General features: G+C 35.4%; 8 protein-coding genes and 1 long non-coding RNA gene across 19 annotated transcripts in view; 5 read left to right on the top strand and 4 right to left on the bottom strand.

Moving 5' to 3' along the window:
• NFAT (nuclear factor of activated T cells 3) overlaps positions 1-16,224 on the top strand; it is a 38,939-nt gene extending 22,715 nt beyond the window's left edge. For 2 of the 3 annotated variants that reach the window (XM_011649572.3, XM_011649571.3), the window contains exons 2-10: positions 4,693-5,009; positions 6,156-6,459; positions 8,638-9,150; positions 9,347-9,796; positions 10,040-10,624; positions 10,765-11,145; positions 11,381-11,742; positions 12,029-12,397; positions 12,949-16,224. In XM_011649572.3, the coding sequence (XP_011647874.2) occupies positions 4,693-5,009; positions 6,156-6,459; positions 8,638-9,150; positions 9,347-9,796; positions 10,040-10,624; positions 10,765-11,145; positions 11,381-11,742; positions 12,029-12,397; positions 12,949-13,542 (3,875 nt within the window). In that variant the 3' untranslated portion in view covers positions 13,543-16,224. The other variant, XM_011649573.3, reaches the window with a different exon arrangement.
• Positions 15,879-20,326, bottom strand: LOC105434017 (endoribonuclease LACTB2). The gene is made up of 3 exons (XM_011649570.3): positions 20,089-20,326; positions 16,750-17,386; positions 15,879-16,580 (listed from the first exon to the last, which is right to left on the bottom strand). The coding sequence occupies exons 1-3, from the start codon at positions 20,214-20,216 to the stop codon at positions 16,455-16,457; spliced, it is 891 nt and encodes a 296-aa protein (XP_011647872.2). The 5' UTR covers positions 20,217-20,326; the 3' UTR covers positions 15,879-16,454.
• A 7,536-nt stretch (positions 20,327-27,862) lies between these two features.
• LOC105434022 (uncharacterized) lies at positions 27,863-32,404 on the top strand. The gene is made up of 3 exons (XM_025220066.2): positions 27,863-28,143; positions 28,928-29,125; positions 29,942-32,404. Exons 1-3 carry the CDS (start codon positions 28,090-28,092, stop codon positions 30,887-30,889), a joined length of 1,200 nt encoding a protein of 399 aa, XP_025075851.2. The 5' UTR covers positions 27,863-28,089; the 3' UTR covers positions 30,890-32,404.
• Positions 32,405-32,689: 285 nt separating this feature from the next.
• On the top strand, positions 32,690-34,506 carry LOC148937344 (uncharacterized). Its single transcript, XR_016138490.1, has 2 exons — positions 32,690-33,208; positions 33,607-34,506. It is a non-coding gene; the product is annotated as an uncharacterized LOC148937344 (long non-coding RNA).
• A 4,095-nt stretch (positions 34,507-38,601) lies between these two features.
• Positions 38,602-49,441, bottom strand: Mtpalpha (monolysocardiolipin acyltransferase Mtpalpha). Of its 2 annotated transcripts, none has more exons than XM_089073747.1 (11): positions 49,302-49,441; positions 43,940-44,046; positions 43,502-43,774; positions 43,150-43,400; positions 42,523-42,906; positions 42,272-42,442; positions 41,981-42,203; positions 41,549-41,758; positions 40,852-41,047; positions 40,453-40,655; positions 38,602-39,916 (listed from the first exon to the last, which is right to left on the bottom strand). In XM_089073747.1, exons 1-11 carry the CDS (start codon positions 49,357-49,359, stop codon positions 39,713-39,715), a joined length of 2,280 nt encoding a protein of 759 aa, XP_088929873.1. In that variant the 5' UTR covers positions 49,360-49,441; the 3' UTR covers positions 38,602-39,712. The 2 variants fall into 2 exon arrangements, with proteins under 2 accessions (XP_088929873.1, XP_088929872.1); XM_089073746.1 differs by lacking the exon at positions 49,302-49,441 and adding an exon at positions 46,622-46,861.
• Positions 49,442-49,565: 124 nt separating this feature from the next.
• Positions 49,566-56,095, top strand: Rubicon (run domain Beclin-1-interacting and cysteine-rich domain-containing protein rubicon). 2 transcript variants are annotated; one of them, XM_089073745.1, is made up of 9 exons: positions 49,566-49,810; positions 49,881-50,062; positions 50,851-51,002; positions 51,162-51,345; positions 51,605-53,178; positions 53,558-53,740; positions 53,812-53,994; positions 54,082-54,235; positions 54,528-56,095. In XM_089073745.1, exons 2-9 carry the CDS (start codon positions 49,883-49,885, stop codon positions 54,726-54,728), a joined length of 2,811 nt encoding a protein of 936 aa, XP_088929871.1. In that variant the 5' UTR covers positions 49,566-49,810; positions 49,881-49,882; the 3' UTR covers positions 54,729-56,095. The 2 variants fall into 2 exon arrangements, with proteins under 2 accessions (XP_088929871.1, XP_088929870.1); XM_089073744.1 differs by having other exon boundaries at positions 49,878-50,062.
• Positions 56,096-58,948: 2,853 nt separating this feature from the next.
• On the bottom strand, positions 58,949-67,647 carry CycB3 (cyclin B3). 5 transcript variants are annotated; one of them, XR_016138572.1, is made up of 8 exons: positions 66,520-66,679; positions 63,792-64,053; positions 63,312-63,626; positions 62,553-63,005; positions 62,251-62,406; positions 60,700-60,980; positions 59,510-59,616; positions 58,949-59,128 (listed from the first exon to the last, which is right to left on the bottom strand). XR_016138572.1 is itself a non-coding variant. In XM_011649564.3 (7 exons), exons 2-7 carry the CDS (start codon positions 64,005-64,007, stop codon positions 59,565-59,567), a joined length of 1,473 nt encoding a protein of 490 aa, XP_011647866.1. In that variant the 5' UTR covers positions 64,008-64,053; positions 67,503-67,647; the 3' UTR covers positions 58,949-59,564. The 5 variants fall into 5 exon arrangements, 4 of the variants coding, with proteins under 4 accessions (XP_011647866.1, XP_011647865.1, XP_011647867.1 ...); XM_011649564.3 differs by lacking the exon at positions 66,520-66,679 and adding an exon at positions 67,503-67,647 and having other exon boundaries at positions 58,949-59,616; XM_011649563.3 differs by having other exon boundaries at positions 58,949-59,616.
• Pex1 (peroxisomal biogenesis factor 1) lies at positions 66,976-78,543 on the top strand. 3 transcript variants are annotated; one of them, XM_089073742.1, is made up of 16 exons: positions 66,976-67,527; positions 68,097-68,312; positions 68,390-68,504; positions 69,356-69,745; positions 71,120-71,717; positions 72,273-72,490; positions 73,028-73,184; positions 73,271-73,433; positions 73,942-74,101; positions 74,514-74,830; positions 75,340-75,404; positions 75,509-75,568; positions 75,786-75,972; positions 76,037-76,210; positions 78,159-78,271; positions 78,384-78,543. In XM_089073742.1, exons 1-16 carry the CDS (start codon positions 67,435-67,437, stop codon positions 78,454-78,456), a joined length of 3,099 nt encoding a protein of 1,032 aa, XP_088929868.1. In that variant the 5' UTR covers positions 66,976-67,434; the 3' UTR covers positions 78,457-78,543. The 3 variants fall into 3 exon arrangements, with proteins under 3 accessions (XP_088929868.1, XP_088929867.1, XP_088929869.1); XM_089073741.1 differs by having other exon boundaries at positions 74,508-74,830; XM_089073743.1 differs by lacking the exons at positions 66,976-67,527; positions 68,390-68,504 and having other exon boundaries at positions 68,170-68,312; positions 74,508-74,830.
• Positions 78,544-93,431: 14,888 nt separating this feature from the next.
• LOC105434011 (uncharacterized) lies at positions 93,432-107,646 on the bottom strand. The gene is made up of 2 exons (XM_011649562.3): positions 106,226-107,646; positions 93,432-98,709 (listed from the first exon to the last, which is right to left on the bottom strand). Exons 1-2 carry the CDS (start codon positions 106,432-106,434, stop codon positions 97,851-97,853), a joined length of 1,068 nt encoding a protein of 355 aa, XP_011647864.2. The 5' UTR covers positions 106,435-107,646; the 3' UTR covers positions 93,432-97,850.
• Between the last annotated feature and the right edge of the window lie 36,533 nt (positions 107,647-144,179).

Genomic DNA, 144,179 nt, shown 5'->3' with positions numbered 1-144,179 from the left:
ATCTCTCTTCGACAAAGAAACATTCGATTCGATGGATATTTGTTTTTCGTTAAATTTTAAGCGGTCGTTTTTTTTTTTTTTTTTTTTTTTTTATGGATTTTTAAATGTCATTTTGATGAACCTTTTATAAAATTTATCAGTTGCGCTTTATTGTCGATTCTATCGTTTCGTATTATGAGAATTAAAAGAGAAGGAGCGTTTAATAGAAACCAAGATAATTGGAGGTATTAATTTTCTACTTTAATTTACTTTGTATATCTTTCATATCGCTGCTACTTTATTATTATCTTGTTGGTGAAATCTTCGTTTCTAAAGAGAAAGTACGTATTTGGAACACACATGTACATGTCTTCTTCTTCTTCTTCTTTTTCCTGGATATGGATTTTTGATCTCCAAGGTCGTACCAGAATTTCTTATATTGTAATATCAGAGTTTTGTTATACATCGTCATTGACATCACGATAAAATCAACAATATCAACAATATCGTCAATACCGAAGTCATGGAAATTCACGCAACGTCGTGAATATTAATCGATAGAGAATACGGACGTTTTCTAAATCCGAATTCATCAATAAGTCGTAATTTCACGTTATCGTTCAAGGATCTTGTCTGTTCCCCCTTTTTCGTCACAAATGTGTTCCGAACCGTACTTGCTGTAATCATTGAAATCAGTATCTCTTTATCGACAAACCTGTTCGAATAGGTACACGATGTTTTTTTTTTTATCAAAAAGCCACTATCGCGCCTCTAATCAGTGATCAATAAAATTTATATCTTGCTTCTTTATTTTCTTCTTCTCCACCAGCAGACATTATTATATTTAAATATTTTTACCAATGCTATATCTTTGTGATATAAATTTTATTTAACTCTTCTCTTTCTCATTCCCTCCCTTTCTCTTTCTATGTTTCTATTTTATTTATACATCGGGCCGTTTTAATTTAATTTAATTTTCAGTTTTTTTTTTTTTTTTTTTTTTTCTTCTTGAAAGTCATTACTTTGATTTAATATCTTCTTAACATCTCTCTATTTCGATCTTGAAGTATTATTAATTGCGTTACCGCAGGACTGCTGACTCGTTTTTAATTTTAAACTTTATCATTTTCGAGAATTGTCGAAATTGCATTAATAAATGTATCGCGCCTCTATCGTTGTTTGTTCCACTTCTTTTCAGTTCTGGTACCAAGCAGTACCGAGTTTATGAAGACTCTTCAGCTTCTTATCGCGACTACTTAAGTAGGCTATCAGAGATGCCATTAAGTGTACACAGACCGCTACGCGGACTTGTCGCAACAAATTGTCGGAACCCAAAGAAATCCCAAGGCATTTATGAAAAAAAAAAAAAAAAAAAGAGAAAAGAAAAAAAAAACAAGTGAAGAGATAAGTACCTCGCTAAAGTGGGGCGTTCAGCAAGAAAAATTATATCAATCGGAGATCAATGTAGCACTTTCTGCTGGAGATTTTAATTAATTAAGCGACATTTTTCCATCTAGTTTCACATCTATAACTCGAAATCTCTATATTAGTTACAAGAAAATTAAACGATTCTTTTAACGATCTTCTAGTTTATAGTCAGGACATCGGTAACATTGCAACACGATTTATTATCCATTTAAAAGCCATTTATCGTCCATTTAATTATTTTTATAAAATTCTATTGTTTACTGTATCTTTATATTTGTTTTAGATGTCTACGAGATATCTAATTTTAAGAAGCATCGTATTTACGAGTTTAATCTATAATAAAGCTTAAGTATTATCATAGAATATCAGAAAATTCTATTCTATATATATATATAGCTGTTAGTCATCTACATTATTTATAAAATTTCTATATCTACTGTGATCCACTATCTGGTGAGCTAAGAACGCTTAGCGTTCTACTATGAGATGAGCTTCCCTTTTCGACTGTTTCTTTTCATTTTTCTCGACCCATTTTCACGACCCTGTACCCTTTACATGGGTTTACATGTTCCTCGCGACCTTCCAAATCGATGATGATCCGATATAAAAGATGATGAGATATTTCGAAGTCGGATCAAATCGGTTTTGGCCGCGGTTCTCGCCGCGCCACGGAACGGGTCGCCGTCTGGCCGCCGCCGAGGATCGACCGAGCATCGATCCGGCAGCCTATCCGTCCATTCCACTCGTCCTTCCGTCCGTTTGCCCTGGTAACGATATATCCTTGAGACTCGAGAGGAGAGGCGCCGTAGTTAGCGCGCTCGCGCGTTCTGTGTTTGCCGTGTAATAGTAACGATGTTTATCGATCCTGTTATCGAGAGGGTACATACACTCTCTTTCTCTCTTTCTCTCTTTCTCTCTATTTCTTTCTGCCTCCGTCGGGGCCTCGAGGACGCGGCTGGAGAGACGCAAATACCCGGCGGGAGCCCTAATTCGTCTCTCGGTAGGTACCCTTCCGTGCGCGCGCGCGCGCATGCGCGCGCGCGCTCGCGCTCGCGCTCGCTTGAGTTGCGTCCCGCGCGACGCGACGCGACGCGAGTAAAGAGATACATTCACCTCGGGGGCCCCCGCAAGTGTTACCGAGGCGTTTCCGTCGCGTTTATTTATCGGGCTGGCGAGATTGCCCGGATAATTAAAAGCACCGGAGCGTCGCCACCCGCGAGACCTTCGCGATTATTATCTTTATGGCATTGCCGCTTGATTATGCAGCCATCATGGCGAGCATATCGCTATCGGTTATTTGCGAGACCGTCCAGACCGGGGGAAGGGGGAGGAGGGGGTGGCCAAGCGTGGTGGTGAAACTTCTCGAAACACAGATGCAGAGAAAAAAAATTCGCAGATTCGCGCTGAATGGTCTTTCGAGTTTTATCATGGCGCCTTCGTGGAATAATAATACCGCCGTCTGCTGGCGGTACAACTTGGATGCCACTTGGCCCGTCAAGTCCAAATTTCTCATCACAACGTAGTTAACTTTAATCTCGATTTAATTTAGCTTCTATTGTCATTATTTTTTTTTTCTTCTAAGAAATAGAAAAAGATAAAGAACAAATTAAAACGACATTCGAATTAATACACGTTAGAGAATAGAATTGTGCATTAGTCTCTTTTGTGATGTCTCTCGTGTCCGTTCTCCATCAACTGAAATCATCACGCGAGGTGAACGCTAATGTCGAACCCAAACAGCCTGATATTTGGGACGGACGTTGCAAATCGTAGACCTGTTGATCGTGGTGAACGGTGTTACGTGTCTAAAATTGGTTTCGTAACAATGCAACTTACATCGAGGACTTGTAAGATTCGCGTTTGCTCATTTTCTAAGTAAGACTTTGACTACGCAGATTCTGTGATTCTGAGCTTCATGCTCTGAATCCTTCATCTGAAATGAGCGAAAAGCGGAAGCAAAGAGACTTACACTTCCTACGGATCCGTAGGAAAATTCTGACACGATGCAGAAACATTTTGATGTAATATAACGTAGCAAGTGAAACGTAGCAGAATAACACATCGCTGAGGTGAAAGGAGACTGATAACGAGATTGGCCTAAGTGGTCTAGCGATCTAAAAGGGGAAAAAAAAAAAGAGGGGGGATAATTGTTGCGATTTGACGTGACATAATGATCGGCAATAAAACTGCAAACTGGTGGCAATATCAGAAAAGGAAAGAGGGGAAAGGGAGAAAGCGAGAGATTGGAAACCGACCGCCAGGTCGTTGACATCGTCCCGTGATTTTCCTCGACGTTCACACAGATGCATCTCTTATGCACGTGTGTGCATGCGTCGATTACGTGCCCACCCCTTACAGCCGGGAGGGGAGGGGGGGGGGAAGGAAGAATCGAACCCCGTCGCGTCCACCAGTTGCGTCCGCGATTGCAACTTCACCCCCCACGCAATTATCCCGTCCCAGTAGTCGAGGTGGTCTATAGATAGACCGCCCGACATTGCTCTGCCTTCGTCTTTCCGCGCGTCTCTCCCGCACTTGTCATCACTTGCTCTTTTTAGTCCTCTTTCGTCCCGGTTCGTACATTTTGTATCTTTTCCTCTTTGGCCTTTCTCCCCTCCCCCCCCCTCCCTCTCTCTCTCTCTCTCTCTCTCTCTCTCTCTCTCTCTTTCTCTCTGCATACAATATCAGCTTTTTTTATAAATTGCAATTTGATTCGTCAATGCTTTTCGTCAGTGCTTTTCGTAAATTTGAGCGAAAATTCCAATCTTATCGGTGGCAAGCGATCCACTAATCTGAGGACCGTAGGATCCAAAAATGACTCCACTGATCGGTAGTTATGCAATTTCAAGTGTTTTGGATCTCAGATGAGAAAGAGAGGAGAAATAGGGAAAAAAATTTGTTGGAATCTTGAAATTCAAGCATTTTTTTTTTTTTTTTTTTTTTTTTTCGAAACGGGGGAGATTTAAAAGTTAATATTCTTTTATAACGAAAATTGGATGATTTATGAAAGATCTATGCGGATTTTTGAGGATTTGCGGCTTTGATAGATGAGAATTTATATGGTTTTTGACAATTTTGAGGATATAAGGAGTTTTGATTTGAACTTTAGGGATTTGTGTGAAGATTTATAACGAAAAAAATTTTTTTTTTATGAAGATTTTAAAAATCTCTCTTTTTACATTCTATTTAGCCTAGCTGGCTTACTTAATATTTGAAATTTATTTGCAGCCTGCCTGAAAATAATTAACGATTAAAAGCGGGACTGACGGCGAGATTGCTAATTTGCAGGTAACAATGCAGGCGGCGCGTCGTCAACGGTGACAGCATCGTCCGTTTCAAGAAACACTACTGGTAATCGTGCCCATTCCGCGACTAGGAGAACGATTACTAATCAGCGACAGCAGCAACAACATCGACAACAGCAACAGCAACAAACTCAACTGCAACAACAACCAAAACAAGGCAGACTTCCATTATCATCTTTCGGCACAGCTGTGAGGAGTTCGGATGATCACGGGCCTAGAACCGGCACAACCCCAGACGACAATTCAAACGACTCCGGCCTTGGTTCTGAGGAACGTCAACAGCACTTCAATAACGTCACTGTTAGTACTTGCTAATGATAGGATATTTCCAAATCCGAATGGATTTGATCCGGATAAAATCCGAACAATTCAATTAATCTTATTGATTTAGAAACATATTAGAATTTATAGACATAGGCATTATAGAAATATTCTAAATATTTAAAACTCCAGTATTTATTGTTGAAAGATCTAGCATCTGCGCTCTAAAATTCTAATAAAGCAGTAATTAGTAATTCTAGCAAGTTCCAAAGAGATTTCAGGGGGCCCGTAAACTTATTTTTGTATTTCCTATTTGTAGCATTGTGAAAGTTCAAAGAAATAATGGCATCTTGAAGCAGTGAATTCGAAAAGATTGACAAAAATTTTCAAAAATTCCGCAAGTTGCCAATCGAATCTAACTGACTCTCGCTTCCGATATATCTCGTTTTCTTTTCTTTTTCTCTTTGCTGAAAGATGGAAATGTGAAGAAGAAGAAGCAGGAAGAGTTGACGGGGCCCCTCTCGTGGGGCCGTGCACTTTCCTTACTCTTACTACGATTACGGCACTGAGTCACCCTGTCGTTAGAAGCCAGATGAAGTTATTTAATGTGTTCACGAGGGTACGCGTGATCGTCATCAATATCATCATCGGAGATCGCCGACCGCTCGAACGGTAGTTGAACCCAGCCGAGTTCTGATTCGTTAAATTAAGCACACAGACGCTCACGCACATACGGGGTGTTCCCGTTATACTGATTGCTCAACTCTCTTTCATATCAATATCAAGTGAAAAATGATGCCGTATTATTTTGAGAAAAATTATCTTTTAAGAAAAATATAACTTTTTAATAATTGAATTTAATATAAAAAGATAGCAATTTTTTTTTTTCTTCAGTTTAATTTTAATTCAATTTAATGATATCATATTTTTACTGAATGAAGATTTACCAAAATAAAATTACGGAGCTATTGCGAAATTACTGCTAAATTTTGTGTGTATACTTTTAAATTTTATATATAAAATATTATTATTTCAGGTTTTAGCACTGTTATTTCATCTGGCAATTGTTTAATATATTCAAGAATCATTAAGAATAATTTTTAATTAATTTTAGTGAATATTTAATATGAGACATTACGTTATACATGAATTAATAAATGATTAATTCTGTGATTATTTTATTAGCTCTGGAATAACGTTGGCGAGGAGGATTCAAAGAGAAGAAAGATGGACATCAAATTAGAGTCTGAGGATGCGAACTTTGCATTTCCGGAAGTGGCTCCCGGAACTAGTCCTGACAATAAGTCATCGACAGTTAGAACCACTGTCAATGGAATTGGTTTGGGAGGAATATCCGGTAACAAATCCGGAAATGCTAACTCTATAGGCAGAGTTGTGGGGGTAACCAGGCCCCGACCTGCCATGGGCGTGTTGGCCAAGAGAACACCAATTACTCATCAAGGACCTGTTACCCTTATCTCGCAACTATGTACGTCCTTAGATAGCTGTCATAAAAAAAGTCAAGAAAATGCTAATGTCATATAGATCCCTAAAACAGAGTGTTTATTCTTTAAAAAAAACTTGGAATTCTCAAAGAATTTCTTCTTTAGAATTTCTTCTTGAAAATCAGAGACTTTTATGGAATTTTATCGAGACTTAGAGAACTTTTATAAATTTGTTTTCTTCAGAGAAAATGGATAAAATTAAAAAAAAAAAATCTTTTCTTTCAATGTAAAAAATAATTTTGCTCTTATAATGTAAGCTGTCAGCAATCCATTAATTATCCAAGTTAGTAATTGCTATGATATACACATTATAAATTTATATGACTTATGAATTTTTATAAAGTAAATTCTACTAGGAAAAAAGAAAATGCCTCTATTAAAGTAATTAAGGCAGAGTGATTATATCAAAATGTTAAGCGATTTTCCTTCGCAATTAGAAAACATTAAAAAGCATGTTCAATAAAGTAAACTTATTTAGGTATTTATAAAAATATCTAGAAAGTCCGGAAATCTCAGAGAATTTTTTATAAGATTTGAGTAGGCGCCCTGTAAAATGCATTATTGTTCATACTCTTTCTCACTTACAATTTTCAATTCTTTAAATCAATTTGTCATAAAACGCATAAACTCAAGATTAACGATAAGTTGCATTTGCACACAGTTACGTGTCATATAAATAATAGAATAAATCTTTTAATCACAAATGGTTTATATATTATTGTAATCGAAATAATTGATTAAACATACATGTAAAACCAATTTCAAGTTTCTAAGATAGATCAGAAAATACGAACTCATTTCTAGCGATTGTTTTAATCTTTTCAAGTCTTGAACTCTTGACTCTATAAACCTTTGGTCTTTAGATTACTTGGGTTTGTATCTTTCTGGGCTTTGAATTCTTCTGAAAACTTTCAGAACTACAGATTCTCAGAGACATTTAGATTTGTTATTTAAAAAATTTTGTGCGTATGTGTGAATTTTACATCGAGATTAACATTATCTAAATTTTCATTTTTCTTTAAAATATATTTACGATTGTTACATATAACTTCATGATTTTTTTCCAAAAGACAAATCTCGTTGCTGCATAGTTGATGCAATTGTACAAAAATATCGCGTCTTGAATTCTCAACCGCAACCTATTTATCAATATTGAATACACATTCGGTATCAGCTGAAGTAATATCAACAACAATCTCGTGCACTTTATTGCATCTCATAAACCCAGTCACTTCTGCAACGTTTGTCTTGCTCCAGGGAGAAGCGAGGGAAGGGATGAAACAATTCATTACTCCGGATCGCAGAAGCCGCGTTGTCGCTTTCAATATTTTGCAACAAAAGTAAACTCATTGGTGGATTTATTTCCGGCGAAATTGCTTATTTTGTCGCTTTTACCACCGATAAGCTATCTCCTCGCTTTGAGAGCCAACGCACCTTTTTTTTTCTCTTTCTTTTTCTTGCAGTGATAAGAAAAAAAGAAGAACAACCTTAATATACATATGAAATTCGATACTTCGCTTTTTGCGATACCAAATATAGGTCAGACGATTTATAATCTGCTGATATTGGAGCAATGTGTTTTATCATAGACATTTGAGTAAAAACGATTAATGATGATAGAAATGTTTTGTTTGCGTCACTTCTTAGTTAAAAGATCAAATTGGTTTACAATAGATTTGTCGACGATAATATACATTGTAAATTGATTTATCTTGAAGTAAGAGCTTTACATATTTTAAACTTAGACTTGAGACTTTCCAAAGTCTCTTTTAAATCTGTCAAATCTTTGAAGTCGAAATATTTTAAATTTAATATATTTTTGGCTTGAATGACGAATGATTTAAGAGTCTTTATCCCTATTTTCTAGATCTCCGAATAGTCTAGGTCTCCAAGAATCTGTATTAATTTATTATACATCTAGTTTACTCTTGGATCACTTTTAACACAATATATCTGCCTTCGTTTGGCATTCCTCCAACAGATCAATGGTAAACATTCTGCTATCCAAAAATCCCAGCAATCTGGTACTCCGTATTTACTCGCACCTGCGTGTATTCCGTAAATTATTCTCTGACCTGCCCCACTCTCCAGATAAACCCACGCGGCAGTCCGATCTAATTTTGTTTGTTGTTGTTTGTTTTTTGGTATTTTCTGATCGTCAGCCAACATTTCCGCCGACGGCAAAATCCAACTGCAAATTGTCTGCCAACCTGAGCAACAGCATCGAGCTCGCTATCAGACGGAGGGCTCGCGGGGTGCGGTGAAGGACCGTAGCGGCAATGGCTTTCCCATCGTTCGACTGGTCGGCTACGATAAGCCGACGACCCTGCAGGTGTTTATTGGTACTGATCTTGGCCGAGTCGCGCCTCACATGTTTTACCAGGCCTGTCGAGTAAGCGGCAAAAACTCCACACCTTGCGTCGAGCGGAAGATCGACGGCACGATCGTAATAGAAATTGACATGGAGCCAGCGAAGGACATCACCTGCGACTGCGTCGGCATTCTTAAGGAACGTAATGTCGATGTCGAACATAGGTTCCCTCAGGAGGCCGGGCTGTTGCAAGGAAGGAGCAAGAAGAAATCCACACGGTGCCGCATGGTGTTTCGCACGATTATCACGCACGCCGATGGAACCACAGAGACGCTACAAGTGTGCTCTCAGCCGATAGTCTGCAGTGAGTTGAGTGATAGAATGGATGTTTTATTCAGACGCTTAGGAAAACCGGATAGATTGATTACGAGAAAGAAAAGGGAAATAATAAATTAACGAAGTAAAGAAGGTTGAAATTATAAACTAGAGAAGATTCGAACAGGAACATTTCACGATTTATTCAATTTTCTTACGAAGTCATCCATCTGGTATGTTCGCAGCTCAACCGCCTGGAATTCCAGAGATCTGCAAAAAGTCTCTGACATCCTGCCCGTGTACTGGCGGGTTGGAACTCTTTATACTGGGTAAGAACTTCCTCAAGGACACCCGAGTAGTCTTTCAGTTGGACAATGATGATCTGTCGAGTAGCCTTGAACCACATTGGGAATGCACCGTACTGCCGGACAAGGAATATTTACATCCGGCACACTTAGTATGCGTAATTCCACCCTACCGCAGACAGGATCTTGCGCCTACGGAAACAATCAGCGTCAAGTTGTATGCGGTGTCCTCCGGAAAAACCAGCGAACCGCATACTTTTCTTTACACGGCCACCTCTACTCCTCCGCAGCCATCCGTAGGGAAAATCGAGTCCCTCTCGCCTCCGCTGACAAATGGCGAAGCCAGTCTGACTTCACCCTCTGTCGTGGCTACGGCTGTTGCGTCCAGCAGTAAGTTTAATGGATTTTCTAAACGTGCATTAAATTCTAATTTTTTTAATCTTGAACTTTGATAGTTGTTAAATGCTAATATTACATTTTCGATTCTCTCTTTGGATTCTTTAAATTTTTTTTTTTTTTTTTTTTTTTTTTTAAAGATTCTTGAAAGATTTTCTATTCGAGAAATTTTAAATTCTCAGATAAATTGAAATTTTTGAATGTAACTTTAAACACTATATATTTAATACTCATCAGCTCTTCTAACGCAAACTGCTGCGGGAGCTGCAAGTTTTTTGACGAACACTGCAACTCAACCGCAACAGAGTACTCCTACGGAAGCTTTGAAGAACGACCCGAGTCCACCACCGACAGGACCATCTCAGGTGACCCCGGTGATGCTATGGACTTCTTCTCAGTCCTCGAATTCGCCTTCCGATGTCATGATGCCACCTCCGGTGCTCGTAGCGAATCCTCTAATGACTCGTCGATCCTCGTCCAATCTTCAGCTAATTCTGCCGGATAACTTAAAAACAGAAGTGCTCGACGAGAACAGTCAGAATAGTATGCTGAGCGAAAACAGTATGCAAAGCATTCCGACGCCGACGACGGCCACAAACGGACCAACGTCGGTCACTTCTCCCCTTCAGCAGTTGGAGAATTCTAGAGAGGCCGCGCCCTCGCAAGCAGATATTATCAGGACCGTTGCCGTCGCGACGGCAGCTAGTAACAGCCCTGTGCACGAGAATGTAAGCGGTCTTCTCGGAGTGGTAGATCTGATACGCACCCAGCATCCTTTGTCAAATTGCGCAATGAATACGCATCATTCGACTTCGTTTGGAGGTGAGTGTAGCAAATGTTTGATTTGTGATTGAAAACTAAATGATATTCGATTAAAATTCAATCGGCCAAATCTGAATCATTTTCTCTTATACATCTTAAAATCTAAATTAAGTTAAATATTTCTTAATTCTCTATTGTAGGCATGCATGAGTCAACTCAGGTCCAAGTTCTTAGTCCTCATCGTCTCAAGGACACGAACGGTGTCCTGTCAACGGACAACAGTTCCAATGGTGCCGTCCTTCAGGGTGCCGGGGTAGTGGATCTTCGTATGAAACATCACCATCATCAGTCCGACTTTGGCACACTGTCAGGTTTCACCGGTGCTTCCGGGTCGCAGCAATTGTCAGCGTCGAATAATCATGTGGTGGGAAAGTACCTGAATCACGTGGAATCCTCGGTTGGTACCAACGAGAAATCTGATAATCCAGAAAATGAGTTCGCTATTCAACAACAGCGGGCTTCCATCATTTCGGGAAGTAGTCAACAGCCGGCAGCTCCTCCGAGAATTCTAGCCAATACAGGTAGGTAAAAATAATATTTTGGGTGATTAAATGTAACTGTTTAGGGACACTTATCTCTTTATTTATATTATATTTTTAAAGATCATAGCAAATTTAAGCAATAAGTTTAAACTTCTTAAACTCTCTCTTCTCGTATTCAAAATTTTTAAAAGTTCATAAGGATATAAGAAATAATTTTTAACATAATATAGAAGAGAATAAAATAGCACGATGCGTGCGACGGTATTTTTTTTAGGACAAACTTCAGTAAAATTGGATGCCTTAGTAAACTCCGCAGCTGAACAGATGGTATCTCCATTGCATTCGGTGAATCCCAATTCTACAACAATATTGAATCACGTAACAGCAGAGCACGAGCCAATGGGCCAGCAGACTAGAACTAGTCCGCCGATTCCGGTGAAGACAATGTTACTGGAGGCATTGATCCCTTCGCAAACGGTACAACCATTGGCAGAGATTGCGGGTACAACATCAGTATCGCCTACGACAACGGTAGAGCAAACGGGAGAAAGTCTATTAAATACTATCAATGCAGCATTATTACCGCAATTGCCAGAAACACAAGTTAATACGGCAACTGCCACGTCGAATTCTACAGTAAGTATTTTTTATTTCAGATTACATTAGAAAGAAAAAAATATAATAGATTGAACGAGAAAATTTTAGTTATAATAAAATTCAGAATTTGCAAGTAAGTGGAAGCTTGGAATCTCGAAATAAAATTTAAAGTCCTAAAACCAAATTTTGAACTTTAAAGTATAATATAAAATTAATAAAATGGAAAAATTTCTTGGATCGAAAGAATTTTTATGATGAAAATAAATGAATTTTAATGTAATTTTAATGTATTCCTTTTCTATTTTTTTTTTTTTTTTTTTTCCAGGTTGCTGGCAATGCAATGCCAGCAGTCACAGCAGAACAAATGCAACAGCAGATTCAAGTGCTTACTCAAGATGTAACTGTAATGCAACAAGTACAACAAGTAGAACAAGTAGTGGCACAGGCACAGCAACAAGTCGAGCAAGTCGTTGCGCAAGCGCAGCAACAGGCGGTCCAAGTGGTGCATCAGGCCCAGCAACAGGTAGTCCAGCAAGTAGTGCAGCATGCTCAAGTAGTGCAGCAAGCAGTGCAGCAAGTACAAGCTGTGCAACAAGTTCAAGCGGCTCAGGTAGTGCAGCAAGCGGTGCAGCAGGCCACTGAAGAAGTGGTGCAACAAGCGGTGCAGCAAGCAACACAAGAGGTGGTACAGCAGGTTAGTGATAAATTTATAAACATTTAATTTATTATTTATATTATATATAATTAAATCAATTATCTTGAAAACAAACATTTTTGATGAAAAATATTTTAAGACAAAGTTATAAGGTTTCAAGAGAGCCATATGATTGTGATATTAATTTATTTGCAGCTTGAGCTGCTTTCAATACATTTTTTATAGTGACCATTTTTTTAATGGAATCATATTTTTCGTTACATAATATGATTTCTCTAGTTATTCTGGGACATAAAAATATTAAGGTACAATTATCAGAAAGATAATAGTTTACGAAATATTTTATATTTTATTCTATTTCTATTTGTTCTACATTATAACATAAAATTTAAAGTATCTTGTAAACTATTTTTTGATGACTTTAATATTTTGGTATCCAAAATAATGAGGCAAATCAATGATGTAAAGAAACTATATATAAATGAATATTATGTAAATGGCAATAATTCTGAAAGAAGTATTACTTTTATCATATTTTATATATTATTTATTCAAAATACCATAATTTCAAACAAAAAAATGTTTTGTAGGTTCAAGCGGTACAGCAAGCTGTCCAACAAGCTCAAGCGGCGCAAGCCATGCAGCAGGCTGTTCAACAAGATATTGGTTCTATGTTAAATCAACCCGCGGGCTTTGTGGCCGAAGCTAGTTCTGCTTTAGCTAGCGGTGCTGCTCAGGAACCTTCTCAACAACGTTTGACTAATGCAGCCGAACAAGCTATCAATAATGTCATCACCAATGCCACAAAGGATATTATCAATAATCGGCCTATCTCGACGACTACCGCTCATGCAATTATTGCTACGAAGAAAATTCTGAATAGTGTGGCGACTCAAAGTGCGCAGTTGATGAATAATGCGATGGAAGGAATCCTACCGAAATCTCCTTCAGCACAAAACAACATTATCGAACAAGTCGCCAGCAAATCACCACCGGTTGCACTTCCGGTTGCTACAAATCGTCAGGCTGTGAATGCTCCAATTCCCAATCCTGCCGCGAGTACCGCATCCAATAGAAAGACGGAGGATGGAATGCTGCCTCAAGAACTCACCTCCATGTCGGAACATGATCTTTTGAGCTACATTAATCCAAATTGTTTCGAGCAAAGCGGATTCCTCTTGTAGTATCATCGCGTTTTTCGAGATGGGGAGGGTGACTTTTCCAACGAATTTATTTCCGAAATGAAAGTTTAAAGAATCTGCCTTACGTGTCCTGCATTTGGTGCTAAATATAGCTACCTGGTTTTAAATTTCACTTGCCTCATATTGAAGTGTATAAGACACTACATGGAGCTTAGACTAAGTTGCAATTAACTAAATGTGGGATACAAAGATCCAAGAATGATTGAACAATTAAAGTGTCCTAGGTGGATGATATGTTTCTTTTTTTTGAATCTTTGTGTTGTCTGGATTTATTACCGTGCAGGATTAATCTCGGTTTATAAGGTCGTTACCTTGATCCGACGCTGACAATTCTGTGCCACATTTATAGTATGCGAAGTCACGTTTATAGAACGGAGAGTACGAGTGCACCTTATGTTAACTTTGGGTCTTAGCACATTTTTCTAGACTCTTCACAGAATTTCTAGAGTTCTCTCTAATTATGGATTCTAGAATTTTTGATCTCTGATTTAATCTTAATAACATCTAATAAACTTTATCCAATTCTGCAATTTATGAGATGTCCATGAGATATTATTCGACATTTTATTCAAGACATTATAATGAATTTCTCAATGACCCAAAGTTTTCAGAGATACTTCCTGTTCATCCTGTGATTCGCGGTAAAGAAACGCCGTAAGTCCACAGCAGCAGATCGTTATGGATCGAAAACTATTAACGTTTAAGTATAAGACGGGCGCATGAGAAAGCGCGACAAATTCCAATGTTCTTCTCTTTCATACGTCTCTTTTTCCTTTACATATTTTATCTATTCTATGAATTGTCAATTTTTCTTGACGGTTCGTTATTTATCTTCAGTGTGTCTCTGTGTATAACTAGATGCTTTGTTGATGTTTGCGCATCTTATTTTGAGTTTTGATCTTGATCTTTTAAATTCATCTTATTTGCAGAATAGAATAATACATACGAATATAGAAAAACTACTGTCCAAATAATTAATTTTCAGGCGTCGCATTTTGAAACTGTTTTTCAATTACAATCCTTTAGCGGTGTAAAACTAATTAATCAATAGTTTAATGTTGATTAAAGAAACTAAGAAATAATATGAAAATTAATGTAAAGAATTTCAAAGTTCCAATTTAATTCCTCGAATCTTATTTTATTTCTTATTTCTTATTTTTGCAAAATATCAGAAAAAAAGAGTATGGGAATGGATGAGAACATATATGCGTAACTGTATGAACTATATCATCGATTATGCTGTTGTGATCATTATTGACGATTTCGTTGCGAAAGAAATGGATCATCTCGTCGCTGTGGTCTCCACATGTCTCAAGTATATATTTCATATATTTAGAATATATATATATATATATGTATATATATATATATATATATATATATATATATTGTTCGATAATTGAAGTTTTGTTTTTTTTTTGTTATATAGTACATCGATAATGATAGAATTGTGAATGCGTTAATGTTATCATTACTTGATAGAATAGCAAAATGATGGGGCGTGAAAGAAAGAATGAGAGATTATTGTATGTTGAAGTAGTATATATATATATATTTTTTACGTTTATCCAAAGAGAGAATAGAGGACGGGCTAAGTAACAAAGTGAGCTTATTAAGGATATATGTCTATATATTATATATTGGATGTAACTAAAGTGCGTCGCAAAACTCCTTAATAGCGAATATATATTTCTTTGTATAAATTTATGATACTCTTGTTCTTAGGGCACAGAAAATTTCAAGTTTTAAAAACTTTTTTTCGTCCATTTTATTGAACTTTTTTTAAAAATAATATTTAATTATAATTATAATATAATTATTATATTATTCTATTATCATTATTCCATTATATATAAAATTCGGACAAAGAATTACAAAGAATTACATAGATTATTGAAATTACATGAAATTTAATTTTTTTGTTTCTAAAAATGGAAATTTACATAATCGTTGTCCAAATGCTTAGCTCTCAGAATTCTCAAGATCATCGAATATCTCTAGAATTCTAAATCTTTCAAAACTTAAAAAATTTTAGAACTTATCTTTAAATTATAATTTTTTAATTTTCTGTAGATACTGAATATAGGATATTGAATATCTTACGTGATGATCTCGTGCATTGCTATATATTGAAAAATCATTTATAAATCATTCGACTTTCCATGGTCTCATATTGTTTAAATGTTTCGCACTTTAGCAATATCCCATGTACGTATATCGCGACATCGAATTTTTCGGGGTAATTCCCCATGTTCAAGAAGAGCGATGCTAACATTCGCCAAGATTATATAATTAATAAAAGAAAAAAAACAGAGAGATTTTATAATGAAAAATATAATGAAACATTTATTGTCGCGACAGCAACATGTCTTTATAGCCAAGTATATATACGCATATACATACATACATACACATATATATATATATATTTTATATTGACCGTTGTAATGTGTCCGTAGCCGCACGTGATGACTAATGGCTCGCCTAAACAGGGAAAATAACTTGTGTACCACTTGCGATATGTACCTCGTGAAATTGTTGTAAACGTGTGCTCTTCTCGTTGTACGCACGTCACATAACAGCTATCAGCCTAACTTTGACAGAAATTCGTAACAATGTATCATTATTTACTCCTGTAAGTTGAATAAATGTTTCACAATGACATTTCTCACTCTCATAGAATTTGTATATCTCGCTATGATTCCTAATTCTGATAAAAATTTAATTTAAATTTTTATATAAAGTCATAATTAAATTTTTGCATTAAAATTTGTATTTATATATTTATACATAAAGTATAATTAAAGTTTCTAAAATTGACGTTTTGTAAATTTTTGACCGAAATTATTTCGAATTTTTAAATATTCTAATTCATTCTTTAGCTAATACAATATTTATATTTTGCCCTTAATTATCCACCAGCCACCTTGTTCTTGCAATACTTTTCCTTCTTTATTTAGTTTGCGAAGATGTTGTTCTACAGTAAATGCTGCAGCTAGCCACAACTTCTCCGGTGTATCCTGCACAAGTTTTTTGTTTTGTTTTAGTTGATTCCATTAAAAAAAAGGCAAATTGATTATTTATGTAAAAAATTAACATATTGCATTTTAAATTATTTCGAATTAAAATAGATGCTTGAAAAGCATATGTTAAAAAAAAAAAAAAAAACGAATAGTAATTAATTTTTACTTTGTATATCAGCTTGACGATGTCCATCTCTGTCATTGGCTTATCTCTCTCCTCTTGCAATATTCGTAGAATATCCTCTTCTCTTTGCTGTCTGTGCCTAATGTAATATTGTATACGTGGCAGAGGATCATCAAGAACCGGCCCATGGCCTGGATAAATTGTTTTAGGCTGTAACTCTAGGATCTTCTTCAATGAAAGTATATAATCATGAAGATCCTCGAAAACCGATGTGCCTTCCCCGAGAATGCAATCGCCGCTGAATAGAACATTCTCGTCGTGCAGCAACAGGCAAGCGTGATCGCTGGTGTGTCCTGGCGTATACTTAATTTGGAGTCTTGCTCCTTCAACCTCGACCATCTGATCGTTTTTCAGAGGTCCCCACTTGATGGATTTCTCATCATCCGATCTATTCGTATCGTTCGGTGATCGTGGCAGTTTCCACACAGTGGGTTGTTTGTCCGTGGGGAACAATTTCTTTATTAATTTCCGCACGGGCTCTACTCCGCCAATGTGGTCGTGATGCCAATGGGTGATTACCAAGTGCTCGATAGTCGCGTTCTCTTCACTCAAGACACTGTCCAGTAGTTTTATATAGGCTTCAGCCGTTTTTGCTTCTCCGGAATCGACCAGCACGCGCCTGCAATAATGAATTTCTTATCAAAGAAAATTTCTCTGCGCCGACTAATCTATTGAAGAATAATGCATTTTGTTTTTTAACCTCGTTTTTAACTTAGATATTTTATTCTTTCTTCTCGAAATTAATTTAAAAAAATTTACTTTCGTTATCTTTTGAATATCCTTTACCTTTATTGAAGCGCTATTTTCTGTTTGTTTGCAGAGAACTGATTTTATATGATGTCTAAAAATACCGAATCATGTATTCCTTCATTTAAAAAGGCTAATCTTTTTATACCAAATTTCAGCTTCTTAAAAAGGGAATGGAGTAGGAAATTAAATTATTTATTCCTGGATAGCATATAGGTGTCCTCAGGAAATAATATCCAATATGCACAAAACAGATTTTTCTATATGGACATCTTTTATTTTAATCCCAGGATCTCCTTTGTATATTCTCAGGAAGATCAAATGCAATACATTTTTAGTTCTTGAGACATCCTTTTTATATTTATATTTGGCAAAAAAGAATTCATATATATAATCATAATGTAATATAAAAATATATATAATTATATATAAAATATCCATATATGTACATAGATATAGGTCGAGTACATGTTAACTAACAAACTACAACGCGAAACATGGCATTTCCTTGGCAAGCAGGATCTTGATTGCTAAAGTCTTTTTTTAATATGAAATATTAATATTATTGATATCGATTAAAATCTCTTTTATTATTTCCCCCAAATCGGAAATATATCAGAAAAATATCACTTCAACCAGAGATCAAACCAGGATCGTCTTTGCTTTCCGGGCAGGCATCTTATCCACTAGACTACTAAGGCTATGGTAATATTTATCGCAATATTCAGATAATGTTTCGCATTGTAGTTTGTTAGTTATCCGTTTTCTTTTTTCTGTATATATATATATATATATATATATATATATATATATATATATATATATATACGGACATAAATTATATACAAAAGAATATATAAATACATACTACATATAATTTTATATTTTTATGTATGATTATTTATATATATATATATATATATATATATATATACTTTTTTTCTAAGTCGATGATTTTTCTAGCCTCAGGAAACATGATTAAAAATAAAAGTAAATTTTTTCCTTTGATAGCGTCTTCAGATGTCAAAGATGAATATCATGTTAAAGATGAATATCAAATTAGTATACGAAAAAGTTTATGACAATTTTTCCTATATTTAAATGCAATTCTGAAAATAAAATATAAATTAAATTATGTATTTTTATTATTTAGTATTTAATTATATAAAATATTAATTATATAAAATTATTAATACATTTAATAAAAAGTATACTAAAGTTTTTATGCTATAAAACATTAAAATATTTATAATAACATCTTAAAACTACAAATGTCTTATAAATATCTTCGATATGTCTAAATAGCATAGAAGCAAATATTCTAAAATGATTTTGAAGATATCTTATATCTCGGTTATTATTTCCTCACTTTTAGAAAAATGTTTTATAGATAATTTAGTATAAACATTGATAAAATTCTTATTAAATAATTAAAATTCTTATAATTCTTCATGACATATATATTTTTAATTTTATTAATATTTTATTAATCATTTTTTAACATTCAAATATTCATTTGATTAGATGTAAGCTTTCTTTTTTTTTTAAAAGAAAGTATATTATGACAGCATAAACCCAAAATTGAAACATGAAATATGTTGAAAATGTCTAAAAAGCTTCTTCGATAAAAAAATTGTTCATGTAAACATATGTATAAATGTATATGTATATGTATAAACATGTATAAACATGTATAAATACATATAAATATATAAAATTATATAGGAAATATATGTTCGATCTACGTTCATATTAATTTCCTTCTTTTGTATAATTTCTGTTTGATATAAGAAAAATAGTAGTAATTTTTTCTCATTTCTTCAAAGTTAACTTTTTAGAAGAAATAATGCAAAAATTATTCTTTTAATTATTTTTTATGTTTTCTCATTACTATTATTATTTTTCTTATAGCAAACAGAAATTTTACAAAACAAAAGAAATTGAACATATATGGATACATTTCGTATATATATTCATATATATATATATATATATATATATTCTATATATTTATATTTATAAATATTTGTGTTCTTGCATAAAAATTTTTACCAGATCTTAAAGATATATTTGCAAACAGCATCTTAAAGATTTATATGTACTGACTTTTGGACTTTGTGTCTGGAATTACTTCAGATTTTATCTTCTAAAATGGCGCGCTACTTTGTGATGACGCATGCGTATAATTATGAAGCCTAAAGTATCATGTAACCTAAAAAACATCAAAGAATGTATTCTGTGATTTTTAATTCCCTCTAGTTCGAATACGACAGTGGTAATTGGTAATTCGTTTTTAACCAACTATTTTTTTTTCTCACATATTATTTAACATACAACATTATACAAATACTTATCTTTCAAAATTTCCATTTTAGTCACTTGATTAGACGAATGACATCATTTTTAACCTACTTTTGATATTGTTAGTCATCTTAATTATTAAAAAACAACAGTTAGTTTAACTCGATATTTATCTCTTTCGTGCCTCGAACTTTTATTATATATGTCAAAATTGTCAGTCGAACATTTCATAGAAACTCGGCTTAGTCAATGAATATAATTGACGTTTGTCACCTATGTCCGGTGCCCACGAGGTATGTGTTCGTTCCCTGCAACGTCATCGGACCAGGATTGCAGCCAAGGATCCTGATTACCCTGCTGGACAGCCTCGCTATCGGCGGCAAATTCGTCAACGACGTCATGATTTGTCCGCTTGACTCGTTCACTCGCGGAACATTCGTTAGAAGAAGCAAGAAGGGCAGTCGCACTTTGGAACTCAGTCCACGTTCTTATATACGCTCGTTATCTATAATTCATACGAATTGAGAAACTACGTCTTGCACTATGTACACTTAAAATAAGACTATTAAATATTCAAATTCTTTTTTAAAATAAGCCTATTAAAATAAGACTATTAAATATTCAAATTGTTTTTTTACTTTGAAATTTTTCGTTTCATTACTACGACATTGAATTCTTGATGTAAGAAGATAAAATTTTTTTCTTCTTTGATATATTGAAATCAATTTCTTTTTCGATTATATCATTATTTACGTAAAGATATATATCCTTATCACTCGATAGAATTCGAAATGTAAATTGCGTTAATTGCGAATGTTAATTGCGAAAACGTTCTTAAGGCGAAATGTAATTAAAGAAGGCAAACGCAGAAAAGTTAAAATTGATTAAAATTTTAAATTATGGAAATTTAATAAAAATTAAAAGAATAAAAAAAAATTAACATAAACTTGTTTCAACAAATCAAATCTAAAGGCAATATGAATTGCAGAAGCAAGTGTTCGTACGATGACACAAGTTTATCTTTGTATACCTAGTAAAAAATCGTTTATATAAGGCACATATATATATATATGTACATATAAAAAAAATTATTAAATTAAAAAAATATATTAAAATATGATATTAATATTAATAAAAATATTAATTTAATATTAATAAAAATATTAATAAAAATATTAAATATAATATTACATTCCCCCCCCTTCACACACACACACACACACACACACACACACACACACACACACACCATGAGTATCTCTCATCACGTGATGTTCCAAGGTAGAATGCTAAACAGATTTCATCTGTAGTTTTCTGCAGTATCTGAACGTGAACAATTACTTGAGGTTCTAAGAGATGGCAGTTCGTGGCTTATCAAATTGGCGAATGATCGCCGTGTGTGAGAAAAATATTCGGGTGGCCGGCAAGTAGTCGCTCGTTGCAAAGAATATATCGCAGAATGTGTTGCAGAACATGTCGTGATTAAATCAGACGCCAGTATATCAGCCAGTATATCTACATTCCATTTCGTTCAAGCTTTATGAACTCGTGAACTGCAGTTGAAAAGATTGTAAATTACCAATGAAATTTGATGAACTATTTTCTTCTTTCCCTCCTCCCCCCCCCTTTTTTTTATATAAATAACAAATGTAAAAAAATTTATAAATTTAATAAACCCGCTTTGTTTCCTTTTTTAATCTAAAAGCAGCGAAACTAATGGCAAATGTCGATATTCAAGCAATTGAACCGTATGCCCACTCCATCCCGTGTCCGTCGTGTTTGTGTACGTGTTTGAAAAGCGGCTGGTTTCGCGGCATTGCCATTTTTCCGAGTCGTTCACGAAAGATTTCGACGAGTCGTTTCGTCATCGGCGCTCGCATAACAGTGAATGGTGTAACGTAAGTTTCCGCAGTTTCTCGCTTCATATCGTAGACCAATGCGGTTCCAATGCGGAATTCTTTTCTCTCGATTGTATGCATCTTGCTTTGGCCGCGAGAAAACAAACGGGGCATACCGGGGTATACCCGGAGCTATTAATATCCTAACAGGGCACAGTGAAATAAGCGCTTATTGAGAGATATATATATACGTAGAAAAATTATACACGCGATACATGCGTAACGTCATATGTTAAAGATTATGGCCCATATTCTGAATTCTTTTTTTTTTATCGTCGAAAGTGTCTATAAAAAGTGGCTCATAGCTCAAATCAGAAGACTTATAAATTTTATCACGAGCATTTTTATCGCTAAAAGAGGATTCAAAATATGGGCTACCTAGTTGTACAACATGGTTTATGCTATGTAATGATACTATGCTATTTGTAATTATCGTTATTTTTTTATTAGCATATTTGAAACGGATAAAAAATATTTGAAACGAAAAATATTATACGATGATGCTAAGCGATCCGCTTTATACATTGTTGGACGGAATGTGTTGCGAGATTAATTCTTAATCATTTGATGATTCATGACGAAGTGTAAATAAAACGCTGAAGATACAAATAGATCAAGTCACGTGATGCTATAATTTTAAATAAAACAGATTTAAAATGTGTGATAAGAAAAATAGAATATGACTAATATAAAGTAAAAACTTACTGTTTTCCAATATATTTCTTGGATTATGGATAAATAAAATATGTACAATTTTTGAAGAATAAATTTCTAGAGATTCGGTTAATCTTTTTCGGAAGGAATTTAATCTAATTCTATTTTTAATGTTTCAAATATAAATTCGAATTCTTTACACAAGTTTGGAAAAATATCAAATATTACGAAAAATTTCCTATAATTAATTTAAATTTTGAAATTATGTAGGTTGATTACTTAATCCTTATTACATAAGTTTTTGAGTTTTGAAAACGATATAATAATAATGTAACATTGTATTAGAATATGCTAATTAAATAACCAATTTAAATAAATATGTAAGACCACGAATATTATTATATCATGACCAAAGTTGAGTAATAACTAATTAGTTAATTATTAATAGTTTAACTATTAATTAATATTAATTAATTAATTAATTAATAATTAATTACTTAAATAGAAGTTCAATAATAAAGATTCAATTTTAATAATTTAATAAAATTATTAAAAAATTATTTTATTAATTTTTAACCAAACTTAGTTAATTTTAAATAAAATTCAGTTTAAGATAATTTTTAGTATTTTATTCAAAAAGTTTTTAAGGTAACTGTGTTAATTTGATGATATTAAATTAATATAGGTGATTAAATTTAATTCAATTTAAATAAAACTAGTTTAGCCAATTCTAACTACGACAAATACATATTCTTTCATTAAAAAAAATGTTTTTAATGTGACTTCTATAATATTTAGTAATTTTGAATAATGTACATCGTATAATTTTTTAAATTCAATCTAATTTCTATGTCATTGTGAAAAATAATCGTGCATATGATTGTTTAAAAAGTCCCTTTAAAGAGACTTTCAAGAGAGAAGATATTAGTTGCAATTTCTCACATCAGAATAAAATTTTAGTTAATGAATCTATTTTTAAAGGATTGTTTCACATTTGTTTTAGAGAATCTGCTTAACGAAGCAGTAAAAAATTTAAATTGTAAAAGATTAAAAGAGCGATGTGAACTTTGCTAAGTTACAGTTCGATTTTATTCCTGCGTCATCGTTATATGCGATTTCGATTTTATGTATATGTACATACATAAATTTCGTTACTGCTGACTTACTAACACTGGTTTATCTATAAAACATCCATTGATCCTCACCCCCTCCTTTATCAAGACGATCCTAAAAATTGTTTTGACGCACACGATCCACCTTCGCCCCGCTCAAACAGCTATCGTCTAGACTTGCAGGTCGCAAACAGGCATCGGATTTGAAGAGCATTAATCTCCTTGTGAATTATTTATTGCGACATGTCAACTAAATCATAAATATCAACAAAAACGTCGCGCGTGGTTGTACGAATGTTTTTTTCTCAATGAAACGCGTGGCATTTTTATCATTCAGAATTCTATTTCCGATTCATCGCGATATATCGTTCGATAAATAAAATTTACGAAGATAAAATGAAACAAAACACATGCGAAAGTGTATAATAAAAGTTTTACATGGAAGAAAAAAAAAAGAGATATACGCAATAAAAATTTAACCGTCAGTAATCAGAAAAACCGAAAGAGATATATTGAGCGCCATTGTTGTCTCTCTCGAATTTCAACTCTTGGTGTCGCACGAAATCCGCGCGAAAAAATGACATTTCTCTGACGGTCTATTTATGACGATGACACAAACATATCACGTTGCTGTGCAACAAATGCGATATGATAATTAACATGAAATTTTTTTTTTTCTTTCATACATCGATCTTTCCGTAGCTCGATCTTCCGGCTAGGGATAGGATTTCGAGGATCCAAGCGAGGATACTAACAAGCGATCGTCCGATTGGGATTTCGTTCAATCGTAAGAAAAAAAAACCGCATCGCGCAGTTTCTGCTCTCTTATCCGACTTCAAAACAAAGATCAACGACACTTTTGCGCGCCGGCGGAGTTGTTTTAACTCGCAGATAGGCGGCCGCCGAAGCCTCTGCCATCGGCGATCACGAGCACGCCGGCTGATTCGCAGTTCGTTGCGCGTCGCAGAGACGCAATGATAAATAGTAGACGAGATATATGGGCTTCTGAGACCAGAAATAAACGAACGGCTTAATTTGGAATGGGGCACGATGGGTCGCCTGCCTTTAAATCGATCGGCTCTTTTTTCTCATATCATGAAAAATGAAGACAGGCGCAACCGACGATCGACCATTCGCTCGGTGCGCGTCCCCAAGTGCACGTGACATACTTCGCTTTGTGAATTGCGATGAGTATGCCTGCTAGTTCGCGAAACACATTTGGCGCAATCACAATCAAATAAATTCTTGCCTCGCGTATTTGCGCAAATTTGTGTATCTGAAAAGCTTCCTAGTAAGATTTAATAAGTGATGAAAAAATTGTCACGTTAAAAACGCTGGTATCACCTAACGGATACCGGGAATTGCGACCCGATATTTGCTCCACACTTAGCAGTGTTGTTTAAACATGTCTTCTGAATTTAATTTAATCTAATTAATCTGTAAATCGCATTCGGATCCGAATCCATTGCGTTTGAATCGAAAACAATTCTCGGCTGCGCGAGAGAATGGAATTAACCATTCTGCAAAGTGGGCGGCCGATATATTTAACACGATCGTCATCGCGAAGTATTCTTTGTTATTTATTCGTAACAAGAAAAACTCTGGTTTTTCCGGATTTTACGAGTACTTCCGAATAATTACCGAATAATTACGTTACATCGCACATTTTTGCTTAAAAGAAGGAAAAAGAAGATTGCAGAAAAAACTTATGAAATGATTTTATTACTACTCACCATTATTACTACATCTAATATATCTAATATATAAATATAGACATAATTATATTAATCAACAAGATGTTTTGTGTAAAAAGATGTTAATTTATTAATTTATACATGCTGATAAATATGAATATGATAATAAACAAGTTCCAACATACATGTCATATTTTTTTAGAAATTAATATTTTTTTTAGTTTATAAAAAGTGACCAATACGGTAATCCGGTAATTTATTCTTTTAATACCTTTTTTCACACAGGAGGCATTTCCGCCTTTTTTAATTACAATGTAATGGCAAACATATTTTTATTTTTGTAGAACAGAAGAATGCTAGCTTCAAAGTTATTCAATACTTTATTAATATGAATTTGTATAAAAAAAAAAAAAAAATAGTAAATCTGACAGTCTGGGAATCTAAGAAACCTGGAAAAAATTCAGGAAAGTAAGATCTATTTAGATAAGTAACATACATAATTCTTAATTCTGATTCTACAGTTCTAAAAACTGCAATGACAATATTCGGTTCACACAATACAAAAAAATGACCTTGTTACTGTAATATTCATGTTCATCATGATTAAATTAATGAAAAACATTCTATTTCATTTATGACATTAAAAAAAGTTAAAATTTGTTTGTCGTTAAAAAACTAAAATATTATGAAACTTACACGTATTACTGTAACTGCTTATGTTTAAATTGTACAAAGAATTAATGAAATTTGAATATAATCAATTTAAAAAAAAATGCATATTAATTTATTTGATAATCAAAATCGTAAACCACCAATTATATTGAATACTCTGTGATCGATGTGTATCCAACCAATCGTTTGTATCGTTTTTTGTATCGCCGAAGAAAGAGCAAAGATAGTTTCATCAGCTAGCAAAATGATTTAGTAGTTATACTTTCATCTATTATTAATACCGTTATCTCTCATGAATTGGTATTTCCATTTTTATTCTACCACAAGTAAATTTATAAACGATTCCCTCGACATCGAGAGAGAGAGAGAGAGACACGTTGAAATAAGAATATTGGAAATATTCTTTTTTTTCATAAAATAGTTAAAGTGTATGATTATGATTGTTATTCGCTTCTGTAATGTATATATTTAGAAGGTCAGAAGGAAGGTTTTTGTTTCGGATGCGATGCACATATTTCATGATTTAATTTTCCGATGCGTCATTGTTTGTCGCGACGCAGAACAAAATGTTCGCTTCAAGGTACCCGGCCACTTTTATCATCAATCTAATGGAAATGGAGGCTCGTGGGCTCGAGGGCTCTTTCCCGCGCTGTTGTTGCAGCCGATTACTCCGGATGCGGGTGTGTCACAACATTCCAGTAAATGCACGCTAATAGTATAACATTACATCAATATTATAATTTCCCACTCAGCGATATACAAATATAATATAACAGATGTTGTACGTAACAGTTATATTGCTGAGTAGGAACATTACAACATTAGTGTAATGTTATTGTTATTTTGTATTTACTGAGATATCAGGTCATTTTAAATAATTTAAGATACTTTCAAATAGAAAATAAGTTTGTCTGCATAAGTAAAGAACAGAAAACCTATTAGAAGATGTAAGAGGATTTAATAAAATGACAGCAAATATATAACCAATATTACAATTTGTTCTTAACAATTTTTTTCCATTATTGAAAAAAGAAGAATCGTATTGCTCTTTTGTTGCATAATTCAAGAATTATCAACAAAAGAGAAAGTCGGAAGTATATAAAGAAAAATTTAATTACTTAATCAGATAAATATTTTATATAATATTCGAAAAAATTAAAAAAAAATCTGTGTATATGTAAAATTTATCTTCTTCAAAGCTATCAGAAAACGTTACGTGTGATTGAGTCCGATTCGTTTAAATTTTCTTATACAATGGAATAAAATTGAAATAAAACAGAAATAAAAGAAAAGAAAAAAAATGTGAGAATGTTTATACCTTGAAATTATATTTTTCAATTGAGAGAAACCATTCTATAAAATAAATCGCTTAAACTTACGCAATTTTATAAAAAAGAACTTCACACACATAACATTATAATGATGGGAGGAAAAATATGCAAATCTTTGTTGTATAAAAGGTGGGTCATTGCGTTCGAAAATAAAAAATCACGAGAAATGAAAAAATAAAGAATAAAGCAAGGGAGAGGAAGGAGAGCGAAAGGGAGGAAGAGAGAGAGAGAGAGAGAGAGAGAGAGAGAGAGAGAGAGAGAGAAATGTGTGTGAAACTGCAGTGAAGGACGAAGAGATTCATAGAAGTGAAGAAGCGAGGCCGTTCACGGTACGCGAACGGAGAGAGAAAGAGACGAGTCTCGCAGATCCGACAGAGCGAAACTAACGTATGTGTACACATTGAAAGGGAAGGGGGTAGAGAGGCATGACGCTTGCGGGGCGCGTCGTGACGCCATGACGTATCGACCGTGTTCGCCACGCGCGCTGACGTCACGATCACGTCCCGAGTCAGACTGGGAGCACGTGAACAGCACGCCCGCGATCACGCGGCCGCGGGCTGACCGGGCGATGCCGATTGGCTGGCCGCCGGCGAGCCCCTCTTCGCGATTGGTCGCGCCCGCGCGCGCCGCGTGATCATGCACGCACACACGCAGCAGGCGCGGGTCGGCGCGTCCCATAGCCAGGCGCGCCGACCTGAGAGTTTCATTGCGTCGCGAGACACCCGTTGGTCTACGCGTACTACTTGTCGCTCCAGTTTTGCCGAGGAGGGCTCGACGCGCGCGCGCGCGCGCACGCGCGTGTATTCCGTTGTTTTTCTTTCTTTCTTTCTCTTTGACTCGAAGAGGAGTGACTTTGTTTCTTTTTTTTTTTTTTAATCTCGAGTGTGCCCAGTATTCATTGTCCTGCGTGATTATGGATACGAACCAGGCGCCTCTTTCGCCACCGGCCTCGCCCCAGCTGAAACATGTAAGTGGCAGTAAATTAAATATACCGCCATAACATCGTTCGCCGTTGCCCGCCAAACTCGAATGTTCTTCGTAGTTGCCTTTATGGAATGTTAGAGAATTTTGCTATGGCTTTTATGACAGTGAAATGTTTTAGTTGTATCGAAATAATAATTTTTGTTTTACGTTATCAGAAGCAATTATCTATAAAATTAATATAATTTTATATATTTTTATTGTAAATTAACTGTGTTGGTGTAAATAAATTCGATTTTAATTATTTATTTTAATTTCTACATCAAAATATCATTAAATTTAATTTTAGTTATTTGAAGAAAAGATTTTATTTCTAATTTTATATTTGTGATAACGCAATTATCAATATTCTTTAAAAATATCAAAATTGAAAATGTAATAAAATAAAATTTAAACTAAAGAACTAATAAAAAATATATAAAGAAATCTAATGAATTCTGTTTATCAATAAACAGAATTTAGGAGGAGACGCATATACATAATTGCCTATACATAATTTTTAACAATTAAAAAATGTTTTAAAATATAGATGATAAGAATGAAAGAATCTTCCATTTATTTTATTCTTGAATTTTATTTGGCTTATAATTGCATATTACTATTGCTTTAAATTAAAAAAAATATATGTATATTTTTTTTATTTCACATATTTTACTTCAATATCTCATTTTGTTTCGAATTTAATTTCGAAATAATTTTATTCAATAGGTATTTATATCATAAACTCTTTGAGTGAAATAATACGTTAACGCCTCTTTTTTATTTTATAGATGGAACCGCAATTATCATTCAGTGTCGCGGTTCTACTGGGGGAGAAGCTTTCAGACCAATCGGTGAAATCCAGGCGGAAAGACGAAGAGAATGCGAGCTCTCGTCCCATTTTACCGCCTACCCCTCAGCCTTCCGATTCAGAAGAAGATGAACCACCCCGAAAACGGCGATGCGTTGAGCAATGCGAACTAGCGAAGGTAAATAAAAAAATAGCTTTATACAGAAAGATAGCTGCATTTTACTTTTTCCTTCTCCTTGCCTTTTTCTTCTCATTTTCTTTTCTCCTTTCCTTTTCTTCCCTCATTTTTTCCAATTTCTTATTTTGATTTAATCGAAACTTGAATAGAAAACAAGTCAGAGTTGTTGCGATATGATTCCGTTTGAGTGCGCAATATTTCTTCCATCTTCTTATCTTTCGAGTAGGCGTACCTCCCGACGATACTTTCGACAAAAATGCTGACTGCTATATCGATTCCTTGTTGGTAAACAGCTTCTGATATTAAAGACAAATTGATAAGACGAATTTAGCATTCTTCGGTTTATAGCTTCAAATGCTTTTTTTCTGAACTGTTCGTTATGTAACAAATGTTTATGGGATACTTCCGATTTGTTCATTTTCTAGGATACCGGTATACAAAGGCTGGTATTTATTAGTTTGTTTCTTCTATTTAAAATCGTATTATTAAATATTTGAAGTTTACATGACCATCTCTTAATTGAAATGTAACCTTAAGACGATCTTAAATATGAAAATTGATTGAAATATACTTAATGGTATATTTAAGTACGCTTAAGTATACGTTTAAGTATATTTAAAATGATCTTAAATATAGGAACTAGCTATAAATCCCAGATCAAAGGCACTGACACTCAATGCTCTTTCGCATAGACTACGATCTTTCATATGGATTGTCGATTAAAAGACATTTTTATATACTTCATAATGAGTTGCAACATATAATGCTTGTATTTTTCGCAAATCGCGAATATAGAATCGCTTATTTTTGTTTCAGCTGCTGCTAGACGGCACGCCGCCGCCAAGCCCAGAGCCAGCTCGGGTTTCGGTAATAATGCGTGCCAATCGAGACGGTACTTGCAGTCCGGCCAATCTCACCGGGTGCCCCGTGACCAGCGGCCAATTGGTACCGCGCGATTCGCCCGCGCGACAGCCGCCCAGTCCACAGGCGAATGTGCGAGCGAACGTAACGGAACCGGTGGAGAACGTGTTGCGCAGTCTGAAGTTCAAAATGAGCCTACGCAAAGAGGAGATCATTGTGAACAGCAAGAATACTGATCGCGAGAATCACTATCAGCAGCAGCAGCAACAGCAACAGCAACAGCAACAGCAACAGTATCAGCAACAACAGCAGTTACCCAGATTGCAACCCCTCGCGCCTAAGCCCGCGCCCATTGTGGTAACGGGCCTGTTGGGTTCACCCCTGGTTTTACCACGAGCGCCCCTTCTGTTAGTCGCCAGTGCGACGCCGACCGCGACCGTAACGACCAGCGCCACAACGACGACGAGCACGGCCGCGACAGAGACGCGGCGCCGCGTTTACGAGTGCGAGCATCCGGGCTGCGGCAAGAACTATTTCAAATCGTCACACCTCAAGGCTCATACGCGCACCCACACCGGCGAGCGGCCGTTCCCGTGCCCGTATGAGGATTGCAGCCGCCGCTTCTCGCGCAGCGACGAGCTGTCGCGTCACAAGCGCACGCACACCGGCGAGAAGAAATTCGCCTGCGTCGTGTGCCAAAGGCGGTTTATGAGGAGCGATCATCTGGCGAAGCACGTGAAGCGTCACGCCAGAGACAAGTCCTCTACACCATCTTCCTCCAATGGTCAGATTACCGCCTCTCAAATGACCCCGACACCCTTAAGGGTGAGTCTGTTGCCGGTGCTGGCGCCGCGATTAACGCGATCCGTTCAACAACTGGTACCTCCTCAATTGGCAGCTTGAAGAACGCTCGTTCGTAATCGCTGAGGAAGCTATATTTTGCGCCCCCCCCCCCCCCCTTCACGTGCATGTCTCGATTAGATTCCTGGATTCCAGTATACAATGCGGCATATGCAAATAAAGAACTCGAGAGCTCAAGATGGAAGATTATTAAGGGCAAGAATTAAGGCATCTAACACATATGTTTTCATCGGGATGGAAATCCCAGATATAAAAGATATAAAAATATCTTTTGATATCTTCCGATGAAGTATCATTAATTGGAAATACGAGTGAAAATTGATCTATCTAGCATAATTTGATCAATTGAAGGAGTATTTTACGTGATAGAAAAGATTCCAATGTTTTAACATGGGGATTACTGGGAAAAAATGGAACAAATCAAGTTTAATTTGGAAGGAGGATAGGATGAACTATATTTAAAGAGATGGAACGAAGACGCGAAGCGGCGATTGAGCCATCGCGCTCAAGGGACTTTATCTCTACCCGTAAACCGAGTACCTAAATGTGTCTGTGATTTGTGACACGTGAAGGCTAATGTGTCGTTCAATCGAGAATTTTTGCTTTTGCTTTTCACGAGTCACTCGCGGAGAGTCGGACTCGCTTTCGCAGCGCGATTATTCAGCACTAAATGCGACTGCGTGTACGCTCTTTCAGTTCGGAACAATATGGAAATGTAATCGTTGCGTTAAACAGATTGTACGAATATGAGCAATCGCATTTAATATTATATAATATTATATATGAGATATAAGAACGAATTGGAAATGTCCAAAGGTACTGTTTAAAATCGTCCGATTTTTCGCTGGTCGGAGATCTTGCATAGGCGATACATAAATCTAAAAGTTACTCCAAAGCTATTCCCATTTTTTTCTCGGACAGTTTCTCCAAACCGTTTTAGATTTTTGCATTGTCTAGCTTGCTAACGATATATGTAGCTGCTCTCGATAAAAAGAGCTTTTCAGCATGTTGACCGAGAGGCAGAGAGAATATTTATTTATGAGGAGACAAGATATTACTAATTCATGTATATAACGGTTATGTACAGACTTCTAAGATTATGATCGAGACTAGTTGTATATATTAAATAATTATATATTAATTAAATGGATAATGTAGGAGTGGATGCAACAACATTGTGGAGATCTACATTTAGTTATTGATTCTGTTGACTGTTTAAAATTATAACTATTATTTTTTTATGTTTTCCAGTTATTTAAAATATTATTTTTTTCCAGAGTTTATTTACATTTTATACTTACGTTGAGAGAGAGAGAGAGAGAGAGAGAGAGAGAGAGAGAGAGAGAGAGAGAGAGAGAGAGAAAGAGAGATTGTGTTTAATATAACTTGTAAAATATTGCATCTGCTCCTAGGATTACAACATGTATATATGTATATGTATTTGTAACACAGTCAGGTGAAAAAATTTCACATGACCGCATAAGACTTTAATGTAATCGTTAAAACTGTATAAAAATTTTTCTACAATCAAATAATAAAATTGTATACTTTCGTAAATCAATATGAGTATATTATCCTTCCTTTCCTTTTACAGCCCCTTTTATGAGTTAAATCGGAATCTAAATTACATCATCTAATTAATTATGTTACAAGTAGGAGTCGGTAATCGATAACTGAGTCACAAGAATTATGTCGCTTAAATGAAAATGACCTCCTTTTCTCTCAGTTGACTTAAATTAACGAAATTGTAAATTTCTTAATCGTGTTTTTAGAGTGAGAAAAGTTTATATCTCCACGATGTGTCTTTAGCGTTAGAAAAACTAAAGCTATGAGAATTGATCGAAGAGGATCTCAAGCGGATCCAAGTGAAAAAAATTTGGAACAAAATTGTTGTTCTCTGTCACGATGCAAGGAACTTGAAAAATTCTGAGAAAGGAGCCGCGTGGCTGCGTCGAAGAACGAATCTTCCTTTTCATGGCAATGGAATGGATCGTTCGGAGGGATTCGCATTTAAATTCTAGTAGGGAAGGTCGTGGCTCAAGAATGAGACCAGACCAGGAGCAGAAGGGGAAGAAATGATGCGATGATTGAAAAACACGCGTGTGATATGAGAGAATCGATGACGTCACGTCGCGTCGTACCGCTCTCGAGAGAGGCACGTCGAACATTTCCGTTCTTGAGTGGGCTTACTTGAGTCGCTCTCCAGAGACGCGTGCAACTCAGGGACACACCAGACTCACGTGAACACGAGAGATGCCCGATATAGGTTCGCTGAGCCGATAACGCCGATAACATTCCGACTTCTATTCCCGCAAAAAGCCAGTGCAATTTCTCCTGCGGAGAATCCTACAGATCTGATTTGTACGTGCGGATCGTTGATCTTTTTAACTTTGTAAATAATTAGATATTATTATTTGCAAGTATCTCTACAGGGATGGATCGAATATTAATATAGTCAACGAGCTTTCGATGTTTCAATTTTTTTTTTTTTTTATTTTACACTTGTTTAATATTTAATACAGAGAATGAATTGAAATGCTAAATGACATTAGCAGGGAATACGTAAATAAAATTAATATTTAATAAATTAATAGGATAGAATGGGTAGAGTAAGTAAGAGTTAGTAAATTGATTATATGCACTGATATTCACAGAAATTCATTTTGTCAATTATATTTTTCCGTGAATTTGATAATATTCATGGAACTCGATATAATTTATTAGAAGAATAGCAATAATGAAAAATAATTTTATTGCAGGTCAATCTGCATCAAGAAGAATTTTTGTGAAATTTACGTCATCAGTACGTAACGAGTCACATGCGGAAAAGAAAATTACAAAGAAAACATTTGTTTCCCGCAATTTATGCGGATTATTTTTTGCTGACAAAAGGCGTGACTTGCATGAATTTGAATTAAGATGCGATGGAAGTTTCCTAATATCAGGATGCATCACGATAATAAGATATAGAAATATCTTCTATATTCTATATTCAATGTGAAAGAGAGTTATATATTAATTAATTAGGCTTATTCCCAGAAAATTTCCATCACGCGCATCACGTGAACGCGCGTGAGTGTTTAGACATTTGCGATATCGTTTCTTTTACCGATAAGAATCAATTAATCGCATAATCATTCAATATGTCGATTCATATTAAAATGCTTAATGTGTATTAAGGTACACCGATAATTTCTTAAATTTATATTAATTTCTACAATTTTTTCTTATCATTTCCGCTTGAATAGCGAAAATATGTAATTTTTATGGCATATAAATTATTAATTTTATTAAATATTTGAAATATTTCAAGTTTTTTTTATTAATTATATTAATAAATATTTTATATTAGAAATATAAATGACATATTACATTTTGATCTTTCTGATTATTTTCATAATTTCTATTATTAGATATTAATATGAGATTTATATGCTTTTTCTTGACTTGATTAATATTTTATTAATAATATTAATATGACCTTAATATTTTTAACTGTATTTAATAATTACATTGTTTCGATTATTGCATGTTGCAATAATCTTAATATTATTTAAATTATTACTTAAATTTCGTAGAAATATTGAGGGCTATAAATGTATTTTGAAAAATATTGTTGACGTCAGAATGCAATAAAGTCATGAGACTGAAGTCACGAGAATATGAATTAGAAGTTGACGCCACAATCGCAAAATCTTATTTGCATTTCCACGCACATTATCGCAATTTGTCATCATATTTCGCGAGATTGCCGATATCGATAAAATTCCTTCCGTCGCAAGTGAAAATATTGACGGATTTATTTTTCGCTGATGCAAGCAAACATTTCTGCAAACAATGATATTCTAAAAATAGCATCTCAAATCAGACAGTAATATTTGAAAAAAAAAGAAGATAAAAATATATCTTACGAAATATTGGAACTTTTTTGTACTCTAAATTTATTAATTTAGATTGTAATCATCAACAAGTATGCATCAATAACCATGTGTCAGAAAATATATATAAAATTAAATTTTTGCATTATGGAAAAATAATATAAAACGTGTTACTTTTAAAAGGACCAAAGGAGAAACATTTTATTTTTATAATAGAAATGTTTATGTAGTTCAAGATGATATATTCTTTCAAACATTCATTCTTAGAGTGAAATAAGTTTGTTTTTTTTTTTAATCTTAAAAAATTGTCTATGTCTTGAAAAATATTTTAAGGTATAGACAAAAAATATAGAAGTTCTGTGCAAAGAATATAATAAAGTAACTTCAAATTTTTCGAATTCGGCGCAACTAACTTCATTCAAAACACAATGCTATAATTTAGGGCTATAATCTAAAATGGCTTCCACAAAATGGCTTCTAGGAATATTTCCGGTAGTTTGATAAAAGCATGTACTTACTTGTGCACGAAGAAATAGTTGAAAAAAATGTAGCTTAACTGATTATAACATTTTGACATTTTTCGAAAATAAGATGATATCATCTCATATCTTTAACATCCAAAATATTTTTCTAGTTTAAAATGCAACATTTTTGTTTCTGCTATTTCATTCTATATTCTAAAATTCGCTGCATTTTGATAAAGTTGCAAGACATTAAAGATTTAAAGCACGTCTTAAAAATGCAGAAGCAAAGTCTTGAATTAAGGTGTTTCTTAATGTTTGCACGATGATTAGTGTATCTCTCACGAGATTCATTGAATTTCGGCTAGACATACGTTATTATAAAATAGTTTTTATCACATGTGTCATCTAAATTATCTATTTCGCATCACGCCCTCGAGACGTTCTTTCTTATCGCGGATGATTATTCGGACATGTTTGATAAGCTGACATAAGAAAAATATAAGTACGATGACGTCTTCGAGAAAATAAAGGACAAATCTCAAAATTTTAGAGCTTTGTTTCTACGTGTTTCACAAATTTATGACAGGAATCTGCACATTACGAAATTTTCTTGCGCTCACTAAATGAGATACAACGCAGTTTTCTGATAGTTTGAAACTGATTCGACTGTGTTGCAAACAAATCCTTGATTTAAATTTGCAATAAGTTCGAAAAAAATAAACACGGGTTTAATAATCTGAATAATTTTAATTAAAAACATTAAAAATATAATTGACACAAAATACAAATTATATTTATATATATATATATATATATATATATATATATTTTTTTTTTATTTTAAAAATTTGTCATTAGTGTAAAATATTAGACAATTGAGATTCTAATTAAGAAATAATTTCCCCGTAAAATAAAGGACAAAATTGAGTTTTGAGAAAATAAATAAATCTTAAAGGACAGCCACCTGAAGTAAAAAATTATTTTTTTAGAACAAAATACGTACGGTCACTAACGACTATGTTAAGTGGGGCCGTTGTAGCGTATTGAAATGCCATGTTTAGCTTTTCATTTAGAAGGTAGGCGGTCTGCTGGCTGCCTATCTCGGACTTTTCCGGACCGGTGTGCCAGAAACAGGACGAGCAAAAACAACGTCGTCGCCGCCGTCTTGTCATCGTCTCGTGGCGGCGCGTAACGAATCTCGCGAAATTTCCGATTTTCTTGCGTCCAAGGACTCCGTTTCATTGAGCGATATCAATGTGATAAACAGGTGTGTTGGGACCGGTAGATGACGCAAAATATCCTCGCGATTACCCTTCGCGTTCGCCTTTAATGAAATTCGTCTGGCAAGAACCTCTGGCGCGTGCACGATTGATTTCAATACCCGCGAGATGGAACGCAAACATTCGCGGGATCGGCAATTTGCATGACAAAGGAGATTCGAGCGAGGTCTCATCAGTCGACAGAAACTTCCCGATGGTTTGGCTCTCATTATGATCTTCATGATTATTGACGCTAATACAAATTTGTTGCTAATTGAAAGAAAAGATGGATTTTATTAGGAAATAATATATATATATATATTTTTTTTTAATTATAAATAAATTATTATTTTTAATTATAAATAATTATATATATTTGTTTATTTATAATTTAATGAGATTAAAGAAGAAATAATAATAGTAGAAATGTCGAATGTTACACTCTTCTTGCAAAATTCTCGACAATGTAAAAAAAAAAAGGATGCGTTCTCATTCTTTTAAAGACAAAAATTTTTTAACACTCCTGCTGGTTTAATGTAATCATTTTGAATTATGACATCAGAAACGAAAAAATACGAAATTCTTGCAAAATAAAAATTAAAATGAAAACGTTTTTCGATAAAATAACGTTTGCACTCGATAGAATAGACTTGTAAAATATATCCAAAAAAAAAACTCTTCTTTTGCTTCGGTTATTAATAAATAATAATTAATAAATAATCACATCGAGAAATGAATTGTATTACTTAATTAAAAACAAAGTCACAATTCAATTCTATAGATATATGATTATTTATTGATTAACAAGACGAAAGAAGAGTTCTCAATATTTTACAAATCAATATTTTGTAAATTTATTTCATCGATTGAAATTATAAATCTTATTTTATTAAAAAACATTATTTTAATGTGTTTTACAAAAATTTTCATGTTTTCCCGTTTTTGACGTTATAATTCAAAATAATTATAGTAAGTTAGCAGGAACCTTAATTTTTTTATATAAATTAATTTTGGAAATATTGCAAAAGATATAAAATAACTGAAAATTGAATGATGTTTGTGAAATATTTTATAATTTATTCATGTATTTGGTAAACGAAATAACTTATAAAAATATTCATTTTTCGATTTTCTTTAATTTTTATTAATTTTTTATTCCTTTAACCTTTTATGAAACGTAATGAATTAATTGATATATTTAAAAAATATATAGTTATTCTTAAAAAAATAATTACATATTTTTAAATAATTACATATTTTGCTAAATATATTATACATACATAAATATGTATACATTTTTTAATAACACCTATATTTTCTTACTTTATAATTACGATATTTTTTTACATATTGCTTTTTTACATATTATATATTGCTAAATATATTATACATACATAAATATGTATATATTTTTTAATAACATCTATATTTTCTTACTTTATAATTATGTGTAAAATTATAAATATAGCAAAGGAAATTTATTTAGTGAATATTTAATTAATTTCATTAAATAAATTATGTGTGGAGGGGAGGGGGATACGTGCATGATTCAAGACATTATTCATGTGGTTTTCCGAAAACACGGGTTACGATGTCTTCTTATTTGCGCAAAGAATTGCAAAAATTATTTAGAAATAATTTGGAAATAATGAGGAACTTAACATGAAGGTAAAATACCTATTCAATATCTATTCATGCAACGTTGCTCCGTATTCGACTAAAAAAATGATATCGATACAAACAAGAGTGCAACCTCTCACGATTGTTGCATCAAGCTAAATATTTCCATTCCTATATTGCGTCTGTATATACAATTCTGATGGGTAATATTAATTAATTACTGGTACATACAGACTGGTTTATTAGTTTTTTTTTTAAATAAAATCAAGACAATTATCGATCGTTACGCACTAAACAATAATTTTTTGCGTATGTATGAAATATATGACATATTTCGAAAACATTTCGAATCAATAAGGATTACAAATCAGTGTACAAAATTTCAAAAAAATAAATTATAAATAATATTGAAGAATATTAAAAAAAAACTTTTTATATTTAATAACTAGCTTAAAATAAAAAAATAATTAGATGAGATTCGGTCAAAAAGTGATAAAAAAAAAAAAATCGCTCGGACGGAATGAAAAATATGCTTAATATAGAAACTCTTTATTTCGCAAAAATACATGTATAATTGTTACATATGGATTCGCCTAATTTACAACGAGTACTATAAAGATGTATGTAAGAGTATCAAATATTGCGGCATATAAAACTCTCGAAATTAATAAATGCAGGAATCTATCTACAATGCGTTCGCGGGAAGTCGTTGGGCGAGTCGTGTAAATTCCGAGTCCAAAAATATATATAATATTCTAGAAGTCGCAAGAGCCACGGCACATTATTCGTGGCACACACGTTAGCACCCCTCTCATTTGACCTGCACACGTGAAATCGCGCCGTATTATTGTATCTCGTATGAATAAAGTTGTACTAAGTACAATCAAAGCTATATATGTTTTCATCTGATCATATACTCTTTCCTCAAAAAAAAATATGAAATAAGAATCATATTATTAAGAAATTAATATTATTAAATTTAATAAAATTATAAACATACAAGTTTATAAAACTCTGTGAATATTTTGAATCATTAATATTCTTGAAAATTTTTTTCTTTTCCGAGAGAATCAGTTTTAATATTAATTAATTTTATGTAATAATATTTAATTAATATTATTTTTATGTAATGTCATATATTATAGTCAGATATGTATCATTCTGATAAAAAAAAGTTCATTTACATTTTTATCAGAATGAAAAATATTCGATTAGATCTGAAAAATCCTACGTATGGGATTGGCACATAAACAAAAATATTATGATTAAGTAACATATATGTAGATTCCTAGACACTACTCATGTATTTTATATTAGCTAAAAACAAATTGAAACAACATTCGTCTAAAAGATGTTTTCATTTTTAAGGCATTATTAAATCTTTAATAAATTTTATGTGATAATGTTCTTTAGAAAGATGTTAATGTCCAAGTGCTTTTTGATGATTAAAAAATATTATCAACTTAAAATAACTTTCTAATTAGTATATACGAGATATAATAAATGCGAACTTCAAATTCAATTGTAGAATGACAAAGAGCTAAGCTATGCACCTATTTCGAGGTGCTTTCTGAGCCTGAACAAATATAATACAATTCTCGGATTAACATGGAGAGATGCTGATAATGTATGTCTATCGAATTTTTAATTCGGATAGAATTTTCGCGTAGAATCTGCTGCCATATCGCGTAACAATTGGCATGGTTTATAAGTTTCGCCGTAGTGACTCTGAAACTCTTCCATCTTCTTAACGAGTCGATGGGTACCGTATACATCCAACCAACGGAATGGACCACCCGTGAATGGTGGAAAACCTAAGCCAAAGACAGCTCCAACATCACCCTCCAACTAAAATATAAATAATGAATAAATAACAAAGAACAATAAAAAAGATATAAATAATTGATTCAACTAGGAATAAGAAAAATATTTCGTCTTTGTCTTCTTAAATAATTATTAAATAATTGTTTTTGAAAATAATAAAAAATGATCTTAATCCATATTTAAAATGCAAATTATAAATTGCTGTAATTTCATAAAATAAAATGTCATAAACAAGAAAAATATAATTAGAACAAAAGACTTTTGTTCTAATTTTTGTTTAAAAATTGTGCTTATATGTGTACAGATATTTAAATTATTTTCTCATAATTCACTAAATGACAACGAGATTTTTCTTAAAATTGATGATTTGCTCATTGTTATTTCTCGAATAATACTCTTTTTTTTTCTTTTTTAATAGAATTCTGATATAGAATATTATCCATACAATTGAATTTTGTTAATAAAAATCTAGAACATTATTATCTAACTCAAGCTTTATCATCGTTATTATTTATCGTATAATTTGTTATAGGGATCAGATAAACATAAAGTGCACTTACGGGATTAGCTAAAATATTTTCCTCTAAGCACAGCACTGCTTCGTTGACGAATCGCGAGACCAACCTCATTTGGCGGTCTTCATCGGATGTACTACCCTTAGGCTCAAGCTTATATTTCTTCAGAATATCCAGTGCGCCAACATTTACGTCTCTATTTTTGGAACCAGTTTCATATATGAATATACCTTTGCCGGATTTACGTCCTGAAATTCATGTACAAAATCTAAAGTTAGCACGTCTTGCCATTTTTATATTTTATCGTTGGTATTTTATTATTTCTATTATTATTAATAAATTAATAAATTTTTGTATCCCCAAGGAGCAAAATAATCAATTGCAAAATAGATAATTTATTGCATTCTTTAAAAGTTTTCTTTATAAAAAAAAAAAAAACTTTACCGAGGAAACCAGCTTTAACCATGTCGGCGAGAATATTCACGTCTCCACCTTTAAAGCGCTCGCCATAAGCTTTTTGAAGATCGACACTGATATGAGCACCTACATCAATACCGACTTCATCAGACAAAGTAGCTGGGCCAACAGGGAAACCAAATGTTTTTGTTAGTTTATCCAGATGCTTCGGCTCTACGCCTTCCTGTTTAACAGATTGCATCGTATATATATATATATATATATATATATATATATTCGTAGTTTGGGATTGAAACAACGCCAACATGACTGTGATAGTACATAAATTCAATCGATTAGTCACTCTAATAATCATAATTTTATCAATTTCAAAATTTAGATGCTTAATAAAAATGTATTATTTACATTGTAACGTCTGTAAATAATCATTAGTATAGTAGTTCACCTGCATGTTAATGCAATCCCAAGAGTGATTACGTATTGTTGATTTTTAATATTTATGTAACGGTGAGAACGACTCAAAACAAAACCGAAATATTTATTATATAAAAATGTAAATTATGTTTCGTTAGATCATATTTTAAATATTATAAATTATATTTTATACTGATAATTTGTGCACTTTTAATTGCGCCACATTCTCCATAGCCTTTTATTTAATTTTTTGTTTTTTAATATTAAAGTTTTTTAATATTAAAAATTTATTAAATATTTATTTAATTACCTGCATTAGCCTAATTGCTTCTGATAACATGGTAGAAAGTATTCTAGAGGTATAGAATCCGGGACAATCACCAACTGTGATAACGATCTTGCCCTGTTTCAGACCGACATCTACAGCGGTCTTGATCGTCTCCTCGGACGTTCCTTTGTGTGTTATAATTTCTAACAGTTCCATTTTGTCGACAGGAGAGAAGTAGTGCATACCGATTACCTATGAAAAGTTATGCCTTCAAAAGTGCTTATCGTTTATTTATGATGTGACTATCATAATTAAAAAAATTATGTTGCACATATTTTTCTTAATTATAAATTAATTTAATCAAACTAATTATATATTTTTATATTTTCAAATGTTGCATTAAAATATTAACATTATTTAATATAATTAAATATTATTATAACTCAAAATCAAAATATTAAGATTAGGCTATACTTTGTCAGGACGGCTGCTACCGGCAGCGATCTTCGTGATAGGAATAGCGGACGTATTGGTCGCAATGACGCAATGATTCGGTACTATGGCTTCGATTTCCTTTAAAACCTTGTGTTTGATGGCGATATCCTCAAAGACAGCCTCGATCACTATGTCTGCGTCCTTGAAGGAATCATAACTTAACGTCGCGTCGAGATGAGACAAGTATTTGTCCTTTTCGATACTATACAAAAAAACTTCTATTAAGATGCCTTTCTATTTGCAGCTTGGTTTTATAGCAGAGATGCTAACCTAGAGATTCGTTTACGTTTCACAGCACCATTCAAGCCCTTTTGAATCTGGTTCACACCGCGATACAGTCCAGCCTCGTTAGTATCCTTCATGATGACATCATAGCCTTTGTCGATACTAACCTGGACGATACCCGCGCCCATCAAACCAGCACCAAGTACAGCAATTTTTCTACGCACATTAAATTGTAATAAAATAATATTGATAATTATTTCGATCGATCCTGCTTGAAGATTTTTTGAAAGACATACTTAACTGCACTCTTGGGTGGACCGAAACGATTTTTCTTACACGTCGTCATGCCGAAGAACAGATTGGTAAGACCTTTACACTCTGGTGTATTCGCCAGATAACCGAATCCTCTGGCCTCGGCGTCGAATCCAGCGGCAGGACCCTTATCTAGACCAACTCTCACTACCTCTAGGATTTTAAGGGGAGCTGGATACAAGCCATTCGTCATTTTCATTACTTGTGCTTTTGCTTTTTTAAACACCTGATCCTTGACGAAGTTAATGGACAGAATCTGTTGCATTATCTTGTCCATTAGAGACTTCGGACCTCGCTCAATCTTCAATCTTCCGTTTGCGAGATCTTGCGCGGTTTTTATCGCGGTTTCCTCTAGGTATCGCAACGTGCTAAAACAACGCAATTTAATTTTAAAGTATGTGATATAGTTTTGATACACAGTATAAAATTTTACTTTATAAAAACATATACAATTAAGTAAATAAGATTATATATGTAATTATCATATATGAAAAAAAAACAAATATTTACTGAAGAATTTATAAATACACATGTGAGAAATACAAATCATTGCAAATAAACAAATTAATTGTTGCTTAAATATTTATATAACGCAAATGCGCTATTTTTACTTTTCTTCGGGCGTTCCAATTCCTGGTCCAAGACGATTCACCACGATATCCACTAGTCCAATTTTCTTCGCTTTGTCAGGCATAACATTTTTACCCGTGAGCATCATATCCAGAGCGGTAGTAAGGGGGACCAATTTAGGCAAGCGTTGAGTACCACCACCACCAGGAAGAAGTCCGAGTTTTACTTCCGGTACTCCTAACTTAGTTTTCTTATTATTAACAGCGAGTCTATATTGGCATGCCAACGCGATCTACATAAAATAATCAATTGAATTATTCCATCCCTTTGATTTCCATTTATTTCTCTATTCCAATTATAGATACTAATTTATTTTTGTTAGAAATATGTTACCTCCAATCCTCCACCCAGACATTGACCATGAATAGCAGCAACAATCGGTTTTTTACTATTTGCTATCGCATCAAGAATTTTATGACCTTCCTTTGTCAATTGATAACCAGTTTCTGCATCAGGAATAGCTTTTAACATATTAATATCTGCACCAGCTATGAAATTGTCTGGCTTTCCACTAATAAGAACTATTGAGTTTACAAGAGGATTTGATTGAATTTCATTGAGCAATCCTTCTATCTCTGTCATCACTTCTTTGTTCAAAGTGTTCATCTATATCAAGAGTAAAATTATTAATTTTGGTTTTCTTTTTTAAAAATAATTTAATATTTAATTATAGGTATATGTGTACACACACACACACACACACACACACACACACACACACACACACACACACACACAAAATTATATACTACTTATACTGTTATATATTACTTTGACATTTGGTGAATCCATGGTGATGACTGCTACATCGCCTACAGTTTTGCATTTAAAATGTTTCCTATTTGCCTCTGTTGCTAGTGTTCTTGTGAATTGCAAACCTAGAAATATAAAAAAAGAATATAAAACATAAATATTAATACATTATAAAAATATAAGTTTCTAACATAAATGTAACAGTCTGCTTATACATGCAGAAATACAGCAGTACACTTTTCATATTAATAAATTGTTTTTCATTATATGAAATATAACGAAAGATAACTTCATATAATAAAAAATATTATAATAAAAAAATAAAATTCATTCCATTAATAAAACATTTTCTATTTTTATTTAAAAATGAACATTTTCCATGATAATCTTACATGATAACTTTACATAGTAATTTACATAGTAATTTTACATAGTAATTTTACTGATATTTAACATAAAATACATTATAATAATTACATGTATTTTTTCATTCTGAGAGATAATTTACATTATTTGCATTATGATAAAGTTTCATATATTCTCAATATCAATATGTTCATTAATATATATATTTATTTATTTATAAGAATGTAGATATATATATATATATATATATATAAAATAATCTACACGTACTTCATTAAATAATAATACACATCTTTAACAGTTCATTTTATGTTAAATTTACAATTTTTAAATTTCTTAAGTTTGATTCATGATCTTTTAATTCCTAATTTTAATAGTTTGATATTTTTTTAAAACAAATCTTATATTTTGTTTTTAATTGCATTTCTTTATATATATTCTATACATTTTCTTCTAATTGTATTTTAAATTCGTATTTCTTTAATCTCAAAGTGCAAAACGGAACATTGAAAAAATAATTCATCTAATCTTTTCATTATCTATACTTATTACAATCATTATTTACACTTTCATCAATTTATTTTTATCTGCTTTTATCTGATTTGAAATGTTATTGGAATTTTCCGACGATCAAACGATCAAAAGTTCAAATTATAAACCTATGTCATTTTTAAATCTGTCACATTAATTCGAATCTGAATCCGTGTAAAATAATAAAATGAAGTTAGACAAACATATCAGGATTAAGCAAGTTATAGCATTTTCGATTATAGTGAAGGCCATTGCACGTGAAAAAATTTTAATGGTAATCATAAGGTCGTAAGCGAATTGACCAACTACAATCGATTTAATTTTTAGACTGTAAGGAGAATAATTGATTCTGATTGGTCAATTTGCTTATCGATCTTACGATTACGATTAAAATTTTTTCACGTGTAATGACCTTAACTCTTGATCAGATTTAATGTCATAATGCACTTTCTGCACTTGTTTCTTTTTACGCGCGTTCTTCCTTTCTTCAACGCTCGCATCCTATATCCGTCTCGCTTTAAGTGCAGAAAGTGCACTATGATGGCATAACCTAGATTAAAATTCACTACAAACGAAAACCCTATTAGTTTATTTCTTTCATTAAGTTACGTTAAATTTAATAGTCTAGAAAAAGAATTCAGTTAAGTTAAGAGTTGCCTGAGCAAAAAAAACTAATAATTTGTAATAAAAAAAATAATTTGGTTAAAAGTTATATTTAAATTAAATAGACATCGATTAAAAATTTACAATTTTAGTTATTTAATTTGTAAACTACCTAATCTTCTGCAATCTTGTGCAAAAGGAGAAAACAAAAACCGATAATTTTTGTTTACAATTGTTTCGATTAGAATCTCAGAACGAGAGTTCGAACAATCGAGCTTTCGAGCATCGAACGACTCACTCGAACTTATTACTCGCGAACATTTTGTACTTTGGACTTTCGAAGTAACGGCATGATCGCGCAACATTCGCTCGTGTCCCTAGTGCAAAAATATAACGAAGTATTCCTCAAAATAACGTAACTTTCAGTCGCCGGTGCCAGTCATCGATCACGACAATCCGAAGTTAGCGCTAATCGACCTTATCGTCATCTCCCTCCGATACCTGTGAGAGCAAAGGTCAACGCAACCGGCACACCTATCGGCACTTTGTCTAATGTCCCCGGTGACATATCAGCTCCACGTTCGGAGGATCGCGCTAGTACTATCGCATACATTCATTCTATCCTTAATTTACATCTAATAAACGATAAAGATAAAATGATGCGATGGTGCTAATAGCGCGCTCTCCGAATGCAGCCATTTACTTATCGATTCAACATCAAAAAGAAGGGCAAAAAGATTGCTAAATTTGTTTTTAAGCTTCACAAATAATCCGCCTGAGCTAATTCCTAAAATTCTACTCGATGGATGGAGTAGCATTTAATTGGGAGCAATCGGGAGCAAAAAGAAACAAGATTTCAGAACAAAGATTTCTTAATTCTGATCGGTCAATTAAATGCTGCTCCAGTTATCAAGCAGAAATTTTGAAGAACCTAGTCCTTGGGGAGTCGACATAAAGTCGTACGCCATTGCCGGTTGCGATCTCGGACATGCATGATTGTTGCCGACTGGAGATTTCGTTCAACGTTCTCTCTTCGGGCTTTTGATGCTTGATCTCACACGTTCTACACTCCTCGGACGGTGCTCGAACGTCAGGATCAAGCCAGAAAAATGTGCAAATCATTTCACAGTAACATATTTTTTTTCACTCCATCGTTTTTATCTGAACACACTTTCTGGGGGGACGATAACACGTAATCACCTGTGCATTTTAAAACGAAATTCGAGTTGGAGCGAGAACAGCGCGCCAGGGCGCCGAACAGCCTGCAGCTTGCCATAATTTCAGTTGACTTGTATCGGACGGACACTCACTCCCATATGAGAGAACAAAAGTCGCAAATCACGCACTCGACACCGCGTACAAACGACACTTTCCGTCGTGTCGCCCTGGCTGCGGGCGAAACGGTATCGTTGCGTGTTCCTTCTGCGGCGAGATAGACTGAGGAGTGGGGGGAGGGAGGGAGCGCGCGGTGAGGGTGGGGGGTGATCGTTCGAGACTATCGAGATAAAGTCGAGCGAGGAATCGTGACGGTCACAATTTTTAAAATTCTGTCTGTCTACATTTTAAAAATAATAATTATATAAGTTTATAATAAATTGTATCTGCACAATAATTTTTCCTTATTTCTTTAAATGGGATTTCTTTAATAAATTCAGATGGATTTTCTTTAAATAAAATGTGTGTGTGTGTGTGTGTGTGTGTGTGTGTGTGTGTGTGTGTGTGTGTGTGTGTGTGTGTGTGTAAACGAATCGTTCTTTTTCTTTTTCTGTCGGTATTTTTAAAATAGCAGACTTTTTGCAATGTGACATTCGGCCTTTTAACATAATTTTGTAATTATTGTAATTATTGTAACGTACCATCATGATAAATACAAATATTTCACAGGTACACGTAGAAATTATTCTTTCGTTCATGATATTAAATCAAAGATTTATTTTTTTTTTTTTATTTGTTACATGTAAATATTATATTAATAGACTTGTTCCGGCACTTGTTGCTTTTTCACTGATAATTACTTACTAATTAAATTAAAGTCTTGAGTATCGATAGTCTCGAATATTGTTGCGCGCGCACACTCATACGTACGTAAAATATTGGCTTGCGGACTTTGATCCTTGACTTATTAACTTCGTCGACATTATTCATGTAGCTTGCGTATCATGGCGAATGCTGAACAAATACGGAATTCGTTTTGTTTGTTGCTTAGCAAATAAGTGCTAATAAATAATAACGTGTTTATATATGAAAAAAAAAAAATCAATGCAAGTTCGTGTATAAAATTGCATAATCGTGTATAAACTTGCATGAATAATTATAAAAATTGCATTTAATTATATTTTTATCGATTTCATTTTATTTAATAAATTCTCGCAAATATAACAAAGCATTTTTTATATATATTATATAAAATATTTAAAATAATATTTTCACTGTGTAATAAGAATAATAATAAAAAAAATGCTTAATTTTTTTTTATTATAAAATAGTCAAAAAGCATTCTTAAAAATTTTTATTTTTCTTTTTCCATTTTTCTTATGTAATATATATATATAAATGTCGAAAAATTTTTTATCTTATGATGTATTCTTTTCTGTCAAAACATGGAATTTAATCAATGAACTTATTATATTATCAAGTGTTGATTAAACCGTTATTCCTGGGTACAACTGATTTGAGTGTTATTATCTCATCATTTCTTATTATGTAAGAGCTATGAATATCATTAAGGTCAGCCTTCTGATGATGTTTAGGTAACTGAACGTGTAGAAGTGTAAGATGAGTTATATGTACTATTTTGTCGTCATTAAATTATGCTAAATGTTGAGAAATAATGCATCGTCACATGAAGGACGATTATAATCATTATAATATCATTTTTTATTCATATCAAATAAAGAAAAATATACAATTTGGAATATAGAGTTGCATATAAGAATTCATTATTCTATAAAAAAATATTAAAATAAAATTATTTACGAATAAACATTTTCAAGGTATTATAATATTAGAGAGATATTATATTCGAGATATTATATTAATATTAATCGGGATTTTATAATATTAATATCAAAATATTTTAAAATAAAATATAAAACATATTTTATGTTGATTTTTTTTTCAATTTCTGTAATCTATATATATATAGAATAAAACAAATTACGTGATAAGATTTAAATTCCTTGAAAAAAATAGATGAAAATTGAACATTTAATATTTTATAGAAAATGAATGTTACAAAAAATAGGTTACATATTACATTATATTCTTTTTATAAAACAATAAAATTTTTTAATCAAAATATTTCTTGTAAAAAATGTTTCTGTTTATATATAGCTTAATCCAGGAGAAAAGGTCAATAATATGAAAGATGATAATATTTTTTTTGGCATCGATAAAGCACTGCTAAAAACGACACTCTTGAAAAAAAATTTAATATAGTTTACATAACTCCGAATTTAGACAGTTAACTATATACACTTATTGCTTAATAACTGATTCATGTTAACTATATATTTGATAATTTTTATTTAAAATTATATTTTTCTTTTTTTTTTTTTTTTTGTTATCATCTATGTCAATGGACTCATGGAGACTACTGAGTTACTGTGTGTCCATAATATAATATTAATTTCTTAATTTATTGTTTCTTAATTTCTTAATTTCTGTAATACATATATCTATTACGTAATATTTAATCTTCATTTAAAATTACGTTTTTATTATTATTATTATTATTATTATTTACATCGATAACACAGTTACCGACCCGACTGAGTTGCAGTTGCGATTCGAGACTCATCATCGAATCTACTGTCTAAAGGCAATGAACTTTCCGTGACTTAACCCAAATATATAGTTACGTATAGTTGCCTATAGTTACCTGTAGTTACGAGCGTAAACGACGATTCTGGACCGCGCGATGGCTCATCCGGGCTCATCGGGATTATTCGTGATCAAATACGGCGGGAGTTGCCCGATCGTTGCTGGCTCGTCGCGCATCGTCGTCGTCGTCGTCGTCGTCGAATTACGTCGACGGAGGCAACTGTCGCACGGAAATGCGTAATTCACTGTAGCATCGAAGTGCATGCGAGTTGGAAACGCACTGCGAAAGTGAACATGACAGAGCGATCACTCTCGTGATAGGAGCTAACGTAACAGCACCTTTCGCTTTTCACTTGAAGCGAAATCGAACGGCCTGACAGTGTCGATCATTCTGTTCTGAGTTTTTTATCGCGCAATCAAGATGTATTTATTCGTTAACAAAAATCACGTTTCTCGCAAAACAGAGGAGTAAGAAGCAGAACTTCATTGACATCCGCCTAGAGGCTGTGTCCTTGAAAGAGAGTTGCTTTTTTTCCTTGCTCTTTGATCATAAATGATCACGATCAGGTGAGAATTTTAAAAAAATTGTATGTAGAAGATAGATGAAAAATATTGATTGGTTTTTTGCAATCAGTAGGGATGTCGGAAAATATTCATAGCAAGGAGCAGTGGCAGCTTCTCTGCAGTCTTCGATCTACTGTGGAGGGTCTGTTAGTTGATGGGATACCCAATGTATGGAACGTTTATGGTGGCCTGAACCGACTACACAATGTGATGGAGAGGATATTCAAGCATGGTTGTCGCATATTTGATCCCAATGTTAGTTGAGTTTGTCACCCTTTTTTGAAGTTTTCATTGAAAATACTGTCTTCGATTTATTATTATTAAATCAACTTTTTATAAATTATATCTGTTGTTAATTGTTGATATTGCTAATTAATTTTAAGCATATTAGTTGTTAATTCTCTATAATGAAAATACTTATATGAGATATTTTATGTTTATTTTTTTATGAGATATTTCATAATAAATGTCAAAATATATCAGAATAAAATATAAAATAACTTTTAAATCAATAATTTTTAAATATGACTTTACAATAATTTTTTTAGAGAATCAAAATATCAATATATCAAAAAATATAAAGTTTAAAAAATGAACGATTAGTTCTTTGAAAATTTGACATTTGGCTAAAAAATCTGTTCTTATATATTATATGAGGTCTCAATGAATCCTAAAAATTTAGAAAAAATTTCTTTGTCGTTCTCTAATAAATTTCAAGAAAATAGCTCTTGTAAGGCTTTGTATGGCCTGTCCCATAGGTCAAGAATTTGGTTTTTATAATAAAATATATTGAGAAAAAATTGAGAATTATAAATTATATTTCAAAAATAATATTTACTAGTTATATATTACTATTATATATTACTAGTTATATATAAATTTTTTCAAGCACAAAAATTGGAATTATAGAGGATTAAAGAATCAGATTTTAATTTACAAGGATGATAAAAGAGGTTACGATAACTGTAGATAAAATTTGTGTTGCATTCTCTGAAAGAAGAATTTTGCCATATAAATCTTATGTTGTAAAAAAATTTTACAAGGGTGAACCAGACTGTTGGATATTCATTCAAGGATTGAATTGGCTTCAACCATCCTTAGCAACATCACCAATATTGTCAGAGAATGAGGATTATTTGTGCAATTTACCAGCTAGAATAACATCCAAGAAGGATATGTTATGGTTATACAAAAGGTAAAATTTTAGTAAATATATTTTAGTAAATATGATGTAATTTATTTTATAATACACAATATATTTATACAATATATTACAATATATTTTTGAATGCGTTTATATCTAAAGAAGTTTTCTTATCATAATAGACAACTAAAGTCACTTGATATTTTATAGTTTAGAGGGCCATTCTCTATCACATAAGCTATCATGGCTTCTCTCAGATAAGGAACATTTGCTTTCTTGTCTGGAATCGTGGGCATTTCTTTGTCAAGAGAACTTGGCGGAAGCGACGCTTTTGTATTTAAGAGCAGTTGAGAGGAATCAGCCCGAGCTGCTTGCAGAAATTGATCCTTGCTTAGTAAGTAGTATTATGACGATAGTTTTTTGTTCTGCATAATAAAAATAATAAATTTTACATGTAAAACTGATATACATAGTTATGAATTTTCTTTGACTCTTGATTAATTTTTCTGTATTAAAATAAAAAATTTTAGAATTTAATCTTCGCAAAATTGATAATCATTAAATTGTGAACTTTGGAAATTTGCTTAATTTAAATACAATATAAGGATATAAGTTTTAATAAATTAATTTATTCTTTTTGTATATTTTTACAGTTTTTGCCATCATGGATATCTCCCAAAGCAAGCCCTAAACGGCATCGTCGCTCATCTTCATATCCAGTAAATTTTTCTGGTGCTAATCGCCTCTTTGGGCTAGAGAAGAGCATAAGCATTCTTACTAAATGTCAATTGGATCAGTTAAAACTGTCAACGCAGTCTGTGCCGCATGATACAGACGGTGCTGAAAGTCAAATGTCAAAATCCACACACGTTATTACTGATAAAGATGCACAAAAGGATTCCAAGATCGACGATATGCCTCTAAAAACGTGGAACAGTCTACCTGTTTTGGTCAAGAATCAAAATTCAGACATCATTTCGCCAACGATACAAGAAAACAGCAACAACATTGTTAGTAATGGTCGTCCTCGTACTATTGAATTAGCGGAAATCATCAATATCAATTATTCGGATTCGAAACAACCCGTTGATTCCAATACGGATAAGCTTGTAGCGAAGCCCAAGACATCAATCAGAAAGATGAGAAATCGAACGAAAACTAGACATAGTCAGAATAAAAAGGTCTCCGAAAATCCGGAGATTTTCTCGAGCGTTCACGAGAATACCAAGAATATTGTTGAGGAAACGCGGCCGATTGCGATCACGGAATCGGTGGAGATGAATTTAAAGATGCTGGACCAATGGACGACGCGTAAGAAAACATCCTTCTTGGTGAGTTCGGCCCCTGAATTCACGGGTTCGTGGAGTACGGAAGTAGAAGGTCAAAAGGACATTCGTACGCCACGAAAGAGTTTCATGGAGGATGGTGGTAGCAGCGTGCAGCCAATGTCGACCGGTTACTTTCCGCGTCCGGTCGAGGGACAGAGTCTGACTAGCTTTTTAGCTTCGGTGCGATTCTCGCGCGCCCACGACGCTGAGTTAGATCGCGAAAATGCGCACTTCAGCGTCTGCGAGGCAATGATCGCTGCTATCGAGCAGGTCAAATGCAATCGATTGCAGCGGCGTCTGCTGGACGACGCGGTCGATGACGAGAGTGACGAGGAAATCAACCGATTGAAACAGCGCATCCGGCTGCGACGCCGTCAACGCCAGGTGGAAAAATGTCGTAGTAGAGGCTGGAGCCGCGGCGATCTGTTGAGCGACGGTAGGACCGACACGACCACGACCACCGATCAAAGCGTCAGCCCGTTGTCCACGTCCTCGAGTAGCCCTTCAGATAGCGAATCCTTCACGGAGGACTCCGAGTTGGACGACGAGCGAAGGTTGAGGAACGGCGGCAGGTCCGCGTCGTTGTTTCCGTCGGATGCAGAATTGCGAGCAACAAGGATTACGGACGCCAAGATAAGCGAGAGCAGCATGTCCGCTGAAGGAGTGGCTCTCTCTCTCATCAGTCGCTTCAGCGAGAAGCAGTTGCCAAGGGCAAGCGAGTTGCAATGGCTGGTCTCGGAGAAGGATGCCCCACAACGGTTACTACCGATGCCAAAGAGCTGGCCGGTCAGTCCCGATGAGATTGAGGTCGAAGACACGCGAACGATTCCGTTGAGAGGAACCGTCGAATGGGCCCCGCCACGTCCGCAAATTATTTTTACACCTCATCCACCACCGGTGTAAGTGCAAGGAAGGACAAATAATTATTTATTTAATAATTTTTTTTAATTTTTGTTATTTTTATTTCTTAAATTTCTTTGTCTTTATTGTCAATCTTCTGGACTCAAACATATGAAGAATATTATTTGTATGTTATATCGATCAATTCTACAAAATACTTTATAGAATTATAAATATATATATATATATATATATATATATATATATATATATATATATATATCATTATGCAATCTGCCTACTGGATTTTGCAGCCTTTTATTACAAATGATTACAAAGATATGTCTCTTCTTTTTTTCTTGTAAACATCTATAATCTTTCTTTCTGTGATAGCTTAAAAATGTTTCTGTATATCCAATATTCCGATTATTTTTTCAGAAGACGGATGCTAATAGCGAAGCAGAATTATAGGTGTGCAGGTTGCGGTATGAAGGTTGCTATAAAATATGCCAACCGATTTCGGTACTGTGAATATTTGGGTCGATACTTCTGCACGGGCTGTCACACGAATCAAGTGGCGTTTATACCAGGAAAAATTCTATCGAAATGGGATTTCAATCGGTAAAAATTTTTAAGAGATCTTAGAAATTTTATCAAAATTAGAGCATCTCGATATTCTTGATTTTCCGCAGATATCCTGTGTCAAACTTCTCATACAGATTGCTAGATCAGATGATGTCGGACCCACTGTTCCAAGTGAATGACTTGAACCCATTATTGTACAGACGAATAAAACAGTTGGACAAAACAAGAATTTTGCGCACAAAGTTATTCTTCCTAAAGGACTTCTTATTCATGTGCCGGTTCGCAGTTAGGTAATTATCTCAGAGTTTTTTCTTGTGATGCCATGTTGTGAAGCAGCTCAATGACATTTATCTGCAATGTTTTCTGCAATGTTTTAGTCTTCAAGACGTACTGAAGAAAGAGCCAAATTATATCATAAATGATCCACATGTATACTCAATTCAAGATTTAATAAACGTCAAGCTTGGCGTGTTGTTTGTTAAATTGCAGGAGCTCGTTCAAATTTGTTGCGCGCACGTTGTAGATTGCGAGGTATTGCATTTAATCAAGTATATGATTCACGAATTATTTGTATTTTAATTTTTAATCGAATTTAAAAGATTTAATCCCACAAACGATATTATATTAATATTGCAAGGGCCTGCCAAATTCTTTCTCTCAAGTATAAGTTTTAGATATATACATAGAGATATGCATAATAATGTTTAATAAGGCCAATGAGCTTAGAAAAGTCATTTTTTATTTCCAAAAATTATTTATTTTTAAATACGATAATTTAATTAATTGTTACGCGGCGTTATACTATTTATGTTTTTTTTTCTAGTTATGTCAGGCCAGAGGATTTGTATGTGAGTTGTGCTATTCCAAGGATGTCATATTCCCATGGGATTTGTCAAAAGTGATCCGATGTGAAAAGTGTGGTGCATGCTTTCACATGGATTGCAAGCACAGCTCTGATAAACTTGAGTGTCCTCGATGTGTGAGGCTACGCGCCAGACGAATTTCAAGAGATGAGAAACCCTGACGAATGACGAGGGCGTTCTTTGCCACGCCATTCAGAGTAGGATACGTATTTTAAGTATGACAAACGATTCAAGTCCAAAAGAAAATCTTATAAAATTTATCTCAAATAATAAATCAAAAAGACATTTAGGATATTTTATGTCTTTTGGATTTTACATTTGAGATGTTACTATTTACATATAAAATGTATACAATACGTATTCCGTATACAAGAAATTAATGCAAATTTCTTTCGTATTTAAATAATTTGTTACAGAATAGATATAAAATATGAAAGTCAATTCATAATAATCACTTAACGTGTGGTATGAGCTTAATTATGATTCTTGACATATTCGACGAAGATAAGCGAGACGAATATTAAACTATATATTGGACAAAAATGTACATTATAAGATAGAGACTCATGATATTTACACTTTTCTCTCTTCTTCACTCTACTAACGTAACTGAGAATACTACTTGTGCCTCAGTCTCAAGAAAAAAAATATTGAACGAACGAGACGTACATTATAGCGAAGACTGAAGCATTGTGATATACTTGTTAGAATTCTGTTTTTGAGGCAATTTCCATAATATGAATGCTCATGAGATGTTCTTTAGATGTTCTCTAAATATTATTGAGAAATACATCAATTTATGAAAAATCTGATGTATAGAAAAACAGTAATTAAGCAAACAAATTAAGAATATAATAATAAATTTCACAAGCTATGGAGAAAGTAAACTTTTTCAAAGAGTAGTATGTAATATATATTCAAGCAACATGCTTGTTTAAAAGATATCTCAAAGATGTCTTTAAGATATCTTAGAACATCCTTAATGTTCTTTGGGTAATTTCTATACTACCACTCAAATATGGATTATCCTGTAATTTTTAGATAAAAAATATGCGCTTCTTATAAATACAAGAATAATTTATTAAAGAAATTTTTGTTTTAACTTTAAGATCTAGTCAAATAATGTAAATAAACCATATTTTGTATAAAATATGATTGTATAAAGAATTGTTTTTATTTAAAAACTACAAGATACTATAATATTTGAGCGATAGTGTACACATACATAAGTTTTGTTCAAATAATCTATTATACATTCGTTGTTTTGATTTAATAGATTAGAATAGAGATAAATCTGAACGATATTTATACATATTTATTTGAGCATAGCGAGCATGAATAAAAAGTATTATTTTTCTGCAATTATTTTGTAAATGAGCAACGATTCTCGATTAGATAATTATTTTAAACTTAATGTTATCATGTTAATATAAAGAACAAAATTATATCTTAGTATATAAAAAATTGTATTTAGCGATAGCAAGTATGTACCTGATTTTTATTAAATTTATGGAGAGTGTTAAAGTAAGCTTGCAGAATTAGAGCAAATGATTTTCAGAAAGAAATTTTGATATTTCTGTTACATCTTTCCTTACGACACTATTACAATTCTCAATACAATTATGAATAAAACATTTTTATAGACAGAGAATCGTGTAAAAGGAGTAAATTAAATTATGAGATTACGATTGATAAAAGAAGATAATTTAAAAGAAGTCATAATTTACTTTTGAAATTGAAAATTGATTTACAAATATCAATTTTTATGATATAATATATAATAGCTTTAATAATCATGTTATCTAATAAAGTGCGTATTAATAAAAGATTTTTTTCTATTTTTTCAAATAAAATAATGCAAGACAAACTATATATTAAGTTATCCTTATATGATTTTATTAATTATATCTCATGTATAGCGCACACATCTTTTGACATCTTAAACCTCAGTACAATAAACATAGTTGATTTATTAATTGATTAATATAGAAAAATATATTATTAATTATATACACATTAGCCAAATTTAGATCAAGTCTTATGATCACCCATGTATCTTCAATATATATATTTATATATTTCTTACATAAGTTTTCTTTGATTTTGTCCTAATTACGGGTGTAACATAGGTACAGATGTCAATCTGTAATTGATTATATATGTACAGTATACATGTAATTTTTATTTATATACTTGCGTGCTTTTTTTAAGCTAACAAATCTACCGAGATGTGCGTTACATTATTTTTATTAAAAAGCAATTATGTATATATATATATATATATATATATATATATATATATATATATAAATACTACACACGAATTATTACTAATATATCGGGTAGCCATAAAAGTCCCTTGCTCTCTTTTTAATTAGCTATTTTGTTAAATAGATTTTACATATTTACTGTATAATGAATATCTGATTTTTTTCCAAACATTAAAAAATAAGGACATCACACATAGAATTTGGTTATAAACGTAAGTATCGAGAACTATTATATCAAACTACTAGATCATTCTAGTATATGTATATATTCTTATTTTTTCTAAATACTTAATTTTTTATATATACCAAATTTATTACTTTTTAATGCTCTTTTCTTTTTTATTTCTTTATATATGAATAAATATAAATATTAATTATACAAGTAAATTATATTGTAAGAATGCCAAATGAATAAGCATCTCTCCGTCAAATGCAAGAATAAGGTGGATCCGCGATTTGCAAGATTCACTTCAGATACAATATTGTATGCAAAATGGAGCGTCCAAATTATGGACTTCTTTCATTCCTTATATCTCCAAGCTCTTCAACTTTACAATAGGGATTTCGTGGCCGCCCTGCATTCAAGAAGAAAAAAAATGTTCTACACCTCATACAAACATGCATATACACATACATACGCACATACATGCACTCATTGTTTCGGCTTTGTGATATTATGAGCGAATGTTGATATCACAGATGATAGACAATGTTTTTTATCTGAAATGTTTTTGTTTGGAGAAAGAAGAGACTACATCATCCGGCACTATTGTACAGGTTTTGAAACATCGAATCGGTGAAATATCTTTTTCCTAATTTATACTTATATTTAGTTTTGGCACGCAGAGATTTATAAACTAATATTTTTTTTTTTATTTTTTTTTTTTCGATCTTTAAACTGCAAGGCAAACTGTAGATGTATATCTTAGCAATTAATAATAACTGGTGTTCACACATTTTAGACACATTATTGTGTAAACTATGTTTATGATTAGGCAGCGTAAATGGCCGAGATCTGTCGCTTACAAATTGAATAATTACGAGTTTTGAGGGAAAAAAAATCTTACTTCGCATTTAAATGTATAAAACAGGCATCCAAATTGTACTCAAATTGTCGTAATTTAAAAATAAATCATTAGATATACCTCATTCTATAAGATCAAATATTAGAATATTTCACTTGCAATTGAATCTTCACATTATGTGATAATCTATGATAAAAATATCGTTTCTTCAATCATGACTGTAATAGTTAAAAATCCGAGTTTCTCATTTAATAACACAAGCTTCATCTTCAGTCTACCTACAGACGGGCTTCCGTGACATTTCTTTATCGGGAACGAATTTAATTTTTCTATGTTCTTCCCATTTTTTTTCTTGCAGTTTCCATTCATATTCTAATAATTAGATCGTTATTAATATTGGAATGTGTGGAGACTGAGAAGGGAAGAATAGAAAAACTAGCATTTTTTGAGGAGGAAGAAAATTCGGAAGCCTGACTGCGCAATAATGATACATAACAATGCGCCACACTCTTCACATGGCAGTACCTTCAGTGATACACGATTAATTGACAATCAGCAGTATTCTTCTAAAATATTTTTCATCGCGTGTAAAACATCAAAAGTTTAAAGTTAATTATGAAGAAATCAATTGAAAAGCAATGCACATGGTCGATTATTCTGAGGAATGAAGTAGAGATATTACAATATAATATTTATTTAGTTATTTTTATACAAAATGTTCAATGATTTTTAAATAGTATGAAATAAAATAAAAGACATCAAGTTAATCAAATTTAATACGTGCAACTTGATGAAGTCTAGTCTAGTCTAGTCATCATTTATTTATGAGTTAGAAGTTTTTGGCTCGAAGCATGGTGGGTTGTAGGGCAATAAAATTTCGTACATGTAAATCCGACCACGAAACAAAATTATGAATTTTATAATTGCTGCAATGAACGCAAAACATACTTCAATTCATGAATTTATGAATTGTGCAATTTATATTTCTTTTTTCAACTTCAAAGTCCCTTTAGTCTTCTGAATGATACTAAAATGTATATCAAAAAAATTTTTTCGTTGGGAACAATTTATTGGATTGCAAGGCGATTATAAAAATAAATTTTATTCCAACTTATCTTTTAGATTTAAAAAATATACATTTTATCGTTCTCGAGAAGTTCGACCATACATGCCTTACTTTTCACTTTATTCTCATAGGTTAAAAAAAAAAACCCGACATCAGATCTCGGATTGACAATTCATTTCGCAAGATGTAAAAGTATGGCGCTAAAATAAATTTTTTAATAAAAAAGAATTAGTAAAATAACTTATACAAATAATAAGGACAATGTAAAATGATATAGAGATTATCGCATCATATACATATATATAAATAAAATCATAATAATAAAAGATAATGAGCCATCAATATACATGCTATCTGTACCCGTAAAAAACTCGGTGAACGACAAAAAACTTTCGCGACAAAACTTTTTAATGTGCATTCGAAATTTTTTACGTTTTTGCCCCTGGTTTATGCATTATACAATTTAAACAACAGTGTCGCTATTTGCACATTAACAATTGTGCCATTATGTTGATTTAATAATTGATTGTTGGTACGACTAGTCCTAACTCTTAATTCCGTATGTTATCAAGATAATTCACCTGTCTATACTGAATTTGACACTTTCTTTAACTTCAATTGCTTTACTCTCATTATTTATATATCTAAAGTCTCTTTCAGAGGCAATTTTGCTACTTCGAAGAAAATCCTAAAATAAAGATAAAATAGAATGATTAACTCATGAAAAAAATATGCTTTATATATCATACATATATTTTTTTAATATATTTAATATATTTAATTTATTTTATTAATCTTATGTACACGCACGCACGCACGCACGCACGCACGCACGCACGCACGCACGCACGCACGCACGCACGCACGCACGCACGCACGCACGCACGCACGCACGCACGCACGCACGCACGCACGCACGCACGCACGCACGCATGCACATACACATATACACATAGTATAATCCAATAATAACTGAATTAATTCTCATGAATCAAATGGAACGAATTATATTGAATGAAATGTTTTGCACCATTTCATGATTTTCACAATAATTAAAGAGTTAATTTATAATTTATAATATAGAATATTTACTTATAATGCACGCCTCCAAACATATTGCCGCGCGTCTAACTATAAACATAATATTCTTTTGTAAGCTTTTGTAAACCTTTTGAAAGCTCATTTATATGCGGATCTGTGTAATAACTCTTTAATTATTACGAAAATCACAAAATGGTATAGAAATTTTTATTCAATATAAATCATTTTATTTGCTCACGAGAAGAATATGATTATTACCGGATATCCTGTATATACAAAGTCGGAATCTTTTAATATTTCCGATATTTTCGAATATAAAAGTATTAAAATAGTTATTAAAAAGTCACTATTTTATGAGATTGACCTTTCGAAAACATTTATTTTCCAAAAAAATATTTTATATAAAAGTTGTAAGTTTTTCTCTTTTCGACACAAGATCAATCTCGTAAAATAGTGATTTTTTAATAACTATTTTAATACTTTTATATTCGAAATAATTAGAATTCATATTGGGTAACAAAAAATATGGTTGCATTTATAAAAAATAGTGACGATAAGAAAATATCGAGAATGAGTCCATTTATGAATGAATCATAATCATGTAGCCTCCTTGAAACTATTACTTTTATATAAAATCTTTTTTTTTTTGGAAATGCTTATTTTCCGAAATATTAAGGGGTTCCGACACTTTTCATTCATCCTTTTGTGTATGTGTATAATTAATACTTACTTGTGGCTGTACTTGCTGTGAACAGTCTTTAATGTTTCTTTATGTTTTTTATGCAATCCCTGATTTAAAAGATTGCAAATATCTCTTATATCGCTAAGTTTATAACCGCTATAATATTCTAACGTTGAATTCCATCCTCCCAGATCCTTCATTAACAATGCAAGTAGCAATGCCGCTGCTGCCATTTTGCTATCACTGAATCTGATCGTCGTATAATCCATCAACGAGTGTTCCAATATGTACCGAGCCAAAGTTAATGTGGGCATAGACACCTTGGCACACTAATTTTAGATAGTGATTAAATTAATGTACATTGTGAAGATTCCAGTCGAATAAAATAAGACATTAAAATTCCCAGCAAAAAAACATAATTTTCTTTAATCTAACTTGAAAAATAATACAGGGTGTCACCCCTCCCCCCCCCTCAAGGAACACCCTGTATATTTTTTCTAACTTCTTGTATGCAGTTGAATATATCTAAGATTTATAAATTAAGAAAAAAATATCGAGTGTTTTGTTATTCGGGTTCCAATTCTACATTCAACATAGATTTAACATAGATCTTTCAATTGTTAGGCATTACTTTCATAACTTATTCAAGCTTTAAGAGATGCTGAACTCGTCTGTATTACAAAATATGATATTTTTCCTGTGTATTTGACACTTTTTATGTATTAATTTTATAGATTTGAAAATTCTTTTCTACAATTAAAGTTTATGCATTCTTTTATCTATCATATGAAATTCATATCAAATAAGAATAAAAAAAAATTTTTTAATTTAGATCTTTTTTTATCATTTGTTACTTTAATATGATATTCAAAGCTGTTAAATCGTGTCAACAATTGTTTTATATAAAAATTTTGCAATCCGCAAAACTAACATCGTTAAATTGGTAGATTATATAAACAATATTGAGTTCTTAAAATTAGACTTATTGTTAGATACGTAATACAAGAAATGCACACAAAAATTTGTTTATATGTACAAATGTATGTATAACATGACTATGTATGTATAACATGATATTTATGCATAAATGTGCATGTGTAAACGCTTTCATCGAAGTTTATTTGTTTCTCCAACATCCTTAAAATTTTAATACTTTTTTTACTTCTGAACACATTATCTTTAAATAATAAAATGAAAGCAGCTACTCAACGAACTTGATCTGATAATTTTTATTGAATTTATATTCATGTAAATTCAGAATCAATTGATTGTATTGCGAACTACATATCGTTATTTTTAATTACAAGCAACAGCTCAAAGTTACCTAAATTTAGTTATCTAACCAAGTTATCTAAAGTAAAGTTAACTAAATTTTTTTCCTTTTAATAAATCGATAATCAAATTTGAAATCGATTACCCTTCCATCTTTTATATATTATCTTTAAATATATAGTACTTTTAAATCTAATATCAAGAAATAAAATCAATGTCTTTTTTTTGGAAAGAAAAAAAAGAGAAAAAAAAAATAATATATGTTGTCTAATTCATTAAAATCTTGATAGAATAATTTCTAAGGTATAAATTAACAGTTTTGCTTACCCTGGCATAACGCCGAAGAAATCTGTAAGAAAGAGGTATTCCCAAATCAAAATTAACTACTTTTAAGACATTCATTTCCATTTTAATCAATTCCCTCTGCGAGTAAGCGCCGTCACATATATACAAAAAGTCTTCCACCATTGGTGGTATTCGTTCCTAAAGAGAATCAATTTCTGTGTTTATGTTGGATTCGAAAATAAATAATAAATATAATTTTATTAGATAAATATTTGGATATAACAAAGTATAATTGTATTGGATAATAATTTGTAATTAGATATAATTATTAAAAAATGACTTACGTCAAATTTGCTTGCTATGAAAAGACTTGCAGCACCGAGCAGTTGTAAGGTTTCTTTTCCGACTGTCACCTTCGTCAGATACAAGTCGACCAGTTTCACAGCTAGATATAGGGTCTCATGATTAAGTTCAAATGATTCCTGAACTTCGACCATCCAGTCGACTAATAGTGCCCTCATCCATTGCGAAAGGCATATCTGTCGCTCCATGTAATCGTCGATAGGAAACAAGCGTTCTCGTTTCTTCAAGTAGTCGAAGATATCCATCGCATAGTGTGACACTTGATATGGATCTAGCCAATTTTCGATATCAAAATCCCATTGGACACCTTCGGGCAATTCTCTCTCAGGTACAGCAGTTAAGAGAGCGGCGGCCGAGACTTTTACTTTATCTTCCTTCGGAGATAGCGTAGTCTCATTTTTCTCAGTTTCTTTTTCGTTCGTTTTTTCATCAATCTATATACGTTTAATTTATTGATACCAAATGTAAACAATGATGTAAAATAAAATATAGTATTGTCTTAGAGTTAAAAAAAAATACACGTTTAATTTCTTGAATCTTTACAAAAATTTCTATAAAAATTGTTAATTTTATTTAAAATATATTATAAAACAAATTTTATAAAATCTAATTTTTATCAAATTTTAATTTCTAAGTATTTGTTAACAAATAAGAAAAATGAAAAAATGAAAAATGAAAAAAAAAAAAAAATACTAATTCTAAAAAATTATATGTGATATATAGCAAAAAATATTTTTTACCTTATTACTTCTGCGAGTTCTTTTCATGCTATCTGAAACATCCTCTAAAGCACTAACATACAATGAGTTATCCTCCGATTTCTCTAAATCTATACTTCGCTTGTTATGTACAATTTTGTTAGCAATTTCTGTTTTATTATCTTCTTTTTTAAGAATAGACTTAACACGAGGCACTGGTTTTAATTTTGCTGGTGCAATTTTTGATACAGTATTATCTGTAGGTTTCTCTAAAACAGTGTTACTTTCTACAACTGATTTGGTTTGCGTCACTTTTTTCGTTGGTTGATTTTGCCCTCCTAACGATGTTGTAATAGCCTGTTGCAATAATAAAAATATTATATATAATAACATATAATTGCATATAATAAAATTATATTACATATAGACAAGACATTAATACAAACATTATAATGTAATATACGTTACGTTGTAATAGAATATATATTTGCATTTTGATAGCAATAATCAGAGAATACTTACATTAGTGATATTTGTAAAGGCACATCTTTTATTCGATTTTTCTTTAGTTGGCGAAATCTCTGCTTTCCGCTTGGCACGAGTATCTCTGCTAATACTGGATTGCTGTTTTAATACATTGTTCAGTAAAGTATTCTGACTTCTAGTTGTTATTCCTTTCCTCAAGGTTGCAGTGCTCTTTTGTCTATTTTGTCCGAGTAATACTTTTGGAGGTGCCATTTTTGGGTACAATAAAACTTTGGTGCTTCCTTTCCTTATCTAATTCCTATTTTTTTAAAACACATGTTATTAATTTATGACGTATAATATGTATAATAATATGTGTAAATATAATATGAATATTTTTTTTTAATGTAAATCACAAAGCTGTTTCAGAGAGATTGAGGAAAATCACAAAAATTTCAATTATATCATATTTGATTTACAATTAGATAGTAATAAAATATATTGATAAGATTTATATTTATTTAATCAATTTTATTAGAAATAAAAAATATAAACTTATTTAAAATACAATAAAATACAATTAGGAAAATAATATTTAAATCAATTTCTTTGATAATTTTCGTTGACATAAATTATTACTATCATAAAATATTCAATAATTCAATTATAGAAATAATTGAATTATAATGTTTAATTTGTTTACGTTTATTTTTTTAATAAATTTATTATAAAAAAAGTTTATTGAATCTGATTTCTATTGTTAAGACATAAATTAATAAATTATTTTCACACAGCCTGTTTCACACACACAAAATTGAAATGAATACTTAGATTTTGTTTTTCATTTTCAAAAAAATCACAATCAAAAAAATATTTGAAAAATACTTATAATGTATAACAGTATGCTTATATCTATATTACAATACAGATCTTTCACATAATAGTTGGTTTAATAAATTTAAAATTAAATTATTTCTTTTTTAATTTTACATTAATATATAATTTAAATTTGAGACTCTAAAGTGAGTTTTATTTGCAAAACATTCTTAAATAAATATAATATTTGTCCAGACTTTAGTACATTTTATTACTTGCTTTATTTCATATGTGATTCTAAAAACTTCACTGAAGATAATTAAGTATATTTTTATGAAATATCTCATGTATTTCAATAAAAATGATGATATTAACATTAAGTACTTTATTAATCCTCAAAGTTTTTTTTTTGTAAATTAAAAAACTATATAGTAACTTTTACATATCAGTTAATGATTAACTCTTGCTAACAAATACAGACATAAGACTTTGTTTTACATTAAATGTGATAATTATCAAAAATATATTAATACTTCTTATTTAATAACTGGAATCCTTAAGTCCTGCGCACAATGGAGAAAATATGAGAAAGAGGAATAAATATTAAATGTTAAGATCTATGTATAATGGATAATAGGAACAGAGAATAACGCAAGCAATAGAATTTAATCTACATCGCTCTATTATATAGAAATAGAAGGACAGAACATTACTTTCTCACTTTATCAACTCGGACATCAATTTTAGTGAGAAGGCATATTCAATACTATAATATCTATGATTAATAGGCTAATGTGTCAATTGATACATGAGATCTGTTCTTTTTGGCTCAATCTTTTGCACCGTTCATCTTTTCTCTTTTTCTTTCTGACATGGAAAGAATTAGAGTCTTACTCTTATATTAATTATATAATATTCTATTTTATATTTGTTATATAAAACAGAATATTATGTAAATAAAATAAGAATATGTTTCTTGCAAAGTTATATTTTTACTTTTTTAATATTTTGCATAAATGCCATTTTAAAGAAGATTTTAGATTTTGTAATATAAAAAAACCAAACAAAAATGTTACTTTGCAATATGATCACTCAAGATAAAAATTAGTTTATTTCAGATATAAATTAAATCCGCTATTCGAGGATTAAGTACACAAGTATTATTCAAATTGTTTGCTTTTAAAAAGTATCAAATACTAAAGAGTACAAAAAAGTTAATCGATTACAAAATGCTCTAAACATAGATTTTTGCAACAAGTATAAAAACAAGTCCGAATTAGCCTGACTTGAGGTTGATTTTTAAATTGATTAATTTGATAATCGTCATTCAAGTAAAATACGGCGATGGAAGCACGGAGATTACAAAAGTATCCTTTCGAAAAAGTACGGTGACTCTCGACGAGATGCTATCGATTGAATACGCTAACGCTAACGATCGGTGATGATTTTGCATACAGAATTCGGACTCCCCGACGAACCGGGTCGAGAACCACGTCGAACCGATCGGCCAAATTAAAAGGGGATTATCCCGCCTTTCGTTCGTGTGAAAATTCACGTCGACTTTCTGTGATGAATCTTTTGCTTTTTGGAGGATTTCTCGTACCTCGCAGCTGCGCGCCAGGAGAAAAACCGCGCGCGGGAACTACCGGAATGGAACTCCGCTCCGTGTGGCCGAGCCGTCCCGACTCGTTTCTAACGTCCAATTGCCTGACACCGTCAACTTCTCCGTCAACTTTCGACCGGACCCGGGGAAACGACTGAGAAAAATCGCGACGTCGGGGGGGGGGGGGGCGCGCTCGCGCGAAGGTCGCGAGCAAAATATTTATTTCGAAATACATCCGGGCAAATGTGGAGCCGCGGACGAGTGGAGGGCGCGGGCGAGCCACCCCTCGAGGCGCGTCGCTCGCTACAGGATGTACGTACGAGCATGTGCGCGCGCGCGCGCGCGCGCGCGAGAGTTTGTACCTACGTGACTTGAGGTCCTCGTGCATCCGCGTGTGAACGGCGAAAGATCGTTCGTTTTTACAAGGTCCTGCCACAAGGCATGCCACGCGTCCGTACGCCTAGTGTGAGACGCTCGCGCGTCCCCGTCCCGACTCGTCTCGCCTCGACTCGACTCGACTCGACTCGACTCTCACGCGTCTCACCGCGCTGGTGATTAACTGAAGTCGGCCGGGGTTCAAAACTCACAGTTACAGATAATCGGCGAGCCTCGATTGGCCGCTACCGCTGTGCCGCCAGGCCAATCCGGGCTCCGCCGCCATCATCGGCAACTACTGCCGAAACTACTACGCGCGCGCACCCTCGCGGTTAGTTAGTTAGACTGCTCTAACCTTCAATGAAACATCAAAGTTTTAAATCGCGTTTATCTCTTTTTATAAATATTTTATTTTAAATCTCGCGTTCAGTTTTTCCATTTCAGCGGAATGATATAGTTTTCTTGACTTTTAAAAATGTTTTTAATTTCAATTCTTTTATCCACTGTTGATATTTTCTTATCCTGATAGATTTAAAATATCAATTCAGATATTTTTTTTTTTTAAAATAAGATTTTTCTTACGCTAATCGCTATTTTACTGTAGGATTCTTACGTAACGTAGCTTATTTAACTTTATTAAACTTAATATTAACCGCAACAAAATTGATTTTTTATTAATTATTACATATATTTTATATATTACTCTTACTATATGAAATAGTATCTGTTTAATAGTATATTCAAGACAAAATGTAAATTATTGGTTCAATTAAGTATCGAGCATATCGAGTTCCCATTCTCAGTCGCTGTAGGGAAGCTATCCAACGCAAAGTTCATCGAGTTTCAGAAAAGTGTATCACTGTATTGTATATTTTATTAGTTCGTGTTTGTGCCGTTTACGTTGAGATGCAACACGAACGTTTCGTCGTGAAATACGTTACGGCAAACAATTGCTTCGCATATTTGTCGATTACCTGGTTGCGCCGTTTGGAAACTAAGGTTAGTTTTCGTTTTACGTAATGCGAACTTCGTGATCAACCTTTGCGTCAAAACAAGTGGCACGTGATCGCCCCGTGCTGCAGTAGCGCTCCCTGCGGGCGTGGCATTTGCAAATCGCTGACCATATGATTGATGTAAACAGAAAAGCCCCTAGCAGAAAAAAAATTTCATTGATAAAGCGCCATCTATTAGAAATATAATAAAGATTATTAACTCCATAATGATAAATCCGATAATCGATAAAAGGGTAATCTTTAAATAAAAAATAATAAAAAAAAAAATAATAATTGTTCTGTTTTGAAAACAAAAGAATTGACCTGACTATCTTCGATTAATTTATCATAATAAATAAGAATATCATAATAAATCTTTTTTAAAAGATTTTTAATCTTGAGTTGAATAAAAATAATACTTGCATCAATACAAATTCAATCAAATGAAGATTACAATTTTTAAAAAGATTATATTTTTGCTTTACTTTTTGCTTTTTGATACGAGAATATTTTTTTTTATTTAAGACTAATTTTTTTCTGTATAATATTATCCAGTAATAATAATTTAAATTACAGGAGAATGCGATCGAAATATCGCACAATGGAAGGAAATACTATCTTTCTTGTGTCGCTCGGATTAATAATGATGAAACATTATGTATCGGAGCGACATTTGCGAGAAGTTTAAACATTCAAGAAGGAGATGAAGTATTTGTATCTTCTATGAAAAATGTTCCTTCATTAAAGAGTATTAATATTGCTCCTCGCACCGCAAGTGATCGCGAGCTTTTGGTATGATAATTTTTATATATGTTTTTTTTTCTATATTTTAGTAACGATATAATCAATCGATCTATATTTGGTGACAGGAATTACAAATAGATAAGGTACAATCAAACCTCTTGAACCAAGTGAGAATTGTCGCGAGAGGACAGCCAATCGTGGCGTGGATCTCAAAATTCTCCTCCGTGACTTTCATCGCGGGCAAGTTGTTTATTCTTTATAATGTTATTTACAGTTATTTGTTCAGGATTTACTCCAATGAAATAATTACTATTACTCTCTTATGTAAATGCTAGATTATTTTTTTGCAACATAATTTTAATATTTTAATATCAGAGAGAAAATTATTGGACGCAAAGGAAGGATCGAAAGATTAATTGATTAAGTCGTTTGGCATTATTAAAATATTAAAACATATTGTGTCTTGATATATTTTAATAAAATATACTGTTAATATATTTATTAGAGCATATATCGGAACACGTATTAGGGCGTCTGAAAAAAATTTTGCTAAAATAGAAGGGGAACTGGTATATTAACCTTTCAGACAATAGAAGACATCATTGAAATTGTTTTGGATGTATTCAAGATGTCCTAAGATATTTCTTAGGACATCCTAGATATATTTCGGGATATCTTGGTTTAGGATTATTATTAATGTTGTCTGATTATATATTTTTATATTTTTTTCTCTATTTCCATAAATGCACAATACATGTGTATTTAAGAATGAATCATGTTAAATTATTACCGTTCTACAAATTGTAATGAAAAATAATTATAATAATTATAACAATTATGGATAATAATTATCCATATTTGTCCAGTTGACAAGTGAATAACTGCTCCCTCTTTCCCTAATCGCTCTCTCTCTCTCTCTCTCTCTCTCTCTCTCTCTCTCTCTCTCTCTCTCTCTCTCTCTCTCTCTTTCTTGCCTATTTCCAGGCGTCTATACAAGATACACGTTATTATTTTATTAATACGTTAACATTTTAATAGTGCCGAAGAATGTTATTAAAAGAACGTTTTGTGTGTGTATGTGATTCTTATAGAGGATTCGGAGCCAAAATTTGCGTATGGGCTCCTCGAGGAGTTCACCGAGGTGCACGTGCTTGATGCAATTACGAATACAACGATAAGAGACGCAATTGTTAAGGAGGAGGTCACGAAGATGGTCAATCCTTTGGCCAAAATCTTGCCTTACTTTGCCAAAGGAAGATCAGATCATCGTGATTCGGAGGACATGGCCGCAAATTATATGTTACTTCAGAGCTTCCGCGATAAATGCGCGCCTCGCGTGTTCCGCGTGTATCCGCTACCGGATCTCCGATCCTTCGATCAATCAAACCCTTACGACATGATCTTGCGGTGTCCCTGTCATGTTCTGATTCCGAAGAGTTGCTTGCCGAAAGCCGCGAAAGGAACGACGAGTGGAATAATGTGTAAATTTTTATAAATTTTTTATAAAAAGAGAATATTTATTTACGTAATTTTTATTTAAAAAGAATAGAAGGAAGTCGCCGATAATAATATATCGCTTTGTTTTTAGACATTTGCATTTCTTAAATAAAAGCCAAAAGTAAAATTTTGGAAACAAATATAAACTTAGGAAGTGTCTTCTGTTAGATGATACGACAATTTTTATGATACGACTGACACTGTTTTATAGTACACTGATATATTTATAATATACTCAAATTTTCATAATAAGAAATGCTTTAAAAGAAATAAAAATGAGCATTTGGAAAATTGAGCTTCAAAAATAACGTAGTAATCAATGATGCTGCAATTTAGACGAAGCCATTTTTGGCACCACTGAATGTAGATTATATAATAATATAATAATAAGTGAAATAAAAATATAAACATATAGCATAAAATATATTAAATTATGTAAATTTATTATATATGAAATAAATTAATAAACTATGAAAAAAGAATAAAAAAGAAATATGTTTCTATAGATTAAACAATACATTTTATAAAATTAAAAGATTAAGATTTTAAAAATAAAAGCAACGTAAAAATTAGAAAAGTAAAAATAAACATTTATTAAAAAACAGATAATATTACTGACATATGTGTGCAGTATAGTGTGCTGCACCGATTTTGTTTGTTAGACATTAGAAGAATGAACTTACTTCTTATATATTTTTTAATTAAATATAAAATTTAGATTAATTCTATCAATTTGATTGTAATTGTATAAACATATTATGAGCTGTATGACGTGAAGAAAATTATTTACATAATCATACATCATCAATATTTAATTGTTATAATCATGTTTTAATTATTTTAATCAATTAAAGTAAATATAATATTCAGAAGAAGAATACAAATATTTCAAAGAAAATAAAAATTGTAAAAGATGATTTTTTTTTACAAGTGGATGGAAAACTGCATTAACATAGACATAATAAGAAAAATAAAAAAGAGAAAATATAAATAAAGCAATTTTAGCAAACTTGAAAGATAATTTAATATTATCCTTACAATTAGTATTGTTTAAAGTATGCAATTTGTAGAAAAAATTCTAAATATATTATTTTTGCATTGGAAAAATTTGTTTTTAGTTAATTTTATATAGAAACAAATTACAAATATGCGAATATGGGTTTTTTTATGGGCCTAAGTAAATCACGTTTTTATTAGTATTAATAAAGTAATATATAGTAAAGTATAATAAATGTTTAGTTGCCAAGAAAAGTATCATTTTAAAAGTCAGTATCGGCGACTTTTCTCTATTTTGCTTAAAATTTGCGTGCTCAATTTTTCCTAATAACCAGGATTAAAGCAACAAAATTCATTCACAGGTAAAGTCAAGAAAGTGTTGAAGGATCGACAACGTGCCAACGCTACCGTTTTTCCGAATAACGATGATTCTTCTTTTAAACCTCCGCAAGAATTCGTCGCCAGAATTTATATTCTCGAGGACGTTTTAGAGAAATGCTCCGCGTCGTCATTAGATAAGGACTATTTCGACTTGAATTCGAGTCATTCCTGCATGTACATGTCAACGAGTTTGAGAATCACTCTAGAACTGGAAACGGGATGCAGAGCGATCGTGCAGACGATCAAGGGGGAGGATGCGCGATCGAGACCATCGTCGATGAACGTCGCAATCTCCGATCGATCGGAGATAACGCCGGAAGTTCTTGAAAATTACTTAAAACTTCATTCGAAGCACGAGCCACTGTTGCTCAATTCGGATGCGACGATTTTACTCGACAACGGCGAACGATGTGTCGTACAAATGTTACCCACAGATTGTCATTACGCGACAATAGATGGGAAGGATGTAGAAGATCTGGTCGTTATTGTTTCGCCCACGAAATGGGCGAGTCCGAGTAACGAGGAAATTTTGAAAAATCGTCTCGAGGACAATTCGAAGGCAGCGAAAATTTCCATGAGGTAATGAAGTGCCCATGGAAAAATTAATTTTTGTTGCGATTTTGCATCTAAAAATTTAATCAAATATAGATAGATCTGAAAATAATTTTGTTTGGTCATAAAAATTATTAAGGTAGAATCCTTAAACATGATGATAATGCAAAAATTTCTGATATTCTAGCAATTTTAATATCTCAATTATTTTGATGGCTCAACAATTATTATTATTTTCAAATTTATATCTGGTCAAAATATTTTAGCTTTTTTAGGGGTACTTTAACAAAAATATCTTTTTCATTACACTTTATGCATGTATCATAGTACTTATGGTTGTTGTATCGATGATGTTACGATAAAAATGCTATTTCTAAATCGCTGTCTACAAATAATCAATCAAATCTTTAAATCGTCCATTTCTACCAATGTAGATAAACTTTAATCTCGGTTTAATTTACACTTTATTATTTTTTTTTTAATTTTTAGAACTAAAAGAGATAGAAAAATAAGTAAAACCAAGACGACACGGTTAATCTACATTGGAAGTAGAAGTAGATGTTAAACAAAAAAATATTACAGATATATAGAGGACATCCTTAAAGATTGTGAGATCGCGCTCGATCTTAGCTTGGGCTTGCGACGACTTGCGGTGGACTTTCGGTATGACCGGGAGAACGTTCTGATCTGCGGCGACGTAGGTTCCGGCAAAACGACCGTCTGCAAAATGCTAATCGAACGTTATCGCGAGCCACCGTGTTTCGTGCACGCGCATGTAATCGATTGCAGGTCACTGAAAGGTAATATCGCGATAATAATTTCCGCACAATTAGTGCAATTAACTGCGATGTATCGTGGCGAATTTTGATTTCTGCCGACTACCAAGCCCATGCAGGACTCTAAATGTTACGAATATTTGTGGCTTTCTCTAGCAGTAATTTACTAATTATATAATAGAAGACTTTGATCAATGCTCCCTTTTAATTTTAATACAAATAATATAAATTAATATAAATTATTATTATTACATTTCATTTTAGTGTGTGTGATCAATTTCAATTTATAGTTTATAATTAAAAGAAAAAAAGTCAATATCGCTCAAATTACGAATTTTGGAATTTATTTTATAACTTTATTATAACTGCGTTTATTTTCATACAAATTAAATATAAATTAAATTTATGTTTATGTTTATCATCAGAATAACATCTGTTTAAAATGAGATTCGCTAAATGAATTAAAGAGTGTGACTTTGAATTCTGTTAAATTTTGCCTGTGTCAGTTGCTTAACACATGTGGGATATCTCTCATATTTACCTGGGATAATTATTTATTAGGCAAAAAGGTAGAGATACTACAGAAGATTTTTAATTCGGCCATGAGTGAGTGTGTGTATTATCAACCGTCCATACTATTTCTGGATAATTTGGAAAGCATTACCAACGCATCATCAAATGATGAGGAAAATACGATAGATGCAACGAATGCTTCCAGGTAAATAGAGTTTTATTTTAAAATCCACTTGACGATTATCCTCATCGACAGGATTTGATAATTGATTGATATTAAATTGATTTTAGAATTACTGATGTACTGATTAATACCATCACGCAATACCAGAAATCTCATTACATCTCGATCGTCGCTACTTGTGCCGGCGTGAGCAAAATTGGTTCGAAATTACGACCGGCTAGGGGAGCGCAATTCTTCAGGACAGTTCTGCAAATTCCCAATCTCGAAAGGGTACAATTAATTCATTTGAAATTATTTTACAAAGTAACGTGCATGATATTTAAGGAAAATAAAGCTTTTATTTGAAAAAAAAAAAAAAAAATAGATTGACAGGAAATTAGAATTTGTTTTCATATATATTTTGTTTACATTGCATATTTGTATTTGTTTAATGTAAAAATTACAAAATTTAATTTTCAGCTCGTGTTATCTTTATGATGATCGATCCAATGAATCGACTTCGTTCGAAAAGAGGAAAAGAAAGAAAAATATAAACTATCCATCAATTATATTTATTTCTTTATATATAAAGTTTTCTTTTTCATTTTTGATTTTTTGATTTCTTTCGTTTGATTGTTTGAATATCTCCAGCGTCTTCATGTTTGTTTGTCGATGCGTTTCTCGATTAACGCGCTTTCATATTTCCGCACCTTCATAATTAAACTCCCCTATCCTGTAAGTTAGAACATTCGCTTGTTGATTTCTGCGTACAACACTAACTCGTGTCGTGGCTAACCAGGTGGATAGAATCGATATTTTGCGATTAACGCTCGAGGACAAGTTGTGCGTGCCCGGAGACATGAATTGGAATTACTATGGAAACAAGACCGAGGGCTGGATGCCTCAGGATCTCGTCGACCTAGCGGAGAAGGCTACGTTTGTCGCGTGGAAGCGTCACGGTAACGTGACAGATGAATGATAAATAAAAATACCGACGAATACTGCAGTAATTTTAAGTAGGGCAATTGATCTAAAAAAAAAAAAAAATAAAAATAAAAAAAAAATAGTAAAAGCAAATAATAATGTACTCAATAACCATGATAATTAACGGCTATTTTTTCTAGAGAAAGAAAAAAAAATTTCTTTCTGGTAAAACGTATATTTTGTAATCAGGTTCGAATTATTATTTTTTAGATTATCCGTGCTATCTGGGCACTTAATACTTAGTATTTATTTAAATATTAAAAGAAAAGTTTAGTATTTAGTTTCAAGTCGGAGGAAATATGTATCTTTTTAACTTAACTGTTTTTAGGAGATCGTTGTAGTTGTAATGTGCCATGTTTATACATTTTTATTTATTTAAAGCGGCAGAAAGATTGGAATCACCGATTACCGTGACGGAGGAGGATGTTAACACTGCGCTGGAGGATTGCACGCCGATGTCACTGCGGGATGTGCAATTGTACAAGAGCGGCAGTCACTCTTGGTCCGACATTGGCGGATTGGCAGACACGAAAAGATCCCTCACGGAAATTTTGCAGTGGCCGCTCAAATATCCGAAAATCTTTAAGAATGCTCCGATAAAGCTTCAGAGCGGCGTCCTGTTATATGGAATGCCTGGTACTGGAAAAACGATGCTAGCCAAGGCGATTGCCGGCGAATGCGGCGTAAATCTAATCAGCATTAAGGTAAAGTCAAGGGATCCATTTTTTAATTATAATTTACGAATTTATATTTCAATTCTATTTGGATTTATTATGGATAGAATCATAAGTATAAAAATGATTTATAATTTTATAGTTGTATTATAAAAAATTAATATATTAATATCATACATAATGAAATTTATAACGAAGCCATTTTAAAAAATTACTTAAAATACACACACACACACACACACACACACACACACACACACACACACACACACACACACACACACACACACACACACATACACACAAACTTTTAATTAGATAAATAAAATTTATCAGTAACTTTAATAATGTTTTGGTCACACAATTCTTATTTTATAAATAATTTTTTTAATTAAAATAATAATTACTCAATGCCTTGAAACGTTACAGACATTTAATATGTATCATATATGTATATTTTTATTTAATTATAGTTTACATATATATATGTAGTTTGATAATTCCACTTTCATTTTGTAAACAACAAAATTTTATTTCAGGGTCCGGAATTGCTGTCGAAATATATAGGTGTTAGTGAGGAATCTGTGAGAGACGTATTTGAAAGGTACAATAAAATTCAAAATTTTTTCCCATTTTTTTTAAATTGATATTTTAGCTTAATATGATCTATAGATATTTAAAAATGTACATTACATTCTCGTATTATAGAGCCCGACGAGCCAAACCGTGCGTTTTATTCTTCGATGAATTTGACAGTCTTGCCCCCAGGTGAGGAACAAAATTAAATAAAATCAAATTAAATGAAATATAATTGATTAAAGGTAATTGAATAGATAAATGTATTCGCAGTTATCACAAATATGTAAACAATTATTCATTTTTAACGTTATGTCTCGTTTCAGTCATCCTTCATATCCAAAACACAACGTATCTTAACTTATCCTTTCTTCTATTTTGATACACATGTATATTTTATTTTAATTAGACGTGGACACGACAGCACCGGGGTCACCGATCGAGTGGTGAATCAATTGCTAACGCAACTTGACGGAGTCGAAGATCGCGAAGGAGTGGCAGTCGTGGCAGCATCCTCGAGGCCTGACCTGCTAGATCCGGCTCTTTTGAGGCCGGGACGCCTCGACAAATGTTTACATTGTCCTTTACCGAGCGAGGTAAATATATTTTTGACAATCATCTAAAATGTTTCCTTAATAATATACCCGCTTGTTCTTGCAGTCGGAAAGAGAAGCAATCTTTGCGGTTCTGTGCGATTCCCAAAACATAGACGAAGCTGAATTGGATCTGAAGAAATTGGCCCAACTTTCCGATGGCTTTACGGGAGCTGATATTAACGCGGCAATTACTTCGGCGAGACTGTCGGCGTTCGAGGACGCCTTGGCGACTGCGATGGTAATTTGTATATATTTAAAGTGCTTTATCTATTTATTTAACTGCACTAATGCCGGAATCTTCTCTTATTACAATCTGTAATCTTGTTATACATTATTAATGTAAGAATTCACTTCGGTCTACTATCTCTGTATTTAACAAAGGTTTCCAAATGTGGAAACAGAAAAGAAGATAAAAAGTAGATAAAAATTATCTACCTAGCATTTTTCGTAGGTAATCATTTCAAAATGAAAAGAAAACTGAAGGAAATATTAAGATAAGTTTAGTCAAAATTTCAGTTGTCAGCTCTGTTGTGATCGATCTTTCAAGCCACCTGGACCGCGGAATAGCAGATCGCATCGCTAATGGCCGAAGCGTTTTGTTGTTACTGTCGTTGTGGTAGTATCTGAGCAGCGTTGTAATGAAAAGCACTTCTCATGCGACTCCCGAGAATCATTTGTAGGGAAGCTTTCGAAGTAAGATAGTGCGTAATGACGATAATATCGTTAGGTGTGCACCCTACGGTGTGCGTGCACATAGGGGCGCGCCCGAGCGCGGGCTGGGGATAGGGGGGGAGGGGGAGATCGAAGGGGGGTTGCGGGAGGCTGTAGGTGCCGCGATATAACCGAGGAAACGTAGACCAGGTTTATTAGCACACGGTGCCGAGAGCGCTAGGCGGCCGGGCTACCCCCTTTGGCGCTCCGCTTCATCCCCCAGCCTCTCCACGCCTCGCTGAACGTCGAGGGGGTTATTATCTTATGCGTTATAATGATACACGGTTTAGGGCCTGCAGCGGTCCTGTAAGATCGAAAGCTAGACAGCCATTCCGTTAGTTATGGCGCTCGTTAGCTCCTTATATGTCTTAAACGTGTCTACCGTTAATTTCCTAGTTGTGTATTTATTTATTCATTCATTCATTCATTCATTCATTCATTCATTCGTTCATTTTTATCATTTTTCTGCTAAATAAATGCAAAATGGCTCGTAACATTTTACTGATGAAGATATTTTTGATTAAACAAAAGTAAACTCATAATAATTATTATTATGTTGTGTCATTCATCAAAATATTTCTGAAAATTATTAATTTATTAACTGATGTCTAGCAGTTTCTAAAGTACATAAAGAGTGTGTTCGAGGACATTTCTCGATGTTCAAAATTAAAATTGTCATCTTCAATTTTTGTCTAAAAAGATAAAGAAATCAGGGTTTATGTAATTAAAAGTATGTGTGATTTCATATAATTTCGGAAATAAGCGTAAATTCAGCGGTCATTCATTGCTGCATGCGTGTGCAGATGTGCTGATCGAATTAATCAGGATTAATCCGGGCTTGTATTAAAAGGTCGGGAGTGTCCTCGAGTTATACGAGGAACGAGTGGCACGGTTCACGGGAGGAAGCTATTAATTAATACGGATCGGAGAAAACGAAGTTATAGCGGCACTTATCTCCCGGAAGAACGCGAGTATCCAAACTGTGCGTCTAATTAGCGAGTGAGTTTCCGGAGAGCGCGATGCATCTTGAGAGAGAGAGAAAGAGAGAGAGAGAGAGAGAGAGAGAGAGAGAGAGAGAGAGAGAGAGAGAGAGAACGAGCGAAAGAAATAAAGAGAAAAGGAGAGAGAGAAAATGAGAGATAGAGATTGCTTTGCTGTGATAAGAGTGATTATGCGGATAGGAACATGGGAGGGTGTTTTCCGAAGCAGTGCAGATTGTGTTTAACTCCAATAATTAATTCAAATCGTTGTTGTTAACACACAACATTAAGCTTTCGCAGTACTTTAAGATGAATACAATTTTTTCGACAAAATTTTTTTTTTACACAATTTGAAGCCGTAAACTATATATTTTAAATAATTAAAACAAATAGAAATCATAAATAGAAACATAAAAGTATTGTACTTTTTTGACATATGTATATATATATATATATTTTTTATATTATATTTTATATAATGCTTACTGATAATAGGATGGCAAAGTCAACACGGCCATGATCAAAGTTACGCAAACGCATCTCGTGGAGTCCGTTCGATCGACGAGACCATCCTTGTCCACCATTGAAAAGTTGAAATACGCTAAAATGTAAGTAAATGCACGAAAAAGATCAAAATTAAAAAATACTTATTTGTTTTAAAAAATTAAAAGCTTATGTTATTATATTTATTATTCTAACCATATTGCTTTATTATTGTAGTTATGCCCGGTTTTCTAAGGGGGACAGCTTCGCGGAGGATGCGCTGAAGAATCAAAAAGCGACACTAGCTTAGGCCGAATATTTTCTCAAATTAAAATAAAGTGTTTCAACAAGGCAAAAAAATATATTTTTATATTACGTAATTAAATACAACAATATATAATACGATGATAAAACTGAAACCAAACAATTTTCTGTTTCCTGACATCTGACATCTTAGCATCACATAAAATAGAGATTTGACGTCGTAAGATGTCGTAAGATAGCTGAAACATGATCCGAATTTTTCGATAATTATTCGATAATTATCGTCTGCTTTTGCGCCACGCATTCTTCGGATTCTTCGGGGGAATTGATTCCGAACGAGAATTCACACCCACACTCCGTACGTAACTCATGGCAGAGATTTTACCGAGTAAACCCGGTGGCAAACCGCACGGCGCGGCGGCGGCAGCTCGCGGGGGCGCGAGCTCGAGAAGACGGATGTCGCGCCGGGGCAAAGTTAAATTAAATCACGGGCGAAGGCAGCTAATATTGTAGTTTATCTGGCGGGACATTAGCGCGGTGAAATATGCGCCTCCTTCGCCCCGGCGAACTTAAAATCAAGATCTTAGACGAACTTCCCGGCCCCTCCCCCTTCGCCCCGTGAGACGCACCGAGGCACCGAGACGTCGACGCCGGCGCGTCCTTCCTGCTAAGTCGCGCGTGAAAATACTAATTATTATACCGATTATTAATACGAAAAGTTGCCAGCGCTAAGTCGACGTGCACGAGGAGACTCGCGGCGGAGTTTCGCGGGCAAGAGGGCGGAGGAAGAGGGGCGAGCGCGAGCATCCGGATTACGCTCCGCGCTTGTACGTCGGGTTGGGAGGAGGAAAAGTGGACCGATGCTAAGAGCGCATCGCGCTCAGCAAACAGATAATGAGTTTGCTAGACTAAATGCGAAAATATAGAATGTAACGTCGCCATATTGTTCTCGCGCAGAAATCGCGTGGGATCACGTTGCGCGCTCGTGTTGCAGATTTCAATTCGCTGGCTACGATCTCGTGAGGATTTGTGCACGATGACCTTTGCGTCCACGGGGCGAAGAATGTATTCTTTCGCGCAATGAATGTGACCAAAAGAAATCTGAGGGGAGCGCTGTTTGTAGGGTTAAGCCGCGAAATGGCGGAAGAAAGAGGCGCGATGCGAAGGGATGCTTGCAGAGACGACGACGACGACGACGACGACGACGACGACGGTGACGACGAGGAAGACGACGACGATGACGAGGCTCTGCTTAGCATAAAAATGGCCAATTACTCGACTAACAAGCGACACGAAGAGAGAGAGAGAGAGAGAGAGAGAGGGGGGGGGAAGAGAAAGAGAGAGAGAGAGACAGCTATTGGACGATGAAGCCGGCTAACTCCGTTAGCGCTCTCCGTCCGCCGAAGGAGATTAGTTAGCGTAAATGCCGCCGGTTGACGCATTTTTATTCCTGATTACCGCTTCTCGCCGCGCTAATCCCATTCGCGTTGGCGACATTCGGGAAAACTCGACTTCGTACCGGCAACAAATTGCCGTCCTCGAAAAAGAGCGAAGGAAGGAAGAAATGAAGAAATCGGGGCTCTGTAGAGGAAAATATGTATATATATATATATATATATATATATATGAATGCACGAATACAGAAGAAATATAGACTATTTTTTAAGATAGCAAGTATACGATTTGAGGTGTAACACATGACACATAGTTAGCTTAGTCTTATTAAACAGTAATCTAGGGAATTAATATCTCTCTTCTACAATAATAGCTTTATAACTTGAAATAAGCATTCAGACAATGTAAAAATATGATTGATCAAAAGATGTAACGTTTCAGATAAAATGACGAAAAATAATAGTAACATTTTTTAAGAATTATATAAAATATTTTAAGTACTTTTAAGATCTCAAAATAAGTAAGAAAATTTGAGATACATCCATAAATACGTTGTTTTAATAAAATAAAATAAATAGTGTATCTATAAAATATTTATATTTTTTTTAAACAATTTCCTTCATATGTTTAAGTATTATTATATAAATATTGTTAGACGATATTCAGTATCATAAAAAATAATTCTAGGACACATATAATAAAAAGTTTCAATATAGGTCAAAAGGTATCGATTCTTCGTTGCTGTTATGGTTCGAAAGTTAAGAGATACGGATATCTAAAGTTATATCTAATGTTAGATAAAATTATTATATAACTAATCAAACTTGTCTTCGTAACTATAAATATTAACATAATAAAAAAACAAAACGTATATCTTATTGACATACTTTGAGAAATGTTGTACAATTTGTTCGATGAATGTTTTATGAATTATGTCTTACATTTACTCTAATAATGAATATGTCGAAATGATGTTTATATATGACTTTTGTAATAGAAATGTTAATATTATTATTGTAGTTTTGAATATTCCATGTGATTTCTGAATACATTTCTACATAAAATTGTCTTGGAGTCTACATTTCAACTTAAGAAAACATCATGGAGAATGAGTGAGAAAAAACTTATAAAAATCCAATGAACAATCTTAATTTTTTGTAAAAAAAAATTATTCAAGCGTGACAGAATAGATTTAATTTTCGTAGCTAAATTTATATATATTTGGTGAAATTTGGTGAAATTTGATGAAATTTGGCGAGAAAAAATTTAATGAAGTGCTAAAATACAGTGATAAAAATAGGTCTAATTACAGCTGTTCAATGCTGTTCTACAACTTGATGTCGCAAATAGATAAAATATTTTTTTGTTTTGTTCTTCCCAGAAGTTTAAATATTTTGCATATGAATAATGAAACAATTTATTTGTAATCATCAATAAATTTATTTCACTAGTTTACTATATAGGATGAAGAAATAATTTTTATTGTCTTGAATATTTTTGAAATCATAAAAGAAAAAATTTATCCAATAAAAATTATAAAGTACAGAAAGTTGGTAGTAAGCACTTTTTTCGAGGTGGAATAACTTTAAAGATCTGAAGATCAGCTTCATTTCTTTAAATTAAATCATATATTTTTTGTTATATAATATAATTCCTCTTGTTATTTTGAATATAAAAATATTAGGACATAGTTATTAAAAAGTCAACAATTTACGAAATATTTTATATTTTATTCTGATATAAAATATAAAATATTTTATAAACCATTCAGTTTTGTCAACCATATCTCAATTACTTTTATGCACAGAATATGAGATAAATCAATTGGTCTCATTATGTGTTTTATTATTAATAAAAATGATATGCTGTTGTTTTAAAAAAATTATATAATTAATAATATAAAAATATAATGATATTTTCAGGTTAATTCTTTCGTGAATAATCGGAGGCAAGAAAAGGGGAGATTTATGTTTCCATTCACTTTAGTTTCTTTCGTGCAAAGAAGTACACTATGCAATGGAGTTTTGCGCGGCGATAAAAGAAAAGCAGCGGTTTTCGAAACTGTCGCGATTACCCTAAGCGCAATTCTACGGCGTTATAACGACAGATAGCGACAATTTGCACGCGAAATTATGAAAACTTGACGAGAAGCGCACTACGATTCTGTTACGATGTAATTTCATAACTCGCACGCGCGTTGATATAAAATCCAAGAGTTGTATCGAAAGTTGCGACGAATTCCGATCGTTGATTTAAAATAGGACAAAACGGATATTGTTTCTGCGGAAAGACACATTTTTATGATTCTATTTGGATCAAGATATAGAATTGACATGGGGTGCTTTCCATTTCCAGTGACGCAAGTCGACACAAGTATGATTTTGTCCTTGTTAATCATTGAAAGCCAAGAAAGATAGAACGATACTTGTGTCGACTTGTGTCACTAAATGGAAAGCACCCATTACGGGGAAAAGGATTATCGTAGAAGTTATCGTAGCCATTGTACAGCTACGACGAGCTATCAAAATCATAATTTCTTGATAAAATCATTAAAGATTAAACATTTTTGTATAATTATGATAATTTTATGGTTTTATGGAACTACGCGCGACGAGAAGAAGTATACACACTTTCCATGATTTCCAGCGTATCATTGAGTAAACAAAATTTCGATATATATATAGATTAGATTTCGAGCATCCCGAAACATACGAATGAAATGTCGAAATAATTTTGCTCCGTAGACCAGATAACTCGAAATCGGAAAAGGGGGGGGCGACTTGCGTGCGAATATTCCTTATGACGGCTTAAACTGATAAAAGAGGAAATCCGCCGCGCGGTTTTTGGGTCGGAAAAGGACGAGGAGGAGAGGAAAGAGAGGGGAGGGGAGGAGGAGGAGGAGGAGAAGGAGTAGGGGGAGGAGGGTGGAAGGAAGAGAGAAAGAGAGAGAGAGAGAGAGAGAGAGAGAGAGAGAGAGAGAGAGAGAGAGAGAGAGAGAGAGAGAAGAAAAAAAAAGAGAAGAATACCGTGAGGTGAGGGGGAAGGAAGTGTGGGGGGGAATCGTTGAATGCAGGGATTTTCGATCTCTTGTGCCATTCTATCATTGACAATTTCGCGCAAATGGGATGGCGGACGGGCGGGCAGGCGAGCGATTGGCGTCGGTGGTCGGCGAGGCGTGCGCCGCGCGCCCACATTGGCGTTAAATAAGAGTAAGCCATCGCGCCCGGCCACGGCGACGCGGCATAATTGCCTGTGAAATCACCAGATGGATTTTGCCTCCTTGTTCTGCCCCGGCCCCCCTCCCCCCTCGCCCCTCCCCCCCTCCCCCCGATTCTCTCGCCGCTCTCTCGCGCGGCGGGTTTTCGCCGGGGCGCGACAAACTTCATAATTGTGAACGAGATTGTCGGCCTAAACGGATTGTTTCGGCGCGACTAAACTGACGGGCTATCTATCATTCGGTGGAACGACCGCCGGGCGATTCGACATCTTTGTAACTTGGTGTCCGGCACTTGGTGAATCGAAAATAGTTTTACATTTTAATTTATAATCTGCGTAATATAATTTGCGTTTGAAATTTTTTTTTTCTTGAATTTTTCTATATAATAAGTTATTTTTAAAGAAAAAAGATTATCGTTAGGCACTCTCTCTAATTGTCGGTTTCCACTCTGTTGTTGAATATATTTTCGGCTTATATATATAAATTAAATTATTTATTTGAAAATTGTTAGCTTATTCAATGATGATGAATAATTTGCTCAGTGGAAAATCTTATTTAAAGTTTAGTTAGATACTTTTCGTTATTTATTTGCGCATTATCTACATTATAATCCGTAAGGAGTTGTAAGATTTTAAATGAGTAAGGGCAAACTGTAAGAATAAACTTGATCGATAGTCGCTCGTCTCTGTTCATTCATTGTATCCAGAGAAAATAATATATCAATTACGCCCCATGAGATTACATTCTCGGATACATCGGCACGTCAACTCGGTGCCGAACTCGTTAGTCAGCGGACGAAACGACGTTCGCAAACACACGGAATTCCCCCGAGTGCCGCCACGATAAATTGCACCAGGAGTGCTCGATCTCTCGAAAGTATCGCTGCGCGTTTCTCCACAATCGTCGAATCGAATGGAAAGAAAGCAGCGCCGAGCGAACGATAACTCGATTATCAGAGATGTTAAATAAACACGCGCGATTGCCTCTTCCTATCCCGAGGCTGACCCGTTTCTACAGGGATATCTTTTAGGTTCATAAAAACGCATTCTGACGCTATCCCTTTCCCTTTTTATTTCTTCATTCAACAGTTGACGCTATTTAGCTTAAGATAATTTTATATGTTTAATGTAAACTCTCCTCCGGAATGAATTTTTGTTCCGGACCTCCTTATCAGTTTTGTCGGATATGTCAACTTGAAACATTTTATTTTTCGTATCTTTTCAGTATCTCTATCTAATAATGATCCCTGAAAGAACATTACAGTTTGAGGGTTGTTTTAAGAACGAAACGACGGGCAAGCAATTGCTGAACAAATAATTTACGTCACTTAGGGAAACCCTTCGTAAACCTCGGTGACCCTCGGTGCGACGCCGAAGTATCTCCACTGAGGCGTCTCTTTGAGAACCCCGAGAAGGGGCGAGGCGAGGTGTGGCGAGGCGCTCCGCGCTATCGGCGGCGAACCTCCCCTAAGCCAGCGTCGTTGGTGCGATATTTCCAGGGCGTCGAGGCGTGGGTAACGCAGTTTGCCGCAATTTCTTGTTTCCATTAGGTTGGCCGGCCTGCGGGGTAAATTCCAGCCTGCCTGCCGGTGGAGGGTTGTGCAACTTCGTCGCTTCCTCTCTCTCTCTCTCTCTCTCTCTCCCCGTCGAGAGCGCGGCGTGGGGCCCCCCCGTCGGGGCGCGCTAGGTGAGGTCAGGGAGAGGGACGGTGACGTTCGCCATCGTCACCACCGCGCCACCGGGAAATGGTGCACACACAACCGCGGCTCTTCCTCCTACTGTGCCAGATCAAATGACGCGCGCCAGCGCCCACAATAACGGCCTCTTCACGCTTCGGTCCTATCCCATTCCCAGCCGAGGCCGGGAATATCTGCGCCTCTGTCTAGCCGATCTCGACGGCTCGGCGGTACCGCGCGATCCGAGGACGCGAGTCCAATCTCGATGCTCGGAATTCGACCGAAAGAAGCAGCATTCCGAGACTCCTTGGCATTCTCGGACTGAAAATTCAGAAAAACCCTAAGCATAATTTGATTGAGCGAGCTAGATAATTTTTATTGTTTATTCTAATTGACCTGCCGTCAATTAATCCGCAATTAAAATTTATAAATTAATATGTCGCAGGAGACAAAAATACGAAAGCAACTTTTAAAATTTAAAATGATACAGCAACGGAATATAGACATTACTCAGCAAAGCAGCATCTTTATCGCTTAATAATATTTTATTTCATAATTTACAATTTAAATTCAAGGACCATTGCTTTCTGCTATCATCAATTACGTACGATTATTTTTTAACGAACTGACATGTAGCGACAAGCCAAAGCCACAACTATCTTTTTTCTTTTCAAATTTGATAATTACACGAATTAATAATCTCTCTTCTATAAGAAATCCATCTTTTAAGATTATCTCGGAAATGATCTGAAAAATGTCTGACAAGAATCGCGCTTTAAGTTTCTGGATTAAAAATCTGACATAGGGACATGGATTCAGTTTTTCAGAACTTCTCTTAGGATTACTTAAATCTTACGTGAACAAAACGATTGGAAAATTTCGCTTCCGATAAGAACAGAGCGCGGTAATATGATAGAATTATTAGTTCGAGGAAACACCGAAAGGATAGTCATAGGGGAGGAGAGAGAGAGAGAGAGAGAGAGAGAGAGAGAGAGAGAGAGAGGGGAAATTTCCATCCGGATTAAGCGCTTCCCTTTTTTTTTCTCCCCGCACGGGAAATGATTTGCCTGCCCGGTCCGCACGTCCGTCCGTCCGACCGACCGGTCTAAGAGGACCACGGGCAAGGGCGATGTGATTCGGATCCGCGAGTGCTATTCGAAGGCAGACGTGCGGATAAGCCCCTCAAAGGTCCCGTGTCCCCTTCTTCAAAGGTATATCAACTTCTCCCTGGTTATACTTCGCGTATCACCACCACCACCACCACCATCACCACCGCCGCCGCCGCCACCACCCCATATCGGCAGAAACACTTCCACCCCGCCGCTCTATTTGTATTCAAACCACTCCGGGGACCTCGTGCATTTTGCACGTCCCTCCACCGCGCCCTGATAAGCGACTTTTACATCCCCGCGTTCTAGAAATGGAAGAAATAATTTGCGTAACGCACGGCCGATTGCCGGACGAATATCCGACGAGATTGGGCATGAGTTGTTTTCTGCCAGAAAACAACCGGCAACTTCCTGTCTCTCGCGAATAAGAATAAGATGACGAGAAAGGGGAGCAGGAAAGTAGGTTAATTAGTTAGAGCAGACGAAGATAAAATTAAATGTAATAGAGTTAAGTTCTAAGGCTTTTGGATCTTAAGTAGATTTGTAGAGTGACGGATTTGTAACAAATATATATCTTTGTTAAAATAATTTTCCACTTAAAAATCAATTATTAAAATATAATTCGTAGCGACGAATTATATTTTAATAATTGATTTTTAAATGGAAAAGTAATAATTGATTTTTAAATGGAAAATAATTGTATCGATGTATATAGTGAAAAAATTCGTTCTTTTTCTGCAAATAATTCTTCATGTCATTGTTGTAGAAAATGAATATATAATTAGCAAATTATTAATAAAATTGAATATGCTCGAGAAAATTTAATAATAAATTTAATAAAAGGCTCCATAAGATCACGTGCATTACTATCTCCTCACACATATACATACATGAATCACTTTACTTTAACTTTGTGAACTATCTGACATAATTTGGGTAGCCGTTAATTGCGTATGATCTAGACTCGGATAAGATGTGATGAATTAACACATCTTAGACAATTAAGAGCCAAGTAAAACTAATTGAGAAAGAGTTACGTACAGATAAAAAACTCGAAATGAAAAATCTTGATAATGGATTGCGGTTACAAAGTATTCAACAGAAATTAGAAAATAAACTCGATAAAAGCTCCCTTGATTCTCGAAAAAAATATGTACTTCGACGTTTTTCAGGAAGGCGATTTCGAGAAGGATTCGCGGCTGAAGAGACGCGGCCTGGAGAACAGCCGCTTTCGCGCGAAGGACGCGAAATCGCGCGCTAATACGAGCCACGGCGAGCATAATTTCTGTTTTTAAATCTCGCCTGCTCTCGCACCCGGTAATTGAATCCTTCGTCGAGATTACTCCAGGCGTCCGCCTGACGTTTAGGACGAGGCGGCGCTGCCTCTCGAGCGTCTCTTCTTCAGCCCGCGGGTTATTTAAGATGGATTATTATTCTGCTGGTCTGCGAGGGCGGGCATCAGCGAAAATGAAAATGCTCTCGTTTGCAGGCAGATTAATTGCCGCGAATCAGCTTAGTTGACGACGCTTCTCGTCGACGACGTCGGCGACAACGATGCCGAAGCGGGTTGACTCTCGACCGGTCATAATAAAGCACTATACTATGCCTTAAGACACAGTACAATAAATCGCCGCATTGTGTTTTATTTATCTGAGACACATAGTAAAATAATTGCGGTTTCGGTAAAAAATAAAAACACTATAACCGTACGTTTACAGTACGAAACGTCCAGGAGTACGAGTATATTAATTGTAGATACGTTCTCTTTGAATTTTCTTTCGAGTCGCGCGCCGAGCGGATCGATGACACAAAATCGACGAAACACGAAATCCGCCGCGACGACAATGGCGCTCGCGGGAACGGCGTTACACCGTTGACGAATCGCGCGTGCACGCACGCGTTTATAACATTCTAAAAGCTCGGCGAGGCGTCGCCGGTGACGGGGGGGAGAGAGACGGGGTGTAAGGTTTTGTCGAGCTTCGCCTCGCGACAAATCCTCCCTTTGTCGCGTTCGAAAATGGCGAGAGCAGGGAAAAAAAGAAAAAAAGAAAGAAAACAGAGAGAGAGAGAGAGAGAGAGAGAGAGAGAGAGAGAGAGAGAGAGAGAGAGAGAGAGAGAGAGAGAGAACGAGAGAGAGAGAGAGAGAACGAGAGAGGAGCGAGAGATTGGGAAGAGAGTGAGAGGAGAAGTGCATTATATTGGATGCATATCCGGTGGCGCATGTGGGTTCCTAAGTAAGCCTGTATCGGGATTCGCTCTTACGTGAAAAATAATTTACACGCGCGCGAATATCAATGCGCCCACACACCATATAATATACAAAAACTCACACGGACGCGCGCACACGCGTCACATGTGAAGCGACGTGAGGGGTGTGGCTTGCGAGACAACGCGCATCTTGACGATACAAAATTCTTTGGATCCTCGAGCTGTCGTTACGTGGGATCGTTATTGATGTTCATATAGAATTTTGAAGAACAGTACTCCAAATATTCTAGAACGGCGAAGAAATTGCCCGGTCCGGTCCCGAGGCGGCGCGATAAGCTCGGATAAGAGGACCGACGAGAGGAAATAAAGTCAATTTTCCGCACCAGGCTCGATCAGGCCATAGACTTGGATAGATACATCAGAGAAAAGGAAGGAGGGCAGAGAAGATGAAGAATGAGAAAATCATGTTCGAATCGAAAATTATGAAAAAGGCAAAAGAAAGTTGTAAGAGAAAAAAAAAGGTAAGCAAGAAGAAACATGCGAGAAGCAAGAAAATGGAAAAAAATGAAGAAAACTCCAGTGAAGAGAAATGAAAAAGGAGAGAATGAAGAAGATACATGAAGATGAGACGATAAAAAATAAAGTTAAAGAAAAAGATAGAGAAAAATAGAATGAAAACAATAGAACAGAAAAAAATAGATATCAGGAGAAGCAATAAAAAAATATAAGAAGTAATAAAAAAAGAAATGTAATAAAGAAAGAACAAAGAAAGCAACAATAAAATAAAACTTGAAGTTAAGGAAGCGAGGATAGAGAAAGAAAATATTAACATAAAAAAAAAAAAAAAGAGAAAGAAGATTACAAGGATGAGAAAAGATGAAGGAAACGGTACAAGAGGTAACGTAGGAAGTTGAAGAAAAAAATAGATAAGAAAAAAGAAAAAGAAAATAAGGGAGAAAATAGTACTCCTACCTTCGAGAAAGACACTATAAGAGAGATGGGTGTTGTAGTACCGTTCGATTCTCTCGCGAAAACGCGAGAAGACGGGCAATCGGGATAAAGAACGTTCGTGTGTGTGTGTGTGTTTCATCGTATGTTACGGCATGGAGGATGGGAGATGTGTACGGGGAGTACTTTCGAAATATCAATTTGAAACAGCCGCAGCTATAGGTATGCGTCATGCTTTCCACCAGCCATTACGACCGGCTTTCCATTTTTATTTGTATTTACCGGGATGTCCCTGGTGCTCTCCTCGCACCAGTCACCCACCCGGTGTCCTCCGGTCACCCGAAACGCGCAATAGCAAGGGGGCGGCGGCGGTGGTGGCGCGACGTTGCGCCTTCTCGATATTTTATGACATTTTGTTTCCTCTCCGCGGGGAAGAGGCGTCGGAGCATCACACACAGCATCTCGGACCTTATTCGACTTTTATGGCGTTAAATCGTGATGAAGTGTCCCGCGAATGGACTTACCTCTTTGCCTTTTTCCACCTTTTTCTTTTCCTTCTTTTCCCTCTTTCTCTTATTCTCTCTCTCTCTCTCTCTCTCTCTCTCTCTCTCTCTCTCTCTCTCTCTCATTCTGGATGCATATTTTTTTTTTTTTACTTGCGATCATAGCCACTTTCATCTGACTTGCAAGACGTTAAAGAATTTGTTTCGAACACTAGAGAATTTCTGACGTTTGGCATTGTAATGTATTTTTACACATTTATGTATATTTATATATATATTTACAGAATGTTCTTACGTAAAACATTTTTTACCGAAAATCTGTTTCCTTTTAAAACTTTTTGACCCAAACTCTTCTTATACAATCCGATTTAATTTATAAAAATTTCTGCTTCAGTTTCTTTCAGAATTACGAAAGGAGAGATGTTTTTATGCAAAAAAGGCGATTCCGCTGATCTCCCCTTACTTTTCCTCCGTGAGATGACTTATCCGCGAATTCGATCTCACAACCCTCGAGAGATCGAGAGACCGCCGTTCCGCCGGTCGTCGTCACCCATTGACCGGAAGACCGACGCGCGGTCGAAAGAAGCCTCTCAGGTTTTTCAATCTCACATAATGTCTGGGCATGGTCTCTATCGGCGCCTTGCAAACCGCGACCGCGATAAGATAGCGCCTCCGTGGCCCCGGGAATTTACGCTCGGCATAAGTTCGCCTTATATATGAGCGTCCACGGGAAATGCGACGATCGTATCGCGGACCGGTCGCGGACACGATCCGTCCGTGAAATGTTGCCCCGGTCAGTATTTTACCGGCCCCACTCTCCTTTCGGGGCAGAAGAGCGCAGAAACGGGGCGAAACGACGTGTGGGAATGCCGGTCGAAGACGAACTGCCGTCCCGATGCATTCGATGTTTATTCACGCGCATTTTACAGCGGTGAAACCGCTACTACTACTAGTTACACGTTGGATGTTCTAAAACTTCGAGATTCGATGGTGTGATGGCGAATAATTATCTTATTATTGAATTTTAAAGTCGTCGAAGCTTTCATGGTAACCAAAGGTTGAAGGATTTTTCGTTATTTAACATTTCATATATTTATATAAAGAAATACTTTGTTTTATAAATTGGAAATAAAATAATTTTTCTGAAATCAATGGTCATTTCGATTAAAATTATTCGATTAAAATTATTGATCAAGCTTGTTATTGTGTTCAGTTGTGTTATTACCTTTTTGTAAGAGTGACAGAAATTAACAAAGCGAAAGTTCCATTGCCACAAGATAGAAGCCACAAGACATTTTCAGGCTTGGTTGTTATTCAATCCCGCCCTAAGAAAACCACGAAAAAATAATAACTATACCTATCGTCCCTAATGAAAATATCACGCGTAGACAACGGAGAGAGAAGAGAAAGAGCAATGGTGAAAGTTGCGCCTCGGATGTCGGCCTTGGCGCGCACCCTGAAAACCCCGAGAATTGTCTGCAGCGCGGCCTGAAACAACAATAACCCCATTCAGGCCGGTGGCATTTGACAGTGGGGTCGGAAACAATGAAACAATCAGCCCTCGGCCCCCTCCGTAACGTGGACGGGGATGGGGGGAGGGAAAGGGGCGCCGGCGGGGGGGGGGTGGAATGGTAGGGGTCGGAGATGTGAGACAGACGGACGTGAAGGCCGGAAGTCAACAGTGCCGGACAATAGCAGGCAGCGTCTGACTACCGTTCCTAATTAACCAAGTTCGCCAACTTCGAGCGGACTTGACGATCCCCTTCCCCTAATGTATAATTACGCGTCGCTCATGGCGTCGACGGGACGATGGCATGAGGCCATATATAAAGTACCTATCCAAACTGAAGAACGCTAATCGCTCGCGAGTTGAGATTCGGGCAAACAACAGGCAACAATATCGTAGCAATCTTTTGCAATTCTCTCTCATCTGACATTCAGATCGCCGAGGTATTCGTATAATAAAATACGTTAAAAATTAAAAAACTACTGACTGAAAATCAGAAAATCTCGATTTTTAATACCTTTCTTAGATCCTGTTGTGACATCCTCGAGAAACTTTAATTTAAGTTAATTGCAGATTTATTGGAGAACGTTTTCGCGCATCTTGCAACGTAAAGAGCATACAAGATATGATGTTTGTTGCAAGACGATAAGGGAGGTGTCAGCCACGCGGCTTCGCTATTATTAACCTTTAGTGCACCCACTCCAATCTCTCGTTCTCCACCCTCTTTCTCTCTCTCTCTCTCTCTCACTCACTCTGTCATCACGCTTTTTATTATTCGCATAATCGGATCTGGAGCGGCGATAGCGCCGGTGATTTCGGGTTTGTCTAGGGTAACGCAGTTGTCGGCCGGCACAATGCCGCGCTTGAATGCCTCATTGTCTGCCAGCACCGACGCCCACTCAAAACTTCCACTCGCGCCCACCGCCGCCCGTCATTTTCCGCAATCAAACGATCGCGCCTCCTCCCTACGTGGCGCATAAAAGCGCGGCTGATATCGCCGAGCACGGACGAGCGACGCAATTAAAACGTCCGACTCACCCGCCCCCCCTCCCCCCCGCGCGGACGTGGGGACGCGGGAATGTCCTGTGTTTCCGGCTAATTTCGGTGTAAAATATAGGTATCAGATCATTTTGTCACCGCCTTATCTAAGTGAAAATTTTAGGTATCAGCACCGGTTAAAGGTCATCTTAAATCTGCGAGTCGAGCGCGATCCCCTGGCGTCGGTGAATATCAGCGGATCGTGTCGTCCCGAGCTGTAATTTCGGCTGGAAAATGGAAACAAATTTCCAGGCGAGTAGATGCTCATGACAACGTTGACAACGTCAAAACTCAATTGCGAGCGAATGCAATGACGATACGAGAAGTCTCTCGGGTATTCTCCGAGATCAGGAAGACAATGTTACATCCAAGACACTCCCCCCTTCCCCTCCCCTCCCCTCCCCTCCCCACCTTCCACCGCATCTTACCGACACGTAGCATTGGCGGTCGCGTATCCCGTCGTCCTTTTCGCCGCGCTGGTCGGGGGATTTTCTCTTGACGCTTACTCACAGAGAGTGATTACATTTCACTCGAATTCCCGCTCTCGTCTCCTTACCGGGAAGAACCGTCCGGAGCTGCGAAGCTCCGCGCAACGAGGACATTCTTCGGTGACAATACCCGCCACAATCGAGCACGGCGCACTTCCGCGCATACTAATGGAGTGGCGCGGAAGACTTCCTTGGTCAGAGGATAGTCGTTGCCGCTACCCTTTCCCCGTTCGTCCTCTTTCCACGTCTCTTTGTGTGCCCCTCCCCTCCCCGCCCCGGGGAAACTTACCGGGCCCTCCCACCCGGATGACTCCCGTCATCGTCATCGTCCTCGCTGTCGTCCTCGAGCAATTCGGTGGGGGGTTAGTTGTGAAAGTATGTGGTACCCTTATCATCCGGCGAATGATTTTCCGTGATACATTCCGATTAGAATGAATGTTTAATTACATAAGATTTTGTGCAGGCATTTCATATTTTTTGGTAACTTAAGTAAAAAGTGAAGGTAAATGCAATCCTAAATTATAAATCTGAAAAAAATTAAATTAAATTATCCGCAAGTGATCTTTATCTTAAACTGCTCTAAGAAGAGTAAAAGATTTGCTTGCACGATCACTCAATAAATTTTGACTTGTTAATACAGGCATAGGGATCAATTAAATACAAAATCCTTTTGTGAGCTATTATATATTATCAACAGAAATTTATTTGCAAATTATTGAGATAAAAGTTAAAACAGTCTAACTCATCACGTGGCATAAATTATGCCACGTTGTTCCGCGGAGATTATTAATAATTCATTTGACATATTTGAGTGAAATGACATTGGACTTTGAAAACGAACTTTTTATAAAATAAACTAGAATTAAAAATTTTGATAAAAAAATATAAAAAATGAAAAATAAAGCTTTTTATTATTATAAAATATAAATAAATAACACAACATAACCACATCTGACTGTCATGACATAAACTTCGAGAAATGCGAATAATCGACTTAACTTTATCTCCTTTTTTTATAAAGGAGGATAAAAAAGAAATTTTCTTTTTTGTTCTCAAGTTGTTTTTGCAAAACTATTAAAAAATATGATTTGAGAAAATCGCGTTTAAAATTATAATTTTTTTTTTACTGTGAAACGTTCGATCTACATTAATTAAAAATATATTACAAATAGAGCGTACAAAAAGATTTTCATGTTCAACTTATTTTTACGTATTTATTTTTATGCCTGTAAAATTTATTTTTGATTTTTCGCGCATTCAAAACAAACTCCTAAGGATCTATGCACGCGTAATATCGATTTCAACACTCGAGCCGCATTTCGTTTTCCGCGAAATCGATCCGCAAATGCGGCGAAGGATTGCGCTGATTGTCGTGGAACAGGGAGGGAACGTGCCGCCGCAGTGTGGAAACGTCTCGCCCGCCTCCGCCATTCTCGCTGTTATCTCACCGCGGAGAAAGCATGATTGCCTTTATGGGGGAAGAAAGGGTCCTTCGCGGTGGCGATAATGTCCCCGTGGCGGCGACGAAAGCGTCGCTATCAGAAATAAAACACGACGAGCGCTCCGAGGCCCCGCGACGGCGGAAGGGCGACGGGGGTACAAAGGAAACTTCACATCGCTCTCGAGATTTTCCTCGTCAACCCCCCCCCCTTTCTCCCCCCCGTCCGATTAATTTCGCGGCTTTTCTCGGAAGAACCACGAGGGTGGTGCGAGGCGCGCGATCGTATTCACTCGCGCGATATTAGCCTCGTGATAAGCTGAAACCTTCAGACCTTAGACTTTTAGGCTGTCCGCTAAATATTTGACATTTGATAAAAAAATGCGAAAATGACTGCGAATATTTATCTTGACTCAGATGTATATCACCTAAAGCATTAGAATCACATAAATAAATAAAAAAGAAAAAAAAAAGAAAAGAAAAAATAAGAACACATTTCTAATCGTATTTTTCTTGAAAAATGCGGAATTTGGTGGAAGGAATTAGGGGACAATATTCCTTAATTCGGATCGAGATTTATTTACAAACGCGTTGCATTATATATTACAGCAGTAATTAACAATGGTCATCATAATCGTCGAGGCGAGGATTAACGTGACGCATCCGCGTTATTCTTGTTCCGAATTAATCGAGTTAAGCGAAGCGTCGCTACGCGTCCGCGAAAAAGCGTCGCTATGCGTCGCGTGATTATTGAGAAAGAGAGAGAAAGAGAGAGAGGGGAGGGGAAAGAGAGAAAGTGAAAGGAAGAGAAGATATGTTTTTCTATGTGTTAGATATGTTTTATGTTTACTTGCATCTTACTTTCGTAGGGTATACGCTAAACTCGCATCAATGTTCGCTACAGTTTCATATTAGAAATAGTTGGCGGGAATTTCTACAAGGAGGAGAAATCGGCGGATTATCTCTCGATGTCTCTCGAACGAGCGAAAATGTTACAACTCGTTACATTTAACAAATCAACAATAATCGTTGCGTATAATATAACAAAAACAAGATCGTGCGTGTCTAATACTATAAATTAAGATTTGCTCCATCTTGATTGTTCTCGGTGAAAAGATTTTTTTGAGAATAAATAGAATGAAAAGCACGAAAGCATTTTGATGTTTGATGATTAGTTTTTTTCATTTATTATTATCATTTTATACAAAAACACTATAAAACAGGAATAAATTTCTAATTCATTTGTATTTTCTATATAGGATGTTTATCGTCTTTCGTTTATGTTTTCAACAATGTGCGATACAAGACTATTAAGACTAATTTTAAAAACTTGCTTTTAAACATAAAATCATATAAAATTTTTAAATTGTATAAATGTATAATAAAGTAAATAGAAGCATTTATACATATAAATTATTTTGATTTTTTTAATAAACCATAATTTTTACAAAAACATTTGTTTTAGAAAAACTAAAAATTATTTAAAAACTTAAATATATATGTCAAAATTTATAGTAAAACAATATTTACAAAAATATTTCAGTTTCATATTTCAAATTAAGACTAATAGAATACAGGAAAGTCATTGATATATCTTTTTATTTCTGCATTTTTAAACAAAAGCTAAAAATAAAATTTTGAAAACATAATAACAAAGAACGTGTCTTCTAAATAATACAATCTTTATAAACATGTTTTTAACTTTGGAATAATTAACATTTACAGCTACACGAATTTAAATGCATGAGTCACTGATTAGATAACAATAATAAGTTGGATAAAAATATCAAAATATGCCATAAAAAGATATTAAATTGTAAATTGTAAATTAATTAAATGTAAAATGAATTAAAAAACTGTGAAGTAAAATATATATTTCTACATATTAAATAACGAATTTTATAAAATTAAGAAATTTGAAAATTTTAAGAATAAAAATAATTTAAAGATTAGAAAAATTAAAATAATAGTTTATTATTAAACAGTATTAGCATTAGATATTATTATATCTAATTAACATTAGATGCATCAGTTTTTGCTGCATTCTGATTTTATGTTTAAAATTGTACTTGTGAGAAAAGTAAAAGAAAGAAAATATGAATAAAACAATTTTTGGAAGATTAATATTAATAATTTAATATTATTAATATACTATTATTATCTTAGTACTGTTTAAAGTACATAGTTTGCATAAGAAAATTATAAAAATATTATTCTCGTATTTAAAAAATGTTTTTAATCAATTTTATATAAAAACACAAATCACAAATAAATGAATTATATGTTTTTAATTTTTTCATTACTTAAATAAATCATGTTCTTATCAATATTCTAATAAAGCATAATGTTTCATTTCAAGATAGAGACTTTTTTTAGGAGACTTGTGTAACTATTGAGAATTTTCCTTTACTGTACAAAATGCAGACATTTGCAATATAACATTTAACAGTAAAAGATATAAAAGAATTAAGGATTTATTCCGATTTTATTTTTTATTTTATAATTCCTTTTAATTTATACTTTTTAAATGTAAAATTATATATATTAAATATATTTTTAATTTTAACTTTTTAGATTGAAATGTATTTTTCATTCAATTCATTCAAATTCAAATTCACATTTCCTCAACAAACGATCAGAGCGGATAAGATTTATTGAGATTGAAGGTACTCTTCAATCTCAACAAGTTAAACTACCAAAGTATTATTAAGCACGTGTAAAGTATTAATAAACACGTAACTGATTAGAACGTTGGAAACGTCGTTCAAAAAAAGTTAGGAATTTTATCCTGTTTATCATGCAAACTGCAGGCAACGCCAGATTTTTGACGAAATAAAGCAATTTTAGCAAGACAGAACGTAATGACATAACGTAATTTCCGATAATTCCTTTAAAAAAATGTCTTTATGGCTTCCCCGTAATATATTAGAAAAGGATTCGCGTCGACTGGTGTTCCAGCAGATCCAGCCACGCGTCTTCCATTTCGCCGTATCGATGCTTTCGCCGCTCTCGTCCGCGGCGCGACGCCGCGAGATGCAACGAAATCGCGTCGTCGGGGGTTCGTACGCGTCTCTACGTTAGCATTCAGAACATTTCGGGCTTATTTCGCACGGCCGCGTCCCAAAGAAGAGATTTGCCTCCGCCAGAAGAGCTTTTTTTTTTCCTCTCTTTCCCCACCGTGTCCACCCCCGAGCACGCCCGCCCGCCCGCCCCATAATATGTGGCATGTGAGAGAGGGTTGGTTATCTCATCAGAATTGGACTCCTCTAGCATCCAGCTTCGCGTGCACGATCCGGTCGAGAGGACCCTTTGCGTCCGCCCTTTGTGGGATTTCGGGGCCGTATAGCCGAGTTATCGATTTCTGTTTCCGTTCGCCGCAGCTCCGACTCCGCGGTCGCGAAGTTATTTTCCCGATACGGGCTATACTCCTCGAGTCCGATATTTTTCGGGCGAGCACTTCAATTATACATATACTGTATGTTTTTTTTTTTTTTTCCCCCCTAGTTGCGGATTACATTATTCCGTCAAAGAGATCACTACAAAACGATTGCCCCCTAGTCCTCGTCCTTCGAGAGAAAAAGCGTCTTGCGTTCAATGACAGTACTAACTCACTTCCGGTTATCGAAATATTTACTCAAAAACAGAACGTGCAACTCTCGGCGATTATTACAATTAGATCACTGCATGATATGTACGCCATTTCTCGGCGATCTGGACACGGCCGTCGAGTTCCTCTGTTGTTCGTCCTGGAAGTGGATGGCATCTTCTTTGACGACACCGGTGCTCAGGTTCACGACCGTCGTTTGGGGGATCGGGGAGAGCATCGGGGCTACCCGCCACCAATCGGCGGTCGGCCACGCGGCCGGCATCAGGCTCCCCCGGAAGTTGAGGTCCGGGAGAACCGGAAGCGGCCTTCATATGACGTGTCCACGTTGTAAGCTTGAATTCGAGCTGCTGGAAGTCGACGTCAGACTCTGAACGGAGAAGGCGCTGTCGACCCTACCGCTCGATGTCGAGGACGACGATGATGACATTGTCGTTGTCGTCGTCATCGTCGTCGTCGTCGTCGTCGTCGTCGTCATTGTCGTCGATGATCTTTCCGGTTGTTCCGTAGACGGCGACGAAGACGAGGACGAGGAGAAGCGATCCTGAGAACGCTCCTCCTGATGATGATGATGATGATGATGATGATGGTGATGATGATGGCTCTCCAGATTGGCGGAGAAGTCCATTTCGAGTTTTCGGTACCGCGATTCTTCCCGTTCCGCGACGACGGCGTCCTCATCGGCTCTTGCTGGGCTCGGGAAGGGCGGATCGTCCATCTTGGACGGCGGGAACGGCCTTTTGGGCTCCTTCGGCGGGCTAGGGCAGCTGCAATTAGGTTGTAGACAGGTGGCTGTCGACAAACTCGTCGGCCAGGACATCGTCTGGTGACTCGGATAAAAGGGATTGCTCGTGTAGAGAGCCTGTAAGGCCAGATCGGCAGCTAGCTTGCCGCCGTTGAAGTCATCGCCCAGCTTGTGCTGCAGCGGGTAAAGCGGATAGGCGAACGGCGGGAAGAAGCGTGGAATCTTCAAGTCTTCGTGCATCAGTGGGTGGTGCGTCGGAGGCGTCAGTGGTGGCAGAAGACCGCGCGACAGATTGCTCAGTCCATCACCGGGCGATATTAGCGGTGATATTGAGAAGCCGAACTTGTTCTCCTTCTTCACCAGGGACTTTGGTTTCCGGCGCGGCCGGTACTTGTAGTCGGGATGCTCTTTCATGTGAAGAGCTCTGAAAAGTGGATGAGTAATTTGTAACATTGTTGCACGGCGAGATCCGAGTGGAATTTCCTTCGTGTGTGCTACATTGATGATTGGGTAATTATGTTTGTGTAGCAGTGGTAATCAATTAATACCTAATGATGTACATACAATGATTAATTAATATCTAATGATGTACGTACTTTATATATATTTTACTATGTATTTACTATGTATTAGATATCGAATTGGAAAGAAAAAAATTTTCATGTAACAGAAATTGTACAAAATTTTAATTTAAAAATGCAATCTATTTAAAAAAAAAAAAAAAAAAACAAAGAGATTCAACTTTTGCATAATTTAATATTTAAAGTCTTCAAAATATTTGTATATTTAAAATTATTATTTAAATAAAAATTAGCGAAATTAATGCATATTGCTTAATATATGCATTAAGCTCGTTGCTTGATCATTGCATCTTCGGAATAAATATGTAATAAAATTTAAATAAACATTTGGTTTGTTCTTTTTATTATAGAGATCTAAATTCAATGTGTCGGAAGGGAGTATAATTGTTTTGCTGTCTGTTTCATTAAACTGTTGCTTTCAACACAATGTTAGTACTACATAGCAAATTATTCCAAAACATTTATTCTCCGAATTAGAAATGATTAAAACTTGTTTCACTATTACTATTTTTAACAAAATGAATAAATTTTGGAAATTATAAAAGCAAGGCACATCACAATTAGATCACAAAAATAAAGTTTTAAAAATCAAAGAGATAATAAATGCTATAGAAAATCAAATCAAGACTAATGTAATATCCTTTTGATCATTGACTAATGAAGATCTTAATAAAATTCAAAATTGCAATTTCAATAGATAAATAATTAAGATGCATAATTAAGAAATTTAAATAAATTTTAATAAAAAGCACAACTATATTGTCATATATAGACATTCATATCTATATATCTTTTTGATCATTGACTAATGAAGATCTTAATAAAATTCAAAATTGCAATTTCAATAGATAAATAATTAAGATGCATAATTAAGAAATTTAAATAAATTTTAATAAAAAGCACAACTATATTGTCATATATTGTCATATATAGACATTCATATCTATGCTACATTTGTCTTGATTTGTTTATAATCTTTCTGTGAAGCTAATTATCATTTATTTAATTAATAATCAAATTCGAGCTTGTACCTCTAGCGATTCAATCATGCCGGCAAAGTTGGTTTTTGTCAAAATAAATCATGTTGTTTGCTATTTTTAATTTTTATTTCGATATAATGTAAATAAAACATTATTTTTATCATTATGTATGTAGAAAATCAGATCAGACTAACAAGTGTTCAAAATGGAACGCTCTGCAGAGAACATTATGTCTGATTTATCGCGTCTAGTTATCGCAAGATCTATTTAAAATATTGTTTTTTTTCGCAAAAAATAGGTTTTTTTCTGCAGGAGACGGAAAAATTAACAAAACTGACAGGATTCAAATTCAGGATCCACAACTTTGATTTGTATGAGCAACTCCTCATCGACAATTATTTATATACGAATCATTTAAAGATCGCTTACAGTCATTTAATTACTTGCACTTTTTTCTGTTATTTTTTTTCTTATTTTCTATAAAAATTATTAATTTTCAGATAATCAAATAATTATAATTTTTTAAAACATTATTATACTATTTTCTCGTAAATACTAATCTTGGAAATACTTGGGAATACTATTTGAATACTTGGGAATACTATTTGAATACTTGGGAATACTATTTGAAGTTGAAAGGATTCTTTTTATGCAAATATAAAAAAGTTGTGAATTTTTTATTGCAGCATTTTGTATTTTATCAACTCTACTTCAAATTCGGATTCATATAAATAAAATAAAAATATGTTTTGGATCAAACAACTGTACAATTGTATCCTTAATTATTGAAAGAGTATAATTTTTTCAGGTTTTTCAGAGCCTAAAAAATCTTTGAAAAACACAATTGTCAGCGACGCAGTTGTACCAAATAAGCAATGAAAAAGTGCCTTGGAGAGTTAAATTTTTTGTTTGTTATGTTTCCCAATAAAAATCTTCTATTAGTATGTATGTATCTTTATGTTATTGTTCGATCAGACTTTTAGTTTTCTTAAAAAATTTTTTGACTTGGGCAAATTTTTAAACTCTCTGACACTGATGGCCAAGGACTACAAAATTATTTCGATCTCAAAAAAAAGGAATCGGAATTGAATATTACTTTATAAATGTCTTTTCGAAACACCGTGTATATTTATGCTTCTTTCTTTTTATCGTGTTTACATTACAGCGCGACTATCGATTATCGCAAACGCTAACACCTCTCCACAATTTTTGTAAACTGTGCTCTCACCTTCCCACGTACAATGGGACGTATTATCACCAGAACACGATACGGGGCACCATAGGTATTTGCAGTAAGTATCTTGTACACACACCCCGCAACGGTGAGGACGGAGGGGGGAGGGGATAAAAGAGGAACAGCGGTATCTCCGACACATAATACTCCATTATGTACCCAAGAGGCGCACAAACGTAGTGCTTATTTATGTCTCACCTCGTGGAGATAAAAAAAAAAAAAAAAAGAAAAGAGAAGGAGAGAAAGAGAAGGATTGGAGATACGTGGGTTTTTTCGTAACGGCGGTCGTCGCAAAGAATTTCGCCGGAAACTACCAGGACAATGCAGTCGGAGGCACGATGACGATAACGTGGTGTATTTTCTTCGCACTTTTATAATAATGCATTTAACGAAAGTAAAGTCATTCTGTCATAGCTACCGTTGCATGTTTTTTTTTTTTTTTTTTGCCTCAAATATAATTTCCAATCGACGTGTAAAGTGATACGACACGAAATACTAATTTGGAAAATAGCTTCTTTTTTCACGTGAACCAATTTAGCCACGATAATATAATAGAATGAAATTCCCTTGATGTCCGCATACCGATCAATTTCCGGGAAAAGTGCGAAGAATTTCCCGCGTGACGAAAATTCGACGTTCCACGGGGTTGTGGGAAACTGAAGAGGGGGCGGGGGGAGGGGGAGACGGGGTGAGGAGTGCGCGGGGCGAGAATGGCGGAATGCCACCGCGATCGCGGAATAATAATTCCGGGGACAATGTGTCCCGGCAGATAGCACAAAGCGTAAATCAGCATAAACATCGGTAAAGCCGCGCCGACAATAACTCAGCATAAATGCATAAACATCGGCCGTAATCTTTACAATTCCAACCTCCGCACATCCCTCCTCCGCCCCCTCCCCTCCCCTCCCTCTGCCGTCCGTTCCGCTGGCGTTACCTCTATCTAGCAGTCGATAAACAACGCGCTATATCATCCCGCGGTGACATAAGCTACGCACTTTCTCGTTGCGTTGCGACAAGAAACAATAACAATTAGTTACGATTGTGGCCGTGCGGGCGATCGCGTCGTCCGCGGATGAAACTTCGACACTTTGTATTGCAACGGGAAAGTTTATTTCAGAGGGAGTTTCAACGACCGACCGATTTCATCTTTCCTTGCCGTTTCCACGCTCGGAAGGTAGGAGTATTTCGCTTGTAATTTTTTTTGGGCCCATTTTGCGTGTTACGATTTATCTTGTACAACGTGACTAATTATTCTTAAGTCTTAAATGTATTTCGCAAAATTTCGTTTATTTAAAAAAAAAAAAAAAATCGATTTTAATTTTAATAACGCTATTAAGAAGCTATTAAGAGATCTCATCTTTGTGAATCGGTAATAAAATTATAATGCAATTAAATCGAGCCAATTCTTCACTTTCATAAATGCAAATAATATAGAATTTACCTGATTACCCGAATCGGAATTGTGTTTACGTCTTACAATTAATCATATTAATGGATTTCTCGTCGTGATATCAAAGGGACGTTCATATGCAACATCAAAGCGTGTAAAAAGATCCGTTTCACCGCGACGAGAGAAGTGAGAAATCGTGAAGAGGCTGCGGAACACGTAGGGGGTTAAAACGGCATGGTAGAAAGTAAGGGGATGAGAGGGAAAGAGGAGGGATATGCGAAAGACGAGAGAAGGAGAGGAAGAGGGGGGGAGGGAGGGAGAGAAAAAGAGAGAGAGAGAGAGAGAGAGAATCGTTGAGCGCGGACGGTGGCGGCGATAGCGGGGGTGCGGAGAAGCCGGGCAAATCCTTTTAAATCCACACAATTGCGACAATGGGGCTTTATTTGTTATCTCGGGGGCCACATTGTGAGTCGCCGTGAACGAACGGACAGATTACGTCGGGCCAGTGACGGCGCGGGTCCAAGGGAACCCGTTCCTACCGACGGCATCGCTCCAAGGGAACGACTTTACCTCCCTCGCGTCCCTTTTCCACTCCTCCCCCCTCTTTCCTTTTATTTTACGGCCGCCACCCTACTCTCGTCGACGTCGCTGCCATCCGCCAGAAAAGCGGATTCGCCGTTACACGTTCGCGTCGAAATTTCCCTCGGATTGCCCATACCTCTCGCCCCTCCGCCCTCCCTCCCGCCGTCCCTCTTCTCGTTTTCTTTCTTTTTTTAGAAATTTTCGATGGGAAAATGTGGCCCTTTGTTTGCGCTTTTGTATCATTAGCAACTCACATGGGCATACCGATAAAGAATTTAATAAAAATTTTTTTATACTGAATGCAAGATGACACAAAACATGTTGTCTATATATAAAACATAATACAAATACTAGTAAAGTATAAGATGTTAAATGTATGTTGATCGAATCGAGTAAGTTTGATAAGTAAGTTTGGTTAATTGAAATATGACAAATTGTACCTGTGCAGAGTGCTATTGCGATTAATTATTATTTATCGATGCAGTTGCAGCAGTCAAGGAAATGACGTTTTCTGCATACGAATATAATGGCGGTCTATTTAACGCATATGTTGATCTGTTTAAGATAACATCGGTTTTTTTTTTTTTTTTCGGTATTCTCGCCGAAAATTTCAGCGTTGTCGCGGGACATCCGTCCGACTTCTTCGCTTTTTCTATTTCCTTCTTTTTTTCCCCGGCGGGGTGGTATGTAAATCGAGGTCGGGATATTTTGCAACGCGGGCACGAGGTTAGAGCGTGGAATCAGTTTAAATCTTGTTCCTCGAGACGAGATCGAAAAGCGAGAGAGCGGGGATCGTTCCCAAATTTAATCTGCACGCAAACCTATTCCTCTCCCCCCATCTTCTTTAACCCCGATTTTTATTTCAAATATTGATCTGTTCTTAAGACTCGTATTATTATTATTATTATTAAGACACGTATTGTAGAAGGGTTTAATTTATTTTGTAAAATCCTAATTAGATCACATATATAAGTAAAATAGTTGCACAACAATGTAATTTATAATGCTAATTAATATAATATTATAAAACAATAAGTTGAAAATTATTCAAAAAATATTAAAATAATATTATTTTTTGCATTTTAGCATACCTTATAGAAAGATTCTATAGAAGAAATAAGGTGCTTTATTGATAGTTTTTCAATGTTTTTATGAGAAAAATAAATATCATAATTTATCAGAATTAGCTACTTTATTTCAGTAACAAATATTATCGTTATCAAATTTCTAATAATATCTTTCTAATAACATTTTAAAAAGTCATCATATTGAAATTACGAACTAATATATTTAATAATATCGACGCGCTTTCAAAGCTGTGCTGAAACAATAATTTCTTTTTACGCGTATTGATTATCAAATTAATACTGCTATCTCTTCCGACGAAATTGCATTTACGAGATTGTAGAACATTATGCGACTTCGCAAAATTACAAGATGTTACGAGGACTCTAGAGAGGAAGATTTTCACGAGATTGCCGGGACCTCCATTTCGAGGGGGGCCCTTTTAAGGACGCGCCGGCCTCGAAAAATCGGCCGCGGCCGCTCTGGCGAGCTAAATAAACTCATAACAGTGATTAAATATTCAGGGCCAGTAATAAAGAGCCTCGTCTCGCCCGCCCTATAAATACCGGCTACGTCTCACCCTATCTCAACCCGGATTTAGCGCAGCTTGTTCCCTAAGCTTCATAATACAACAATGTACTGTATTATGAAGTATGAGACGATCATGTGGCACGTTTTCCCGCCGTTTTCGATCCCTCCGATTCTGCTTCCGACAGACCCTACCTCGATCAATGCAATCATCTGGAATATATTATCGCGACTAAGAAGCAATTAGTACCGCGACAAAAAAAAAAAAAGAAGAGATCGATTTATCTGTTGAAAAAGATATCGCCAGATATTATCATATTTTTCACGTTTTCATATTTGTAAACATATTTGTAAAACATTAGGAAAAATAAAAAAAGGTAACAATATAACCAATATAAACAATAACAATATTTATATTGCAGAAATTAAATTTACAAAGTAAAAATTAATATTTACAAAGTAAATTAATTTCAATAAGTTGTTAAATAAGAGAAATGAATATAGGTTCAAAAAAATGAAAGATGTTATTTGAAAATTCCTAAAATGTTTGAGAACTTTTGTGTGCAATGACGTGTGTGGTGATATTATTACTTTATTATCACAACTAAAAATGTTTAAATTATGATAAATAAAATTTGTTTTAAATATTTATGAGTCAATATTTAAAAATATCGACATTTGTTGAATGTGATCTTAATCTTATAAAATGCGATATTAATGATAAATCTTATGATAAGATTTCTCTTCAATTACAGATTTTTCTTCACATATTTTAAAATATTTTATCATAAAATTTTTTATTTTTATCTTTTTTTATCAAGCTCTCTTTATGCTTATTCTCTTTATCATTTGTAAACTTGCAAGAGGATATAAAAATAATTTTTTAATTCATTAATATTTTTAATTCATCAATTTTGTAATTTAATTTATTTACTTCACTTATCATCTTACACTTTATTTTCTATTTACTATACAAATAATATAAGAATGATTTATTAAAAAATTGTTAAATTATAAGTTAGCAGTGAAAATGTAAAGTGAAATGATAAGAAAGAATTAAATAATTGCTTTTTAATTATCTAATAATAATCTCTTATTTACATTAATTATCTCTGATTATCTTCTTTATATTCTAATTATACTCTAATTATAGCCTAATTATATTCTAATTATGTCTTAATTAATGTTTCTAATTTATTTTTAAACGCATATACACGCAGAAAATAATTATGATAATTATAGAAAGCGACGATGAGTTGCTTTTATTTTGAAAGTAATACACTCTGTTTGGAAAAATATCAAGTTTAAAATAATGTAATAGAGAAAATAGCTAGTAAAATAAACACTTTAATAAATCACTTCAATGCTTTCAAGATTATAAATGAAATATATATATATATATCAAAATTAATTTAAAGTTGATTATACAGATGTAAGAACAAGCTAGTTTTCAAAGTTACTCATCATCAGTGTTAATGTCTCATTAATAATCATAACTCAAACTAGATAATATATGTGTTTAGGGGCATTGTGTGTACAGCGTGTTGTGATATGACCAGCATTTGTTTCATGGGCCTTACCTCAATCTTTTTGCTTCATCAATGAATGGGCGTTTTTCGCTCTCGCTCAGGAGCTTCCACTCGGCGCCAAGTCTCTTCGAGATCTCCGAGTTGTGCATTTTCGGATTTTCCTGTGCCATTTTACGACGTTGACCACGCGACCACACCATAAAGGCGTTCATCGGCCGTTTAATGTGCTCGTTGTGCAAAGTCTTTGACGACATCTCCATGAATCACTTTTTTTTCTTGATGCTCAATCTAATTGCTTCTCTGATTAATACACGACATCTCCGATGATTTTAAAGTTTGATTAATCACTCCTATTTCAAGTGAATCAGATAATTTCTTACGCATTTTGCCGACAAAATTCCGTAGATCCCAAGAATTATTTACTAAGATTTTTTTTTTAACGTAGCTGAATCTATAATCGTTGTAATCATAGATTTTTAAGATTCTATTTATTGATTAATTATTAAGTTAAACTGGATCTTTTGAAGCTTTGTTTGACAGATTGTTGAGTATTATATATATGTCAGCATCAATTATTAATTGAGTTTGATTGATCAATTAAATCATTCTATCCTTGAGCTTTTCACATTCACTACACGAAAATGCTGTTGACATTATTTCTTAAAGTTTTGGGATAATTCAGAATATTCTAAATAAATTTTTTTCTAAGTTATTCTATTTATTCCAACAAGTATATTAGCGTCCTATAAAAAGATTGGACATTCGAATTAACAAGTAAATTGTTATGCCTGTTCATAAACATTGGCTATGTCTTTAAAATCTTTGAACTGGTAAATCTTCGCTCAAAAGTGATCTTCAAGGAATCGTGTTTATCTCAGAAATTTAAAATATTTCCAAAAATATTTATGGTTTGGATCATCAGTTATACCAGTCTTCTAATTGTTGAATTTTTAAAAAAAAATATGCAATCGTCTATTGATCACTGAATATTTTTGCACGAAAAATTCTGTAGCTTCCTGATGTGTTCTTGAACAATGTCACAATGAACTAAATTAATTTTTAACTCAGAAGGTTGTGTCTTCTTTCAATCATCACAATACAGCTATTTAGTAATTCTTTCTGAAGGATTGTTTTTACGCTCTTGTCTCTTATTTTTTTCGAGCGAGGACTTGGTCTGACGGATACGAGTTCTTTTGGTGCACTGACAGGATCGCGGGGGTTCCCTTAGGAACTTCGCGAAGCACGTAACATCTGGGGCGAACCCGCGGGACGGAGCTTTTGCCGGTGCGGTTCGGCTCCCGTAGGACGTGGGGTAAAATAAGACGGTGAGCCAATCGGACGCGGTGACGCGGCCCCCACCATTTACCGCAGCCAATAGATGGTCGCGATTGGCCGCCGCGTCGGCATGGCGGTCCAGAGCGGATACGCGAGTTCGTGCAACAGGTGGAGAGAAGCTTCTATCTCCTCCGTTTCTTTCGCCTTCTCTCTTTCTATTCTCCTCCCGCACGATCACGAAGACAACGACGGCGGGGTGTGGGTGCGTTTGTCGCGGGGATTATCACGCCGCGCCGTCGCCGCAGTCGCCTTTTTGACCTCTCTGCCTTCCGTCGGTGGTCAACCAAGGGGAGAGGGGGATATGCACCCGATTCATTGATACTTCCGAAGACAACAACGGACAGAGAGAACGAAAGGATTTTAGGAGAACGCGAGAAGAGAATGGAGAATATATAGCTATGGAATTATAAGTTGCACTCTTCACTTATTGCACTAATGCTCATAATGGTCATCGTTTGTTCTTCTTTAAGATTTGGTGAATAACAAAGGTGAAATGATTCTGAGAGCGTTAATGGAACGCAGAAGTGTATTCAATATCTTTTTTGTTTTAATTAAACAGTTAGACGCTATAATGCGCGCTACGCACGCGTTATTTTTTTATTTATTTTTTACAAAAATTATATAATACTGTTACACCATTAACCCTTTGTCGCGACACATCTGTCAAAACAATTTTCGCAATGACAGCCGCTCATGAAGTAAGCGCAATAAAAGAACCAATCAGCGTCGCGAAAAAGTAGCAACAATACTTCGAGAAATGCGAATATCGATTTGCATTAGAAAGGATTCTGACAGAATTCTTTTGTTTCCTTAATTTTTTTTTTCTGTAAACGATATAACCTTTAATATAATTTTATATCCAATTCGACATCCTTTAGCAAAAAGAAAAATAAAAAATATATAATGATCATGAAAAAATAAGTGTATGTATTTTAATGTATTCTGGAATTTTTTTGAATAGAATCGAAACGTAAGATGAAAAAAGGTAAAGATAAATAAAAAGATAAAAATGCAGTCTAGCAAAGATCGCATTAGTAGTTGTGTGTAGCTACTGTAAATATAATTAAATATCAATACATTTTATACGCTCACAATGATAAAGTATAGAGATACAACAAGCCCAGAAGAGAAATGCAGAGTTGGACAAACGTAGAAAATAATGCCGCTGATGCGTTCGCCGATCAGCCGGTACTTTCGTCATCAGGCGGAGAATTTCTTTTCTCGCTTTGTCTGCTGCGAGATACACGGGCGAAGAAGGCGAGCATAGAAGACCAGGCCTTGTAAATAAATGTTATCAGTCGCGGCAGTGTCTTGCCATAAGGCGAGAAAGAGAGGGAAGATGCAACGAGAAGGGCTGCGGAGAAGGGGGGGAGGGGCTGGAAGACGTCTCGAGTGATAAGACGATAAAGAGAGAAGGTATAAAACGAGACAAGGGGGCTGGTGTGCGGGCGACAACATCTCCCGGTCGCCATAAAGAGGGGACTGCGCCGCCGCCATTGAATTTCCGGAAGGCGCGGGAATATTCATCTGCCGCAGAAAAGCGAATCTGTGTCACGCCGCGGAAGGAGAGCTGGCTACGTTCCGTTGAAAGAATGAAAGAAATGAAAGAAAAAGAGTCGCTTTTTAAAATGCACGCGGAATGTATTTCCATTGAATACAGGGAACAAATATATGTCTTATAAAATATATGCTCAAAAAAAGTTGTGATGACGCAGAGTTTACAGACTCTTTAAATTTTCAGCAAGTTATCTTAATACAAAAATAGAGAGATAGTGCAATTTTTTAAAGATGCAAAATATTTATATATTATATATATATATTATATATATATAAACAAATATTAAATAAGTTAAGAGAGAAAAAGATTAAAAGAATAACTTCTTCAAATTTTCTTGATATTTCGCCGAGATCAGAAATAAGATGAGACTCGCTCGTCAGATCCCTTTTAAATTACACGCCTCAATTTGTGGTCAATCCAGCGTGACAAGGAACAAACATCGTTGCCGTTATTCCTCGGGGTAGTATAATGAAGGATCATCTACTCCAGAGTAGATAAACGGGCGCGATCGGCTGTCACGCGGCCCCATTATTAACCGCACAATAAATTCGCTCTCCAACGGTGTCCGTCAATGAGCGAGATACAGCGATCGACTGTCGTTCCAGGGGCCCTTTATCGGCCCTCGTCTCTTCGTCATACATTCTGTCATTCACGAGGCGTGAACGCGCCTTTTATCGCACATCGCCGACAAGAGCCGTCAGTGCGAGGGGTGTGACGGTGTCTTTTTTTCAGGCAATTCAACGACACACAAAACCCCATATTTATCTACTGTACACTCTACGAAACAATTAAACGATTTTTCTTCATAATGGCCACATTTATTCGGCAAATTTTCTCTCCTAAAAAAAATTGTTCTAGAACAAAATGTAAAAAGATCTCTTCTGATTGAATCTAATGTAATTAATAAGGTGTATCAAGAAAATAATTAATCTCAATTATGTCATTAAAATATCACTTGTTTAATATCAATTTGATTTAAAATTTCGCTTAATTACATCTTTTTTACGTTCTTCTCATAGACAGTGATCTTTAACTTTCTTTTATCTACGCTACATATCATACTTATGTTACTTTATTCTAATTTTTTAAGAAGGACTGCTTTTTTTTACATTAAGGGCCAAATATTGTATACGGAGAAGAATTGAGAAAGCGACAACACTTTCAAAGCACAGAACATGACCGTGTAAGCTAAGTGATTTTTCGCAATTCCAACATCACGAACAGAGAAATAGTAGGAGGGGATAAAAGAAGGGGTATTTTATTACTCTACCCCATGATCTCGTCCTCACTCGAGCATGGGGGTGCCACGCGACCACTGATTATACCATTCATCGGCTGGCACGGTCCGAAAGAGGGTTGCGAGCGTAAACGCCGTAACATCTAACGTACCCGCTTCTCCTTCCCACTTCTTGTTTCCCGCTTGTTTCGACCTGAATGCTCTCTCATCAATGAAACAATTCGGCTTCTCGACGATCTATCGTCGGCTCCTTAAGATCCTCTCCTTACCCCGTTAATTAGCAACTTGCGCCTAATGAACATGGCATATATTTTACATATGTAAAATTTTAATGTTTGCAAATAGTTTTTCTCAAGCATATGTATTATAATAGAATAATATGTACTATAATAGAATAAAGAAATAAGGTATCAGACGTTATTATTATAAAAATTGTAAACAAATAAACAATGTATATTAAATAAATATTTTGGAGAAAAGAATGTTTTTTTTTTTTTTATTATTTTATCATAATATTTTAGATTTTTTTACTTATATAAAGAAAAATTTTGTAAATGAAATATCTGGATTTTATATTAAAAATAGTTTTATAAATCCACAAAAATAAATTTATGATAGTTTAAACAGAAAAAAATCAGGTTTAAAATTAGGCTTTTTTATTTTACAAGTATAAAAATGTTATCTTTGAATGATAGAAATTTGCTTCAATTACACAGAGTGTAAAAATAATGCGTAATAATAGCAAAAACAATGCGTATGAGTACACAGCAGGACATGATCGTAGTGATTGCTGAAGCGACAACAAATGTGCCCCGCGAGGAAGGGGTTGACAGAGGTGGAGACGGTTGGGGGTAGTCGAGAGGAGGCGACGCTGCGTCGAAAAGCTCGCTGATTACTCCATTGTTGAGCCGGTTGTTTCAGTTAATCGCAACGCGCCGTAGACTTTTGTTGTCCTTTTACACGCCTGCAGCCTGCATTCAGATTGATACGTCCATCTTGATACTTAATGTCGTTAATATATATGAGAGAATTGCAATTTTTGACAGAGATTCTCAATATGTTCGATTATGATTTTCAATTGGAATAATAAAATATACCAATGTAGACTTACTCTTAAAATGTATAAATAATAATAATAATAAAAATTAAATATGCCTACTTGAGATGAGAAAAATTTCTATTACAAGTTAAACTTTGCAGATTAAATTTAAAAGATCTTCACTTTTCTCATCAACACTGTACAGTGTTGATGGAATGCTTGTCTTGTTGATAAACACAATTCAACACAGTTCTCATTATTTTATTTATATTTGTCTTGTTGTTTACGCGGAATGCTAAACAAGGACAAATGGTAATGATAGTAGCTTTGTATCTATTGCTGGAAAGCATCATGGACAAAATTATATTTTATCACTTTCAGATGTGTAAAAAAAGTATATTGTATATCTCAGAAAAACGTCGATTCTGGATCCGCATAAAAAAAATCTGTCACCGAAAAAAAAAAAGAAAAATCACATTCGCAACGTGTCGCGGGACGCCCTGTTCAAGGAGTTCCGCGGTGGGATCGCGTCATAAATGTCATCATAAACGAGACTCGATTGTTTCTCTGTGTATCGTTCCTCCGGCGGCCGGGCGAAAATCGAATTCCGTTTTGTTTGGTCGAATCTATACTGGCATTCGGTATTCAGAGCGTGGCCCTCGACATATCAAAATAGAGCGCGCACAATAAGTTATTCGACCGAACAAAATCGAGGGGGGTTGCGCGGGACGCGAAAGGGAATGGGGGTTGGAGGGGAGAGGTGAAGGGGGAGGGAAGGGAGAGAGCGACGGGAGGGTAGTATTTTATAGAGTCCCGTTCGGGTTACATACCGTGAATACATCGCGCGGAAAAAGGGTGGCGCTGTGGGTGGGGTGGGATTCGCGTGTGACTGGAATACGTCATCAAAGACCTATAGGATTGAACTACCCTCCTGGCGACGCACGTATACTAATCTTCATTCGCTGTTTGACCAAGTGCACCTTGTAAGTGCCCCTCGCCGTTAAGTCTCGGGACTGGGGAGGAGGGAGGAGGGGGGGGGGGGGAAGAGGGGGAAAAGAAGGGTGAGGGGATCCGGTAGGTTTTTAACAGAGGGAGTTTCGTTAGAATGACAAAGTGACTTCCGTGAAAATCTTTGAAAAATATCAAGGGTGAGAAAAACTCCCCCGCTCATAGTGACCCAGGTTCGGGGTACTTCGCTTGGGCTTAATGGCAACTTAATGACTCGGACTTGTAATAATTCCAACTCCATTTATCTTAATTTGAAAACGTGAAGAAAAGATCTGCGATCTCACAAGCGGAGGAACATTGTGCGAACGTGACGCGTTGTATCGCGCGGAGTGATCATTCGAAATGTCCATTATATTACGGGGCTCTATCGCGTGTAAGAATGCCAGGTCGACATAAAGGAGTCGAGACATCTCGGGGAGGACGATCTGTGGAGGACGATCTCACCGCCCGTGTCCTGTCATGATGGACACTCTCGTCCTTTTCCTTTCGCCTCCCCCACCCCGCTAGATATCTCCGTGATTACGGTCGCGCCGCGTCGACGTGGTCGTACTACTATTAATAATAATCGGAAAATAATTATCCGACCGCGGGCCGAGCGGGACGGCGTTTCTAACCGATGTGTGTGGGCGGCAAACCGTGCGCTGCTGTGAATCGGCCCTAATTGTGAGGAATGGCCGACTCGCGTGTCGGCCGATCGCTGATTCGACATACGGATGCTTTCATGACGGACAAGGCCGCGTGCTAACGATCCGGGGATCCAGCCTTACGATATCGGGACGACGGGATCCTCTGATCGCGAAGCCGAATGCCGAGACGCGGGCGAATCACGCGTCTTTCTTAGACCACCTACGACGAGCTACTTCCACTCGTCGTTGCTTTCGGAAAATTATGTCAAGCTTATGTCGAGACGCCGTTATTTTACCTCGTAATAGTATGCCTTACTACGAAACTCCTTTTGAAGAAAAAAAATTCAAATCGGGATTATAAGCAGCAGCAGCAGCAACTAAAAAGGCCCATAGAATGATTTACAGTGCTTCGAATATAATTTTCGAATCAATACAGAGGAATCTGATTGATCCACCAGTGTCGATCTAAGCGGTTAAATAAGAATGCAATGACGTTGGGAGAGGATCGAAAAAAGCGATTATGCTATTAAGGATCTTCTAGGGACGCGATCGCGTAATTGCCGGACTCTGCACGCGACCCGACAAAGATACTCTCTCCAGGCAATAGAGGACAATAGCGGACTGTCGACATTACGGGGGACATTGTCGTGGCTCGATATGAGCCCCGTTGCCTCGGGTATACAAGCAGCAATATCGAGATCCTGCCAACTGCCGCACGAAGCAACCACTCTGGTCTTTTCACCCACTTCCTACTCCTCAAAGCAACAACGTCTCGAAAAAAAAAAAAAGGCGAACGTTTGTTCGTCTCAGTTTGCAGTTCTCACATATTAAGAAAATTCCGCTTGTTACTTGAATTATTTGCAAATAATTGCCTTTCGTAAATCTGTATTTTTTTTTTCAGTTGTAATTTGTTCTTGTGATATATCTAAATTTTTCCTAGAGAGAATAATTATTCGTGTAACTTAAATGTTTTTAGGTTATAATATTTACATCTGTCATCAATTTTTCCTTTTAATTTTATAATATAAAATTTAAAGATATGTATTTATTTTTCATTTTTACATTTAAACGTTTTCAGAAATTTGTATCTATTGCAACTTCTTATTTTTGCGTTTACTTTTTCATTCTTTTTAAGTTAATACTATTTTAGTCTTCAATTTGCGATGTACCTTTCACGCTCGGTCGGTCGGTCGAACGTATGCGTATTCATAAACGTGGCTATTGTGACAGCCGAGTTTTTCGCAAAGGGCCCAAATAAGCCCTTTATCAGTCTAATTCTGTATACACGCGCGAATGGCTGTCTGTGACAACGGCCCTTTTTCCAATTATCGACTCGATCGACCCTTTCCACTCTTTCGACTCTGGCGCCGAACTCGAACCATGATACTCCATGACACAAGGCGAATCGGCCTTGATAGTGCTTTCTCTGTCCCTGAATGAAAGTAATAGTGATTCGCTATGGAAATTTTACGCTTTTCTATTATTCTTTGTTTCTACCATGTATTCGTTTCCTAATTAGTCGAGTATCTTTGGACGGTATTATTATTTTTTTCATACAGTTGAATACACAATAATTATTTGAAATATGTTATAAAAAAATAAATAATGTATCATAAAAGAAAAATGAACATTTAACTCGAGAATAGTCACCTCATTTTTTTTTTTTTTTTTGCGTAAACAGTTGGGGTGTTCTTTACACTCCAATTAAAAGTCATTGTTATTCATTACATATTATAAATTATTGATTGTTCTATAATTTATTAATATCTAAGGATATAGATTATGGATATAGATTTAATCAACATTTTTGAAAAAAAATAAGAAGAAATCAAGAAAATAATAAACGGAAGAAAGACATTAAGTAGCTTCGATGTGAGTTTAATTTTCTCGACGCTGGAGTAGAAAACATCCCAGGTGACTATTCTCGGCTCAATAAAGTTGAAAATAAAGTTATATACTATTTGCAAATAGTTCTCAAGTTAAAGAGATTCAACATATCCTTAGATTGTGTTGTGAGATTTTTTTTAATATTTGCTATATATATTTTTAATATCTACTACTAATTTAATTGTTATTATTTAATAATAATAATATAATATCAAATATTGTATAATAATAAATTTAATATAATAATAAATTTTATAATAATAATATTCAATTTTGGGATAATATTAAATTTTATATAAAGATACAAACATACGATTGCTACTACAATTATATACAATGGAAATAAAATACCGTGCATTTTTATATGCTATTTTCTTCGTTCACGCTCGATCGCCTCTGGTGTGGACTGTCTGCTTCATGTAATCGATTTGCGGAAGTGTCAATAAGTAAAAACGTTATCGCGCGAGTCCGTCTGTATGGGAAAGATAAACGCACTGAGCAGCTTGTCCTTCCTTTTTATAAAGAAAACTATCGAGGTTAAAGAGAAACGAGCGATTATTTGACTTCGAACATTGTAAGATCGATAACATATCTTGGAAGATCTCGAGGCTCCCAATATAATTATATAATTATATTTTCAAAAATTTTTTTAAAATAATCATAACGTTATTAAAATTATTCGCGGATACTTCCAATTATGCTCTTAAAAAAAAGGAACATTTGTGAATAAAATTAATTTTTTTTTTTTATATTTCTTTTCTCATCACACTGAACTAACTTATTCGAATCTTTTTTTAATTTTTTTATTTAGTTGATTATATTTCCATTGATGCTTTTTAAATAAACTTTTTCTGTATTTTATTTATAATTAAAAAATATATATTTTTTGCAGCCTTGATTACTTGTAATTTTTGATAAAATTACTTTGTAAGTATTTGTAAATATCAGTGTGTGTAACCATATTTAATAATTTATAATAATATATTTGAAATAAAGAATATATATATATATATAGATATTCTTATATATATATATATATATATATATTCTTCATTTCAAATATATTATTATAAATTATTAAATATGGTTACACATACACACACACACACACACACACACACACACACACACACACACACACACACAAATCAATATTATATATATATATATATATATATATAAATTATATAAAATCAAAATAATGTAATAACCTATAAACTTATTATATAATCTTTGTTGAGCCATTTTTATTATATAAGAACTTTACGCTTATTTTGTTGCCACAATCTTGTTGCCAATTGATTAATTGTACAAAAATCATTTCTATTTGTTTGTTTTTTAACTCCGATTCGATATTACACTTGTAGCGGCCGTGTAATATTTGCACAACGAATCATCTTTTCGGCAAATCTTCTTAGGTGATTCTCATTCGAATCCACGCCTTTCATTCCTTTCCGAGAATAACGCGTCCCTTTACGCCACGATAAGCCACCGGCGAATGTTATCCGAAGAACTTTCCTTTTCCTCGCGGCCAAGGAAAAAGGACAATTCCGTATTATTGCATTATATCCGGAAAGAGTTCGATACCCGCGAAAATTGCCTCTTCCGTGGATTATCGAATTATTATATCTTGCAATCGAGAATAAGGAAAGAATAAAAAAATTCCTTCTTTTCGCGGGAAAAAGTATCAATTTTGTAATTCAATGTAATTAATTAAAAAAAAAAAAAAAAAAAAAAGATCTTATAATCTTATAATCCAATTTGCAAGAAAGTTGAAATATTCATGTATATATAGAGAAGATCCGAAGTGTGAAGTTAAAATATATATAGAGATGCCAAAAATAGTTCTTCTTTGAAAAAAAAAAGAGAAAAGTCTATCATTTCTGGTGCTGGAAATTTTCCAGCGTACTGGCGACTTTTAATCGATGCAACATTCGTTCGAATTATTGAACAAGCCGCGCGCAAATGAACTCGGCGGCTCCATTTCCGTTATCTTCGTGAGAGCCCGAGTTACGATAATAGTGTGCGTTTAATATAAGAATCAGTCGTGCCATTGCAATCTACGGCAGACATGGGTAATTGCTTGAGGAGTTCTCGCTATTGCGATCGCTATCAGTTCGTCTTCCGAAATTCTAACTGCTCCTTGCTCGCACGAGAATACAATATTAGCGCAATGCAATATTATACAAAATGGTCGGTGAAGTGAATGCAATGGCTATATATATGGTGATACTTCCTATGGTACTGTCCATGAAAAATTAAAATCGGGATGAAAGTAATTCGTTCTTTCATCTCGAAAAAAAAAAAAATCTGAAACATTTGGATAAATTAATCGTTACTTCTTCGTTTTTCTTGCGTAGTAGAATATCATCTAAAAAAAAATAATTGTTTGTAGAATGTAATTTTTATGTTTTTTTTTTTTTTTTTTCTTATTTCAAGTTCAATCTCGCGATTGGTATTTTGGAATGTGTTATAAATAAGGTAGCTCAGCAATGTTGCGATAATTTCAAAAGAAGGCGTAATATTGTCGTAATGACTAATAGAAAAGATAAAGATAGATAAATGTCGGAAGAGGGAGTTTCCTGTTCTCTCTTTCTTTCGGCGATAGATAAAGTCACCAAAGCCGAGAAACGCGCATAAACGTCTCGGTTTACGTATACGTTTCGTTCCGGAAATGAAGCGAATCGGTAGATACCCGCGCAGGAACATTAGAGGTGGTATCTGATACGAGACATTTAGGAATTACCAGACAGTCGTTTGCGTTCACTATAAATTTCCATAGCTCGCATGCTACGGTTTCTCTGGCTCCATACGCCGCGATCACGATTTTTGCAGCGTTTACCTGTTGCGATTCTCTCAAACAATATACAAATAAAAGTATATATTGGAAATCGTTGTTTCAACTACGAATTGTACTCTATTTTCTTCTTAATTTCTCTTCGTAATCAATTATATTGAAATCATATTGAAATAGAAAAAAAATTACATGGACATTTAGGAACAAACAATTCTTTTATACTTTTTGATATATTATATTAATATCTTTTTTTTTTTTTTTTACCAAGATTAAATATTTCTTAATACATTGTACCAAAATTAAAGGGTTAATAATAAGAAAATGGAGGAACTCTGTCATCCCATTTCCCGATTCTTTTGATATCTCTAAACAATAGACCAGTGTTGCAGCTTAATTCAGTCCTGATAATCGAGATACAAGGACGGGATAGGATTTGCTATCTTTTGTACTACTGCGGCTAATGCGAATCCAATTCGGTTTCGCCGTATGCGGTACGGTGCTATCAGAATCCTTAAATCCTGTTTGCACCCATTGTCCAGCCTGTCTTTCATCCTTTCGAAACATCGATCACCCATCTTCGAGACCGAACGATGCAACTTCTCTTCAATTTGCCAATTTTTATTGTTTTTCCTGTTTTTGATGTTTTTTTTTTTTTTTTTATCAGATTTTACTTTGGCGATTTTGCTTTATTTTGTCTGTAAAATTTAATGTTTCTTGCGTTTTCAATAGGTTTGTTTTTTTCTTTTAAAAATGAATTTTAGAAATAAAGAAAAAACAAATAAACATAAATTTAAAGAATTATTGTATTTTTAAAAGTCATTAATTTTATAATGTTTTATAATGTTTAATTATATATTCTGATGATAACTTAATTAGAAGTGAAATCTGTTATCAACAGAAATTTAGCGAGAAGTATCTTTCTTCTCAGCAGGATGCAATTTTATCGACATACGGAAAGGACATTTCGCATAGACGATGTGACGCGGAGATTGCAGCGTTCTGTAATAAACTCAAGCTGATTTCAACCCACGATAATTTATTATATTAAACTCGCATATTTATCGTAACGTTATTATAACAAAAAAAGACGTCTTATAATAATATAGCAATGTCTTTCATAAACAAAAAATTATTTTATTAATATAGAATTTATATCAATTGTTGATCAATAGCAATGTCTTGAGCTTGAAAGGACTCTCCTCGAGATGGCATATGCTTAACTCTTAAAACTAACTATTCTAATTTTACGAATGCGACATACACAGCAAATATAATTTTTGATAATTTGGCGCTACACCAATGTCGATTAATTAATATTAATTATTAATCAACAAATTATTATATATATGTTAAAATTTTAATGAAGTGAGCAAACACATCGTAATCAACAAGAAAATAATTAAATGTTCAATAATTACATGTTAATAATTAATTTTGTTCACTTAGTGAGAAAAATTTAAAACGTTATCGTTGCATTTATTTCATTAGTGCCGGTTTTTTTTCTCGTTATCGTTATCATTACCGTCGTTATATTCGCGCGGCCATTATTACGCAGTAAAGTTCTCGGAAATAGAGGGAAATTTGTCGGCGGATTAATTATTCGATTTGAGGCGCAGCGAGTTTTCTGCATTTGCGAATTGCGCCGAATTAAAGAGACACATATATATCGCGCGCATATGTCAACACTGGGGGGGGGAGGGAAATTCCCCCCCTTTTTTTTTCCACACGCGCCAGACCACCGTGTCAGTGTGTCGACGCGCTTAATTGGCTCGTTATATTAATTGAATTTCATTATCCGTCAGCACGACAATGAACAGCATCGTTCAATGAACGAGAATGAACGGGCCGAGCAGCCGCATTTTCCGCGCTTGATTACCGAAAAACGCTTTCACGCGCGTTGCTGAGCCGGCGATTCAAAAAAATGCACACAATTCGAGCGGCACTAATCGCGCGCGCTCTGTTTTCTCTTGTGTTTGCAGCGAAAATATTTTCTGTTTCATGCACGCATACAAGTAACATATATATTCCACGCTGTGTTGTTGATATAAATTTTCTTATCAACTTATATTGAACGACATAAAAGATTTTAAAATGTGTAAATAAAGATCTCGAACGCCAAGGGGGATTTGGTTCCCTTGATTTGTTGAAATAAAAATCATGTTTTTTTTTTTTTTTTTTTTTTTTTATAATTATCCTCTTTTGTCAGAATTATCTGTTGATATTTGATACGTATAGAGAAAGTCAAAGTTGTAAATGAAAGAAAAAAAAATAGAAAAAAATATCATTAAGTGTTAACGAAACGAATGTTTAATAAATAAAATAAGTTTTGATTTTCAAAATAAGCCAATCGGGTTTCTTGTATTTGGAATAAGTTAATAAAAATCTCTCAGTTTCTCAAAATGACACAATGTTCCTCAATCTACTGATATATTTGTGATATAAAACACACACACACACACACACACACACACACACACACACACACACACACACACACACACATATTATATAGAGCTTCCTTTACAGCTCTCATAAGAGAGAATAATAGCGTACGCGACTGAAAAAGCTCGCTAAGTTAATTGATCATTTTGCGTTAGCGATTCGGAGCTCGGCATCCGTTTTCCGCCAACATGTCCGGTGCGGTGTGTGCCGTCTTCGGCATCTCTCGCAGAGGCCGATTTATGCGGCTGACAGCAGCTATTGTGCGTGTCCGGGGCTGTCATTGTCCATTCAAACAAATTGACCGCCGGCCGGCCGGTCCATTGAGCAATCTGCACAGGAAAAAGGGAGAAAAATGGCGTCACGAGCACGACCGACATAACACGCCGGCAGATGCAGTGGAAAAACTCTCGTGTCAGAAATTCCCCCGCTGTCTTATTATAAGACTTACCCGCGGATCGTAAATCTCCTTCCGCGATCGGCGAATCTTGTGCACGCACGAATAAACAGTCGCGAACAAAACGAGAGACCCGAATGGTCGCCTGCGATTTAAAATATCGTCCTTTGTCCGGCTGAATAGGGAAAAATCTTGTTGTATGGCGGAGCGCATACGATTTTTCGGCGTTTGGTCGCCATTAACAATATTTTTTTACATGTGTTTTTAAATCGGTTTTTTTTTTAATAAATTAATAATTTGTCAATAAAAATATTTTTTGAAAAACTCTATTTTTACTCTATTTTGAGTTTTGAAAAAAAGTGTTCAATTACATTTTATTTAAACATTTTTATTAAATGTAAGTACATTAATCCGAAGTCGTATTTGACTTTATCTGATTTAATATTAAATACCAATACCAAATCATAAAAAGTTTTAATGCAAAAACATAAATCATTACTGTCTATTTTACGATGGAAAACATCTTGTACGCGCAAGACACTTCTTAAAGGCATTTATTGGAAATAATCCTCTCAAGAATTGTTAATGATGTATAGAAATTGAATAAGTTCTTATAAGAATAAATATGAATCTTAAAAAAAAAAAACGATTAGGCTTTCAATATCAAATATAATGCAATGGTGTTCGTGTTCAGATACGCTGTGTTAAAAAAATATTTCGTTTTAGAGAATGAGACGGTCAGTTTTGGAGTTATCGTATGCTGGAGTGATCGTCAGCTTTGCAATCAACGACCTTAAAGCTCTTTCATTTCCAAAGGTTTTAACTTTAACTCAAAGAGTTTTAATTTTAAACAAGTAATAGCAGCCGGCAGGAGGTGCCGATAAATTTTTTTCTATTCTGGTCGGCCATTCGTTTCCGCCCGAAACGGCGGAGGGACACTTTTTGTCTTCGTGGAGTTAATTCAAACGGCAGATTAGTTTCGAACGTGTCTGCGTATTGAGCCAACATGTGCGAGAAAAAAAAAGAAAAAAAAAGATCGTACCGACCGCCCAGCGTGCGAGAGGAATCGCAGACAAGTAATTTTCGCACGTGGCAATACCATGTCGAGCATATGTTCTCTTACGGAGGATCATGTCATGCAATGTGCGCTATTGATCATTACGAAAATAGAAGGAAACATCACCGGCAAGGTTACGTAATAGAAACGTAATTTTCACGAAATTCTGTTGTCTCATCACGGATGACTGAATAACACGGATAACTCGATTACCAAACTGGTTCCGGTGTGTTGATTATATGAAGAAATTAAAGTCGAACTTGTCGTCCTGTAATTCGTCTCGATCTAAATTGCTTCGTAAGACGCGGTTTCGTAAAATAAAGTTTTTCGGTCACGATCACGTTTTTGAGATCTCTTTGAGATGAAAGCGATAACCAGAAGGAAGCGAGAAAGAAGAGGAAAGAATAGATATAACTTTGGTAAGAAATTTTCAGGGGGAAAAGATTGACGATTGTTTGTTTATGTAATTTAAAGATCTTTATTTGTCAATAATTTGCAAATTCATTCCTTACAAATCATTATTCTTCTTCACGACCGTTTACCGATACTAGACTAGAAAGAGAAGACGGAGAGAGAGAGAGAGAGAGAGAGAGAGAGAGAGAGAGAGAGAGAGAGAGAGAGAGAGAGAGAGAGAAAAAGGAAGAGTGGGGGAGGGAGGAGACGTGTGGTTAATAACCCATTGCTTATGACTCTAATATTATGGATATCGTTGTTTGCTCAGCCGCCGAGAAGGGACGAGAATGAGCTGAGAGGAAACGCGAGAGCACGATCGATGCATTTATGCATGGCGCGCGAATCGAGCAATAATATTTTCCTTCTCCTTTCGTCCCGTCCGTCGGCGACGAGAGAAATACGCTGCACACTTCCGCGTGTCCCCGCGCGAAGGATCGTCACTCCCATCGAGAAAAGGTCTGCGGCAAGTTAGTCACGATGTTAGCGATTTGAGCAAAGTGAACAAGTACCCGGAAAGAACAGTTTTGCTGAGGAATCTCAAAAAATTTCAGTAGATACAGATATGAAAACAATTTACTAATCTATATCACAATAATTATATATGGAATATTCATACTTTTGCAATATTATCATCATTCTATCGTAATTATTTTGATGATCCAACAAAATTACATCCAGATCTGTGTAAGTTTTTAGATACTTCAGCAAAATCGTTTTTTTTTTTTTTTTTTTTTTGCATAGATGAATAGATGGAAGGACGATTTACGAATAGTGCGCGCGCGCGCGCGGTGTGTGTGTGTGTGTGTGTGTGTGTGTGTGTGTGTGGTGTGTTTAGGAAAGAAACTTTTATAAAACATTACGACGCGCTGATCTGATGAACGAGTTAGACTGTGCGGTGCATCTGCTTTATAAACGTAAAACCGGCGTATCGGCAAATCCAATTGAAACAAAGTCCTCCTCATTAGTCTTACTTCTCTTCGCCGACTTGTCACTTGAATATCGTCCTTTATTTTCGCTCCTGCCATTATTTCGCCGATCGCGAAGATTAAGCAACACCCGCCGTTTAATTCAATCCAATCCTCACCGCCCGTGACCGCCTTTTACCTCTCTTTCAATGCGCAACACGGACAATAAATACCGGCGGGCTCCTCCGAGCAGCGAGTCTCTTCTCCTTTTCGTGTTTTCCGCGACAAGGTGAAGTTACCAAGAAGAGATGGAGGAAAAAGAAGGATCCGTGGGGCGGCGCGGACGGGAGAAGAAGATAGCGGGAGTCTCCGCGAGGAAGACAAAGGGCCAGCGGAGAATTAAAAGTATCGCGAACAAAGCCGCGGGACAAGACGCGGGAGCTCATTTGGTGTCTCTCGGTGAATGGGCGTTCATTATGATGCCGCCCGGTACTAACAATCGGGTTCATTTTGTCTCTCCTGCTCGCGGCAACAATGGCGCGGATGGGAGATGGAGGAGAAGGAAGGGGGTGGGAGAAGGAGGAGGAGGAGGAGGAGGGGGAGGAAGGGGGATGAGGAGAAGGAGGAGAGGAAAGGGAGGGCGAGGAGGAGGAGGAGGAGGAGGAGGAGGAGGAGGAGGAGGAGGAGGAGGAGGAGGGTGGGTTACGAGAGACCACGTCGGGACCCCACCGCCATCTTGACTCTGCCGCGATGTTCTTTTGTAGTCTTATAAAGCAGCCCCGGGGAAGAAAAAGACGTCGGCTTCCTCGAGAAAGGGAGGAAGCACGGTGGAGGAGGAAGAGGAGGAAAACCGACGAGAGGAGGGAGGGATGGGAGGGAGGACTCGTACTTGGAGGTGGAGTGACTACGAGGAGAGAAAGGGAACAGCGGGAGGAACGACTGGGAAAAAGAGGAGGCGGATGAGGAAAGCCGCGCTTCTTGGTGAACGAAGAGGTCGAGCCAAAATGGCGGAGAGGGAAAGGGTCAAGCTCGACACTCACGCGCGTGATGAGAGATCCCGCCCTTTCTCTTGTCTTGTATGGACGATTAGTTGATGCCCGTGATTTTATAAAACTTTCATTAGATGGATCAATCCTATACAACACAGATTTTCCATACACAAAATTGTCAAATTAAATGCGCTAATTTAATCGAAATTGATTTTAATATGATTTTTTTAAATGATTTTTAAGAAATGCTACTGTATAAATGAATTAGTATACAAAATAGATGTAACTAAATCTAATGTCTAAATCTATTTTCGATCAATAACTACAATACTCATATGAAAAAATTCAGCTTCGTTTAATATATAATGAACTTAAGTTTTTTTTTGGTAACCCGAGTTAATCTAGAGTCTTTCTGTTTTGCAACGAAGCTAGAAGCAGTCAATAGTTAATCAATCATCAACAGAATTTATCACAATTCACGGCGGTTGTATGCGGCTATATCCTTTCTCCCTTGTGCATCGGCCACGTTTTTCCACCGATTTTCTTTTGTCGCGACTCGGGGATTGAAGGATGCGCAGCGTCAAAAAAAGCGTCATGAATCCAAAAGTACCGACGCGCAACGGAAGTTGCCTGCCCTCCGTATCACCTTTTTCTAAGCATGCCGTGGCTAATCGCACGAAATCGAATCGAAAGTGATCGATAACGTCCCCTATACAGCCGCGAATGACCATGAATTATCCGCGTCTGCGTTACCTGAGGAGGATCCGCGTGAAAGAAGGGAGACATCGGGACCCCAACAAATTGATATTGTCCCCGCAATCGCTAATAAATTGTTTTTCCCCGGCATAAAAGACACTTTGTTCTATTCAACCGCGATTCCCCTTCTCTCGAAGGCGACGGATAGAGGAGAAGCTAGATCGATGAAAATTCCAACGTGTACTCGATGTGCTCCTTCCCGATATACACGATATACATGAAAGTGCCTCTGCTCATTTACGGTAATTAGAAGAAGATTGAGAGTTGAAGCTCTGTTAAGAAAAAGGTGATACTTGCAGCTTGCACCGTTGTGATTTTTATGATTATTATGATTTTGTTGGGAGTGCCGACCCTGTATGAATCCCCGATCACATTGTATAAACTTTTAACTTGAGACTTCCTAGTTTAGCCGCCAGACACGCCGACGATACTCTTTTTCTTCACACCTGTCGGGAATCCTATATGCAATTTCCATTAATTTCACCGATATCAGAGGTAGGCTGGGCAACAAGGTAACTTCATTAGAGAGCCCGGGCGACCGACGAGGAGGATGCCAATGCCGCCGCTGTCAACGCTGCCGTTCACCCTCTAAAACGAACGTGGGTGCGACGCGGTGGTAGCGGGGGTGGGTCGGAGGGAAAAGAATGACGGGCCATGAAAACCGTACAGTCACGTTGTTATATTGGCCGGTAGCCTCTTGGCTAGTGTGCAGCCGCCTTCGATGCCGATGCCGATGCCGATGCCGATGCGAGGGGCCGCCGCTAGTACCGGTTGCTCGGTGTACCTCCCCCTTCTTCCCCCCCCATACCCCGCACCTTCACTATAGTGTGATTAATTCTATTTACCTGCGGCCGGTGCACCGGCGAGTACACCCGTGCCGTAATTTATCAGTTTGTCGGGCCTCATTGTCGCCAGCACGGCTCGTTGCTAATAGTCGGCCATTCAGGAATCGAGAGGAGCCATCTATTCTTATTACGAGGGCCGTTGTCCGACGGTTCAAGACACCGCTGCACACAATTCCCCCCTCCCTCCCCTCCCCGACTCCTCTCGACTCCTCCTCTTACCGCGTTCTCCCCCTTCTGTTTCGCTCTTTCAGTATAATAAGCGTTTGTTGACGCGCGGCGTATTCGGTAATTGGTGTTAAATGCCAGAAAAGAGCGAATTCTTTTCTTGGCTTTGTGCATATATAATGATTTGTATTAGGAATGTAAGGTAAATATTTTTCTCATCCTTATTTATCTTTCAAATTATCAGATTACTATGACTATGACTTAATCGCACGTCAAAGTCCCTTAACCCTTTCTTCCTATTTCCATCATTTTTCTTGTCAATATAATTTTACGTTGTTATTATAAGCTCGTGGAATAGCTTTTGTAGCCATTAAAAGTGCTTCAAATGCTAAAAGAATACAATTTGGATGGCGAAATATGGGACGGCATTGGTGCAATTCTCTGACTGTTTGTCGTGTCGCCCCATGAAATATTTTCACCGGAAGCAGGAAGAGCCGCTAAGCCAGACAAGATACCCTGGGAGGGTGACTCGGCTACTGTCCCCGATACTCTTGCCCCGTACAACACCGTAATCGATTAGGTCGCGCGCACGGGCATGGGAAGATTTAGTAACTGAAACAGATGGGGAGTTTCGGACGGACGATGTCACCCCTTGTCTCCGATAGTCATTAGCCCCGGCCATTGTGGATACCTGACGAGGTTACCGTGAGAGACCGATCGGTACCGATATGCAAATCGATAGTCGGATCGATTCGTCAAACATCCAAATCGTTCGCACCGATTCGTTCCATTTAAAATCTTCAAAAAAATTGAAAATTTAAAATAAAACTTTCTTCTTGCTAAGATATCAATCTTACGGTGTAATTTTGAAATATCTTTCCCGTTAATAATTTTCAATGTTAGTCAGACAACGTTAGATTTCTCAACTGTTAGTTTTTTTTTTTTTTTTTTTTTTTAATATTGGATAGTGAACTATGTTAAAGAATTAAAAGAATTAAACTATCTTTTTTATAAATAGAGATTGTAATTTTTATGTTGATTACTTTTCGTCAGTGTTATGCGGGAAAAGAGTTTCACGAGGTGCATCCACCCTCATTCAAATCTTGCTGCCCTCGTCTTCTCCCCGAAGGATGTCTCCGTGGTGGCGCATTATCGTTGTGCATCGAGGGGGTCTAATCTCCAGACCATAGTCATTCTCAGCATTCCTTGGTGTTGTGAGAAATTCTTGGATGCATTGCTGACGCGTGATTCGCCTTTCAGTACACGGTTTAGCTGGTGTCACGAATGCTCAGCGAGAGGAAGTAGAGAAATACAATGCAATGATATTCACTTAGTAATTAGACAAAAAGCGTTTTCGGGAAATATGAAAAACAGATTACAAAAATTGAAAAGTTATAATGGAAATGTATATAATCGTTATATGCCAACGCTAAAATATTAGCTTAAATATAAAACAATTCCCTAATTTGATGTTTCTCAAATAAATCGAGCTGTTCTAATTCGACGTTTTGTGCGCCAATCTAATAAATGACGAACGAACGATCCCATCCCCCTCTTACGCGCCGTTGATTACATCGATTCAGGCCTAAATCGATTCATCGAGTCTTTCGATCCGCTTTCGACTGCGCCGAATTCTTCATCAAGCGGGAGATCCGACGTCGATTTTCCTTCTAGTCATCATCCTCTCTTCATGGTCATAGCGGCGATCCGCACGATCATGCCGGTTGCGTCCACACAGCTGAATTCCCAACTGAATCCTATTCGCTTGACCGAGTCGCGTCTTAAATCACATTCTTGTTCAGGGACGAATACACCGTGAAGCTGATGAAGCTTACCGTTGAAATCAAAAACATTCACTTATCTTCACATTAAAGATATCCGAACGTCATAAGAGATCGTTCTCTTATCATGGTTAACACTTCAATGAAATATTCTGAACTTAATTTTGATTTATTTCGAATACAAATTATATTTTCGCAATGTAAATATTCAAAAATCTAAAAGAATGTCTGAACAAATTTTTGCTTTTTTCATATCAATTTTTATCTTAATCTTAATACGTTTATATCTTTATACGTTTATTTATGGATGTATTCAGCTGGAGGAAGGGATGTGGAGAGTTCAATTCTCCCCCTAAAATTAAAAAAACGTCACAGTTATAGTTTATAAAATCTAATATTTTTTTTCATTTAAAATCAAGATTGAGGAAATATTTTATGGTCTAAAATATCCAAAAAGTCATTTATTAATGGAAAAAATATTTATTTATGTATTGATGAAATTGAAAAAAATTTTCCTCTCTCCTGAAAATTCTGGATAGGCCGTGCTTTCGTTCAATTTCCAACATAATGCATAATTGATTTATGCAGAGAGATAGTGAAATACAATTAAAAATTAAAATTATATTAAAACCGAACAATAAATTTTTATCAATCGCTTTATCATCGCTCGCTCCTCGCTCCTGAACACTCCGACAAAATGTCGGCGACCCGCTTCTCAATATTTACATTCACATATTCCGAATTTCTCTTCTCGAGACTCCAATCGGGGAGGGAGATACTTTCCACGTAGATATACGGTGTCCGTGAAAAATCACCGAGACACGCGACATAGTGGATCCCCCTTCGCGGCAACGCGCCACGCCGAAATCGCTATATCCGCGATACTTATAATAGCGTTATCCCTTTCTCCCTGCCGCCCTCGCCCTCAGACTGCCAGCTCTCCATCCTTGCTCCCATCCTCTCTCGAACCGCTCTCTTTCTGCTGGTGTAATTTATCACCGCTCATAACAAGGAGCCGCAAGTTTGTACATATTTCAGTCCCGCAGCTACCCACCCCACTGCTCTCGTTCTGTACCCCGTTATTCTCCCCCTTCCCACCTTCCGGCTTCCACCTACGGGTCCCCCCCCCTCTCGTCGCGGCATCTTACCTCTCTTCTACTCAATTCTAAGAGAGCAACTAGGACGGACGCTATAAAAGGAAGGGCTGCATCCTGAAAGACCCGCGTGACAACTTATTTATGTTTATTATTATAAAAAGTAAAAAACAAAGTTGTAAGAAAATTATAGAGTGCAGCGATCATCAATGATCGGTCAAAACGAGAAAGAGATTAAAAAATTATCTTTACTTCATAGATAATTTTAGATAACTAGAAAATGAAGAAATAAATCTTAACGAAAGGGAACGTAATGATTCATAAAAATTTTTAAATTGATAGTTTTACGGTAAGTCTAGCGAAATAAAGCATTCGTGATGCAGACGTCGGCCCTGACAGAAAGGGTAGAGAACGAAAAGAGGGGAGGAGGAGCAGTTGAGGGGGGGTGCCGAGCGGAGACGTTATTATTTATACGCGCTATTATATGTCAGCCGGGAGTCGCGGGAATATTGTTCAAGATATCCCGCGCATACATTACGCGCGCAAGCGAGGAGGGGGCGGGCGAAGAGGGAAGGGATAGTCGTCATGGCAGGCTTTTATTACCGCGACCACTTATTTGTTAACATAATATACACATTATAGGGCGGTGGCTCCGTGGTAGCACGCGCCATCCTGTCTTCGACACGGGCGGCGGGGGGAGAAGAGACTCCGGGGAGGAGGGGGTGGCTTTTAGACACGGTGGACGATTTTTCGTGTGGGTCACCCCCTTTTCCCTCCCGCGGAGCCACTTCGACCTCCTTATGATCGACGAATTGTCGCTTTTAAATTAAACGAAGCTTCCGCATCCCTACGATGACACCAATATCGAAGACCATTTTCTTCTCAAGATGGATTTATTGTACAAGGGATAAATCCGTCACGTTGTGACGTTCGAACATTTTCAGAGAGATTTCTAATTCTTGGATCTTTAAATTCTGTAAATTTCAATTCATTCTTCAATTTCATTTTATCTCTTAAATTCATCATTGTAGGATATTCTCAATGTTAGGTTTTTCTGATTTACGCGATTTTACATTGATAAATAAATCGGAGATCTGGAATCTGGAGGATGTGATCGAGTCGATAAATTTTTTTCTACGTTTAACATGAACGTCAGCGACAATAGTGATTCGTCAGAATACTTTATTCGGGACTTTGTCCAACCCCCTCTCCGTCCCTCCCACGCGAGGGTCAATCCGGGTCGGGACAGTAAGGCAGATAGGACCATGAAAAATCGCAGAATCAAAACACTGTGGCACGATAATCGTCAGAAGCTCCCGAGGATCACGAATAAACATTCGTTATCCTTGCACAATGGCCCGCACAATAGGGACCGGTTTTCGCACACGCTTATGATGTATTATGGGAGAAAAGCGGAAACGTATGTTTTAACCCCAGTTTCCCCCGTTTAGTGGCGTTTAGTTCGCTCCACTGGCTCGCATTTATTTTTCTTCCCCTGCCCCGGTGAGCATCAGTCTTGCCCTCCGCCTTTTTGACTTTCCGTCATACTTTCTGTCGGAGGAATTGCAATATCGTAACTATATCTTTAAATTTTTAGCTCTTTAGTTTCTGAATTTCTTGTATTTAAATTCTTAAAAATTGTCTAAAACTTTAATTTCATACGTTCTTATCTATTTCTCAAGTATTTAAACATCAAAGTGTTAATTCTCATATATAGAGAGAGAGAGAGATTTATACATTACGCAGATTCAAGAAAACTTTGCTTTTAAATTCGCAGCTATTTTTATTTCATCTAATTTTGAATTTTTTTTATTGTTAGGCTAGTAAGTTACAGTTGGATCTAGTGTAGGGTATTCAAAGGACTAGTTACGGACCAAGCATTATATTCTCCGTCCCTTTCCCGCACCCCAATGCAAGAGTGTGCCATTCCACTTCAACGATGACATTTATCATTCGACGTAGCCGACGTAGCTGTTGGCATCATTGTCGTTCGATATTATGGCTGTTAACGGGGACGTAATGGCATTATCTGGCCATTGTCCGACATATGATATACCGTGCATGCCGCGAAGGGGTGTGGGGAATACTAATTCGCGAACACCAGACAGCAGTGTTTCATCAATGGGATTTTGGTAAATCCTAATTTGGTAAAGGACATTTTGCTTGATTTGCATAATATTTCTTTAATCTTCTCATTTAGTCATAAAGGGTTGCGCACGAAAACGTGTTTAATTTTCTGCAGGCTAATATGGCTTATAAGCGAAATATTTATCTTTTCTCAGATTGTATTGTCATACTATTTCTTTTAAGATATCTCACAAGCTTTCACATTGGAAATAAAATTATACGCAAATTATAAATATACGCATTATAAAATTTGGATTTTCAGAAACTTTAAATCTGAAGAATTTTCCTTTGATATGTTTCCCTTGATATGTTTCTTGGGAATCTCTCTTGAAAACTTTGACATTTTCATTCTTACATTTTTTAATAACAAGCATTTAATAGAGTATTTTTTGTCTTAACTTTGTTTTTTAAACTTTCATTATTTGAAATTTTGTGACAAAAAGAAATATGAAGAAATCTCTTCTCTTTAAGTACTTATTCTGAGTATTCAATCAGTTTTAATTTATATTCTTTTTAATATTTCTCGTTCCGTCCGACAATTAAAATTGACAAAGTTGCATAATTTAATGCGTCATTAGTCTTGATATTTTGTTATCCAAGATCGAAAAGTCATGCGAGAGATCGGATTAAATACATATTCATTCTTACATGGAAAGAATGGTTTTATTTATATATATATAAAATATATAATATATATAAATTTAATCAGGCATACATAGATTTGAAAATAATTTCATTGGACGATCAAAATTATTATGTAGAATGCTTAAATATGATGGCAGTATTACAAAAAAAAATTAATATTCTAGCAATCAATTTGAACATCATATATAACTATTTTGATAGCCCAATAAAATGATAATACTTTCAGATTTACATCTGACCAAATTTTCAGATACTTCAATAAAACTGTCGTGTATCTCGTGTAACATGTTATTTAATCAATATTTTCTCTCCCTCCCCCTCTCCCTTCCTTTTCTTCTTCTCCCCTCTCTTTCTCTCCTTCTTCCTCTTTCTCTACCAAATAATTGTAATAATAAGAATTGTGTAGAGAAATTTTTTTTATATAGATTTCTTTAAAATATCTAGAAAGCACTCTCTTGCCGTGAAATTGCCGTATCAAATTAAACTCCTGTACGATCTAGGTTTGTATCATTCACGATATTTCACGCTTTTGGATTTATTTATAAGAAAAACGTTACGCTCGTATTTCTTCATCATTCCTGCATGGCATGTAAATTGTTGTGCCCACCCATGCGATCGTGCACACGTGTCTAATATCTTTTATTCCGGTTTATATAATATACATATTCCGATTAGCGGTGCACGTGTAATAGCCGCACGCGGGTGCACCGCGTTGCGATCCGCGTGGGCGCGGATCGTAATCATCCAAATACCCTCGATATCCTATCGCGGATCTCTTTCTACACATAAATCATGGACCACGTGCGGCACGACTATGTCTATGAGACATAGTTGTATTGCATTTCACATATCGGTACCGATTGCTATTCATTTAGCCATCATTGAAATAGATACCATTTGTTTGCGTCACGAAAATTTAGATTCACGTGGAATAGAAAATATTAAAAGGAGGATCTATTACATAGTCGTAATTGATTCAAATATTTAGATATATTCAAAGAAAAGAAAACTCGAAAACTTGTATTTTAATTTCATTTCAGCAGAATCGTGCAAATGGAGGTATCTCTAATATTAAAGCCCAGAAAATTTCGATTAAACGTCAATTTCGATTACATAATTATTTTCTTGAAAATGAAATAACTAAAAATTGTTTTCAATTGGAAAATTCGGGCACAAACAAATTTTTACTTTACTACAGAGAATGTTTTATTTATATTTTTAAATAAATATAGTATAGTAGTTATAAAGCATTTTTATATTTTAAGGATATTTTTCAATTATTTATTTCTATTTATTAGATAAGTATAATTTATAAATTCCAAAAATATTTTTATAATTTGATTACATTGTCCATTTCCATTTTTATAAATAGAAATTCTATTTTACAGATAATTTACTCATGAATAAGTGTTATAAAACAATTTTGATTACTTTTTTTTTAACGGAAGCTTTTAAGCTTCTTGAATATAAAATCTTTTATATAGCCTTACAATCGAAAGCAAATCGTTTAGCCGTTCATTAGAATTGATAATTCGTTTGCCATGAAAATTTAAATTATTAAATGAAACGGAAAGATGATATAACTAGCTGAAATTAACTGAAAAGTTCAAAATAAAAATTTGAAAAAAAATTTAAAGAGGAAGAATTTCTAAAGTATTAACTTCAAAAAATTTCAAAAGTTTAAAAAAATTAGAAAACCTCGAAACTTTTAATATATTTTCAATGCTCGAAATCACATTATTCTAAAGAAAATGTTCAAAATCAGGAAAATACTCCACTCGTGCGCAAATTGTTTTACAATTCTAAGCTCGCCTGAGAGAATTGAGCGGGGATTTTATTTGCTTTACGAATTTGCGAGATTTCGCGGAAGACGGGAGTCGCGCAATTATTCCCCAGCCGGTCTTTTGACTAGTCGCAAGAATTGAAGAACCGCGCTACTCGGACACGTGGCGCCGGCCGACTTTCGGGTCCCATTAGCGTGATCGCGTCGCGTCGCGTCGCGTCGCGTCGCGTCGCGTCGCGCCGCGTCGCGCCGCGTCGCGACGACGTGGCGCAGCGCGTGCACGCTGTCATCCGTGAAACGCGGGACCGCTGTTGAACCTCCTTGCGGTGAGTGGGCGAGGGTGAAGCCGAGTGCTCCGTAATGGATGACGGCAGCACGGAAGGGTGGATGAGCGATATATCGTCGGGCTTGTCATCGCGTGGCTCGTAAGCCGCCGCGCGAACAATTACGCGCGTGTCGGACTGCGAGCTGCATACGTTGCACTCGAAACATCGATAGAATGGCAAGAAAGTTAAATGGGGGTTAGAAGACTGCAGAAAATGTAGAAGCCTGTTGTAGAACCGTGAGAAGAGAAAATGGTAACGATAAAATTTTAGTAGAATAAGACAGAAATTAGAGAACAACAAATTTGTCTTACAATAGTTTTTTTTTTTTTTTTTTTTTAATAAAAATATCTTATTCTCTAATTTTGTATTAATATCGTATGTTTTAATAAACATAATAAATGTGATGAGAGGTTTTGAAATACAAGAATGAAATGTAGATATTACTTGGTAAGGAAGGATCTTTGGTGCCTAATAATTACTTTTATCTCTAAATTTATATAAATTTAAGAATAATTGTTAATTGTACGTGACATTATTTTTAAGATGACTTGAAACAACACAGCGGCACAAAGACAAAACTTTCCCTTTATCCCTTTTACCTTTTTCCTTTAAACAAACTGATAATTAAATTAAAGATATTGATTAATTCTCTCCTCTATTTACTTATTTTTATCTATTATATCTAATTTTACGTATATTAAACTCATCCCTAATGTGTACGACTTGTGGGCACTACCGACTACTTTTACTGAGACATCAAAGAGACGTCAGACCCCGACCCGAAGGAGGGAACTGCAGTACAGAGAAAAGAGTAGCTCAAAAGCTTGTGGACTTCTTAAGCCAAAGAGCGCTTTAATTCGCGCGATAATAAATGTTTGCATTTTGCATGTATCCAGAATGTGCCTGGATGCGTGGCATGTGGCAGGACCAGTATTTGTTCAGGCACGAATGGCAAATAGAACTGCGAGCCCGAGATGCGTATTGTCCCCCTCCTCTCCCCCTCCCCTCCCCTCCCCCCGTCACCCCCCTTCTCGGGTTTTGTCATACGTATACGCGTTGCATTGTACTCGATGCACTCATCCGACTCGCGCCAATGACGTAAGAATGTTTTCTACACGAGAAGGTCTAGCGATAGGGAGAGCGATTTCTCTTTTCCCACATGCATTTGAGATATGCGCTTTGAAAAGAGTCTAGAGATGTCGGAATGCAGATTTTTATGTGAAGGGAAGAAACGCGCGCGGGATGAGGAACGCATAGGAAACTACTCTATTATCCCGCGATAAACTTGACTTCTCTGAAAAGAAGTCTTATAGAAGTGGGAAATAAAGCAAACCACTCGATCTCGGCCTGATCGAAGAGAGGAGACGTCTAATCGTTGTCGGAAAAAACGAGGGATGCGAATTCCTTGAATTTCCGAATAAAACACGTAAAGGAGAAGAAGAGATACGAGAGAGAGAGAGAGTGGGGGGGAAGAGAGAGAGAAGAGGGAGGGAGGGAAGAGGGCAGGTCCTCCACGAGCCGCAAACTCATGTAAACTCGACGGAACGTACTCGTTCATTTCCATACATGCCAACGGCACACACCACCCTTTACCTTCCCACATTCTCCCTGACACCCTCCTACGACGCCTGCATTCCTGAGTGCGTCGGAGACACGTAACACAGTAGCGACAGGTGCTTCAGATCGGAGGCGTCTGGTGATACAACTCGAGTACCGGCGAAATCGTCTTTGCTGACTTCAGGAGGGGTTTCCTCCAACCTAGAAGAGCCGCGGATTCAAGGTCTCTACGCGTTGTAGTACTTCACACATAGGAACGATCGATCACGCAGTCGTCAAAATGCTGACGAACCACCCTGCAGTAAATATAGGCGGCAGGGTTGGGAAATAACGCGTTACTTGTAACACCGTTACCAATTACTGTTGTTTTAATAATGGATTGGTAATGGCTACTTTTTTTAATAACGATAACGTAGTTATACTTTTCCAATAACGGTAATGAATTTAATTTAATGAAGTTATCTTTACTCGTTACTTTTTATATTTTAAATGTATTTATGATATAAGTTTTGTATATTCAACGTCTTTAGTCTTTCATATTCATCGTCTGTTATATTTAAGGTCGTCTTAAAAATAGTTTATAAACGAATCACAAGAATAAATTTTATAAATATTACCTTTAAACAATTTATAAATAGGGAATTATGTGGAGATAGAAAAAAGTGTGAATTTGTATTTAATGAAGACTGTAATCTTTTTTATTTGCATTTTGAGTGTTTTAAAAAATCTTTCTTAAATCTTTGTAGTCTTGCGAATTTAAAATAAAGATTTCATTGTTTTTATATTGATAGTTAGTTTAACAAAAAATATGAGAAAAATTAATTTTTTTAATTTAATCTGCTCTCGTTTTAATATTAAAAAAGTAACGGAAGAAGTAACTAGTAGTAGAAGTAAGTAATCGTTTCTTTTTAAATAACGATAATGATAATGAGATACTTTATAAAATCAGTAATTAGTAACGATAACTAATTACTGATACGATAACTAATTTTAAAAAGTAATTTTCTCAACCCTGATAGTGAAAATGGCGTTCAGGTTACGGCTGTTGAAATTTTCGTGGCGCCTAGATAAATTCTATTTTTTAAAACGAACTGACAGAGTGACTAAGAGTGTAAGAATCGTAAAAGCTCCTCAGAAGCTGTCGAGACACAGCTAAAATTTTTTGCGAGCTAATTTCATAAGGCCTCGCGTAGATTACTATATAATCAGGAGTCCGTTTTAGTCCTTGTCTTCCTTCTTCGACGATTTTCCGTCGCATTTTAACGACGACGGGGAACAAACGTCCTTTCGATACGCGGGTGAAGGCGGACGGCGCTTGTTGTTCGGTAGAATTAGAAGTGCGCCGTCCTCATTTGAAAGCAAATAGCACTCGACCCGCGCTCCTTTTCACGAACAATGGAAATGTTAAGCTAACAGCACACCCGACAATTGACACAAGTGCCGGCCGCGACTCGCTCTTTTTACTGGAAAACTTTTCCCGGGCGCCTGTTTTTCCCTATTCGATTCCCCGTGTCGCATCGTCTCACTCCGTCCTTGTTTCCTGTCGCTCTCTGTCTCGCATCCCCTCCCTCCCCCCCTCTCTGTCCCCCCTCCCCCTCCCGCCGAGCTTTTGTTTCTCATTCAGTCTCTCTCTTTTCCTCTCGTCTTTCCTTTCTTTTACACCGCGCATCGAAATGCACTCGGAGTTCGATGTACCTTCATCATCGCTTTATTGTCGCAGGTGTGCGTATTATTTTCAAACAGGAAAAACAAGCAAAGCGAGAAAGACGCGCGATGAATAAGGGGTTAGATGGGGAGAGGAAGAATGTAGCTGATGTGCTTCCAAGTTCCATAGGTGTTTAAACAATCAAGCTTCTGATATAATTATAGAAGAGCGTTTCTAATAAATGAGACTTTAAATGTCAGAAGGAATAAATGAATTAATTAAGAACTCCAAAAGTTTCATGACGAATAAGAAGTTAGATGGATAGTAGTTGATATGTCTCCAAATTCCAGATTTAAATATCCCCTTTAGAGCTTCTAATATAATTACGGAAGAATGTTTGTAAGGTATAAGGGTCTAAATTTCGAAAGAAATAAATGAACCAATTAACAATTATCAAAATTTCATAAAATTAAAGAAAAATCTAAATTTGTAGATGTTAAATTCTCCAGAACGGTATTTTACAACACTGAAATTCCACGAATACCAAATTCCAAAGCTTCCGAAGCAGAAATTCGATATTTAACTGATGAGACGGAGAGTGTGAGGGACGAAGTTCACGGTCAGTTGGAAATGGGAAAAAGGAATTTGCGATCGAAAAATACGAGAGAAAATATGCAAAGAGAAAATAGACGAGCTATGCAGAATTGGGAAAAATGAACGTTCGATTTGAGTTTTAACAACGTTCTCACTTACTGAGTTTTCAAGTTGAAGAAAAGTCAGAGCGTCAGAAGAGGCAGTTGCAATCGCAGATGCAATTGTAAGCGAAAGTTTTCCCGGATTCTCGAAGAAACGGCGTGAAAAAATGCGTTACGAGATTACAACGGATACTGCGAGCTTTGATCTTTGAGAGAGAGGGAGGGGGGGGGGGGGGAGAGAGAGAGAGAGAGAGAGAGAGAGAGTGTGTGTGTGTGTGTGTGTGTGTGTGTGTGTGTGTGTGTGTGTGTGTGTGAAGTAGAGAAGTCGTCTTACATGCAATTTATAAAATGTTAAAGGACCGATGTTGGAGGATGGGAAGGGAAGAAAAGGGGTGCGTTGTCTCCGGACTCTTCAACGTTCTCTAAAGTCCTAGTTTATTACATCTTCGATGTATCGACGATGAAACTGACAATGAGGCGAGACTGATGGAGTTCAGTTTCGCATTATGAGTTTCACAGAAATGAAATCGGCGCGACTTCAACTTTACCTTTGCGTTATCAATGCGATCCTGTAATATGTCAAATGTCAAGAGACAGAAAAAAGCATGAGAAAGCTTGTACATAAAAGTTCAGAATGCAAATTGCGTCGAGAGATATCTCAAGCGTTTCGAGATGATTCTACTTCTTTTTTTCTTTTGAGTTTAGGTCAAAGATCAAAGTGGAGTCAATTGTCGAGATCGGAACGTATGAATCCGCCCTTCACAAGTGTATTGTATCGAGTGACCGAATGGCACCGAAACACGCGCTTTCTGACTACAAGACGTCCCTGGAATGTACGTGAAATTCCTGAAAACTGAAGCTGCGATAAATAACCGCTTTGTATCCTTAACCGGTGGGTTACTTAAGAGGGTGGGAGTATATTAGGGTTGATATTATGGATAATCTCGTTTCATACAACGGTTGATGATGGCGCTAATATTCTTGCATGAGCTATCAAACGCTTGCGGAATATATATCAATTTCTCTACAAATTGCTGTGTTTTCTCTGAATTTCAATCTTTTGGAATTGATTCAAGATATATCGAATCGCAGTAGAGTATAACCTGTGTGATTTATTGATCCGTATCAGTGAAATGTACGTGAAAAGTTTAGTAGTCGTTTCAAGGGCAATCTTATTTTGAGATGATTGTTGTGCGTGTTTGGGAAAAAAATTATTATATAATTGCTCTTTGATCATCTCGATTTGAACGAGATGAATGTCGAGCGAGCGAGTTCTGACACCGGTTTTTGAATCGTGATTATAATAATAACAATAATCCACGATGTAATTTCCTATGCTAACGTCAGATGTTACTCCAAATCGAATTGCGATTGCAAATAATTTGCGAGATGCATCTTTGCATTTGATGCTAATTATGGTGCCATTTTAATTAGAACACGTTGCTCCTATTTCTCTCCATAAATAATTAATTTATTTATATTTATGCGTGCTCATACCGAATCGTTTGCGTTTTTCTCGATCGAAATCTTCAACAGTCGAAGCTTGTACCCTCCTCTATCCTGCGTGCCTCCTCTCCTCTCGCTCAGCCATCCAGGATCTTGAGGGTACCGACGAGCCTTCGGCGATACAATGGCCGTCTTATATGACACCGGGGGATGACACTTTAAATTTAATTTAAACGCGGTATTGTGCCGCCACCACCGCCGTCGTCATCATCCTCGCCCTTCTGCGTGAGCAGAACTGCACTAGTTTCAATGGGGCTTTCTCATCCATTGTAGTTTTCATAATGCGTCTACGTTCTTCCTCCTCTTGCCCCCCCCCCTTCCCCTTCCCGGACTGCCCCACCCGTTCTTCCTCCCTTTTGCCACCCCTTTCGAAACCGAGCGTTTTTTCTCTCCGCGACGGATTTTTTCTCCTTGCTTACCCAGAAGACTTTCTTCGCAGGGCGACACGATTCTGTTACATAAATATTGGCTCGATTTCGAAGCGCACACCCTTTTATCAAACCCCCCTTCTCCCCCTGCTTCTCTTTCCCGAGGGGTTTGCCGGTGGTTGCACGGCGCATGAGATTTACGCAAACTGAAACGGCGTGTCGCGGATCCGTTGAAAGCTGTTTAATGTCGATAACGTAATTCGAAATCGAGCGGGAGCGAATTGCGGGGGTTGCGCGTGAGTGACACAAGCGATTGCCGTTAAATCGTCCCGATGTTAACAAGTCGAAGAACGTGCGGATTAAAAACGGCGGAGTAAAGAAAATCGAAGTCTTATCGAGGATCAAGCGTGCTCGCATAATTATCTTTTTTTAATAATTGAATTTGAATTAATTTGATTTGATGAAAAGCGCTTCATTGAGTGTGAAGAGGGTGAAGGCGAATCGAAATATGTTTCCAAAAGTTTAATATTTTCAATTTCTTCAATTTTGATCTGACATTTTTTAGAAGTTTTGAACTAAAACCCTTTTAGAGACTTTTAAATTCTTAAAAAATATGAACGTTGAAAAGAATATATTACTAAGTATAAATAAAAAGCTTTTGCTTTGATAGCATTAGTAAATCTTGAAAAGGTTGACGTTAGCAAGTACATTTTCAGACTCGGCGAGTATTATAACTTTCAATATCCCGCATTTTTCATTATTTTCATTATTTTCTGCTTTCAAATTCAAACGTCTGATACTTGGATATCCCGATTATACGTAACTTGCACATACGCTTTGCAAAATCGCTGGCGAAACACTCGCGTAACAACGCGATGTAAAGCAATATGGTAATAGAGCTTATGCGATTCTCGTCGGGCCGGCGCGACAACGCATCCCTTTGCTTACTCCGAGAGCACGGATTGCCAATAAATCGCTGCCGCTCGGGGCGGTTACATAATAAACGCGCACGAGATCGCAACGGGTGTGCACGCGAGGGGAACGACATATAAATCGGTTATAAATTCTGACCCTAAAAATGTCCGTAGTCTTGTCAGAAACGGGGTGAAAATGGGTCAGATTTGCGGGGCCTTAGCGTACGCAGGCAGCGGTCGGTGCAGCGACACGACCTGCCTATTATCTATGCCAATTTACGACCATTTTTTTTTTTCTCAGATCACCTCCCATGCCTCACTCCCTCGGGCGACGATCCCGACAGTGAGATCTCCATTTCACTAGATCCCCTAAATCCCATGATTGTCCCATAAATATAACAGTGAAAATAACGTTACTCTAAGAAATAGACAGTTCATATTTAAGACTTCAAATAAATAAGTACTCACTTTCTACTTCAAATATTTAATATAATATTATATTGATTTCTTATTAAAGATATAGCAAATCTTTAGAAGCAGATTACAAAATATGTCACTGTTGAAAGAATAATAAAATTCTTTAAATCCATCTAAAAAAAAAAAAAAATAGAAATCGAATCGTCAACCAGTGGAAGAAATCGATGTTATGGCGACCGATTTGTCCGACGAAGGTGGAGGGCGGCGAAGGCGGGAACGCAGGAAACAGGTACACGATTCCGTCGTAAAAAGGAATGGAACTGACGGAGTAACACATTGTACTTGGTACAATAGTTGTTTACTGTCTGCATTCCGCGGCTAACAATGCGCTGTCAGTTTTTGTCGACTATCGTCGCTACATGCATTTATGTACGTATTACAAAGAGGGGTGGCAGGATTGAAGTCGTTCGGAACCTTCCCGCATAATTTATCACGTTTGTTCAATCGACTGACCGAAAGAAACGCATTATAGGGCGCGACTAGAAATTTCTCTAATCTCGAGATTTATAATTATTTATCATGGAATAAAAATCCGAAATTTTCTGCGTTTAAGATAATGTTTTTAATTTATAAAACTGTAAAGTAACGGCATCAAAGAAGAAAACAGTCCGATATAATATAAGAAAGTTTGACTTTTGAGAATTCAAATTTCTAAAAAAATTTGGAAATTTAAAAAATGTATGCCGAACTTGCTGATTTAAAAAAAAAATGTGTATAAAAAAAAAGAAATTTTAAATTTTAATGGATGTAGAGAAGAATGAGATTTATAAAGCTTTTGTTTTCAGAAAATTTTAAATTCTCTGATTTTCAAGATTGCAACACACTGTATATAATTTTGTTTCAAGCAGAACAACTATCTTTAGTTCAACAGTCGACTGACTTTAGCTGGTGTACAATGCACGGTCCAGAAATAAGTGGAACAAGAGGAATTACAGGCAGCACGTAATTCCACATAAATTACTTCTGCCGTTCAAAGCAAGCAGGATTCGTTTCGTCCGAATCGACTTTAGTAGGCACTCCGTGTCGCGGCCGGAAAAGGCAAGCGAATAATGGCGGCGCCGCGAACGGCGCTGCAGACCACTAATTATAAATCCATTGTTACGCTTATTTTTTCGCCCGACGTCATTCCTGCCCGCTTCTAGAAGGCAGAAGAAACGAGAAAGAGAAGGAAGGAGAGAAAGAGAAGGAGAAGAGGAGGAAAAGGGAAAGAGGAAAAGAGACGAACACCATTCTGTTCGCCGCCTGCTAGCCGTCGTAATGCCGGCATTGTCTTGCTATTGTGGCGACATTGTCGCACGATAAAGCGCGAAGACAAAGCCCACCTACAAAGGTCCTCTTTCGCGTAACAAGCTGTCTTTGTCTTCCGGTTTACTCCCCGCCTCCCCCGTCGTCTTTCCTTATTTTTCTTTTCCAGGTCTCACGGAACGAATCTATTTCAAAGATATTCAATTATGTTTAGCTCTGTCATCCCTCCTTGATAGTTTCGATAAAGAATACTTTTACAAATAACGCATAACGCATACTTTCCGTAAATATGTGGAAAATTTTTGCGCCCGTTGCAAGCCACGGAAAATAAGTTTATATTATATTATAATAAGTTTATATTATAACTATTATTATATTATTATTATAATATTATTATTATAAATTATTAACTATTATTATTATTATAAATATTATTATATTTAACTTCACATATTTTTGAGATTCTCTGCAGTTTTAATTATTTACAGAAATAATCGCATTATCTCTCTTTTCAAGCTTTTGACTCCTTGGTATTTTGCATTTACGAATCTTTCAAATTTCGAGCATTGTAAACTCTCCATAGTTAGTTCCAAGTACGTATCCAGAGAGAGGTTTGGAGGGTCCGATTCTTCTCCCCTCCCAAAAGTTTGTCTATCATATTTTATCTATACTTTCTTCAGGCAAAAGAATAAAAGTTATGATTTATAAAATCCAATATTTTTCTCATTCAAAATTAAGAATAAGAAGACATTCTAAGTCTTAAAATATCCAAAAAAACAATTCATTAACGCAAAAAAAATTGCTGTTTATGTGACCAACGGAATCAATAAAACCCCTTTTACCTCGAGAAATATTCTGGATACGTCTATGTTTTCATCTTTAATTTTATATATGTAAAATTTTTATATATGTAAAATGTAAAATTTACGCGTGGACTTGTTCAAATTTCTGAAAATTGTTCAGCCACTAATTATACAGGACTCAAAGCTTTTGAAATACCAAAGTACTTTTTGGAATTTGTCGCGCAGGCGATGCGCGGAACCCCGGCTATGGGTATACGTCGTCGTTGCTAGGTAGGGCGACTAGGGTACCTCACGTTCTCCCTATCAGGCCGATAACGAGTTAGCGTTCGCAATGTTGTACGGTTGGCTTGAATGTGCCGCTACAATGTAGCTAACGTTCAGGCATTCAGCGGTAGACAATGCTGCGAACATAATGTCATAATGGAGCGGGGTGCTCGCCAGGACCCACCAAGAACACAGCAGATAGAGAGAGAGTGAGAGAGAGGGAGAGAGAGAGAGAGGGGGGAGGAAGAGAGGGAGAGAGGAAGCCAGAAATAGATAGAGGGATGGATTGACGTATATAATATTTGTAAGTATAGGAACAAGAGTGAAGGTTAACAGAACATTTTTCTTTTCGCAACATGATATTAGTATAAGTCTATGTTAAAATGTTAAATATGTCAAATTGTCGTTGTCAGAAGAATGATCATATTTGAAAATTTTAATTTTGCGCATTTATTTACGATAAATATTAGACGACTATCTCTTTTCCGCGAATTAAAAACAAGGGCAGTAGAAAATCGAACAATCAAATTTCTTTGATTTGATTCTATTCTTTCATAATTATGAAAAATGTTAATTGTAAATTTAAATATTATAATTTGGACGCTTAGAGCGTCCAAATATATATAGATAATCAATTGCTCAGCAAGATGGCTACGACATCATCGTCATCGTTCTTATCCGGATTCCTGCGGGAAATTCATCCCCGATCTACGACGGGGGTGTACGCGGAAGAGAGGGCGGTGCGGGGCGGTTCGGGGGTGCAGGCGCGTCAATTGATGTCGTGCGGTAGGTACCAGGGGCGTCGGCCGCCACATTGTTTCAGCACAATGTCACCCCTCCGAGCGTCGCTCGGTTCCTCCGCGTCCCCCGTTACCGGGGGATTTCTGAAGGACAACCCTCCGCGTAGTCTCGTTATTTTAATCATTCCCCATTTTATGCCCGCAACACCCCGATATCGCGGCCCCTTAGTGGTATCCTTTCGCGATTGCAAACAGCATTCGCGATCATGATCGTTAATAGCGTTTAGTTAGTGGCTTTTTATCAATCGAGAGCGGTCTGGTAGATGGTAATAACAATAACGATAATTCTACATTGTAAAATGTCGATAACGTATCGCCACACTTAACTCGAAAAGTTAAGTCGTTTGTTATATTAAGTGGATCGTTCATCTTAAGAGAAAGTTCCTTGCATAGAGACTTGGTTTTGTTCGTTCCTTAGGTAAAATTAACAGCATTTAGAAATTTAAAGCTTGTTCAACATCTTGAATAAGAGAACGTCCGAT

This window comes from Pogonomyrmex barbatus, unplaced genomic scaffold (assembly GCF_055798465.1).
Source record: "Pogonomyrmex barbatus isolate J1 unplaced genomic scaffold, ASM5579846v1 scaffold15, whole genome shotgun sequence".
NCBI classification, from domain to species: Eukaryota; Metazoa; Arthropoda; class Insecta; order Hymenoptera; family Formicidae; genus Pogonomyrmex; species Pogonomyrmex barbatus.
The sequence above is the reverse complement of the archived record's forward strand: the minus strand, read 5'-3'. Positions and strand labels throughout refer to the sequence as shown.

Excerpts from the sequence above, each read along its gene's own strand:
- LOC105434017 (XM_011649570.3), bottom strand. The coding sequence starts at position 20,216 with ATGACGTCGTTGACGAATTTGCCGCCGATAGCGAGGCTGTCCAGCAGG. Across the intron at positions 17,387-20,088 it reads CTCGTGGGCACCGGACATAG|GCGCGTGCTGGTCGATTCCG; the intron begins GTGACAAACGTC and ends TCATTATTGCAG. Across the intron at positions 16,581-16,749 it reads TCGTCAAGCTGATATACAAA|GATACACCGGAGAAGTTGTG; the intron begins GTAAAAATTAAT and ends AAACTTGTGCAG.
- LOC105434022 (XM_025220066.2), top strand. The coding sequence starts at position 28,090 with ATGGATACGAACCAGGCGCCTCTTTCGCCACCGGCCTCGCCCCAGCTG. Across the intron at positions 28,144-28,927 it reads CCTCGCCCCAGCTGAAACAT|ATGGAACCGCAATTATCATT; the intron begins GTAAGTGGCAGT and ends TTTATTTTATAG. Across the intron at positions 29,126-29,941 it reads AGCAATGCGAACTAGCGAAG|CTGCTGCTAGACGGCACGCC; the intron begins GTAAATAAAAAA and ends TTTTTGTTTCAG.
- Mtpalpha (XM_089073746.1), bottom strand. The coding sequence starts at position 46,697 with ATGGCAAGCTGCAGGCTGTTCGGCGCCCTGGCGCGCTGTTCTCGCTCC. Across the intron at positions 44,047-46,621 it reads TTTCGTTTTAAAATGCACAG|GTTTGCAATTCACAAGAACA; the intron begins GTGATTACGTGT and ends TTATATTTCTAG. Across the intron at positions 41,759-41,980 it reads GTAGCAGCCGTCCTGACAAA|GTAATCGGTATGCACTACTT; the intron begins GTATAGCCTAAT and ends AACTTTTCATAG.
- Rubicon (XM_089073745.1), top strand. The coding sequence starts at position 49,883 with ATGTCGGAAAATATTCATAGCAAGGAGCAGTGGCAGCTTCTCTGCAGT. Across the intron at positions 50,063-50,850 it reads GTCGCATATTTGATCCCAAT|GGTGAACCAGACTGTTGGAT; the intron begins GTTAGTTGAGTT and ends AAATTTTACAAG. Across the intron at positions 51,003-51,161 it reads ATGTTATGGTTATACAAAAG|TTTAGAGGGCCATTCTCTAT; the intron begins GTAAAATTTTAG and ends GATATTTTATAG.
- CycB3 (XM_011649564.3), bottom strand. The coding sequence starts at position 64,007 with ATGGCACCTCCAAAAGTATTACTCGGACAAAATAGACAAAAGAGCACT. Across the intron at positions 62,407-62,552 it reads TCATAGCAAGCAAATTTGAC|GAACGAATACCACCAATGGT; the intron begins GTAAGTCATTTT and ends GATTCTCTTTAG. Across the intron at positions 59,617-60,699 it reads CACAGCAAGTACAGCCACAA|GATTTTCTTCGAAGTAGCAA; the intron begins GTAAGTATTAAT and ends TCTTTATTTTAG.
- Pex1 (XM_089073741.1), top strand. The coding sequence starts at position 67,435 with ATGCAACACGAACGTTTCGTCGTGAAATACGTTACGGCAAACAATTGC. Across the intron at positions 72,491-73,027 it reads CGATTGCAGGTCACTGAAAG|GCAAAAAGGTAGAGATACTA; the intron begins GTAATATCGCGA and ends ATTATTTATTAG. Across the intron at positions 73,434-73,941 it reads AAATTCCCAATCTCGAAAGG|GTGGATAGAATCGATATTTT; the intron begins GTACAATTAATT and ends GTGGCTAACCAG.
- LOC105434011 (XM_011649562.3), bottom strand. The coding sequence starts at position 106,434 with ATGGAGATGTCGTCAAAGACTTTGCACAACGAGCACATTAAACGGCCG. Across the intron at positions 98,710-106,225 it reads GATGAAGCAAAAAGATTGAG|AGCTCTTCACATGAAAGAGC; the intron begins GTAAGGCCCATG and ends TCCACTTTTCAG.